At 32.6% G+C, this 132060-nt stretch overlaps 5 protein-coding genes across 8 annotated transcripts; 2 read left to right on the plus strand and 3 right to left on the minus strand.

The window, feature by feature from the left end:
* Positions 1 to 22516: 22516 nt before the first annotated feature.
* LOC133191769 (ankyrin repeat and death domain-containing protein 1A-like) lies at positions 22517 to 58173 on the minus strand. 2 transcript variants are annotated; one of them, XM_061327504.1, is made up of 16 exons: positions 58089 to 58173; positions 54217 to 54289; positions 41041 to 41147; positions 38579 to 38677; positions 38250 to 38348; positions 37716 to 37820; positions 33015 to 33113; positions 32696 to 32794; positions 30825 to 30923; positions 28428 to 28526; positions 27866 to 27964; positions 27051 to 27149; positions 26855 to 26950; positions 26049 to 26247; positions 22921 to 23049; positions 22517 to 22731 (listed from the first exon to the last, which is right to left on the minus strand). In XM_061327504.1, the coding sequence occupies exons 1-16, from the start codon at positions 58110 to 58112 to the stop codon at positions 22661 to 22663; spliced, it is 1596 nt and encodes a 531-aa protein (XP_061183488.1). In that variant the 5' UTR covers positions 58113 to 58173; the 3' UTR covers positions 22517 to 22660. The 2 variants fall into 2 exon arrangements, with proteins under 2 accessions (XP_061183488.1, XP_061183489.1); XM_061327505.1 differs by lacking the exons at positions 54217 to 54289; positions 58089 to 58173 and adding an exon at positions 42434 to 42562.
* A 10665-nt stretch (positions 58174 to 68838) lies between these two features.
* Positions 68839 to 78122, minus strand: LOC133191726 (uncharacterized). Its single transcript, XM_061327462.1, has 6 exons — positions 77982 to 78122; positions 77734 to 77897; positions 74833 to 74944; positions 74210 to 74361; positions 69462 to 70373; positions 68839 to 68959 (listed from the first exon to the last, which is right to left on the minus strand). The coding sequence occupies exons 1-6, from the start codon at positions 78120 to 78122 to the stop codon at positions 68839 to 68841; spliced, it is 1602 nt and encodes a 533-aa protein (XP_061183446.1).
* A 25209-nt stretch (positions 78123 to 103331) lies between these two features.
* On the minus strand, positions 103332 to 108384 carry LOC133191770 (barrier-to-autointegration factor-like). The gene is made up of 3 exons (XM_061327506.1): positions 108286 to 108384; positions 105418 to 105555; positions 103332 to 104214 (listed from the first exon to the last, which is right to left on the minus strand). The coding sequence occupies exons 2-3, from the start codon at positions 105541 to 105543 to the stop codon at positions 104068 to 104070; spliced, it is 273 nt and encodes a 90-aa protein (XP_061183490.1). The 5' UTR covers positions 105544 to 105555; positions 108286 to 108384; the 3' UTR covers positions 103332 to 104067.
* A 226-nt stretch (positions 108385 to 108610) lies between these two features.
* On the plus strand, positions 108611 to 123940 carry LOC133191771 (solute carrier family 35 member F6-like). Of its 3 annotated transcripts, none has more exons than XM_061327507.1 (13): positions 108611 to 108705; positions 113710 to 113801; positions 116156 to 116223; positions 116641 to 116687; positions 116945 to 117006; positions 117146 to 117225; positions 117425 to 117563; positions 117878 to 117972; positions 119936 to 119980; positions 120624 to 120804; positions 121080 to 121162; positions 121587 to 121629; positions 122673 to 123940. In XM_061327507.1, the coding sequence occupies exons 1-13, from the start codon at positions 108611 to 108613 to the stop codon at positions 122873 to 122875; spliced, it is 1233 nt and encodes a 410-aa protein (XP_061183491.1). In that variant the 3' UTR covers positions 122876 to 123940. The 3 variants fall into 3 exon arrangements, with proteins under 3 accessions (XP_061183491.1, XP_061183493.1, XP_061183492.1); XM_061327508.1 differs by lacking the exon at positions 108611 to 108705 and adding an exon at positions 111939 to 112019; XM_061327509.1 differs by lacking the exon at positions 116156 to 116223 and having other exon boundaries at positions 108674 to 108705.
* A 2018-nt stretch (positions 123941 to 125958) lies between these two features.
* LOC133191773 (paired box protein Pax-5-like) lies at positions 125959 to 127263 on the plus strand. The gene has a single exon (XM_061327510.1). It carries the CDS (start codon positions 125959 to 125961, stop codon positions 127261 to 127263), a length of 1305 nt encoding a protein of 434 aa, XP_061183494.1.
* Positions 127264 to 132060: the final 4797 nt, after the last annotated feature.

A 132060-nucleotide genomic window follows, 5' to 3' on the forward strand; every position in this document is an offset into this window, starting at 1 on the left:
AATAAATAAATATATTTTTTTGCTTAGATATTTTTACAATGTAATCAAATGTGATAGAAATATAAAACTTTTTCGTGTCCTGCTCAGCTTAGATACCTGTTGAGGAATGGGAACTTTTTTTTTAATCGTTAGATGTATTTATTTATTTATTTTGTGAAAAGGGACACAGATGGATAAATAACCTTGCAATAAAAAGATTTCTCGAACACAGTAAAATTCCGAAAAATTTTGACCCAAATTTAAGAATTTTAAAATTTAAATTCAATCAATCAATCATTCGAAGGGATGATGTGTGGCCGATAACAATGAAGTAGTTGTTAGACTAAATGTTTAAGCATTTTTATAAAACATCCTAACAATTTGTAAAAAAAAAAAAAAAAAAAAAAAAAGAATTTGCGCATCAAATCAAGGCATCAAAGGAATTAAAAAAATTATTTTTTTTTAGACTGTACATTTTCAACAAACGTCAATTTTTGAGTTTGGACAAAAAGTATTTTAATTATTACATAAAAATAATTTTATTCGGAATAATTATAAATTAAATTTTGACATTTCAATTTCCTTCTCCATTTTTTTTTTTTTTTGGTCTCTAATGATGGGTGAAACATTTTGCCAAAAGCAAATTTTCCATCGTTATATATATTACAAACACAGTTAAAAGTACATTGTTCCAGTAACAGAGACGTTGCTCAATCTATCTAAACTGATTGATTTTTTTTTTACTTCCGTTAAGAAAAAAACGCCTTATATTATTTATATTTCTTAGGGTACATGACGATTCAAAAATGAATTTATACATGTACATTGTTGGTAGAACAAAAAAGGATTTTTTTTAATTAAATACTTTGAATAATTCGTGATTAGAATGCATAAGTCTAGTGTACGCTTATTCATAACTTTACCATAAGTATGGTTTCATGTTGTTCATCGATTCAGCTCATCTACTCTGAAAATGCTGCATTCTGTATCAATTAAATTTCAACACTTTTCTCTTTGTAATTAAAATCGATATTTATATATGAATAAATATTTTTTTTTGTATTCGAAAGTGTTCGATACTTAAGTGAAAAGCTTTGCAAAATAAACATGATTACCAATATTTTATGGAAAATGTATTATTTTATACATGCATATCCTAATCAAATTGACAATTGTCGACGTTAATGAATTTTTTGTAAGATTTCCAACGATCTGCCAACTATAGCATACATGTTTCTAAAACTGTTGAAAGAATTTTGAATTTATTCAGTTTTCTTCTGAGGAAAACATTATATTGATACATTGTTAAACTTCATTCAGACATGATATCAAAATAAATTTAAAGATAAAGAGTGAGATTATGATATTAAGAAAATGGAAATAATTATAATAAATATTCATTCTCCATCGAAAATAAATTAATGGGCAGAAAAATCTTGGAATGAAGTACGGTAAAGGTAGACTATGTAATGTAACAAAACAGTTTCATTTCGACTTATTTAATGAGATTGTTCAAACGATTTTTTTGGAAAGAAAGTTAAATGTGAATCTTGTAAGCTTCTCTATTAATTATTTAATAAATAAATAAATAAATAAATAAATAAATAAATTAATTAATTAATTAATTAATTAATAATAATAATAATAATAATAATAATAATAATAATTTCATGGTATAGTAAATAAACGTTATCCCATAACAATTCAAGTACAAGTAAGAATTATGTCAAGTTGGTAACAAGAAGAGAAATAAATAAAAAGAAACAAAAATAAGTAATATTATAAAATAGGGTACAGGGGCAAAATAATTGGATTTTAAAATGTAAAACAAGCAAATTCAGAGAATTTATATCTAACATAGGGACAGGATAAGAGAGTTGAAAAGTTTTTTTAAAAAAAAAAAAAAAAAAAAAAGGTGATGGAGAGAGAAAATAAAAACTGACTTTTCATCTTTTGGCCTCAAAATCAATAGGTTTCTTTTTTTTAAGGTAGAGGATCGTTACCTTTAGTTTTAACGCTAAATCTCAAAGATAACTCATCATCTGAAAATCATTTAGGCAATACATGAACTTCTTACCTTGATCTTTGAACTATTGACCTCAAAATCAACAGAGGTCCTTTTATGTCATTGACAGTTATGAAATCTTATTTCAATGCAAAAGCTCAAAGACAACTAAACTTGTTTTCTGAAAACCATTTTATGCAATACATGTATAGGCACAGTAGCTCGGTCGTTAGAGCGCTCGCTCCGTGATCAGAAGGTCATGTGTTCTAGTCATGGCCGCGAATGACCTAAGTCGATAAAAAAATAGGTAGCAACTGTTCCTTCGCCAAGCGGCACTTTGAATTGAAAGTTGTGGTCCTTCGGATGAGACCTTAAAAATCGAGGCCCCGTGTCACGGTAGGCGTTGGCACGATAAAGAACCCTCATTGCTCAATGGCCCTAAGTGCTGAGTAAAGGTCTAAATTTGAAGCGGTATATGGTGACATCTGTGACGGTACATATTGTCGTTTTGTACATATTGTCGTCGGCGACAATATGTACCTACCCTCACTGCACATATTGTCGTCCATCGGTACATTTTGTCGCCGGCTGAAAAGTTACACATGTACATATTGTCGCCGGCGATATTATGTGCCTCACCCTCACTGTACATATTGTCGCCCAACAGATATTGTCGCTTAAAGATTTCTTTTGTTGTTTTTTGGTAGTTATAATTGGTGTGTGAATCACACTGACGTGTCTCGTATGCTATTTCATGCTGCGTGATTCTGACGGTACATTTTGTCGTCCTGTTCATATTGTCGCCGGCGACAATGTGTACCTACCCTCACGGCGCATATTGTCGTCCATCAGAACATGTCGCATGACATGCACGTCAATGCTCCATATAAATATGACTTATCATTGCTTTGCTTTTTTGAAATGATAATTCTTATGTAAAACTTTGATCGCCCATTGTGGCCCCACACTAGCCCTGGGGTCATGATTTGAAGATACTAGTACTTGAATCTACACTACGTACCAAAGGATACTTCCATATAAACAGCACTATTCACGGGCCTACTGCTGTTCCTTAGTGGTGGATCTAGAAATTTCAGAATGGAGGGGAGGGGGGGGGGGTGCGCGGTTAAAAAAAAAGTCATTTTTATTTAAAGGTGTGTTACTGTATATGTTAGGTAAATAATTTAATTATGAAATTTTATCTGTGGACTAAATTGAGAGTATATACAAGTTAAACAAACAGAATTTACAAAAGAAAAAAAATCTAACCACAGGCGGGGGGTTGGAATGGGGAGGGGTGCACCTGTGCTTCATCTGTCTTGTTTTGGGAAGATTTTTAAAGATTTTCTGTATATATTCCTATGTAAAACTTTGATCACCCATTGTGCCCTAATATTACCCCTGGGGTCATGATTTGAACAAAATTGATTTTGTTTTTGTTTGTTTGTTTGTTTGTTTTTGTTTTTATAAAGTCCATCTCAAGAATTTTTCATTCGTATGTAGACGTCACCACTTACCGATGGAGGGCTGCAAATTTAGACCGATACTTGGCACTTAGGGTCAATAAGCAATGAGGGATATTTTTCGTACCAGCACCTCAAAATTAACGTACGCTATGTAATGAGGCTGTCACATTAGCAGTAGTTCTTGAAAAAAGATTATGAAAGAATATTTTCTAAATATTCTATGAAAAACTTTGATCACCTATTGTAGCCACACCCTTCCCCCGAGGGACATTATCTGAATAAAACTGAATCTACACCTCATAATGAAGCTTTCACATAAATTTCAACTTTTCTGACACAATGGTTCTCGAGAAGATTTAAAAAAAAAATCACTAAATGTTCACCAATTCTTAACTACTTCCCTTGAAAGAGGGCATGACCCATCATTTGAACAAACTTAAATCCTGCTTATCCTCTGATGCTTTGTGGCAAGATTGATTGAAATTGACCCAGTACTTCTTGAGAAGAAGCTGAAATTGTGAAAAGGGACGGTCAGACAAAATGTGATCAGAAAAGCTCACTTGAACTTCCAGTTCAGGTGATCTAAAAATGTCAACCCCAACACCAATTATATCGGTACATAATTGTATATAAGAATAACGCAAAAGATAATTTCCAAATAATCATTAGTACTGAACAAAAAAAACCCCAAACAACTCATACCTGTATTCAATCTCCAAGTATATATTACAAGAAAAAAGAATAGGCTGATTTATCATGTCTCAAGAATTGTGGTATCTTGACACATCATAGTGATGTTCATCAATCCTGAACACAATTTTCTGACCAAAAAGTTTTCTACCTACAGTATTGTGAATAATGCTGTCTGTCTCCCTCCGTGCGTGCGTGTGTGTTTGTCAATCTCTCTTTCCTTTCTCAAGTAAATATGCCTCAAAACAATATATCGACGACAATAAAGCCAACCTTGACTGTACATATTGTTGCCGACGACAATATATGCTGGTGCTTGACTGTACATATTGTCGTCCATTTTGCAGGAGGAAAATAAGGCTCGTCTCGGTACATATTGTCGCCAATGACAATATGTACCGATGGACGACAATATGTGCAGTGAGGGTAGGTACATATTGTCGCCGACGACAACATGTACAAAACGACAATATGTACCGTCACAGACGTCTCTTTATGACAGAAAAAATATCAAACTGGACGTAAAACAAAATAAACTCAATCAAACAATAAATGTATACGGATTTCTGAGCTTGAACTTTTGACCATGAAGTTAAAATGGATCTTCTTTCAGTCATAAAAAATTAAGGTATAAAATTTCATTGCAAAAGCAAAGAGGGAAGTAAATTTATCATCTTAAAACCATTTTGTGCATATATGAATTTCTCATCTTGACTTTCGTACTTTTGGTGCAAAATCAATGGGGACCTTATTTATATCTTTTTGAATTGCATAACTTTTTAAACTCCTCCTTTTCTTAAAAAAAAAATCTTCAAAAAATAACATTTATCTCCAAAGGAAATGGATTAAACTGGAATAAAAAAAAATGCATAATTAAGTCATCTACCTGACAAGATGAATAATTTTTTATGCATCTCTAAAGAGTCAAAGACCGTGATCATAAAAATAGTACTTCATTTTTTTATGTATCTTTAAGGAGTCAAAGACCTTGAAATTAAAAAAAAAAGTCGTTCATTTTATGTACTTGTTTAGTACGTCTAAGTAACAGGTTTCTAACATTATTTAGAATATATCGAAATGTCGATAGAGAAGAATTGCTCCGTATAGTGCCTATAGGAAGTTTTCAATCTTCATATTTAAGGGTGCATTGTTCTGTCCCTGACTGGAAATTTTTAAGCACAAATAAAAATAGATAAGTGGACATGTATCTTTTTAGTTAACAGTATTTCAAAATATGATTAAATTTTGAAAATGTACATAGCAAATTTATTATTACTGACTGCAAACAAATGTTATAAATTACTTTTTCGGACAATAATAATAATAATAATAATAATAATAACTAGAGCAAAGCTCGTTGCAAAGCAACGAGTAGGTCTTCCGTCCGATTTACGATGTTGACTGTGATAGATTTACTCAAAAAAAAAAAAAGAAAAAAAAGAAAGAAAAGAAGGAAGAACAAGTATATTTGAATAAAATAGGCGATTGAATTATTCAAAATATGTTTAGAAACACATGAAATAGTGATATCTTTTAATTTCAACCCAATTCCGGTTCTTTTAAATTTACTTCCGGTATGACAAGAAGTGCTCAAAACGACTTAAAACTCCATAATGAGTGGGTACAAATCTTTCCTAAAAGTTTGGATGAAAAATACTCATTTTTTGGACAACTTCCGGTTTAGAAGTACAACTTCTTGTGGAAATGAAATGACTTGAAACACTGTATATGTCAATGTTATAAACATTTAAAAATGAAAAAAAATCAAAAATTGCATATTTTTAAACTATTTCCGGTGGACAACGGAAGTGACGCCGGAAAAAACAAAACACCGGAGACAAATCTACAGATCATGATCTATTATCCCAGAAAGTTTCATGACTCTCTCTTTAACCATTTTAGAGGAAAGACCCGGACAAAATTTCAAGATAAATAAAGAAAATCAGGAATAACTCGCGACCGGAAGTGACATCATCAAAATAAAAAAAATGCCTTAAGTTCGTGTAATTTGCCATCATTGCTGAAAGTTTCATGAAAATCCATCCATGCATCTACGAGAAATCTCGTGCACAAAATCGGTAAGAATAATTATAATAAAAAAAGTTGAAAAGAAACAACAGAATAATAAGAAGGTCTTCCGTTGAGACGGAAGACCTTAATAATAATTAGGGATGTCAATTTTGTCAATAATTCATATTCGAATATTCAATGAAAGTATTCGAATATATTCGAATATTCGATAAAATAAATAAAATCTGGTTTATTTTAAATATGCATCATCCTACTCTCATGAAAGGTTTAGCGTAGGTATTCTTATATTGGAAGTAAAATTGTGTGAAGGCTTTTGTAGGTGTACAATAAGGAATTCCATTTGATATTTGTCAATGTTTGAAATAAGTAATTGATTTAAATGTAGAAAAATATTATTTTAACAAATTTGATAATTTAATAAATTTATAGTAGCTCCAACTGACGAACCAGTCGTCTTACCAAAGGCAGGATAGTCGTATACTGTTTAGATTTCAATACGTGTAATTAATTACAATTATCAGCCTACTAAGAGATGTGATAATAATCTTTGATAAAATATTTTAAAAATAAAAACAAATATTTCCATAGACAATTTTCCTAGGTAATAATTTACCGATAATGAATATAAAATTCAGGATTATGTACAACCTAGATAATCAAGTAATTTACACAATTGAACCCTTTACAATATTAATTACGGAGTAATTCTATCAGACATTCATTCAATGATCAATTAAATTTATTTTGATAAGTATACTCTTCTCGCCTTTTAGTTTTAGGTTTTCATTTAATCAAAATTTATTAATCACAGTACTTCTTTTTATAAAATATGTATCACCAAATATTCGAATCTTAAATCTATATTCGAATATCAACCCATCGAATGAATATTCGAATATTCGTTGACATCCCTAATAATAATAATAATAATTATAACAATAATAATAATCTTCATCCATGTATTATTGTATGCAAGTGAACATATTTATATATGCTGGTAATAGTGACACATACAGGAAAAGAAATGCTTATTAAGGAAAATATCAAACGAAATAGTTGGGTAGAACTCAACGCAGAAGTTTGAGAAAACGTTAGATCAAAATTATTGTTCAATGTTCATTTTAGTCCATCTAAGTTATTCTCATACGCACAATATAAAAATAATAATAATAATGATAAAGTTAAAAAAAAAAAAATCGTCATTCAGTATTTCAAAATTTAAGTGGAACTAAAGTCCATTTTGTTATTAATTACAGTAGAAATTAGAAATATAGAAAGGTGAAGCTTACCTTAATATTGGACAGGACAATAAATATTTACATTTTCTAAGTACGGGAAACACATAAATTTTATGACGTTACAAGAAAACTTTGCAATTGAGATAGAATATAAATAGTCATCCCTTTTACTAATACCACCAAAAATATTCACTTTGTGTATAAAATGCATGATTGGTTCGCTGTTTCACAATATACCTCACGTATCATGTTCTGACCATGACCTTCTTTCATATATTAAACCGGTTAGATGTAATTACTTGCAATTGATCTTTTTGTACTAACATTTACGACGTCATTGACTTGCGATTGGAGTAAGTCAATTTTTTCATAATTTGTAGATATTGGCATAAACGTAAAAAAAAAACTTTAAAAATATTTTTATTACATGTTGAAGCACAGCATTTTGTTCAGTTTACCTAAGCATGGATGATTCTAATAAAGTTATGCATCTATATTAACAACGCCTATTACGTAGTCAATATTAAGTCATGTGCTCATGTGTTCTTATCCTTAAAAAAAAATAATAAATGAGCATCTTATTAAAAGCCAGCTTCAGCTCAATCTTTTTATAGTTCTTTCGAAATAGTCTATATCCTCTGACTCCCTTTAGTTAGTTTATAACTAGCTAATACACAATTAACCTAATTCTTACTTTACTTTATAGTTATGAACGATCTTCAAAAACTATTTTTTTTTTTTTTACATATGATCCTCTCTATGTTTAATCATTGACAATTATAAGAAATATCTCTTTTCCATTGTGACAATGGTGACGAGATATAATAAAATTTTGAATGTAAATCAAATTTCACTACTTTTTAACTTAGCTTTCATTCATTATTTGTTGCAGACAATTTCAGTGGCGACAAGATGTAAGCAAAAGTTAAACAGGAGCAAGCCATGAAATTCAAACCATATCAGTGTGTTATGATTATGTATTATGAGGGTTTATAAATGAAAAAATTATTAGTTATCAACGTATTTCTATATATTTGTTCTATTAATTTTCGGTCTTGTTTGACATCTGTAGTTGAAGGTTAATTGTTTCTATTTGATGTTTAGAAAGGGCATTTTTGCACATGGTAGCAATATCTAATTCTTGACATCTCTTTCCTGTCTATCAATGTCATTTACTCATACGTGTTATCAACTTTATGGTTATATACATCTTAGGATTGTGTTCTTTGAATTTGTTATGCTTAGCTCTACCTAATTTCAGTGTTGTAAATTAATGTCATACGGATTCCCCCTGTTCATGCAACTTTCTTATCCTTAAGTTAATTGGCTGGACAGTAAGAAAGTGGGCGGAGTTGTCAAAGATTAGATGTGAGTGAGTTTGTAAGTGAGTCAATCTAGGAAAATTCTTTGTAAAATTCAGTTTGTTCCATCTACGAAAATACTTTGTTAGATTCAGTTTGTTCTAAGTTGCATTTTGTGAAATTAATATTTTTGGACTTATAATAAATTCTGAACTCTAAAACCGTTTTTTATCATTTGGCAACAATAATACAAGTGAAATGTTATTAAAAAATAGGGAACTCCAATATAGCTCAGACGTATAATTATGAATCAGAGAGCAAGTTCTTTGGTATTCATGAGCTTGTTATTAACGGAGAGTTGAGAAGCTGTCTTTGCAAGTCCCCGTCATAAACGAAATGTAAGATAGGTTTGAGAATTAGCTTCCTACAAGAAGTTTAATTACAATCAGTCTTATATACTTACATGGCCATATTGAGATAGAAAGAAAAGACCTCACATCTTCATTATAAGATTGAATTTATTGAGCTTTTACTATAATTTACTGTTTAACAGTGATGTGTAGTGTTTTGGAAAGGAAGTAACGACTACTGTATATACGACTTATCAGATGGTACATATATAAAAACCGATTTATTTCGTATCCGTTTATTAAGATAATCCAGTAAACGATGACGGTACGTAAAAACAGCATATCTTTAATACATTATTGGAGTTAAGGTCTTCAAAAGATAGTTTTAAAAGTGCGATGCCCAATGCGCTAAAAACATGCTTGCTGAACATGCACATATATCACGGTCTTTATCTTGAAACTAAAAGCATATAGAAATTGAATAGGTCATGTCATGTTATTTTTTTATGACTTTTCGATAACAACAAAGAGTGAAAGGACATAAAATTATGATAGAATTGTTTTATTATGCAAAAGAGTTTTATTTCTTTAAAATTATTTTTTAGCAAAACTTCATAGTTAAAGCATAAAACCACGCAAATCTAATAACCTCGGGGTGCCATGAATGTCATCTATGATTGCCGCTGACGAAGTAAGATAATACAGTGAAAACTTGACAGGTGTACTAAATTTGATATATGAATTTTGTCAAAATTAGGCAGAAATCGCTTATTTTGCTCTTTGATTATTGGTATTTAAGTATCTTACTGACAATAAATTGCATGCTTAGAGACACTCTTGGCCAATTTACTAGGTTACATTTCGTTGATTTAATTTGTGTGTACTCTTGTCTCGTAAATTGTAGGAATACTATTTCATATCTAAATTATGCGACTCCAAGATTCTTACTTTTGTTTTGCTTTAATGTCATTGCTATGAAATGTTCTTTTAATGTCCCACCAAAAAACGCCAAAGAATCGCAATTATGCAAGTTCAAAATTTGTAAAATATTCCATTAAAATGTTCAAATAAGTTCAAATTTAATGAAAATTCTAATTCTTAAAGCATGTCACAAAATTGCTAGGTGACAGAATAATGAATTATTATTAAAGGTCTTTTTTGATATATCGAAGTTAATTGACGTTATATAATGTTTACACACATTAAGATAAGCATGTTGTTAATTTTTAATATAACACGGTATCCGTAAAAAAAAGCATGTTGTTAGCTTGTATTTACTGCCACCCGATTAATTTACTATTAACAAAAATGATGAGGATACAAACAGGGTATTGGACTTGCAAGGGGGGCATTAAATCTCGATTTTAAATATATTTTCTTTATGCAAGTTAATCATCAAGGATTAAGCCTAAATATCTGATATCTTAATAAGCATTTAAGATATAGTTCTTGGTTTGAAATGAAATTTTTTCTGAAGACCGAACGATTTTTCAGAGAAGCATACCTTGTATCCGTACTGACGATGCTTGGCTATGCACCTAAAAAATTAAGAGCAGCAGTCCTATGAGTTTAATTGGCCCAGGAATTAATCATAATGAATCAACAATATGTACCGCATTCTCACACATGGAATGAAAAAACTCTTTCTCAATGAAATAGATGAAAATAACGAACAATGATCGATCTCTGAAAATCTACAAGCAATTCAAATCTGTGAACAGGGCCTAAAACATGGACCCCTGGAAATTCCAGAGGTGGGATCAGGTACCTTGGAGGAGTAAGCATCCCCTGTTGAACTGTCACACCCGCCGTTAGCCTTATGTATTGATCAGGTAGGCGGAATAATCCATGTCAAAGTTGGTATAAGAGCGAAGGTTTAACAATTGGTATGAAATATGTCAGTCAAAATATTACCCAATGGACTTTTACGAGAAGCGCTGACTTTTACAACTTTTACACTAGGACAATATATGGAAGCTCTTTTGCGATATAAATATTAAACTTAACAGTTAATTAAACGAAATGATGTGCCATTACAAATCAAATACCAGTATTACGTTGTCTAGGAAGAGAACATCAACCACCCTACCCTCAACCCCTTCCCTTCCCACATTAACCAACTCTTGCTTAGTTTTCCCTCTGGAATGTTTTTCTTTCTTATTTGATTCCTTCAGAAAATGAGCTTGAAAAGAGATACTACCCCTCACGAGTAAAGTAATTTAATTTACATTATTCTGCCTCCCATCATCTTTCCATTGATTGCATACCGGTAAATCATTTCAGTGCTCCTAACACCATACTTATAATCACTAGTAAGGTTTTCTTGTCGATTATCAATTCCGTACTTCCGCACATAAGACAGGTTTAAATGTCAAAGTAATTCGTCGACGGTAAAAGTCAGTGCTTCTCGCTAAGTCCAGTGATAGGTTGTATTTGCTCATAAGGTCATTTCAACGACCATTGAATTAAAAGAATTGCTGACTTAAAACGAAGTTGTTGAAATCCCTGTATCGTCAACTTATTTGTCGGTAGTCTGCCTCGGTTTAAAAACTGATCGCACTCAGAGGATGCTCTTGAGTTTCGAATAAGTTAGGAGACGTAAACACTAGGCCTATATGCAGGTGATAGTGGAATAAGGGAAGTTGACGATAGAAAAGCTAGAGTCGCATCTTTTTGCCATTCAGTTTATTGTTAGTTGGCCTTTGTTGTCTATAGCCAAACAATCAAATATGAAACAGAAGGGCAAACTCTGGTGTGTCTTTTATTTCGAGTTCACTGAAAAATGTTGAGTCGACATATGAAGCAACTATTGTTAAAAAGTATTGATAAAAAGAAGTCGATATATCTAAATGTCGCTTTGAAGTTTTTGAATAAATTCTGCTTCATAGGAATATAAATGTAGGTCGGCTAATAAATGAGTAGAATTAGGATGACTGGGATGTTGGATGACTTGGTCTTTAAAGACTTAAAGAATAAAAAAATCGGAGTTCTTTAGTTGTAGTAAACTCATTTAGCCATCAGCCAAGTATCAAAATACTGTATAAGCTTATATCAAACTGCCTTAAGCATTGTAGTAGGATATACAATTATTGAAATTACGACAGTATGAATGAAAAACTTAATGAAACAACGACATATGAATTAAAACTACGATTTCAAATTCGATGAAAACCATGCCTGTTTTGAAAACTATAAAAAAAGTCATGGGTGATGATATCAAATCTGTTTAGAGTATTCAAGAACTCAAATTTATAAATGTTCAGTTCCTTTCAAAAATAATATCACCTTATGAATGTATAGATTTCTGTACAATGGAGTCTATTGATTTCGGGGTCTTTTATTATATTAGCACAACCCAAAACAAATTCGTCATGACTTCAATGTAAACCCACACCTTGATGCCTTCGTAGGTTGTAAGTACGAGATCCTTACCTTTCAAAAAATTGCAATTGTCATTTGTCAAATAATTATTCTTTGATATGAATGAACTATGCTACCAGGCAAAATCAGTCATGTTATGCTAAACGTTTTCCTCTAAACTAGAATTCTATCATTTTAGATAATTGAATCATCTTCCTTGCAGTAAAAATGCATGAAATGGAACCTCTGTAATCTTATTTCATCTTGTATCGGAGATCTAGGAGTGGCGTGGATTTCTTCCCTTAATTACTTTTTGAGTACTCTAATTTAAGACGATAGTGACAAAGAAAAATGAATGAGAGGTTTGTTTTTTTTCTAAGAATTCCAAACTTTCGATGGATTATAGGCGCATGAATCTGTAGAATTCAACAGAGTATTTATGACTGGAAGCTATATAATCAAATTGTGTAATTTTCATGGTCCGTCTTTAATGATATATAAATGATAGGGACATTATACATTAAATCTCATAATTACCACTGTTACGATGTTAATGTTATTTTATTGGGAATATCACCAATCAGTGAATGTTGTTTCACTAGCTACCACCGACGCAATCTTTTCCCCCATCACTTGGATGACACAAACACTGGGCAATTACGACATGTGAGAGAATGACAACGATAAATGATCGCTGAACACTCATTATTGACTACCAAGCCCAGTATTTGACTATTTCATACAATAAAGCATATTACTTTTTTCACTTACTTTATGGACGTAGGCTACTAAAATAATATATGATATAGAAATTTGTAAAAAAAAAAAAAAAAAAAAAAAAAAAAAAAAAAAAAAAAGTGTATGCACGGGCTTTATTAAATTAAAAATTATTTAATTTTTAAGTTTTCCTTCCAATTACATACACACACACACACACCCTCACACACACACACACACACCCTCTCTCACACACACACACACACACACACCCTTACTCACACACACACACACACACACACACCCTCACACACACACACACACACACACACACACACATATATATATATATATATATATATATATATATATATATATATATATATATATATATATATATATATATATATATATATATATATATATATATATATATATCTATCTATCTATCTATCTATCTATCTATCTATCTATCTATATAGCTCAAGTGAAGCTTTATCTTTAAAGCACCATTATACAAAATGCCTTTTCAAAATCGATAACGAGAAGTAAGCTTAGAATATTTTAAAATAAATACCGGTATCCAGTTTGTTCAGAGTCTGCTTACTGAGGTTTTAATGGTTTATCTATTTTCAACATGCCTTTGATGATATTTTGTAATCAAAATTGATGAGACAGATAGCTCTGCAATTTTTCTGCAAAGTTCTTTATCAAAAATCATTCTATTCTACACACAAGTATTCTGAATTTCATATTAAAAAGATGCTCGAGTTATTCATTGAGAGAATATTTGTAGTCCTTGGAGACCATATCTTCCGATAATCTGTTAGAATTCCCATGGGTACTTATTGTTTCCCATTATTAGCAAACCTGTCTTTGTATTTTTATGAAACAGAATTTATGCAAAAACTTATGAAATAAAGAAGTCTTTTGTTGTGGCCTCCAGTTCGACATTTTGATTTATCGATGACGTTTTATCAATTAACAATATTCATTTTCATTCATACGTTGAATAGATATATCTCAATGAACTCAAAATAAAAGACATCACAGAGTCTGGCACATCTGTTTCGTATTTAGATGTTTCCCTAGAGAAAGACTTTGATGGCAAACTAACAACTAGACTTTGAGATAAAGGTTTAAATTCAACTTTTCTATCGTCATTTTCCTTAAAGTAGTAATATACTATTATCACCTGTATATGGGGTTTGTCTCTCAGCTGATTCGATACAAAAGAGTGTGTTCTACTTACAAATAATTTCTATAACGAGGTAGGCTCCTGAAAAAAAGTTGATAAAAGGATATCAGCAATTTCGTTTTAAGTCCATATTTCGGACATTCTATTCTATATCAATAGATAAAAAGTTAAATGACGTCTTTCATATAAATCGTTAGGTCATAATTTTCATTCTGATTTTTCTACGGATCTAGATTTATGCATTTACCCAATCATAGCAAGGACTGTAAGAAGGGTGTGACCGGTCGAAAGGGAATTCAGCTGATCCATTTTCTAATATTTTCAGAGGTCTGATTTACTTTGGTCACAATTTTTATTATTTAGTTGGACTTTTAAGCATGATCACTGTCCGTTATTTTCACATTTCATTAGAATTAATACCAAAAAATATCTAAAGTACCCTGATCAGGAGTATATTTTTTTCTGTGAATACATTGGATTTCTTATAATGTGATCGCACATCAATTTAAATCAATCATAAATACATGAAATAAATCAATGTACAAACTGATTTACAAATTTCAAAAACCTTGTATAGTATCCTATGTCCATAATTCATTAATTGAAATATTGTGTTATAAAATGTCTGCATTAAATGCCACCCTTTTTTGCAAGTTACACCAAATTTACAAAATGGAAAGAAATCTAATTGAAGTAGCTTATTCTTTTGGATCATGAAACATGTGTTTTTAAGAATATGCGGCATTTATTTACATGCACTTTCAAACTTCAATCATTATATTTTTTATAAGATTAAAATACAATATCAATTCAAATTGACTCGCAATATGAAAAGAACACCGGAAACATCAATTTGATCTCTTTATCGGAACAATAAGGTAGTTTCAACCGATGCTACATTTCCCCCGAAGCTCTCTCATGTAATGAAATATTCATAACACAATGTAGAATTAAATTGACGTTTACTGGGAAAATTAAATGTTTGAAAATAAATAATGGGTTTCTAATTCAAGTTTTTGCTTATTTTTTATTTGTTTTGAAAAAGTCGATGGAAATTTCCTTGTTGTCTTACACAGCTGATAAATGTCTTAATCATGAAAGCTTAACATTATATGATTAATATTTTAAAAGTTGTACAAGAATTAAATGTCACAATTTAAAAAAAAATATTATAAGGATTCTGGAAAATGTCAAGGCGACTTTAATTGAGAAATACGTCCTTTATCTGGCTAAGTATACATGTACTTAAATGGAGTAGCTGTTATACAAGAAAGCCCTATATTCAAGGTCTTAAAAGTAATTTTGATCAGCATGATTTTTTTGTCAAGACATGATCATAGTTATCTCAGCAAGTCAACGTAAATTTCGGGTTGAAGGCAATTATATTTACTTGACAGGTGAATTAAAAATTCTGATCTGAACCACTCACTGGGAGTGGTTCAACAAAAGGCCCATTGGTCACATCACTCACTGAAGACTGAGAGTTACTGACGAACTAATTAATATGAAAAAAGCTCCAAGAATTGCCTCACACAAAGGAAATTTATCATTATGTACATTATATAATGCAGTATTTTTAGACTTGTCTTCAGGGAATACCAATTTGTTGTGCTACCTTAGAATGAGAGCCTTTATTCAGTAAACTTGAATCAACAGCCAATGGTAAATGAAATTGCTATTGAAATTTGTTTTGCTCCTGGAAAAAAATATACTAAAAGAATTTTACCTGAACACAGTTTTTCTATGTACAAGTATGTTAAGTCTCCGGAACTCTTTTGTAACCTCGTTCTTAGCATTTTCACCATAGCACATGCTTCAATTTTACAATATACATGTATGAAGTAGTCTGCATATTTTTAAAGTATATATTTTTACATCCGCTGAATATTTTTGCATTTTTTTCTTATGAAAACCATATTGGTGCCCTGAAAGATTCTTTCTTTTAACACCAAAAATTGAAAAAAAGTGTTCCAAGTCAACTGTTTCTTGACTCTTTCATCTATATAACAAGTGGATCGATAATACTACACAAATATAGGTTTTTGATAAGGCCAATCCCTACATATAGACCTTAGAAAAAGCATTTCGACCAAGCACAAAGTATGAGGTCGATATGCTTTGTTTTGGCTAGATTTTTCTGGAATTATACCGCATAAAAAGACTACATTTTTTTAATTTACTTCGCTACTTCATACTCATTCTTCATACTCATTATGACGACATAATTACAAATAGAGGCTGAAGAATCTGTTTTTAGAAATATCCAGTCTATATTAACTATTGTGATGTCATTACTATTTTTATTTTATAGGAGATTATTTCCAATTTTAAATATAGGTAATAAAATATTACAGAGCTCACCTCAACGAATATTATCTTAATTCAGGCAAAGTCCCAGACTAAACTAATAATCTAGTAGTGCGCATCCTTAGATGCAACATTTATGCAATGTTGGTCCAGGAAGGACTTGTAGTTACTTGGGAATGGAAAAACTATAACTGGTCACTCATCCAGAAAATGCAGGTCAGATCTAGCATCCAAAGCAAGCCTATCAGTGCATTTCTTTATGCAACATCCATACATGTTTCGTTTAGGCCTTATAGTCACTTGGAAATGGACCTGCTCAAAAAGCTTTAACCTGATAATCATCCGGAAGCGTGCTTCAAATCCAAGTCTGGTAGCGTGAATCTCTTAGATGTATCATCAATGCAAATTTGCTCTATGAAGGACTTTAAATTAAACTGGAATGAACATGCTCCAAAACCTTTAACTTCGGCACTAATTCAGAAATACAGGTCAAATCCAGCTCCAAAGTAGGTCTGGTAGTGTGCATCCCTAGATGCATCATCCTTCAAAATTTGGTCAGGGTAGGGCTTGAATTTACACTGGAATGAACCTATTGCAAAACCTTTAACCTGGTCATTTATCCAAAAATTGTAGGTCAAATGCAGCATCCAGAGCAAGTGTGCATCCCTAAATGTAAAATCCGTGCAATCTTGGTCCAGATAGGGCTTGACGTTACACGGGAATGAGACTGCTCCAAAATTTTAACCTGATCACTCATCCAAAAATGTAAAATCTAGCACCTGAAGCAAATCCGGTAGTGTGCATCAATAAATGTATCTCCAATGCAGGGTTGGTCGGCATAGGACTCATAGTTGGTTTAGAATGAACCTGCTCAAAAACAATAAGAAATTTAACCTGGTCGCTCATCCGGAAAATGTGTGTCAAATCCACCATCTGAAGCAAGGCTGTAATGTGCATCCCAAGATTTAATCATCCAATCAAGTTTATTCAACATACGACTTATTATTACTTTAGAATGAATCCGCTCAGTAAACTTTAACCTGGTCACTCATCCGGAAAATGTAGGTCAGATCCAGCATCCGAAGCATGTTTAATATTGTGCATCAAACTTTTTTTTAGAAACTTTAAATAAAAACAGCAAGTCTGAATGATGTTTTATACTTGATAATGTGATCTAGTTTTAGCCAATCGGATAGCTGGGAATGATACAGAAAAATTGAGGTATTTTATGTACTTCTACCAACTTTATTTAATTTAAACAGATATGAATATTAACAATAAAATGGTTTTTGTTTTGGTCAAAGTTATAAGTAATTGTTGGTAGTGCTGCAAATGATAGCGATTTAGATTTCATGAGAAAAAGAGAGAGAGAGAGAAAATCATATTTAATAGACGCAAATATTCTCGATAAAAAGGCAAAATAAATAAATAAAATAAAAAAAGTTACAAAATATAATATAAAAAACAGAAGTTTACTTGCTTTCAGTATTTCAAAAATGTTTTCTTTTTCCTGCATGTTTATTTACCTTAAGTTTTCTTACAGATTTAACTTCTATATCCGTGTTTTAGCTCTTCGTATTAATTTTACCATTAACTTAATGATTAAGGACTAAAAAAATACATACACTGAATAATTGAACATAGAAGCTTGACAATTATATTGTTTTTGAATAATTTTTAATAAAATAACTAAGTTGTAACCCGGCAAGGTTTTATAAATTACACATACAATTCAGGTTAATATATTGAAAACGTAAGTATCGGAAATGTTATCAATAATTCGTTTAGAAGAGTACAAATGTTACCGTCTTATAATTTGAAAACAAAGAAAATTTACCCTACATATAACGAACTATAGGCAGTTTAAATTAGTTAAACGATGGATTTGCTTGTATAAATCATCATTTCATTTCTACTGTAGAACCTTTTTAAATGTGTATAATTTCTGTAGTTAGCACAATTCTTGCTGGCTCCAGTTAAATAATATATAATGTCTGGTGTCGACGAACCAACTAAATCACTCAAATATCAGAATAAATAATTCATATCGCCATTAATATATATTGTTAAGAGTACATTGTCAAGCATTCGAACTTGTATTAATTAACGATGTATTATCTCACTGTTCTTTGAACGTAGATGCATTTCTATAGTATATTTAAGAAATACATAAGTTTAAAAACTTCACTGGGAAATGAAGTGGGTCGGTCACGTGATCAAATCCTACGAAACTCAAATGCCCTCTCTGTAGATTTGATTTTTTTTAAACATGTTATTTATTTTTTATATACATATATATGTTGGAGACGGACAATCGTATACAAATTTGCAGTGACTGTCCCTCGTAGATCTCACCCCTACTAATGTGTTCTGGACCTTTTATTTTTCGATGTTCTGCAAATTATAAAACCAGAGGAGTTCAAAGTAGCTCTGGCAGTAGCTCTGACGAGATTTAGCGAGACTACAGCGAAATAACTTAAATTATTCACGGAAATGTTGCTAGGAAGTGACTAGCACGTGGAGACAGGGTAAACAGAAAAGTTATGTTGCGTTTTAGTTTTCACCAAATAATTGTAGAAATGTACTTCAATTTCTCTTGAATTCATTCAGACTTCAATAAGTATTCTTTATGACATTATTTTTTAATTGCAGTTATTCGTTTTTGGACAAACATACTTGCATGGGAACTGGGACTATAATTTTGGCGTCAGATTAGCAAATGAAGTAACTGACAGTTTAACTAAATGAATTGAATTGCATTGTGGGTTACTAAGGATACTACAGGTATTTTACGCTTGAAAAAAAAAATCAAATCCCCATGCATTTTGTAGATGACAAGCAATACAAAAAGCCATCTGTTAGGCTGCGTCTGTATCCCTTTGCTGTACTATCGGTGAAGACAATTGTCAGGTGGGTTACCTGGCCAAAAACACATGTGATCAAGGGTATTGTAATTTAAATAAAAATGTTGTCCATTTAAATGCCTAAGGGGTGTCGCTCGTTTTCCTTACCCTTGAAGCGCTAGCGTCCTTAACGTGGCACAGCCTACGCTTTATTATATACATTTTCTAGTTAAAAACAACTAAACAAAAAATTATAAACACTCGTGAGATCTTTTATAGTTTCAAAATGTTTTTTTTTTGCAGTCCACTGATAGACCTGAACCACGTGTTCGAAGTAAAATATAAACATGTAGTTGTACAGTAAACATTGTTATTCATTCAACGATTGATCAACTGTTCGTGGTAAGATCCTCTGTGCGCATTAATAACAATAGCCATATAAGGAAAACAAAGGTTTGTCATTGTAGAAGACATATTGCACATTGTTTTACCAGCATATCGGGCAATTTTGGAAAAATTGTCACTACTAAGCTCCAATTTTCGCCGTAAATTATCAGAAAAGCGAAGATTAAGTAGAGTGTGATTTTTAACCTACCCACTCTTTTCTGTTTAATATCATGAAAATCTTTCAGAAAGGTCTGGAAACACATTTTTCATAATGCATGTTTTTAAAAGAAACAGGCTACAGCAATTTCCTGTTTACTACCAAATTTATTTATAAAACCGGTTCTACCGTATAACCTTTGAATGGGTCAACCTACACCACGTGTCTTGAATTTAAATCACAATAACATTAGTAGGGGTGGATCTTGTCAAAACGGCTTGATAAGCGATTACGCTTTGAATTCACCTCGCAGAGGTTTTTGTTTTGAAGCAAATATTCTGAGAAAGGCTACTTGTGATCAATAATAGTGAGAAATTGTTGTCAGAGATTTGTTGTTTCCTTGAAACTGATATTCGATGTTGAAAAGGCACAAGAAACACGGCTGATGTTTGATAAGTTGGAGGAATTTCGGTCGGAAAATGGCGTCATCACAGGCCGGGCCAGTTAATCTTGAAATCAAATCAAAAATATATCTACTATTCAAGTCAGGCATATTCATTAGGATTTGACACAGAGACACTGACGACTGCTTACATTGAGACTATGCAGCTGAAAATAACTTCACAACATGCAGCTGTTTATTCTCTATGTAAAATCGCCAAAGGACTGGATTTCTGGATTAAATAACTGTATACCTTTTTACATATTATTGCGCCATTTAATTGGGTCACGTAATGACTTATGACCTTTGGAAAACTTCTCATAGGTATGATTTTTTGGGCTCTCAGCTGCATGTTTATATAACAGAGAGATACCATACAAAGCCTTACTTCTTCAATAGAAAATGAATTATGTATTTAGGCCTACTTGAAACTTATACTTTTATATGCTGATGATACTGTCATTTTAGCAGAAACTCCTGATGATCTACAGAATGCTTTGAATGAATTTGAATGCTATTGTAGGGAGTGGAAATTGCAAGTTAATATTGACAAGACAAAAATATTAATTTTTTCAAAAGGTCCTTTATTCAAAAGAGAATTTTACTACAATAACAAGAGTCTAGAAAATGTTAAAGAGTTTAAATATCTTGGTATTATTTTTTCATGATCTGGTTCCTTTTTAAAAGATTAAATATCTTGGTTTTATTTTTTCAAGATCTGGTTCCTTTTTAAAAGCCAAGAAGCCCAAAAAAGCAATGTATGGTGTAATCAGAAAAAATAGAAAATTCAACCTCCCTGTAACATGTCAATTTGAATTGTTCGATAAAATGGTTGTACCAGTGTTACTCTATGGTTGTGAAATCGTGGGTTTTGAAAACCTAGACTTTATTGAACGTGTTCATTTAAAATTTTTGAAACATATACTTTACTTGAAAAGTAGTACTCCGAATTTTTTGGTTTATGGTGAAACAGGACGCTTTCCATTATCTGTCCTGGTTTATTCCAGGATAGTTTCTTACTGGTGTAAATTAATTAACAGCCCCGGAAACAAAACTTCATGTATTTTATATAAATATTTAATCTCCAATTCACAATCTGAAATTGGTAAGAATCCATGGATTGATTGTGTGCATCGTATTTTCGATTCTTGCGGACTAACTTATATTTGGAATGGACAGTTTTGTAATAGTCTTAATCAAGATTGGGTTGCAACGATTACAGGATCAATTTGTACAAAAATGGCATGCTGACATTAATAGTTCATCCAAGGGTGTTGTGTATAAACTTTTTAAAATAAATTTTGAATGTGAAAAGTATTTAATTATTTTTCCAATAATGTTTAGAAAAAAATTTGTAAAATTCCGTACTTCTAATCACCCTCTACCAGTTGAGCTGGGAAGATGGGCAGGTATTATACCATTAAATGAAAGATTATGTACACTTTGTAAAACCAAACACGTTGCTGATGAATTCCATTTTATACTTGAATGCACTGCATTGTCAAACATTAGGAAAAAGTATATTAGTGAATACTACTTTACTTGACCAAATATACTTAAATTTTCTCAATTGATGACAAAACAAGATGCTAAGACGAAGAAAAACTCTGTACTTAAATATTAAAAATAAATGATTTAGTCTGTCCTCCATGATTTTTTTCCTCATTTATACCATTATTATATCTATTATATGTATATATCTTTTTTTTCTTCTTTTTTTGTCCTCTTTCACTTTCATTTTCTGAATATGTATATCATATACTTGTACCTCTGACCTGAATTTATATGCTGTAAATATTTTTCATTGTCCTCATGTACCATATATTTACATGGTTTTGAGTGAATAAATGAACTTGAACTTAGAGAGATACCATATATATATATATATATATATATATATATATATATATATATATATATATATATATATATATATATATATATAATCAGACTGTAGCATTACCTAGTATATACAAAAAGAATTTAGATACCACTAACTATGTAAAACTTTTTATTCCAGTAAAAAATTGTATTGCATGATGAACACATCCTTTAAAATCACTCAAGAATTACAAAACAATGTCCTTTTAAAGGAAATAAAAACAAAATAAATTGTGTTATTTCATAGCACCAATGTAGTTTACAATTGAATTGATTGACCAGGTTTTTCATGTATTGGCAAACCTAAGTCATACAATAGAACAAAGTACATTCATACAAAATTTTTCTCTCCTCAAATCTGCTCTCCGCCTAATTTGCTCTGAAAAAAAAATATATATATATATATGTAAGAAAGAAATACTATTACATTTTACAATTAAAACTAAACTCAATTTAAACAATACCTAGTTTCTATTTTGCAATTAAACGATTAAATAATTATATCTTTTCATCACAAAGAAATAGTCTAGTTTTGAATTAAAAAAAATAAAATAAATCAGACAGTCACCTGCTAAGCTCCTCCTGTCAATTGCAGATAGAGCTTCAAATAAAAGCCTCATGATGTTTTCGTCTTTTCTCACTCCGTGCAGCCATATCATTAACAAACGAAACCCATGTTCCTTGTAGCTGTGTGTTCCTTAATAATAGAGTGTCCTTCAATTACATGCTTTGGAGAACATTTTCAAACCAAAATAATTGTTTCACGTGAAAAGGAATCAATATGTCTAACGATTTATCGTCACAAATATAACGTTTCATTCATAATTCAGATCCAAGCTGATAAGAATTGGGAATAATTTTCTTGAAAACGATTGATCAAAAAATGTACATTGAAATGAACCCAAACAGTTCTAACTTTTTAATTGAGTTAAGAGTGGCCATTTTCCCAACCAAAAATTCAGATTGTTTGTTTGTTTGTTTTGTTTGTTTTGTTGTTTTTTTTAGTGAAAATGACGTATATTTCTATACCTTTATTTTTAGCTAGGTTCATTGAACATAGAGCAAAATAACATTTATGTGTAAGAATATAGTATTTACTCTAAACAGATGTTGAGAAACAAAAACAGTAAATTATACGAAGTAAACCAGGAATTTTTCTAAACAATAATCATTAATGTAATTTATTCTCTTCCAAGCTCTTCATTTGCCTGATAATTGTTTAAAATGATAAGAGAGGTTTCATCAGGTCCGTTTCTGCGACATGTCATCGCCATCGGACCTTTCCGATATGTGATTGCAAATGTTGTATACTTGTGGAAATGTCGGGACGCTGTTTAATTTGAACCAAGGTATAAGGCCACAATACTATATACATTTGACATTTTGTTTACAATGTTTGTTCACTATGAATTTTTTTTGTTACTTTTTTGACATTTTTTTTCAGTTTCTTTTCCAAAAAAAAAACTTTTTCAGCTTTACATCCTATTTGTGATATGCATATTTCCAGTTTCTGAACTTTTTATAGCTTTTATTACTAATGTAAAATGCTCTCAAAATGATCCCGGCTCTCTGTACTTCTAAGTACTTTGATTTATCTCCTTCTTATCAAAACTTTTCATTCTACAAGGAAGAAAAACCACTACTCCATTTTAATGCCATTGAAATGCGTAATGTTTTTGTAGTGTTTTTTATCCTTCTTTTCAATTCTTTCCATCGTCTTTTTAAGTTAATTGTGCAAAGTTTGACAAGAGATGCATGGGCCACAATGCTCATATGAGTAACTATAGCCATTCTTGTTTTTCATCAGCAGATTCCTTTTCCTACATATTCCTATGTAAAACGTAGATCACCCATGGAAGCCCCATTCTTCCCCAGAGGGTTATGATTCGAACAAACTTGAATCTAGACTACCTGAGGATGTTTTCTATAACAATATGACAATTCATGGCTTTCCTTTTTTGAGAAGAGGATTTTTAAAGACTTTTTCTATGAATTCTTTAGTAAAACTTTGATCCCTATTGTCATCCCAAACTACCCCAAGGAGTCATAATTTGAACAAACTTGAATATACACTACATGTGGATGAATCCATGTGAATAAGAATAAACATGGTTTTGTTGTTCTTGAGAAAAAGAGTTGTCCTATGTTTCTGTACGTTTTCTTATGTAAAATTTTGCCTTACCCATTGCTGCCCTACCCGGGGGTCATCATTTGAACAAACTGTATACATGTATATACTACGTGTATATGCTTCCATTTAAGAATGACTGATATAATGCCTTTAATATTATTGAGACGAAGGAACATCCATGTAAAACTTGGATCGCCCATAGTGGCTCCACCTTACCCCCGAGGGTCATGATTTGAACAAACTTGAATAAATACCATATCAGAAAGCTTTCATACAAGTTTCATCTTTTTTGACTCAGTGCATGGTTCTTTAGGAGAATATTTTTAAATGACCCCACGTAGTATTTACTTTTACTTAAATATCTCCCCTTGGAAAAGGAGTGGGTATTCAGTTGAACAAACTGAATTCCCTTCCCTAGGATACTCTGTGCCAAGTTTGGTTGAAATTGGCCAAGTGGTTCTGCAGAAGAAGATGAAATTGTAAAAAGTTAACAAGGACGACGCCAACAAGGAGGACGATAGACAACGGAAAAGTTTTGATAAGAAAAACTCATTTGAGCCTGCTGCTCAGGTGAGCTAAAAATGGCTACCATTTTTCATGCACATGTATCATTTATTTACACAAAATCGACTTTGTTCAAGAGGGTATTAAGTACCCATTAATAGTTACCACTATCATTTTATATATCATTTTTTAAGAATGAATTATTTTTTTCTAAAAAACAAATATGTACAAATTCGTCCACTTACAATAAAAATGACACATTTGGTCAATTATATCATTGATGGGTGTAAACTAATCCACTAAACTAAATATCATTTATGGAATTTTATCATTAGTGGTAACTTAAAGGTAGTGTTGTGAGAAATCCTTCACGCTCTCTTTTCATTTTAAATTTTAGCACACTAATTTATGGATGTCAATCCAATATTCCCTACTCTTTCTCGGTTAATTTTGCGTATGTTGAACGAAATGCTGCAAATTTGATATAAATCAAATGAATTAGAGTTTCGTCTTCTGCAACTGTGGTAGGAAAAGTATAGAATTGTGACAACAGTTTTACCACACATTTAGAATCCTGCTTACAGTAAATAATGTGGAATTGATTACTGCACAATACTATTTTTTGTCCTAATATTAAGTTCTCAGGTTACTGATTATATAGAAATGAAATGTGAGAAAAATATTTCAAAAGCAATGCACTCTCGTGGAATTAATTTAAACTTTCTTGATTCAAATAAGAGATGAATACAAAAGCATATAATTTAACATATGAATATAATTTAGTACATCTGTTTCTTAGACTCATAGAACTTTAAGATTCCTCTCAATCAGCAGAGTAAATTTAATGTGAAGTGTTTAGAAGTCATCCACGACCAAAGCAAACATTTTCATTTCTTTTTAAATTCAAGTTATGAATGTATACATAAATACCATAGTACATTATGGATTCTACTCATTACAATATTTATTTTGTTATTTCCAGATAATTATTATTTTTCTTTAATGAAGACAAAATATTGAATTGAAAATATTTTAAACATACATTTAAAACGCATATATACCCGTATACTGATGTTCTATGGACCTGATGTGTTCTGCTGTGAATTTCCAGTATAGAGCAAGCTTTTTCCAGTCCCCAGACTTCAGCTGTTTAGTGGCGAGCTTCCAAAGAATATCTTTCATTTGACCTGCGGAAGGATGGCGAGGCTGTCGTAGATATAAATGTGGGTCAAGGTCATCTAATTCCTTGTCTAGGTAGTCCTTGATTAAAACAAAACAGTTGTTACATAAAGGTATGGACCTTCATGGGAATTGTCACACTTGATGAATCTCAAGTCGTCTCTAATTATTACACATTTGTAAATGCATCTTCAAAGTACTTGCGTCCAGGTAAGATTAAGGTTTACAAAAAATAAATTTGTTCAACTTTTAACAAACTTCTAATGTTGAAATAAAGGTTGAATGTGGCATTAGAAGTAATATTTTTGAAGTGTGTTAAAAAAAACAATACTTGTTGACCTAAAGTCTGTGTAGAACCAAAAATATTTTATAACAATTAAATTGGTTTGATTTAAAAGCTTTGATCTGGTCAATATTCCAAAAAACTAGGAAAGGTTAAAGCGTTTTAGGATAAATCTTTCACGCAACTGACACTAGAAAAAAAAGTAAATATTTTCTTGTTATTAGACTCAGCCTATAATGATATAACCTGTGACCCAATGTCAATCCGTAAGATAACCCTGCCTTCATAGAGGACGGTTTAAGATTTATTTTGAAAGAACGAAATCCGCATATATAAAGATGCAAACATAGACTGTTTATAATACATATAAATGAATTCGTTTAGATTTCTAAAGTAATGGCTTACCCTTGAAACTTCATAGTACCTCTCAGCTTTGATAATCATATCAACAATTGCAACAAAGCTCCCCCTGGCAGCAAGTTGTAGCGGCGTCTTTCCCAACTGTAAATTTGACAGCTAGCCTATTATTATAATTCTGTGTTTGTCATCTAATAAATGAACTAATCAACGAATTAAAAGTAGTTAATGAAAAGCACATTACCTTTTCTCTCAAGTCGAGACTAGCGTTGGCATCGAGTAAAATTTCCACAATATCTTGAAAACCAGACTCGACGGCTATATGAAGAGCTGTCATTTGTCTCTGTGTAATTTCAGGAGAAACGTTTATAAATGGGTGTTAGGTGATGTTCAGCTTTACACATCAAACAGTTTGAATTAAGTTATCAAGACATCATGAAAATTATATATATATATATATATATATATATATATATATATATATATATATATATATATATATATATATATATATATATATATATATATATATATATAAACAATTTAATAGAAGTTTATTTTTTTTAATTACAATGTTGCTTATAATAAAAATGGATCTCACAACAGTTGCTTTTTCATAAATATATCTTACTCTGTTTTACATTTGAAAACATGATTTAATGTGCACACAGGGACGAGCAAAAGTGCAGGTTTCATACAACTACGGGTAAATAGATCCTTTTAGCGCTACTGAATCGATCCAATTAACTATGCTAAAATCGATCCTTTTAGCTTCGTTTATTTAATCCTTTTAGCTATAAGTTTACATGTATGAATACACGTTGATGTACAATTAAACTATAATATTATTGTGAGCTCCGGGAACTTTTGGTAGGTAAAAGCATGATTGATACCATGAAGTGTTGCGTTTTTAAAGATTTTTTCCCTATTATTGCTTCTAATATGTAAAATTTATTCCATTTGATTTTGATGTTTTATTATTATTCATGTATATATATTCAATAGCCAATGGTTTTGATTAAACAGATCAAGCGAGTAGTATTACGATTCTGTACTCACGTAGTTTTGAATGTTGACTTGGCACATATTCTTGATAAGAATTTTCGTTACGTCTGGTTGATTATTCTGGGCGGCTAGATGTAGGGGTGTATTTCCTTGCTGAAAGGAATAGGATAATTTACAGCACTTTGGATTCATGTTAACAGATGGACAATTTATTAATGTCATAAATTCCCACAAAAATGACTTTCCCTTTCCGGATATTCAAACGTGAGTAGCATAAATTGTCTTTAATAATTCAACCAGGGTAGATTTTGTACTTTTGTTATGTAAAACAAATGATCGTGTTTTGTGGTAAAAATATAGGTAATATACGTTAACAAGTCTAAATAACCATTAAGGTAATTAATAGGGTGGAATTACAAAAAAAAAAAAAAAAAAAAAAAAAAAAAAAAAATACTAAGCCTGCGTAAATATTTGAAACTAAAGGCATGTAGGTTATGGATAAATCTTTACATGTACCCTTTAAGAAAAGAATCAAACGAGTAGATACTAGAAAGACAGTATCAAATAAAATCGAACTTTTTTGAATTAGAAAAGGAAGTTGTTTAAGATAACATACAAAGTTAACCACGTCTAACTGGGCACCGTGGTCTATCAGTGAGCTCACGATTTCCGTGTGTCCCCTCAAGGCAGCAAAATGAAGAGGGCTCATCTCTTTCTGTCAAAATAAAATTGTTATTGTAATTAACAAGGTAGCATGGGTTGGAAATTAAATACGCAGAATTATGGTAAAATGAACTGAAAAAGTGATCATTTTAAAATAATTGAAATAATTTATTGCACATTTCGTTTTCTGCAACTTGAAAATTCGTGAGCCGACTCTCAAGTTTTAAGATACATATTGAGGATTAAAGCCACACACATATTAACTTGGTTTTATTCAAATTAAGATCATGCATAAGTCTGAATAAGACTGAAGTCTTTTAAAAACAAATCTTGTAGTATTCAAGAAAAGAATCAATTCTTTGTTGGATAGAGTGCGTTTTAAAATAGTCTTTAAAATAGCCTCTCTCTCTCTCTCTCTCTCTCTCTCTCTATAGGATATTCAATGTTTTGTAGATGAATGGACTTTATTTCACAAGTGGGATAGAATTTTTTGATATTTTCACGAGCGCGAAGTCCAAAAATCTTGTCTCATGAGTGAAATAAATTCCACATTCATCTACAAAACATTGAATTTTCTGTTTATTACATTTTCTTTGATTTTCCCTTTGATTCTGTCTTCGTAACAGGGTGTCATAGGCTGTGACGCCATAGTTGAGCGGTTAAGACGTCATAGCTAAGCGATTGCAAGATTGAAAAACGTTATAAACATGGACTTTTAAAAACATATATGGAGAAACTTTAGCAGTTTTACTCTCTGTCAGGATGGTTCATTTACTATCTTATAACAGGCCGGAGTTTTTTTTAAACGCTATTCGTGATGGGATGGAAAATCTCGAGTTTTGTCGCATTTCTGATATTCTCACACTGAGAATACCCTTTTGATATCCTTTCACACTGTGTCAGAGTATCAGTTTCATTCAATAAATGAATTACAGTATTTCACTGTTGAAAATGTAATAAATATATATATACTTCAAGATATTTTCTGGGGAGAAAAGCAAACATAACATCCTACTGTACAGATATATTTTTGATATAGAAACATGTAATATTTGTTATCTTTCTTGCAGAATTGTATAACCGAATGGTGAAATTAAAGATTGAAACTTAATCAGCTCTCTCAAGATTGAAAATTATTATTACGTACCATCATTGAGAAAAATTTTTGAAATTTGATGTGATTTCTCAAATCTCGTTGAAATTTTCCAAGAGAAACCCATTATTTTCAACAGTAGCATGCTTGTGGAAGTCATATTGCAAAATTTATTTGATAAAATAAAATCTGTCAAAAAGGACATTGCAATAAATTTGTTCCTTTTACTTTTACAATATCCCCCGGTAAATGATCCCATTCTCCACGCCCAACATCAGCCAATCATACATTTTCCCTCTATTTTATATTAAATCCCATTCCCCACTCCGCACTTCACTTCTATCTAAAGTCTTCAATTAGTAAAAACAGAGCATCACATTAATGTTTGGTATGAATGCTGTGCTATATCCCTTTTAGCCATAAATTTCACAGTTTAATATCAGTTTTCGCCAGAAGAAGTGTCTGAAATAAATTCTGAATCCGATGATAATTATTTTCCCATTACATTAATATCCTTTATTCATACAAACGATTGTGTCCGCTGTGAGTCACGAAAATTTCAAAAACCACACACCATAGGACTTTTATCATATAAAAATGATTAAGTTCCTATCCCTTGTCTTTACGTACTTAAATTTTTATTTGTTTTAAAAAATTTTGTTTAAAAGGGTTCCAAGTGCCTTGGATTAACACAAGTGGTTGTTAAAGTGGCACTGCAATACAAGAACTTTACTAATCAATCAACAACTGAAGAAAGCTACCAAAATCAGAGGGCAGTGGATATGACAGACTCAGTTTCGGAGAATACACAGGACACTACGGAAAGATAATAATGGCATTCATACCTTACCAAAGCCCTTAAAACAGCGAGACAGCTTCCATAAAAAACGAATGAAAAACACAGTACAACAACAATTAGTGAAACACTAATTTTGAAACTATGAAACCGTAAGATCAATCTTGTGTGATCGAGATTTGTGATATTCCTCTGAATTTATTAAGTCTTTGACCACGTGCATTGAGTGTATGTATACACGTCCTCTGTTATTTTAAAGACAAACTCAGTATGGAAGAATGTTCATTGGCAAAGTATAACACACCAGTAATTAGTATATGTTTAAGCTCATTTGAAAAATTACGCATGTACGTAGACGTAGCAGCTACTACTACTATTTTATTGCAGAAAATGTTTTATTTTTTCATTTGTATTAGTTAAGTTAAACTTTTAATGCTAAACAGGATAAATAAAAAACATACTATTGTTTCTGCATCAGCTTTTGCATCAAAATCAAAAAGGACCTCTATGACGTTTAAATGGCCTTCTTCTGCTGCGATATGCATGGCTGTTCTACCTTCCTAAAAATGAGAGGTAAGTAAATGAAAAATTCAGTATACCAGGAATCTGTCGTTATTCTCTCTTGTTGATTCATTTTCCTATGATATATAGTTTTTCCCCAATTAAGATCATAGGTAAGCAAAAACATCACAATTTATTTATCCCTTTCCTCTAAACTTGTCCTCAATAAAATTAGTACCTAGACTAAATATGATCTAAAAATCCAATAATTTCCCCATTTCTAGCTGATGTTTGGCAGTCATTATTTTATGATTCTAAGCTTTTATCAAATTCTGGAACATTTTCATTAAAAAACAAGATGTGTTTGTGAAACACTGATGCCCCCGTATGGCAGCTTATGGCGAAGGTTAAAGTTTCTCAAATGCAAGTCAAAATCCAGGCCAAAAGATAAAAAATGTTTAATTTGAAAGCCCTAGCTGCAACTGTTCAAAAGTTATGGCGAAGGTTAAAGTTTTTTAAAAGTAAGTAAAACATCAAGGTCAAGGTCAAAGTTGTTGGTATCCAAATGAAAGTCTTGTCACAAGGATTACATATGTAAAATATGAAAGCCCTAGCACCAACCATTCAAAAGTTATGGCCAAGGTTAAAGTTTTTTCGAAAGTAGGTCAAACTCCTATGTCAAGGTCAAAGGGTCAAAGTGGTTGGTACCCAAAGGAAGGTCTTGTCACAAGGATTACATACGTGAAGTATGAAAGCCCTAGCATCAACCATTTAAAAGTTATGGCCAAGGTTAAAGTTTTTCAAACGTAGGTCAAACTCCTAGGTCAAGGTCAAAAGGTCAAAGTGGTTGGTATCCAAACGAAGGTCTTGTCACAAGGATTACATACATGAAGTACGAAAGCGCTAGCTCTAACCGTTCAAAAGGTATGGCCAAGATTAAAGTTTTTCAAAAGTAGGTCAAACTCCTAGATCAAGGTCAAAGGGTCAAAGAGGTTGATATCCAGAGAAAGGTCTTGTCACAAGGAATACACATGTGAAGTTTGAAATCCCAAGCACCAACTGTTCAAAAGTTATGGCCAGGATTAAAGTTTTTCAAAAGTAGGTCAAGGTCAAAAGGTCAAAGTTGTTGGTATCCAAAGGAAGGCCGTGTCACAAAGAATACACATGTGAAGTTTGAAACCCCAAGCACCAACTGTTCAGAAGTTACGGCCAAGGTTTTGCAAAAGTGGGTCAAACTCCAAGGTCAAGGTCAAATATGATGGTACCCAAAGAAAGGTCTTGTCACAAGGAATACACATGTGAAATATTAAAGTCATAGCTCCAACCAATCAAAAGTTATGGGCAAGGTTAAAGTTGATAACAGACAAACAGACAGACAGGACAAAAACAATATACCCCTGGGATCTTTCGATCCAGGGGCATAAAAACAATATACATGTACCCCCGGGATCTTTCGATCCGGGGGCATAAAAAAACAGCTACATTTGAGTGATTCTGTTCTGAAATTGGTCATGGCCTTTCAGATCATTTCAGAATGTATTAAGTACAAAACTATATAAAAAATTTATAAGAATCAATAGTGTAAGGATTCTTTGAAACTCTCATGTCCAGTTATAGAAAAAAAAAAACCAAACATAGTTAAGGCTTCTTGTCCGATCCATTTCTTTTGTGAAAAGTAAAATTAATAAAAGATATATTGTAGTTCTCATACAAGTACATAAAAGATTTACTGTTAGGTCTTAATTTTACTATATCATTATTTGGTTTATATAATATTGCAGTAGTAAAATTAATATTTTGGTTTGCTGAAATTGAGGATAAACATCTATACCACATCTCTATCACTGACTTCCACCCCAAGGGTAAGTAATTTTTTGATGACGTCACTCTTTCCAGCTTCTGCGGCTAAATGCAATGATGTTTTACCCTCCTGTAATAAACGTTGTAAACAAATAATTTGAAAGCATCAATTGCAAATACAGCAGTGGGCATAGAAATAAAAAAAGATCTTTGGTGGATATTACATAATTATATTTCCCCGAAAACGTTGGAATCATTTGAAAAGCAGATGTAAAACGTAATTAGTAAAACATTATAAAATGAATTTTTATGTACTCTTAAGATCAAATTTTTAAACAATGAAAAACAACCTTATCCCTTCTGTTTGCATCACAGCGCATGTCGATCAGTCGCATCACCGCTTCTATATGACCTGCTTCTGCTGCCAGATGAATGGGAGTCCGCCCAGTCTTTAAAAAACAGACTTTAATTATTTCCTGTCACAAATTTTCGTTTGCATCATCAGTTAACATGACTTTGTAAGTGACATCAATGATTTTACTTTTGAACACTGGTACAAGTACTAGACTATCTTTACTATCGAAATGCTGTTGCATCGATGCCATTTTTGCTGAAGCCTTAAAACATTTAAGAAATAAATGACAATTTTAAAAACTTCTCTGGGAAATGAAATGGGTCGGTCACGTGATCAAATCCTGATCACGTACCGACCCACTTCATTTCCCAGTGAAGTTATTTATTACTTATATATACATTTGAGACGGACAATCGAATATAAGTATACTGTTCGTCGTAGATTTTGACAAATTACGCAAGGTGTAAATCGGCTTGAAAAGCGGTTACGCTTCAAATTCATCTGGCAAAGGATTCTGTTTTGAAGGGAATATTCTGTAAAAGGCTACTTGTGATCAATTATAGTGAGCATATTGGTGTCTGGGAATTTTTGTATTCGTGAGAACCCATGTTCGATGTTAAAAAAAAAACACAAGAAACACGTCCGATGTTTGATAATAAAAAGTTGGAGGAATTTCGGTCGGAAAGGGATGGATGGAGACACTTGTCCGGACCAGTTAATTTGGAATCAAGTATAAAATTTGATCAGAAACATAAAATCTACGATTTCAATAATGCATATTTATTATGATGTTGACACGGAGACACAGGCGACAGCTTACATTGCTAAGACAACGATCTCGATGATGGAGGTGTGCCTACCGAACTTCCGAAGTGCAGTGTTTGTCAGCTGTTTGTGGCGTGATTGCATTACATTGATATTTTCCAACAGATTTTCAAATTTATTGTGAGTAAAGTTTAATGAAAAAAAATATAGCATTCAGAGGTCTACAAGAAAAATAAGGGTAAACGTTGAGACTATGCAGCTCAGACATGAAATTTATAACACGTAGTTTTCTATTCTCTATGTAAAATCGATCAAGAACTGTATTAATTACTCGTTTACATTGTAAATAAAATTATTATTATTTTACTTGGGTATTTCACAGGTGCTTGAAGACAGGACCGCCCCCCCCCCTCCCCCGATATAGACCCCCCCCCCCGGCTTTTTCGACTTTTTTCTCATAAATTATCTTTCAATGACATATTTGTGATATAATCTATACCAACAATTCGAAAAATGACCTAAAACAAACATTTTATAAAATTTACCCCACTCTCTACATATAAATCAACAAGATTGCCAACTTCGTAAAAGCTTATTCAACGGAAGTAATGAGGAGAGGACTATTACCCATTTCTTCCATATAACCAAATATGAGTGCAAGGTATTAACACTGGACACATTCTTGTTTTTTTTGTACGAATTTTTAATCAAATAAATATTTTTTTCTAACATTTTCTAGATTTTATGCGAAGTATCTAGAGAAAAGAAGGTATTTAAATAAATTGCATTTTTAAAAGGGGCATAACTGTCAAAACGAAACCTGCAAATCAGGTAGTTGAATAATAATTAGAAACATTTCATTTACATTAGTGGTTTAGAACTCTATGCTTCCAATACCTTTGAAATATAGTTTTAAAGTGTATCTCAACCAGATTTCTTCAAATGCTTATTTCAAAACAGTGTTTCAGACTTTCTGCAGAACTGTGTATTTGGGTAGAAAGTCGTATCCTCATCACTTCAGTTGAATAAGCTTTGATCAGTTTAAAAACGCTAACATCCTTGTGGAAAATTGGCCGAAACGACTGTTGAAGTGCCTAAACTTTTAACCTATGACATGAGTTTTTGATTTTAGGGCTATGTGTAGATTTATGAGACAATTCAACAAAAATTCCTCGGCAGTGCCTCTCGGTTTGCAGACGAAGTTGGCAACCTTGTTAAGGAGGCTGGGGGGTCAACAAATTAACCACAAATTAACCACCAGATTTAACTTAATTTTTTAGATATGATATCTTAAGCTGTCAACTATCATTTGGCAAAGAAAAATTTCAAAAATTTTGGTTTTAAAATTTGATCATTTTCTAGATCTTCATATGGAGCTCTTCTTCTAAAGGAGATCAATATAGTCTAAAAATGGCCACAACCTCCCAGCCTCTTTAATTTATATATATAGGGTAGGGCAGTAATTTTTATAAAGTGTTTGTTTAAGTCAGTTTTCCGAATTGATTATATAGAGATTATATCACAAATGAGTCATCCATATATAATTCATGAGAAAAAAGTCGAACAGGCCCGGGGTCTATATCGGGGGGGGGGGGGGTGCTGTCCTCGAGCACCTGTACGGTATTTTGTACATTTTTATGCATGAAAAACATGCTATATTGCTAAGTAGAGTAAGTCTTTTTATGTTGATATTACTGCGCTGTGTGATTAGGCACGTAATCACCTATGACCTTCGAAAAACTTCATAGAGGTATGAAGATATTTGCTCTCTGTATGTTTATATAATAGAGAGATACCACAAATGTATATATTACGAAATATAGCATGAATAATTCGTAATCCATAAAATGTACATTTATTTTTCATCTAACAATAAATGAATCGTTTAATTTTTTCCCGAGACATTTCCTCTCACTCAACCATATTTTCACATCGATTTAAAAAGTCAAATATATCCAAATAACGGAATACATGTATACCCCATTAAAATTTTAGCTTTAATGAAAGCTTCAGCAAAATGTTTTCTAACAAATATTAACAGAAATCAAAACTACCACGTAAGGATATCTAGTTTACTATCATTTGATCAATGTTAAGAAAAAATAGCTTTTTCAACCGCTAAACAATAAAAGAATCGTCTAATTTTTCTATGTCAGGGGAATTTATATAAAAACTATAATTTTCATTTAGAAAGACGAGGTCAAGGTTTCATTCAAACCAGTAAAAGTACACTGAAAATGGATCTCTGAAGAGAAATTAACGACCTTGTAAAGTCAGGGTTGACTAGAAGGTAATTGGCGAATTTAAAGCTAACGAACAATAATAATTGTCTACCTCCGTAGAGCTATGGCTATATATGACAGTCTAATCCATGATAATACATGTGAGAACATTTTAGATAAAAATAATCAACATTGCAGCATCATGGACCCACTTTTCTGTGATTAAGAAGTCGATAATGCTTGACAATCTATTCTTGTTCTATGATTTTTCACTGGCATGGTATATACGATAATCCCTTGTCGTCGTTTCGATTAATTATTCAGTACTTTGCCACAGGGCAGAGTGTTTGCGACATTTTTTTCCTTCTACAACAGTGTCCTTATTAGATCGTGTTCACCACTGATTAAAGACCTTAGGTTCCGTACATTAAATTGAGGGGTAGGCAGGTTAGTAAGGCAACAGTTAAGTTTTGTTTATAAATATAGAATGCCCCACTTATAAGCTACAGAGTGTATAGGCATTTCATACTAATTGTTTATTCATTTGTTTTTTTTTATTTAATTAGCAGGCATTAGAAGAGAACTCAGAAGTATTTTGTATCAGAACATGAAAAATGCTATAACTGTTAAGGTGCACAATTTACTTTTTAGAGGCATTTATCTTTTTAGCCAAATTTTAAGTGATACTGATGATTACAAAAATTACAAACCCATATCTTTTGGGAAACAGTAACGTTAAGTAAATATCAGTAAAATACTGTTCGGCAATCTCGAAAATTCTAGATTAACACATTGTAAAAATGGTGAAGACAATGAACAGTGGTCGAACTAAAGAAAAACCCTACATCCCTAGTAGTAAGCATCCCCTGTTGATCGAACACACACGCCGTACGCCCTATGAATTGAACAGGTAGACAGAATATTCCATAGATGAATTAGGTATTTAAAAAATGCCTAACAATTGGCATAAAATATGCCATTCAAAATATGACCTACTGACAGGTCATTATAATGATCCTAGAATTTACCAAATTGCTGAATTTTAACTGAGGTAGTTGAAATCTCGTGTAACATTAACTTATTTGTCAGTAGCCTGTCTCGGTTTAAAAATTGGTCTCCGAGCTTACTCCGAGCTTGCTCTTGAATATCGAATAAGCTGAGAGAAATGAACACCATATGCAGGCAAAAGCGGAATATTACTACATTAATAAAGAAAGTTGGCGATGGAAAAGCTAGAGTATTCATTATCTACTTACGAGTATATATTGTCTGTGAATGAATAAAAAATAATTTCGATATGCATAGAATTTAAAACAGCTTTCATGCGACATGTACAAAATGTGGGCGATCGACAAGTGACGTTATTTGTCGGAATGGTTACCTTAGTCAAACAATAATAAATATTCATGAAATATTTACCAGCATGCCTAAGTCACTCAATGATAAATATTCATGAAATATTTACCAGCGTGCGCCAGTCAGGCATGATATTTTATTGTGTGTATCAAAACTATTGAGAATTTTCTTCAGATTTAAATTTTCTTACATTCATCAACATATCTGTCTGATTTAATAAAAGATATCTGGGAAATTCTCTTTTGGTCAATGTTTACAATGAATATGTAGATGAATAAAAGGATAGAATGGTAGATTGTGAATTTATAGTATCAGCATCTACCATTTTCTCTCGTGAATAAAACAAAATGTACCATTTCTTCTTCATTGACATTGATGTTTTCCAGTGATTCAAATATAAAGTTCATCACATCCACGTGGTTGTTTTGTGCAGCACAGTGAAGAATACCCATTCCTTGCTGGAAATACAAATTGTATTCAATAGGTAAGAAAACATTTATATACACAATCTTTATAAATCATAGTAAATCATTATAATTAAGAAAGAAGAAATATTCTATCCAACAAGAGCTGAAAAACCGCTTATTTTAAATTTATTAAGTTTGTTTGGATTAAAATGTTGCTTTTAAAGTTATCCAATTTTCCCTTGAGAAATAAAATATTATATTTCGACTTTCAGCAGTGCATGGTTAAAAAAAACAGAATGCGGCATTTGATTAATATTTGCTTAAAAAATTCTGATCATTATAAAAAATTAATTGCTATACTCTAAGGGTACTTGCTTGTATGAAGAAACAAACACAAAGAAGAATTCAGTTTTCATTATTATTTTTGTAGTCTTATTAATAAATATAAAGATCGTATAATCATTGTGCAAGAATAATTACCTTATTTGTGCAGAGTGGAGTAGCACCTCCGGTAATTAGCACCTTAATAGCATCTAAATGTCCAAGCCAGGCCGCCCAAAGAACTGGACGCATTCCATACTACAAAATATATATATTGTATAGTTGACCTTTCTTAATACTTGTGAATAAAGGAACATTTGTGCGTCTTTTTCTAGAAGGCCAAACATCTCCATAATCAAATGAGATAACCATATTGTAAAAATGCTAATTTTGCGGTATTTATTTCCAATTTGGTACATCAGAAAACTAAACCAAAATGAGGAAATGACCAGGTTATATTAATGTGTATCATTAATGTAAAGATAAACCTTGTCCTTCGATTCCAGGTCGGCACCGTCTTCCATGAGTTTCTCTATGACTTCTATGTTGCCGTTAGCAGCTGCCCAGTGTAAAGCTGTTCGATCCAACTATAAATAGGGAAAAAGATGTTATTTGGTTAACACTGAAATGTTCGTAATAATCTAATCAAAATCAGTTACGTTACATCCTCTGAAATACTCTTAAACCCTTCATGTATATTGTGTATCAATGCAGGCTTTAACGGATAAGAATTTAAACGACGTTGAATGTTCATGTATACTGCAAACGAATGCTTGCATACTAATTTGTCAAATTGTAACCATACTGTTCTTGAAGAGAAAAAAAAAATAGAAGAAAAAATATTCCGAATAGATTTTTTGGTGAAACCCTCATTCCCAGGGTCCACAAATATGTACTACACGTAGATGCAGCGTCAAACAATACTCTAGATTTTATCTTGATATTTGTGAAAGATGTTCCCCCTTAATATTCCACTATAATTAAAGAATTATGGCTTTGGGGGTAAATGATATGATAACCAAATTGGGAGGAACCTAAAAATTCGCAAAATAAGCACAGACATGTGCTTCCAGGTCGGTTATCATCCGTATACATGTATAGCCACTACTCAATTAAATGAACATCATTCACTCCTGACGTAGGGTGAATTCACCATGCATCGCACACCTTCGCACTTCAACGAGTTCTAGCGATATCGCTACCGACCGAATATTATCAAATTGGAACTTAACATGTAGTATGTGGTTAAAATATAAATATTTGACACAATCGTGCCCTATTTATTGAGAAAATAAAATTAAAAACCGATTTTTTCGAAATAAGTCAGAATTCACCATGGATCGGACAATATTCACCATGCATCGGACATACGATATTTAAACCAGAAAAATATCATACCTTGATCTCGGTGCTTTAAAATTAGTGATATCGGAACATTTTTATCTTTTTTTTTTAAAACTTAACCTTCTAGTTAAATTTGAATGACTACTTCGATCCACAAATGTGAAGAGATTTCAGTTGCATCACATCGCCTTGGAAAGGCTTTACAGTGCTAGTAATCATGGTAATATGGCAACTCGCGCCTTTGTCGCGTGGGTTATCAACATCTAGTTTAAAGAAATAAATTGAGTCCACTTCTAGTCGTCATATATCGATAATTTGAATTTCCACTGAAAATTTAGAGTTTCTATTTTCTATTTCCGTAAAAAACAGCTGTTATTTGGGTTTTATATGAAAATGGAGTTATTACCCATGCATCGGAAAGTGTCCGATGCATGGTTAATTTGTGTCCGATGTACGGTGAAATAAACATACTAGTTAAAAACAACTCTAAGAAATATTATACAAATATTAAAGTAAAATTTTTGAAAAATGTCGGTAAAATTATCAATCATTGATAAATTTTACCTAGGACCGACCCGTTCCGTTGACGTCTATTAAAAAGAACGACAACTCTAAAAATTGCAAAATCGTAAAATTCTGGTTATAGTCCCCTTTGATGATGCAAAATATGACGTAATTTCAAGGCCATTCTTGTGATATTTATATCACAACACGAAAATAAAAATCGGCATCATTAAAAAGTTTAAATCTTCAGCTTTAAGACAGAAACAAGTAAAAACACGGGGAGACTCGGGTTCAATGAAAGTTTATTGCTTAAAGTTGTCCGAAGCAAGGTATGTGTCCGATGCATGGTTAACTCACCCTAATGAAATCCAAATAATGACATAGAGAAAAGTACAAGGGTCACACGAGATGTCATGAGGTCATGAACATTTAACCTTGGATTTTAGTGGTATGGTTATCGTTTAGAAATTTTGACAAACGTAATTTTAGTGTGAAACACTATTTAAACACAATTCCTGCCCAACGGTCCCTTAGTTGACAACTAAAATATACAATAGAAGCTTGTATAGACAAATATGTAGCCAAAAATGTTAAGCAAGATGATTTTTAAATATATTTTTTTGAGATACTCCACGTAAACATTTAATCTCTTATTATAGTACCATACCTGCCATGTAGCTTACTATATATGCACTTAATTAAAAATAGGCTAACATTTAAATGCTCTGTATTTCAGATTCTTTTATACATACTTTTTTCTTGTGTATTTGCAATTCAAAAACGCTGAGTCACTATTGTGTCTCAGCAGACAATATCTATCTTCTGTGACCCTACAATGGAAACTTTCGGTGGTGTAGAGCCCCCCCCCCCTTCCCCGTTTATTTCTTATTCATCCCATTATTTGTTTGTTTTGTTTATTCATTTCATCTTTACAACTTCTTAAATTCTTTTCCCAACTCTCCATTTCCTATTCATTCCATTATTTACGTTTTAAAGCTTTACACTATATTCTGTTGTCCTGTCTTCTCTTTCGAAGGCGACTAAAAATAAAACGATTTTCAATTCTCTACGTATGATATTTCAAAACAACTTTATCACTTACATTGTTTTTACAGTTGACGTTAATACGATGTTCGGACAATAATTTTCGGACAGATTCGAGATCATTTTCTCTGGCAGCTTTGTGGAAATTGATTTCACCTTTTGTCACTGCAAAAAAAGTCATATACTTTTTTCATTATACAACCTTATAACAATTTTTATGATTAATTCTTCTACAATTGTAAATCATCGTAAAGTCAGATAATAATTCACATAAAATGATAATTTATAAGGCAAACATAAAACGAGTTTATAATTATAATTTATATGATTCTGGTTAAGTTTGATTTACATATTAGTATGCATTCTAATAAGCAGGTTGGTGCATTATGTTCATAACTTTCCAACATCTCCATATCAAATTTGTTTCTGTTTCAATCATTGCAACACCTTGAAAAATCTATTTAAAAAATCTCTTTTCTTTCAATTCTGATAGATTTCTGCCCTTATTTCACAGGTATCGATGATATAACCTAACCTAGATTTGTAATAAAGAATTAAATACTTCCCTTAAAAGGTGAGGTTTCGAGGAATAGGTTACAATCTTTCAAGGAGAGAAGCATACCAACGGATCATAAAAGATATAAAAGTTCCTATCAAATGGCATTCTACTCTGCAAGTTCTAGGAATATGGTAAGACATCTTTTCTAAGAACAGCTAAGAAAATTTTTGATACAAATACTGCTAATTTTAGAGTGGAAAAATATCATCATTGTACTTTTTTTCTTGTAGATCACATCGCCTTCTTGAAATGTTGAAAGAATTTTGGCGGGAAATATTGAAACTTGAGAACAAGATATTCTTAAGTAAAAATTAAGTGCACAGAAAATACCGTCTGTACAATATAAAAGTCTGAATAGGAAGAGAATGGCATGCTAAACAAACACAATTTTCTGGCGATAATGCTTGGTATTATTTAACGTTACAAAAGGGCATATAGATGAAGATATTTTTAAATGACATCCGAGAAAGAAGTTTTAAAATTCAAATTGCACTGAATTTAGGAAATAATTGCAATGTGGAAATCATCAAGTGCTGTAAGGGCAAATTATTCTGCGACCAATTTTTATTAGAAGTATCTATCTTTGAAACCCAAAGCAATAAGTTACACAACAGTCTAAAAAATACCCACTGTATGCCTAAATAATAATTAACAGCAAAATGAATAAGACACTTGCATTCAAGTTAAATGTGAAGGCAATCCGTGATTTTAATAGCTTTTTAGACAATATAGTTTTTCCTCAATTCATTTTTGAGCGTAGAGAAGCTATATTCATTGAGGTATCTTATTTAGCTGTACTGAAAAACACATATATCTTTAGTCAAAGCAGTGCAAATGGTTAATAAATACATCTCCAACCAATCGCCTTCATTAGATACTATTCATTACTTACTTATAACCTCCATCTTTGATGATCATCCTGTTATATCATCTGAAATCGTCAAACCAATCGAATAATTCATCCAGAACTTATAACGTGATGCAAAACACAATCCATATCATACATGCTTTTGTTTACTACGCACATGTAACAATATACATTTAATACTAATCAATAAGCATAAAGTACCCAAATTAAGCTAAGGTCACAGTGGGGAGATTTTTTGATCCAAAATACCATTATCAGCTTCAGAATCTGGAAGTAGAGAGTAGCATTATTTTTTAGAAAGGTTCGTAGAGGTCATTAATTATGGATCAGGTGCTGGAATTTTGTTACTTTGTCGATTTTGAGGGAAATGTTGCAGAAGGTGTCTGGAGCAGACGACACTACTGGTTTGTGGAGGAATCTGACCCGATATATGAAAGGTATTGATTATTCTCTTGATGGATGTCATAGTCTCCGGTTTTAGACATGTAAATATGTCATACTATAATGCCTTCAAATGTAGAGCATTCGGGCCTCAAATAATCGTTTGAGATTGCATCAAAACAAGAAACGAAGCGTCAGTGTTGCAAATGTCGAGTTTCAACTTTTAACAAGAGGTTCAAGGGCCTTAACGATCACCTGAGTATAATACAATAACTTAGAGGATCCATTGAAGTATAAAATATACTGATAGATGAAGCTTTGTTGCCCCAAAGCCAGAGAAAAAGGATGATGAGGATCAACAATAATATAAGACTAAGTCTAGTACTCGGTAACAACTCATTAAAAAAAGCTCTACTTGCCCCCATTTATCACTATAACCATACCGACTATTTAGGACGTATGCAACGTACCTTACCTGCTGATAATTTTTTCAAAATATTCTTAATTTAAGATTATAGTGTCATCAGATGTTCGTAGACAAAAAAAATCAGTATGCATTTTCAGAGGGGTTTTGAAAAGATGTCAATTGATGAAAATTCTTGTATAATTCAAATAAAAATATTAAAAAATTACTAAACAAATATTTTAGATGTTTTGTTTATCCAAACTTGTTTAAGAAGAAGTGTACAACAGCATATATAGACATTAAAATGTAGCACACAGTTCCTATTCCTATTAGTATTGGAACTCTTCAACTCCAGGGAAAAAGACAATAAAGTTCAAACTACGTTGCGTATATCCTTAACATAATAATAGTGCTTCTGTACTATTTCAAACCCATATAATAACCTCTCACATTGGTCTCTCTTGGTCTTTGAAAAGCATTTATTAAGATAAGTTATTTTTATCTTATCTTTATTTATCTATTATTTACATATCTACCTGATCTGTAAAACTCTGAAATGCTTTTTTGTATGATACAACAAAAATTCTTGCATAAGGGTGAATTAAAAAAAAATGACCAAACGCATATTTATCAACCCACACTAAAAATACAGGCAATGAAAATAGATTTCTATGTCTCAGCATATGTCTTTAGATAGTGTCTAAATACCTGCCAAATATCTCGTTGATATCTCAATTAACAAAAAAGCTATGCCCAAAAATGATGCTAAAAATGTCAAGAGTGCAACACCTTTTTGTGACATTTTGAAATTTCAATATTTTTTGGAGATTTGTGAAATAAATAATAATGCTTTATGTTGAAAATAATGAATTTCCTGATAATATTCAAAGTATTGAGCTTTAAATGTGGACTATAGTAACTTTTGTTTAATCATGTGGTCATGGCTGATGTTTAAAAAAATGTTAAACCATGTCAGGAGTGCAACAGAAAAAATGTAGTGTTACCAAAAAAAAAACCAACAAAAAAAACATCAATTCTAAAATTCTGAAAGAAAATTAAGACAAAAAAGGATTTTCAAAGTGTGAAACAATAACTGATATACATTTTAAAACCAAAAAATGTTATATAAATCACAGGCAGCATTAATGAGAGTCAAGTATATGTGCATACCCAATAATGTCAGGAGTGCAACATTTGATGTTTTGCTCCCAAGCATGAAAAAACTATTATTATTATATGATTTTCTGATTTTTATTTTGGAAAATAAAGAAACAAAGAACATTTTTACCAAACAGATTTATCAATTACAGGATCCGTCTGTGCTTCAGATCTATTTTTCTATGGTCAGGAGTGCAACACATTTTTTTAAAGATTCAAGTTGTGTGACGAAAACACTTCTATTCATGCTTAGAAGTATTCATTAATTAATAATGATCTTTTTGTATAATGTAATACTAAATTATGGACAGTTTCATTATTAATATCCTTCCTATTTCAATTTTATCAATTTAGATGTGTTTTTATACTTTTTGTGATTTTTTTTAATGAATGTTAAAATAAACACCCTAAAAAATTGTCATAAAATTCAAGTAATACCTCCTCAACTTCACTGAAACAACAGAACAAGTTCTTATGTAGTTTTCATTTCACAATTCTACTTTAAAGGCCCCAATGCTTTTGGTCAGGAGTGCAACATATATGTAAGAATTATAAATCATCCAATAAGAATAAAAATAAGAAAAATGATGAGTAGAATTTTTCTGGTGGGTTACTGTGCTTGTCCTCTAAAGGAAAATATGCTATAAAATATATTTTATCTTCTAAATATACATTTAAACTAGTTTTGTTTTTTGCATAAATAGGGAATAATTCCAGATAAAATGTGAATTTTAAATACATTCATCTGTTTTAATTATGAAGTATTGGACTATAAATATTGCACAATTTCATCACCACTTGATGTTACCAACTCTTCATGAATTTTTGTGTTCTGTGGTTTTAATTTTAAATTTTACTGCAGTCAGGAGTGCAACAAAATTGTTTCATGATTACCAATGCTTTTTAACTATCTTTACTAAAAAATAAGTTGAAAAAAAATGTTTGATACTATTTGATGTTCAAAACACTATGTCTATCAACAAATTACAGAAATTTTACAGTCAATTCAGGGAATAGTTTTCATCATTTCACGTATATTTTTAAATACAATTTATGTATTCTACACTTTGTAAATAATCATGTTTTAAGGTCTTCAAAATATGAAAAACCTGCCGCAAACGATGAAAAAATATCAAAACGACAAATTGATTTAAAAGTAAGAATGGGTTATTGTGTGTTATAATTTTTAAAACAATGTTAAATAAAATACATATCAGATGTCAGGAGTGCAACACAATAATGTAACATAGGGTCACTTCAAAAATCGAGTATTTTTTGTAAGAGAACTTATATATAATATATATAAAAATTCTTTTTTGGCTTAGATTTAAAGAATTGACTTGAACGGACAAAAAAGTGAATTTTGGGGAATTTTATTGCTTCATATTTTTTTCATATCAAAACTTTTCAAACCAGAAAAAAATAATGTAAAATAATCAAAAAGCCAATTTTTTGTCACATATACAAGAGAAGATACTCCATCAAGGTCTAGATTTAATCATTTATACCCTATTACCATTTTGAAGCATAAAAAACTATAATTTCTTGTGATTATGTATTCTAGAAAGTCTTTTAAGGTGTAATGATATTTTCTTTTTTTTCAAAAGAAATTTTACTAATAAAAATTCTGAAACTTTTTAATTCAATTGTATATTCTATTGTAACTTCGGGATTTTAAACTAGAATGCATGTGCAATGTGATGATATAAGTGAAAAATACATTATAAGTAGTTGAATTTTTCCAAAAAATTTCAGTTTGGTGGTCATTTTTTTAATTCACCCAAAATCTCTTTTTCTATCAATCTTTCATATGCATTATTTACGGTGATTAATTATCAAAGGTGAAAGGCAAAGGGGAATAAATTCTTTCAGTAGAATACAAATTAATAGAGCCCTTGCCAGCATCAGAATACTTTCCCTAAGGTCCAGAATTTCAAAAATCTGGTAAAAATACCCTTGCTTTTTAAAACATTTACTCTGTTTGCCTCCGAGATGCCCAAGAGTAGGGAAGTTTTTCAAAGAAATAATTCATTTTCAGTGTGGATTCAATACAGCCCTACCCTAACGGTAGAACCTATGACCAAGGGTCATGAAATTTACAAATTTGGAAGAGACATTCTCGCTCATCATAACTATGCATTTGGTTCAAGATTTTTAAAAAATAAAAAAATAACACATTTTACTATGTTATCGGTAGACACCCCCCTCCCCCAACACCAGAAGCCATGTCCCTGGGACCACAAGTTTGAAAAATTTTGTAAGAAGCACCCTTGCTCATCATATCTATGCACTTTATTTATCTACTAATACAAAGGAGCTGAAAAGATTATTGAAAAGAATTGATGCATTTTTACTATACTATCAATAGAGCCCCATCCTAACACCAGAACATCTGACCCAGGGGCCATGACAGTCACAATTTTGGAAGAGGCACCCTTGTTCATCATAACCATGCACTTAGTTTGTTTACATAATACCCAGGAGCAGAAAAGAATTGAATAAATGAATTTTCACTGTATAATCAATAGAGCCCCGCCCTAACACCAGAGCCCCTGACCAAAGGGCCATGAAATTCACAATTTCGGAAGAAGCGTCCTTGCTCATTATAACCATGCACTTAGTTTGTTTACATAATACCCAGGAGAAGAGAAGATTTTAACAGAATTAATGCATTTTCACTACATAATCAATTGAGTCGCGCCCTAACACCAGAACCCCTGACCTTGTGGCCCTGAAATTCACAATTTTAGTAGAGGGCTCAATGCTTATTATAATAATGCCAAAAGTTTGCTTGTCTGATGTCCAGGAGTAAAGAAGAAGCTTTTTAATTTTGATGGTTTTAGCCCCACCCCTCAGGCGCCAGGGGGACAGGGACCATGAAATTCACAATTTTTGTTCCCCTTCACCCAAAGATCCTATACCGGTATGTTAGAATTGGTTGAAATTGGTTCAGCGGTTTCAGACAAGAAGCTGAAAATGTTCAAATGTTAACGCACGACGAACGGCGACAGACAAAAACGGACAGCAATAGGTTGCCTGAGTGACTCAGGTGACCTAAAAATAAAGAATTCCAATATACAAATGTCAGATACTGGTTTAAATGCAACATAATAGATAACGTCGTAATCAAAGTGAATTTATAGCTACCGAACATTCGAGTTGATATTTGCAAATTACAGTCTATTCACAGTGAATTTGGATCGCACTTAAAGTGTGAAATGGTTAGGGGATTTCAAGTGAATCTAGGGTCCACTATTTTCCAGAAATTAAATGATTTCAATGCATCCAAATAAGAAATGACCGTAGATGTCATGAATTCAGAAAAAAGGTTTTCTAATATACTCAATTTATAGTCTTAAAAACTACAATACAATGAAGATCAGAAGCTCATTTTTTTAATTGTGGTATTATTATTTTTAAAACAATCGATACTCAAATGCATATTCTTCATTCTGTAAACGATACTGCACTCTGCTATATCACTCTCGGATACTATCATTCAAAAATAATATACTTTTAAAAGATTTTGCTTCAAACTCAATTTAAACAAATTTAAAAATCGGTCAATGAAGGGATAAAATATCTTGAAATATAGATACTTTGAAAGCGATCTGGCCAAAATATACTTTGTCAACTGTTACAAGGTATGTAGCTCGAGTAGTATGATTACATATTCAGTTTTTATATATATATAAATTAAAAAAAGTACAACTTCAACATGTAACTTTGTAGGTTTCCTCGGTCCTTTAGATTTACTTATTGCTATCGTTTTTCTTCTGAACGAACAGGCCCTTTGCATAATTATAATGGAAATTAGCGTTTTTTCATAAATTTAAAATTCAAGACCTTTGAGATCAAGTTGAACATACTTAATACATGATTAAAAATGATTTATACAATTTTTGAAAATATTAGTGTCTGTACCAATACCAGTAAATACAGCATCTATACCTTTGCTCAGAGTTCTATTCAAAATAATATGGCGATCAAATAACTACATCCCCTGGTGCTAAAAAACTTGTCTTCATTCACATCATTACAGCAACATTAATGCAGCTATATACGGTTATTAAGAAAGATAAAGGATATTCGAAGGTTGATCCAAAAGTAACAACTGTTATAAAATCTTTAATAATGGAAAGTTATCAGCAATTTTTAATATACTTATATCTCTATCTATTTTAACTTTTGTATTAAAATTTCATTCAGTTATATGCCATACTTTTTTTAAATATTAAAACAGTGTTAGGACTCCTCTATCGCCGCACGGCAAGAATGTTACCAACGTTGTTGTGACGTTTCTCTCTAGCAATCATTTTCATTTCATCAATAAATCTATTGAATCTCTTATATATGCGTTTTATTATATGTACACTCCGAACTTGTGCTAGAGCGTCTAGATTTAAGCTATTTCATAAAAAATATTTTAATTTCTACATTGCAAATTCATTTCGCTGTGCATACACATAGGCGTTGGAAGCAAATTAAAAGTGGGGTGGCTAATTGAAAGTGGGGGGGGGGGGGGGGGCTAAACCAACGAAAAAAGGTAAGCCCCAATTTTCAATGCCTATATTATGTATATCTTTGCAAAAAAGTGGGGGGGGGGGGCTAAGCCCCCCCCCCTAGCCCCCCCGGTTCCGACGCCTATGATACATGTAGATCTAGCTTAATTAGCGTCGGATTTAAGAGGAAGTAACGTGAAACACTCATCCTCCCCGCACTATCTTCTTCCTAACATATGCCCATCATTGGACTTCCATTTACATTGGTACGTTATGCAACTTTTGTATTTCTATAATAATACATGTATTTTCCTTATTAGTAGCAAATGTTTCGGATGTCGTTAGGTCAGATTATATCAAGTTTCAAATTTTAACTGAGAAGAAGAAAATGAGTGGACGATCAGTCAACATTTATCGTCGCTCGATCACTTCTGAATCTGATGATACATAAGACCTTGGCAATAGGAATGAATTTAGAAATAACATTTTGACAAGTTCAAATAACTTTAATACTACAACTCAAAACAAGACGCTTTATAACAAAATGGCAGTAAAGATTATCAAGATGAAGCACATGAGTGGTCAAAAAGAAATGCGGTTGAACTGTAAATGAGTTCCGAAAAATAACGTCAAAACGACGTCGGTAACATTTTTGCCGTGCGGCGAAAGAAAAACCCACATTGTCTTTATCTTAATATTTTAAAAAGTATTCATATAACTGAATGAAATTTTATGACAAAATTCAAAATAAATAGAGGTATTAGAATGTAAAATTCTGTTGATAACATTCGATTATTGGAGATTTTATAGCAGTTGTGACATAACCTTTAAATCAACCTTCGTATGTGTGATTGCACCCGAACAAGATCTTTATGATGTAACAAAATTGGTTTGTGGAGATATGACCAACAAAAATGAGTCCGTTACTGTTCCATATTCGTGTATATAGTCTGTACTTTAAATGCAGATGATACGCTGACCCATATTTAACACAAAATGATAGAATCGGATTATATTTCATTACAAATCCAAGCCAATTATGGGTAATTAGGCGGAAACTTGATAATTAATAAAATTCTATTTATATGACAACTAGCTCATAACCTTGGGTGTTGACTATCAATTCAACTGATAAAGGAGGACATTTAAAAAATTACAGGTCATAAATGTTTCATGCAGATACGTGGGGAAAATAGTCCATAATTACTCTGATGACCCCCAGTTTTGTTATCAATGTAATGAGACCTTCTAAATATGTCCCCAATAAAAATCTTACTATGCAATGCATCGACCATGTGCCAGTGACGTCACACTGATGATACAGCAATTTAGTTAAACTGAAAATGGTTCCAAAATATTCGATAGGAAAATAATCATAACCCCTCTTAATTCCAATTATATAAATCATATCATCAAGCTTTACAAATAATTCCTTGCTTCCTTTTTTTCTTACATAAAAAAATGCCAAACAAATACAAAAATTGCAAAACAAATATATTAAAAATATTGAAATCGTGAGCAATTCGCAAATTTACTTACAGAATCCATGATTTGTATAACTGGCCAACATGTTCCCTGGTATTTATACAGTTTCAAACGCAAGAAATAACGTGTATGTTATGAAAATGTAATATCAAGCTTTTATGAGAAGGTATTCGGCGCCAGAATCAATGTAATATTTTTTTCATATCTTACGATATTGTAAATATTTCCCTTTGGAACTCTGCATTTCATCTATTCTTATCAAATTCCTTTTTTTTTTTTTTTTTTTTACATTTATGATAGTTTTACACTTACTAACATTCTGTGAATTATTCCAGCATGATTAACAGGCAATAAATACACATGCACGAGAGTAAAAATGGAATTTTATTAAGATTAGATGAAATTCAGAGTTCCAAGGGGGATTTTTCACTCATATGGAGACGCCACCACTTGCCGGTGAAGGGTTGAACATTTTGATCTATACTCGGCACTCAGGGCCATTGAGCAGTGAGGGATCTTTTTCGTGCCAACAGGACCTCGATTTATACGTTCTTTTCCGAAGGACCGGTCTCCACGTCCCACAGTGGATTCGAACCCGCGACGCAAGGATCACTTCCATACTCCGCGACTCTAGAGCAGACACTCTAACAACTGCGCCACGAGGGCGACTGCACTAATGGTATTGAGCGTTTTACTCCATGTGGTGGTCGGGATAAAAACCTCACAGACTCGATCTCTGTGAGACTCACAGAGTCTCTGAGGGGGACCTTGTCAAATTTTCTAGAGATGTCAAGTAGAACTATATCTACGTGGGTTGATCCAAAAGTAATATCACACACTGCTTTAAATTTTTTAACAATCGAATGGTATCAACAAATTCAGATATATGTAGTACTTTTTAAAATATTAAAATAAACGCAACGTCGGGTCTCGTCAATCGCCGCACGGCAAAGATGTTCTCGGCGTCGTTATGAAGTTTCTCTTCGGCACTCATTTTAAGTTCAACTGCAACTGAGATCTACGCTAAAAGAATGAATTTTAAAAATAACATTTAGACAATGTTCAAATAATTTCAATACAACTCAAAACAAAACAATTTATAACAAAATAAGTGCCGAAAAATAACGTCAAAGGACGTCGGTAACATTCTTGTGTGGAAAATCATCAAATTCTGAGAACCATCATATATCTGACCTACATGCCTATTTTGCATGATTTTACACAGACCTGTACTTAATATATTTAAAAAAAAGTACTGCATAAAAATTAAAATAGATAGGGGAATTGGTATGCAATTTTTTGTTGTTGTGACATTATTTTTGGAACAGCTCTCGTGCCCGTCTTCACACGCTCAAAGTGCGAGCTATGGTGTCTATGGTGATGGCCCGTTGGGTCTCGCAGGAGCGTTCTGATCTGAAGCTATGTTGACAGTCATTGAGTATAGTAAGGCGGTTGAAATGATCCGCTATCTAGCTATGGATTATATATTCTTATATCTTTTAAATATCTTTAATATCTTTCAAAAGATTGATGTTAAGAAAGCTGGAAGGTAATTCGAGGCCTGGAGTTTGTCACCATTCTTGAAAAAATGGGACGATTGAGGCTGACTGCCAGTCGTCTGGTATCTAAGAAAAGCTGCAATATCTTGCTTACAGTTGGTGCTTTGTGGTCTACATACGCTTGTAAAACTCTTGCCGTGTAAACCGTCTGGACCCGTAGCCTTATGGAGGTTGATATTCCCCAGAGCTTCTGGACTCCAGTAATACTGACAGAATCGGGGCTATATCAGGGAATGGGCTGTGGCCTTTGTCAGGAATATTTGTTTTGTCCTTCCATGTATACACTAAGTGGAATTGCTGATTCAGTATCTCTGCCTTTGATTCTGTGTCATTGTAGAGGAGTCAATTGGACTTTCAAAGGGGAGAAACTCCTTGAGCGTCCTAGCGTTTGTTCTTTATGTAAGACCAGAAACACCTGCTGTTTTCTGTAGCTCCCTACATACCGTTTCATCTATGTATACATCATGGGTTTTCCTTAATTCGCGTTGGGCCTTTGCCATGGTCGGAAAAGGTATGGGGACACCAGTTCACTTTAACAATGAAGATTATAAATATTTAAAATTATTAAATTTAACTAAAAAATATTAAATATATGATTTCAGTTAGGCGTAATCCTCATGAGAAACCGTGGCAACTGTTTACCTTGTGAAGCCATGGTCTCGTCGATAGGCTTGGTCATATGTTTATAAAAATACCGAATATCTTTCAAAGTTTAGTTTGAAAATTATTAAGATACGCGTCGCCCGCGTGGCGCACTGGTTAGAGCGTCTGCTCTAGAGTCGTGGAATAAGGAGTTGATCCTTACGTCGCGGGTTCGAATCCCACTGTGGGACGTGGAGACCGGTCCTTCGTATGAGACCGTTTAAACCGAGGTCCCGTGTCGCAGTAGGTGCTGGCACGAAAAAGATCCCTCACTGCTCAATGGCCGTAAGCGCCGAGTATAGGACAAAATTTGCAGCTTTCCACCGGCAAGTGGTGGCGTCTCCATATGAGTGAAAAATTCTCGAGAGGGACGTTAAACAACATGCAAACAAAAAACTAAGATACGCCTACAGGGAAAAAAAGGAAAAACACTGTTATTTAAATTCTACGCAGCTGACATAAAATATCAAGTTTACAAAACGCCGTTGTTTACATGTTTAAAAGGTAATTAAATGACTCTATAAACCTGCATGACATGTATATTTTAAAATTATATTTGATTTAATAAAGCAAAAACATTGCTTTGTGTCATATATTATATATTGAAACGCACTGATGAAAGTACTATCATTACATGGAGATATTATTGCGCCTTGTGATTAGACCATCTAATGACGTATGACTTTTGGAAAACTACAGAGATGAAGTTATTTGCTCTCTGCATGTTTATATTACAGAGAGATACCATAAATGTATATACTATGTATTATATTTACATTTGCTGTCTTTTAACTAAACCAACTATGAAATTCATTTGAATGGCATTTTTGTGTATATATACATGGAGAAACTCGCGCTAAAATGACGTCACCATGCGGCTTCATTGACGTTGTTGAAAATAAAACGATACAGGGCAGCGATAAGTTCAAACCTTAGTCTATTTTTGCTGCTCTTAAACTTGTAATATGTCAATATAAGGTTTTTTTTAAATTAAGTTTTGTGTGAGCTATTGTTGTATAAACCACACAGACTTGCACATAGGCATATTTTTCATGATGCTCTAGCGCGCTTCATGAAATATGCCTACGTGAAAAGTCTGTGTGATTTACACACCAATAAATCACATAAATTTAAAATACATGTATTTATCCATCGAGTTGAGTGTGTTTAATCTTCGAGTCACTTCGGGCCCTGATGGGGATTCCGACACGTTAGTGAAAAAAAAAGGATTCCAGAAAAAGTACAATACTCGTGAGAAACTTATCTAATGCTTATTCGAACCCCTGGCTCTCAAAGAAACTTACTAATTAGACGAATGCAGAAGTTTCCATCTTCAATGAAATTCTGCACATGATGTTAATACAGCACCGTTTTCAGGTGTATCTTTAACATGTTTGATACAAATCTATATCTTCTGTCATGTGGTAAATTTTGAATTTACCGGGTGGCAGTAAATACAAAATTTACGACATGACACAGTTGTCATGTTGTAAATTTTGTATTTACTGCCACCCGGTAAATTCAAAATTTACAACATGACATTTCAGTCTAGCAATTATGTTTCTTCCATTTTGACTATCAGTACTGCACAACATTCAGTTATAACAACATGATGCACATCTACAGTAGGGAAATAAATGATAGGATATAGATCGTAATTAGACGCATACTTACTGGAGGAAGGTTCCAAAATAGTGGACATTGCGCAATCATTTTCCTTCAATGTCTGGCGCAGTTCCTCGTCTACCTGCGAAAGCAACATAAATTTTTACATTATAACCGCCATGACACATCGAAAAACGTCTACCTTTTTATGAAATTGTACCTAGGTATCATTGCCCTTCGTTTCATCAGACTTGCTCAGCCATGAACAAGAAATTATAGTGTTCTATTTTGTTACTTCTAACCGCTGTTGTGCACTGACTGAGGTACACGTCAATGTGCTATAGCTGTTTACAAGATCTGAATAGGAGACAAAGATGTATATCGTATAAAATAACTACCTTAATGAACAAAAGAGCCTTTTAATCAAATACCCTATAACCATACCTTGAGCACTTGTCAGAGGCGGATCATGAAATTCTGGTGAATCATAGAGCATTTATCTCTGTTTCATTGCTACGTTTTACAAAATAAACAACTAAGTTACACATCATTTCTCTTATTCTTCATGAATTGTCGTTAAGCAATTGTATACCAATACCAGGTATATTTATATACACAGTAACTGTTATACAAGAAACATTGCGTCCATTAGACTCTGTATCGCAGTTTTGCATTACCGGAAATTCTTATGAATATCGAAATATTTATACACAATTAACAAAAACTTTATGTTAATTTCCGAAACAATGTATAGCATTTCCGAAGTTTATAATTCTATTTTTTTCTCTCTCTCTCTTTAATCCTTCTTTGTTGCCTCTCGTTACGGGGAGATGAAATAAGATTTTGAGCAGGGCAGTTTTAATGAATTTAATTTATACAGTAATCTGCACTTTTTTAATTAAAAGATAGATATTTTAAAGTCAATTTAAAACTGTAATAAAGCATTGATAATCTTTAACATGAAAATTCATTAATCAGTTGCTTCAAAGAATAAGTACTTGTAGTGCAAAGTGGAATATAATGCTGAAAACGTCTCCGACATATAGTCACTGTATTTATGGAAACAGTAGCAAACTTCTGCCTCACCTGTGAGCCTCAACTGATATCTAAATTTGAATGTCTGATATTATTTCGGAAACGAAAGAAAATTAAATTCGGTAATGATAACCGATTCGTTTTCAATATGGCCTAATTACACAATTTGGCTGATGTAATGAGTAAGCACTGGCCATTTCTTCAAAGTGTTATCCCTTCCTAGATCAAGGATAGATACCAAAGAAAGTCATTCCTATGTGTCTCCCATAAGCAACACAAAAGCATAAAGTTGTTCAAACTGTTATTCAATTTGTTATTCTTGATCAAGAATTATTAATACCCCGAGAAACTAATAAAAAGAATAAAATAGGTGTTAGAAAAATGAACATTGCATCCATTGCAACGAAGGTGCCTTAAAAATGACGAGTTCGCATGATTTCCCTCATTTCAGACGAGCAAACTTAAAATCCCATGGGTTAAAATACACAGGATTTTGTGAAAAACCAGCTGCTCCATTATTGAGGGTATCACAAAACACAATGCTAAACAGATAAAAATCACCGCAAGCCTTATCGATTTTACAGACACAACGGGCTCTTAGCAGGGTAAAAGGTTTTAAAGTGAAGAAGACGCGTCACGAAAAAGAAAACAATGATGAGGGCAAGGTAAATTAGACTGACAGAAAGTCATGAGATTTTATAACTGAATGGAGACCATCATCATTAAAAAGCCCACAATATGAGGTTGCATCGGCAGTAGAATATATAGAGGATATTCAATGTTTTGTTGTTGGATATGGAATTCATTTCATGAGTGGGACAGGGTGTTTTTTTTTTTTGTTTTTTTTTTATATATATTTTCACGAGTGCGAACCACGAGTGAAAATATCAAAAAAATCCTGTCTTACGAGTGAAATAAATTCTATATCCAACTACAAATTAAATATATGGAGATAACGAAAGTGTATTCAAGCTCAAAGTCCATTCAAACAATACAAATCAGGAGCATAGCAAACACGGACCTCTAAAACATCAGAGGTAGAATAAGGTGCCAAGGATGAGTGAGCATCCCCTGCCGATCGGTCACACCCGCCGTGTGCACCTTGTCATGATCGGGAAATAACGGAAAAATCCATTGACAATTCAGTGGATAAATAATGGCCTAACAATTAGTATGAAAAACGCCAGTCAGCATTTGATTTAATGATAGATGTATTTGCTGACAAGGTTATTGTATCGACCATAGAACTTACGAAATGATGACTTTAAACGAGACTGTTGATATTCTTGTTTCATCAACTTGTTTATCAATAACTTACCTCGTTTTAGAAATTGTTCATACATACAGCATGCTCTTGCATATCGAATCAACTGAAAGATATAAACCTCATATGACATTGAATTTCGGTTTATTACATTTTCTTTGATTTCTCTTTGCATCTGTGTTTTCTAAACACAGAGTCATAGGCTGTGACGTCATAATTGAGCGGTTGAGACGTCATAACATTGTAACATTAATTTTAGCAATATATTTGGGAGGAAATTTACAGTTTTAGTCTCTGTCAAAATGGTTTAGTTATTATACCTTTCTTACGACAGGCCAGAAATCATTTCTACTTACTTTGATATCTTTTCACACTGTGATAGAATATCATTTTAGTATCCTTTCACACTGTGAAAGAATATCTCTTTTTATTCAACAAATAAATCACAGAATTCACTTGACATGTAATAAAGCCTACTTTTAAATAAAACTTAAAATTCATTTATAAAATTAGAAACTAGTGAAAACACCTCGTCCTTTAAAATCCGGAAAGAGCAACATAATTCACTATCGCACCATTGCACATCAACCATTGGGTACATGGCGCGATGACACGATGGAACATACGATGACGCGATGGTTCGATGACGATGATGCGATAATACAATAGCTAACATCGCCTCACCGTCATCGTACCATTGCCAACTTATCATAGTCGTCTCGCTATCGCACCATAACGCCATTCATCGCATTATCGCACCATCGACCAAAGCCTCGATTGTTTGCAAAAGTGAACTACTTGGCCCTGTCGTATTCCATACATCCTCAAGATATGAAATTTGGACATTACAGTCTCAGTAAGTTACAAGCATATGCAATTAAACATATATTTACAGGTGTGTATTTCAGAAATGGAGAATGTAATATTTTAAATCGATTAATTGAAAGGTTCTTACAGAATTCAAGCATTTAATTCACTGGACTCAGTAACTCAATAAAGAATTTTTGATTTGTTGTGTACATCGAGTATTGAAATATACGTTAGAACGCATGACCCCTTTCGACGAGTGAGATCCTTAGAGACCAGCGAGTAGAGTTTAATCAATACTCATAGTGTACAATCGATTAATAATATTTTCTATTTTACACAGATACATACGTCGTAGTAACGCCACATAAGAACAGAGTTTATTCTTTTTTTTCACCTTAAGGCAGTGAATGCAGATTGAAGCTCCCCAGATTGAGGGAGGCGTGACTACCTTTTAAAAATCAATTTTCATAAGAAAAATAAACAGCGACAATATGAATATAAATTATCCAGTCAATTTGTTTAAAGATATAATTGCATAAATGATACATTGGTCGTCTAAGGCTTTCTACTAGATAAAAGATTTAGAGTTTCTATGAGACAAAACTAAGTTGTTATGCAAATACTTATTGCATGGCATGTCTACATCACTCTTCATTCAATACTATTTTGGAATTATGTTCGATCTTTGCTATCGTTCTCGCCGCAAGATATCGAGAAATTTTTATAACAAGAGATTTCTTAATATATCTCTGAAGGATAGATTAGAAAAATATGTCAATATGACCTAATTACACAATTTTTGAAGATACAATGAATTTATAATGCACTTTACCCTGGGCTGGCGCATAATATCCATTCCGCTGACGTCACGAATAAAAATGTGTCACCTGATTTATTTGTAAACTGTAATACTGGCATCCATCAAGACTGGTTCCTCCAAATTCTTATCCATGAAATGCTTCTCAAATAACATTCCTGATAATTATTTCCGTGATGTTTAGAGAATGATTTATTGATAGGATTTCAAAAACAAATCGATGGCTACTACACACCACAGAAAGCTGTTGACAACTCTTCTTGATCACCCCTAAGGCTATAGTGTGCGTATTATTTCAGATCCCATTGGCCCTATCTCCTAAAACCATTGCTGGACACAGTGCATTAATATGCGTCAAGTTCAAGCTTATCCCCTTAACGATGGAAATTTCAATCCAAGTAAACAAAGATGTTGAACGCTGTAATGTAGCAAATGGTATAAGCGAGGTTCTTGTTCGATCGTCATTTGTTATTGTAAAATAAATGGGAACTTAACGTCAAGTGTTTCCAATAATTGTTGATTTCTGGAACTGAAAAGTATTTGCAATAATAAAAATGAATTTAAAAAAAACCCCTCTAATTTACAGTGGGTCACAAGTACTGGGACAAGACCCGTTATAAAAAAGAACTTACGACTAAGACCAAAAACCTTGGTGACTGTAAAATTATGAAATCTCAGTCCTTGTGAAAAATGGAGGCCATTTGCGCTGAAAGTACTTGTAAGACACAAGCCCATAGCAACGGTTTAAAAAAAAAGGGGGGGGGGCAACTTCCCAAAATTATCTGACAAGAAGAAAAAAACAAAACAAACAAAAGCTAATTTACGGTCCAAATCTTTGCCAGTGCTCGACCTTACAACATCAAAAAGTGGAAGGACCAACCAGCATCTAAAGGAAAGTTTAATATAGCAAAATACTATACTCAGAAAAAGGGGGGCGGCGTTAATGAAAAACAAATAATTAATTTGCAAAAACCTACTGAAGTACAAATCAAACAGCCTAAAATAAAATCAACAGACTCAATTGCAAAATTAAAGATACTCCATTACAAAACGAACTATCACCGATGCAAAACAAACAGTCATTAACTGATTTGATGCTAGATAGCGTGCAAAAAAGAACATTCATAATCTGAACGCTAGATGGTGTCCGAGTCAAAACCATAAGCATATTTATGTATCATTTGATTTTTTGGTAGCTATTGAGATTTATCTATGCACTGCTTATGAATTAGTATAATAATATGCATGTACATAAACATATTTTGTATAGTTTTAATTTAAAAATATTTACCATACTTTCATGTTAAATACTGAAATCTGATTGGTTTAGAAGCATTAATCAATTTTAAATATTATACTTTCAGGTAAATTACTTGAATTTGATTCGCCAAGAAACACTTACCCTATGAATGATGAAACCACGCCTTCCAGAGCGATAGAACTTAGCAACAGTCAACACAGCTTGACGACTGGTTATATTCCAAAAATATATTGACTGCACAGAATTATGCGCGCGTGCTTCACCTTTATTTTTATTTATATAAACATTCAGTATAATATATAAATACTGCATGAAGTTGAGGGTAACATTGAAAATTTTCACTCCAAGTAAACCATCGTCAACCGCGGCGCAGCCTATAAAAACCATTGTCAACCGAGAAACAGTAGAGGTTGACAATGGTTTTCGAGGGGTGCATGAAAAATTTCAATTTTACCCACAACTACCTGCAGTATTAATATATTATCAAATGAATGAATAATTCTTAGCACCCCGATTGACTGAGGTCGAACACTGTAGAAATAATACTACCTTATGTTCACCTGTACGTGACCTTCCATGTGACCATAAGGATTTATTTCTTCTACATTGAACTAAAAATAGATTATGACTTCCATACTGATAAATTAGTTATTAATCTATGAATAACTATAATGATAAACTTTGAAGAAATACCATGGGTAAATACACATTACTTTGCGAATTTAGAGACATTTTTGTGAGTATTTTCAGTTACTTCAGTTAATTTTCAAAACCTGAGGATCGGACTACCTTAACCCCTTGAGACATTTTACTAAATATAGGTGCTTGCATTTTGATATGATTAACTGAGGCCCAGTCTGACTAAAGCCAGCCCCTGCTATTTCACTTCGTTCGTAGGAATAGTAGGGGCTGGCTTTAGTCAGACTGAACTGAGGCCTTGCTGTTCTTGAGATACGCTTTTTCCTTCATATGACTATAATAGGCTTTGAACTTCTATTGCGGCTCCAACCTAACTCGTTGCTTACAATTTAATCAAATTTTGAGTCTATACTTTAGCAAATGCTAATATATCGAGTTGACCAATTGTGGATTTGTCGTTCTTTACTTTGGAACTCTTCAGAAGTTCTAGTACATGTACATGTATACCGGTCTCCTTAAAAGCAGGTGCAGCGGCGAAAGCAATTCATTATGACACGTTATACCATCTCTTGATTGATTGATTAAAAGGTAACAAATTGCAAAATAAAGCCTATATCTATATATAAACATTTAAAATGAAAGTCATTTCAGAAAATGGATTCATCAACTTTTCATTAAATGTGAATAAGTTACACAATACAGAGAAAAATAACAACTCACCATGCTAAAGGGTGCTATTTACATCGTTTGTGTGCTACAGGGAGCTCCAATTGAGAAGGTACGTGTACTGTGTATAAACGAGTCATGGTGTCATTTCAAGTCGTATTGATTTTCGAATTTTTACTTTTGAGTTTCATAACCTTTCCCTAAATAATACTTTCTAAACTTTTACATCATCAATTGCTATCAATTGTTTATTTACAAATATGCATTGAAATATAAACTGCTGCAAAGAGTAATTAAATGCTGAAATATAAACTTTCTGTAAACCTACAAGCCCTTATTTCCTAGGTTGTTCACTGATATCAAAATTAAAATTGCAGCAAAATGAAAAATGATCCGAGATGTTTTAAGAGTTCCATTTATAACTATGTTAAACCAATCTTCAATATTCTATGTTTATTTAAAAGCTAGTTCCATATCTCTCTATATTTTTTAAATACTAGTATTTTTTTTTCTAATCAATCATTTGTATTTTCATAATTTATATTCTTGTTACGGGCATATTTTAACATTTAACGTACGTAGTGATTTTAATATTTACATGTATATTGTCACGCATTCTACTGAATGTTCTTTCATGACACTTACATGTGGTTCTTTTTATCTGAATAAAATCAAACAGAAAAAAGGCAGAAACAACTCACTGAAAAAGGACGAAAATCAGATGTTTGCATAATACGTATAAATTATCAAGAAGAAATGTGAATGTAAAATTATTTCATAAAGAAAGCATCCTTTCTTAGCAGTCACACGTATTATTGCAGTGCTGCTGTACTTTATGCCTTCACTACGGATGTCATGACTAGATGCAACATCGACAAAAATCTTGGTTATTTATTAAGAGTATGCAAAACTTCGTGGAGAAAATTGATTTGAACTTTTAAAATTAATGATAGGCTTCTTCCCTCGCTTATTTCTTAATGCAAATTACTAATCAAGATTAAATTCAGCATTAAAATCAATGGAGGCAATTTAGTGCATCGTGAAAATTGTTTAGGCCAAAATAAAAAATACCTTTGTTTCCCCTAACGCGACCGACCCAATTAAAACGCGCCGACTGGAAAGTTTTTTTCATAAGATTATTCAAATATTTTTTTATATTTATTAACTTCTATAAAATAAAATTCCATCAAATCTGTTTTTTTATCAGAATGACTGATTTTGTTCTGTGATTTTCAAGCGTTTATTGGAAACAAAATAGCGCCTACAACATGTGGTCACGGAGGGTTAGTTCGTGTTTTAAAAGAAAGGCAACGTATCAACCTTATGCCTTTAGCATATTAGAATCCTGCACTCTTGAAACACTTTGTTTATAAAATATAATATCCAATGACTTACTGAAAGTGTTTGGGTTGTATTTACTAGCCTGTCTTAAAATTAAGGTACGTAGAGAGCATGCTTAGGCTCATATGTCCTCCTCATGATACCCCTCATGAGCAGACAAGGCGCCCACCTTGTGAAAACACCAATCATGATCAATTTCATTGCATTTTATTCAATTTGTGTTTTGATCTTATACACAATTCATCAATATTTCAATGTTTACTATATGGGACCATAGGAGTTGTAAATAAGTCTGCATATTTCATCCTAATGAATAGAATTCAAATGTCCTTTTTTTCATGCCTTTTAATCATGGGTTAAACTTCGTAACTTTGAAATTGTGTATGACATGTTATCATTTTTAGATATCGTTTGCCTCAATTAAATATTGTTAACATGGTTTTTCCAAATAGATTTGAAATTATGATACAAGCTTCCTGAGACGTCCGTGTATTTTTCTTTAATAAGGCCCTGGAAGATTGGTTGTTTCTTTGATTTGAATCCCTTTGATAATTGTTTGGACAACAACATTTATCTAAATATTTGTCTGGTGAAGGACTCCAAATTTAGACGTGTACGCGGCACTTTAGACCATGAGCAGTGAGGATTTTTTTCGTACCAGTATCTACTGCGTAACTGGACCTAAGTTTTTACTGTGCCATTCGAAGAACCGGTCTCAACGTCCCGCATTGGGATTTGAACCTGCAACTTAGAAATAGCTCCTTACTTCGAGACTCTTAAACGAAATGCTCTAGAAGCACTGCACAATTCGAAGGACTTGAAAAAGTACAAAGCAATGGAAGCTGATAGTAGGTATAAAAAAGTACTCTTGTGTCCAGTCTTTGCGTACCCGAGAATCTTTTAAAGAGATGTATTCGATTTCAACAAATTTAATCTGGTATGAGATATTTAGATTGAATAATAGTTGTGAATTAATTTACCTTAAATGTTGAGTTTAAACTGCATTTGTATGGTATTCTAGCTGTTTACAAATCACTTTCTTTTTGTACTTAACTTATTTACAAAGATATCATTCTATTAAATTTTAAGAATGTATTTTCAAAGCTGCTGTCAAAAAAAAAATTATTTGCCTACCTACCTACCCATCTTGAGATTTTAGGGTCGGGTTAGGGGAAACAAAGATATTTTTAATGATGGCCTTATGTGTCTACCTTTCCTTGTAGTATTATGTACTATTCAACCGTTGTGTTTCGCTCATATCCCGGTACAGAAAAATAAATGAAAAGTTAATTTTGTCAGATGATGCCTTAAATCTATTCCTAAGCTATTCTTTGAATAGCTGAGAGCTGCTATTTGAATTCTGAACTGAATGACGTATCGAAGGTCGTATAAAAAAAAGTTTGGGTTGCAAATATTTAGAATTCTGTTGTTTGATTAATTTGTACTTGGATTGCGTATTTTTACTGAAAAAGAAAATATTTTCTTTGGAGTTGGGGTTGGGATTGATTACAAAAACTACTGGAATTCAGTACATCCTTTATAAGCCCATTGCATCAAATTTGGGCAATGATGACCATTATAGCATAATAAGATGGAGAGTTATAAATGTGTTTCTTTCTATGTCACAATTGATTTCACATGTACAATGAATGACAACTATTCATTAATGCAAAAAATTGTCAAGAAATGCACGTAGTACTTCACCCACAGACAATCCACATGTCAACACTTGATAGCTTAAAATATTGCACAGTACTTTATTATCAGTTGGGCGAGTAAGTTCACAACTAAATCGATTTTGTTGTGACTCTTTATAAGAGTGTCGAATCGCTGGTCAGCTTCAACAAACAAATTAGCAACAATATAATGACACATGTTAAACGAACCCCTAATGAAGGAGATGATATAATAAACATCCATCTATCCATATTGACGTCATTGTTAACAATGAAGAAAGTGTAATCGACAGGTGTTATCCAACAGTTCTAGTGATAAAACTCACCTCTGTTAGTAGATCGCATTGTTCGTCCGTGGCGCTCATGATAGTTTTGCGAATGGAATATTTTGACAATATTGCAGACGCATCAAAGAACCTTCAATGTCTGAGAAAACAAATTATTGATCCTCCATCTTCATTAAGAATAGACGATTTTCTAGAAGTCTAAAAGAATAAGCGAGTGCATCAAGGATATGTAAGCTTTACAAAGTTTTAGAATGCATGTCAGACTTAAAATGAACGCAGTCCACATCAATTGACGAGATATTTATCAATTTAATGCTCACATATAATGTATTCGTAGAGATCAATATTCAATCTATTTACCAATTCGCTCGAAACAACGGCTCAAGCGACCAGATACTCGATAACTTCTTTCATGCTTCGATTTTTACCAGCTTTTTCTCAATATCTCACATTAGTTATGTATGACATTTCTTCCTCAGGGCAAATCCCAGACGAGTGTGATAATGGAATTTCAATAATTTGTCGACTGTGAATTTGTACAAGGGACGGATATTAATTACCAACATACATTGGATTTATGTGAATATGTAGATATAATTAGATGTAAGAATACTGTATTATATGGTCTGTATGGGAAAATGTGAGAATAAGCCCAATTTTATGGCCTATTCAGTACAGAAGTATCACACATTCCTAAGTTAATTTCCTTCAAATTGTGACGTCGACTCTCCTTACCATTTTCAAAGGGGTCCTAAGACGATTTAGTGTGAAAATAATGGCCTAACAATTTGTACGAAAGACGTCAGTCAACAAACAACTTAACGAGAGATTGTATTTGCAGCAAAGGTCGTTTCATCGACCATAGAATTTGCGAAATATAAACTAACAATTCATTTCTCGTGTCCCCCCCTTTTTTTTTGATGCTTTTCAAAAGTCTATCCCCTATCCAAAATTGATCGAGAACATAGTCTTTTGAATATGGCCTTGAGTCATTGTGCTGATACACTTTTCGGACATACCACTATATCGGGGACACGAATATGTGACGGACTAAACTAAAAACAGTGTTTCCTCCCTTCGAGAAAATCTTGGTTCAGCTAGCCTTTAATGAATAATATCGCTCTTTGGTCTTAATACTTGAAACGACGTTACTGTCATTCCGTCAACTTGTTGCCTCAGGGAAGGTATAATTCGATTGCAACATTTCCACGGTTCATACACAATAAATAACCATGTAATTACTCAAATCGTTCTCAACAATTAAATAATGGTAAAACAATTGAAGCTTCCAGTAGTTTTTCCCACTTACACAACCTGGTCCGACATGATTCGTAAGAGTTTTGGAATGTTATCTTTGCGAGGGGTAGGCCTACACAATTTGCACATGTACATGTATGAATATATTAAGATGAATGACTGCAAACTCGTTCGATTGACAAATACATTGTACACATCGTGGAAATCTAGCGTGTTATGTATGTTACACAACTTTAAACGATATTGTAAAGAACATGTTTAAAGCAAATTTTGTAAGAAGAGCACGTCGTAAAAATACTCAACATTCCTTGTATGCAGATAGCTTACTTGTGGAATTCTGGGCAGTTGATAAAAATCATACTGACGCATGTCAAAGAATCATGATAAATATTGTTTATTGCAAGAAAAAAGATAAATGTTATGAACAGACTTTGGGAACACAAAGCCTCCGATCCAGCTATTCTATGCAGACAAACGTACATTTGACATGCATTTAACTTTTTGTTGACGTTGACTTGATAAATAGTGTTTAACTGTGAAGTCGCAATTTCAAATTGTTTAAAAGTGTTCACCATCATCAATTTTGTATGTGCAAACAGATAATGTAGGAGGATCTAGCCAAAACAGTATTAATCTTTCACATTTATAGCACATCAGCATGACACCACAAATCATATTCCAATATATAACTAAGCTACTGCTTAAAATGTGAAAAGGGATCGGGGAACATGTTTTTTGTAGAAAATCATCGTTTCTCAGCTCGAAATTGGGTTCAGGATGAAAATATAAATCTGAAACCTTATTGCACCTCTTCAGGACAACAACAATCACATTCCAAAAGATAATATGGCTACTGCGTAAAATGTGAGGGAATTCTGGGAACTAAGTTTTTGTAGGAAAATTCCTTAGTTTTCGACCCCTTATGGCTGCAGGATAAAAATGAAAATTAAGATACCTTATAGCAAATCTATACAGGACACATCAATCAAATTCCAAAGGACAATTTGGCTATCCTTGCTCGAGGAAGGGGAGGGGATGTCGAAAAATGTTTTTCTACTAAATCTTTAAACTACTCTGACACTTAAAGCAGTTGCCAATAGGTCTTTTAAAATTTTATGGGTCTTTTCCTGAAGTTGTGGAAAAAGGTTTTAAAATTTTGATTTTGATAGAAGTAGCACAATTCATCTTTTGGATATGATAAATGATATCATGTAAATGTGCAATAACGTTTTAAACTTTACATTTTCGCCCTCGGAGCCAATTGAGTTTCTAAAAATGACTTTTATCTCGGAAAGAAGAACAGCTGTATCATGTTGTAAATTTTGAAATTTACTAAGGGGGGGGGGGGGTTAATGCAAAATTTACAGCATGATAAACTTTGATCAGAAAAGTACACTTGAAATTAGCATGGACGAACAATAAATATCCAGAAAAAATGTGTACATTAAAAAGATATATAATAGAATACACAATTTAACATTATTACAAAAAAACATTATACATTACAAATTTATGGCAAGATATGGTAACAGTCAGATAAGAATGGATGAATTCAAATACTGGAATAAAATACAATACGACAGAAAAGTGTACACAATTTATAAGGAAAATTTTAATTAATTGAAAAAAATTAAACAATTAAAATAATGAACAATTTAAAAACTTTTTGAGACAAATTAAAGAAAAAATAGAAACGTATTTTACTAAACTATTTACACAATGTTGGTATAGAAATTAAGTTGCGTTAGTCAATTTTAAGGACATATGATACTAAGAAACGTTGCATAGGCTTGATTAATGCTAAAACACATATTTATTCCGATATCTATACTGAAACTCAATGCAAGAATATGGAAAATGAAATCTGTCATCAAAAATATAATTTAGTCTAATTTTACAATTTTACCTTGTTAATCTGAATCTAAAAACAACGAAATACAAGAAGCTTTGATAAATACCAATAAATACCCCCACTTTCTCCGGATTTTTGAGTATCATATGACCTAAAAGGTAACTTCTATATGAAACTACAATGCTTGCATTTCAAATGTCAATGAAACCTCATAGTGATAAATTGTAATAAATTTACAAATATGATAATATATTAATTCAGACGCAAAAGACTATAAATGTAAATGTAATTTTTTTTGCAACATTTCACGCCACGACTCTCACAAATACGGGTATGCTAATGCAAAAACGATTTATTATAATTGTGTCTACACCTGTGTGATTTTTTTGGCATCCTGAATTAAGATAAAAAAACCCACCTAAAAATAAAACGATTACTTCGTTGTGAAAACTTTTTTTCAGCTATAGATGTACTTACACAAGATACTTTCAGATTTCGTTTTTAAAATAATTAGGATCACGTTAGTATATAATTTGCCAGTTTCTAAATAAATTCAAATATTGTGCAAATTAAAACGCCCATAGCTCAGCGTAATGCAGAGAATATCGAGAGAGAAAAATCATATATTTTAGTAATTTTACATATACGTAGTACATACTATTCACTGTTCAGTTTCAGAAGAAACACTTAAAGGCCAGAATATGGAGGGCTTTTTTCTTGTTTTTTTTTTTCTCTCAGCCTGTCATAAGTTTCCTTGTGGGGAGATTTTCGGTTCAATTTAGAAGAACAAACACATTTTACTTTTACCCAACCATTGTACTTCAGTTGTCATGAGGACAGGTTTATCTTTTTTTTTTACGCCTGTTCAACTTGCTGATTTAAAATCCAAATATTCTAACATGTAGATTTTGAATCAAGTAGCCCAACACAGAACAATAAATTATAGCAGTTCTGTACCATTTACTAGTAAGCTTTGGTTAAATGATTTCATCTTTGTTTCTTTTCCTTGCTTCAAGGTAGAATTTGACATTTTTTTTTATCCGATTCAAAAACAAAACAAAAAAGCCTTATGATGCTGTAAGGAGAAAAAAAATCGTAAAAATATATCACAACATAAAGGTCTTACATTTTGGATCAGAGTTATAATCAATATAATTGGTTGTCAGATTACGGAAGTAGTAACCAATAAACAATCACCTAGTAATTATTAGTAATACAGTTTACAGTATGAAGAATACAGAAATAATATAACAATCAATATGATTGGTTTCAAAGTCTGTAACGTCATGGAACATATGTTAATCATAAATCTTAGATGTAGTGTAATAAAATAACAGCGATTAAAAAACAATTAACACTTCCCCTCCTTGTTTAAGGTGAAAATACCCTGGCCGCAAATTTCAGGAATGAAAATAACCTTTAATCCTTTTTCCAAATATGATCCTCATTTTTGTACTTAAATGTGGATTTGATTTCAGAAATAAGGAAGTACAAGTATTTTCTAGCTAGAAATGAATTTAGTGAAGATGTCATGATAAAATGGTAAAGAAATACCCGTTATAAAATGACTAATCTACCCAATAAAGGGATTAACGAACGCAAATTCATGTCATAGAACACAAATGTTCTTCCCTTGAACTCTGCGTATCACGTTGAATACACACCCTAAGAAGTGTAAAACCCTCCTACACGCTTGTACTTTTCTCAACAATCAAAAATAAGTTCTTTTCACTTCAAATTATTGGCGGAGAATTTATGGCAAAATTTGCACATAGTTTCGATGACGTCATACTTCTTCCGTTTCTAGAGCTATTTCGGACATACCAGAAGTTCCATTTTCATTTGTTTCTAGTATCCATGTTTGTGGATTAACATTATAGATATCTTCTCTCTTTTTTTGTTGAGCTCTGGAAATAAATTAATCTCATTGAATGATGATCAAATTTAATTTAGTTTTGCAAAACTATATTTTAGTAAATTACATTCAGTATGCAGTGAATAAATGAAAAAAATATGTAATTGAAGACTAATATTCTCAAAGTCTACATCTATACATGTATATAGTTTTTTCCATTTATATTTAAGACCTAAAACTTTATTTAGCTGTGATAAAATGTTTCCTATATAAAATTTAGGAAGTAAAATAAATATTTTTTCACAGACAGAATGCATGTATATACATTAGTATTATAAAACTCATATCCACTGTCTGTGACTGGCATGTACCCTTTTTCGTCAAATCTTTGACAGCAACCCTTGGAAATAGTTTTTGTTGCAGGATTGATAAAAAAGCTTCCCACTCACAGCCAGTGGATATTCATGTTTATCTACGGTTACAAATGTATTCTTTTCATTAATGTAACATCATGTAATGGTTTCAAAACAAACTTTGTATTCTACACCACTAACCTTAATTTCCTTACGTATACAAAGACTCCAAGCACTGCTATTACAGCAAGGATCCCTAACACGCCCCCAACAATGGCTGGCCAGTAATGCATGACGTCATCATCAATGGTTTTTGGACCACCATCTGGAATATTCGGTGATACTTGATGGGTTGATGATTTAGAGAATTCGAAGGAGTTTGTTGATGAAGATAAGGGTGGATCTGTTGTTGGTGTATCCACTGTGACTTTTGTTAGAGGATGTTTCTCGATGATTTTTAGAATAGATACTGTACTCTGTTGAGTTGCTGGTTTCAAGGTAGTTGGTTTTGTTGAAGTGGTTATGACCGCTACTCTATTTGTTGGAGGGTTACTTTTTGTCGTCTTTCGACTTGATGTAACACTTATTTGTGCTTCTGGTTTAAATGAGGAGGAAACCAAAGTTTCGGTGGTTGTTTCCTCCCTTGACTTCCATTGACTTGCAAGTGATGACATAAATGCACTTTCTGTGGAGGATACAGTCACTTTATCTGTACTTATTTCTGTAGACAGCAAATCTATAGTTTCTGAAGCAGTAGTAAATAGATTGATTCCTGCTGATGTTTTCATATCAGAAATTGTAATAGGATCTTCCGTTGAAGATGTAGTGTCCACTGTGTTCGATGTGGATTTCTCGTTGAAATTATTTGTACAATTTTCAGCAGATTCGTTTGTATGTGATTGCTGTGTTATTCCTGAAACAGGGTGAATCGTTGGACATAGTCTTCCGTTACTTGGCTTGGCGGTAGAAAGTGAAAGAACATAGTCTGTTACACGATTGGTAGTTCCTGTTTGACTAGTTAAACATGGATAATTGCCAAGAAGACAGAATCGACTGCAATCTTCTTTTTCAAAGTAGAAAATGTCACAGTTGTATCGCAGTATTAATCGTAATCTAAAAAAAGCATTTAAATCACATTGCTTTTTAAGTTATTTTATGCGATTTAGAGGGGGGGGGGGTGTTAAATCTCAATGACCTTAGTGGGTATCATTTTCTTTAATTACATAGCTATCTAAAAAAGTACATCTAGGAAAAAAAGAAAAAACTCAGATGTCTAAAAATTTATCGTCTGGATACTATTCTTGCAAACACACACGAAAACGTATACTGTTGTGGTAAAACTTTGCATTATTAAAAAAAAAATCTCGTGATTGATATTCAAAAAAGTGATTTATATTCGAAAAATTGTCAGTCATATTACTTGTAAAGTTGTGATTTATATTAATGTTACGTAGGTGATGTTTAACGTTACGCTTCAATAGCGTTATTTCGAAGTATAGTGTTAGTAGCGTGACTGGTGCCCTATCTCTATCTCTTTGCACTTAAAACATGAGTACAAAAAATCACAGACTGCTTGTAATTAAACAAATGAACAAAATAGTGCTTTTGATTTATGTATGATAAAGTTTGTCAATTACTCAAACCGGTCTTGAACGCATTTTTGTGCATTACGTTAAAGCAAAATGAATAGCGCGTCAAGAACATGCACTGGACAAATACGTTGAACCTCCTAAATGTTGCGTAAAATATTAATTGAGTAAATTTATCAATCGGACATTCATTTTGGATAATCACATTATGAAAATATACTTAATTTTGTAATCGATAAAAAAACCCATGAATTTAACCCCTTGAAAATCGGCTGGATTTTTTAACGTCATTTTAAACTCTGGACATTTTAGTTGTCAGAACTTATAATCCATCTATTCGCTACAAATCTTGCAATTTGATAACTATCTTAAAGAAATATTTCAATCGATAAGTAAAGCACATTATTTTGATATTATTTGTTTTATTTAAATTTTCTTATAATTGAGTAAATTAAATGTTTATATGAATATGCATGTTTTTAATTATTTGCGTTACAAATTCTTTTTTCGTAAAAAATATCGCTTTCTTAATTTTCTTGCCATCATCGAATGCAAAATTGTTAACGAATTCACAAACCACATTGATTGCTCTTGTTTTGTGAGAAAAATGAGAACTGTAATTTCACTTTTGAACAGTCGCGCTTTCCAAGAAAAATGCGCGATCCCTGCTTAAAAATGTAACGCGATACAAGCTTAAAATATCTTTTTTTTGCGCTGTAAAATTCTATATTTTGCACACACAAAAAATTAAAAGTTATTTCCTAACTTGAATCGGATACTTTATCCGTAACCTTTTAAACCCATATTGCGAAGTATTGTGTTTGAAATCACCGATGAGTTAAATAGGTGTGGTACTTTAATTATAACTAGAGTGTTCCAAGGAACGCATGTGTCGCCTGCTTTGTTGCTTCATTAAAGATGTAAATAAATCTAAGAGTGGTCAGCTTCTTATTGACTTTTAGCATTACTTTGAAACTGTATGATATTCAGTTACCACACAAACTTATATTTAAATACTTTGAAAATACTTCGGGATGCATTTGCAAAGAAATAATGGCATCCATGGATAGATGGTTCCCTAACCCTCATATGAATAATAAAATTGAAATTATTAGAAATAACTATAATACGCGTTTCCAACAATCCTCCAAAAGAGATTACTGCAATTGGTTGTCTATACGATCCATTGTGGCATATCGACCCCGATGTATTTTCATAGTATTTAAATGAAGTTTGTGTTGTGACTGAATATCATACAGCTTCAAAGGACTGTATCATGAACTCAACGTGTTTCCAACAATCCTCCAAAAGAGATTTCAGTCTGTCTTTACTGCAATTGTCAGTCAAAACAATCCCTTCTGGAATATATCGATCCCGATGTATTTTCAAAGTATTTGAATATAAGTTTGTGTGGTAACTGAATATCATACAGTTTCAAAGTACAGTAACATGAGCTCATAAACATATAAATGCTAATTATTAAAATCCTGTCTCTATAAAGCAGGCGACACAAGCATTCCTTGGAACACTCAATTGTTTATATCGAACTTTCAAATTTGAAAATCAAATCAAATTTTTAACATTTTAGAGGTTAGATTATGCTATTTAGCATGTGCACATATTGTCATAAAATATTCTGAAAAATGCCAGCGTTACAGATTTTTTGAACTAGACCTCTGACCTACTTTGCAAAAATATTCTGGACGGTTAATTAAACTTACTTGTTTTGAATTTTTCAAGGCAGGGTTTTGATGATTAGCATTCGTATCACACGTTTATTATTTTATGACATTGCACTTTTGAAACTGTGAGTTTGAACTTAAATATTGTGAAAATAAATCGGGATCGATATACCAAAATGGATGGTTGTAGACTGACAAATAGACGCTCGGCCGTAAACTCCGACCAGCAGAGAGTCTCTGTGCTTGTCGGAGTTTACGAAGATAACCAAATGTCTGGTTGACCGAGACAGACTGATATCTCTTTTGATTAAAAATAAATTTCTGATGGTTTCAATTTCATTATTCATTTTAGCTTTGAAGGTGGGGGTTCATATTATATTTCAAGTTCTATCATAGTCTTATTATCCGTGGATTTTTTTTTCTTCAGGCAAATGATGCATGAAATACATATGTAAAGTGCTAATAACAAGTAAATAGCTGACCACTTTGAGATTTATTTGCATCTTTAATGATGCTATAAAGCAGGCGACACAAGCATTCCTTGGAACACTCTAGTGTTTATAAATAACGAGCTTTCAAATTGGAAAATCAACTTTTCGAATATGACCCACAAGTTTTTCGAATACGAATCACAAGTTTTCGAATTCAAGTGTAAAAATAATAAGATTTCATATATACATAGCAATTTTTTTTTCAAATATAACACAAAATCCATTATCCGTGGAAAAGATAATTTACTTTATGGCACAATTTCTGTATGTTGTGCTCTGTTTGATTAATTTATTTTCTGTCCTTTTGTTTCGGAAATTGTCTCTGTTAGAGGCTTTTGTAGTTTGATTTCATTCGAGGAGTTTGTTTATGTAAATATCTTATCAGGGATTTGTGGTCAGTCTACCTAATTCTTGAACAATAAATTAGTGCACGGATAAACAGACCTATAAATTCAACAAGCACCAGATTCTCTGGCAGGAAGTCACTCCGTTATCAGATTGTCGTTATTCGGCCATTAGGGACAATAACCGTTTCATTTTCCACAAGTTCCTGATGTCACTTAATTTACACATGTAGCAATTCTTATATTTACAAAATGAATACTTTCTCTGTTCTTGTTAATGCGTGGATAACGGTGACGACATTGCATAAGAAATACATAACCCGTGTACGCGAGCTTTGTCAATTTGTTTTTTCAGCAATGATTGCAACCTTCATCCCTGCATTAAGAAACAAAGCTATCTGTATAAATTATTTGTATAAAGTGGATGGGGTGCGTAAATTATTGTATTTTTGGTCCATAATAAGTTACATTGATTGAAGAGCCCATTTCTTAAGAAATCTTTTACAACAGGTTGTTTAAAAACCGGTTCTAAATAGAATGAGAAAATATTCAGTAGGTTTAATATTATCTCATTATAACGTAAACAGAGCCTTTTCAATTTTCTTATTATTTTTATCTAATTAGCTAGTGAAACATTTTTTGAAACTTTGTTTATCATCCGCCTGTATGTCGGTATGTAAAATTTAGATACAATATTAATGTACATTCCAAGTGTTTCAAAATAGAACTGATCCTCTTCCACGTTTCTCTTCTACTGAGAAAATTTTAAATAGCATAATTTTCGAGGTTGATTTTGACTTATTACATGTATCAACTATCAGTAAATAAATAAATGATACTCACAGTGTCTCGTTTTGTAGTCTAATCCCATATATAGTCTCATTCTTGTAATTCAATTCTGGTTTTCCATATTTAAATGTGAAGTTAAATATATCCACCAAACTTCTGTTTTTTCTTTCCATGTCGTATATATTGACAACAATTTCTACTTCCCCCTTTAAAACGAGAAGTTAATGCTTTTAAAAAACACTGAAAAAAATTTCATCGCCATAGAATTACCATTATGAGACAATATGGTTGTAAATAAGCTATGGCTCTTAAACTTTCGTCACAAACTTTTTTAAAATTTTGATAAAATTGAACGTTTTAAGTTGAACAAATTTGTTATAATTTATAAATATTGCATTTGCATTGTCCAGTATTTTTTCCCAATTATTGGATGCTGACGTGAAAAAAAAACCGTGCGTCAAGATCAACCAAATAAATTAAATCCACTTTTAAATTTATAAAGGCACACATAGAACATATCTTTATAGATAACCGAGGATTCTTTAACGACAAAAAGGGTAACAGACTAATACATTCTAGATAAAGCACATTTTATGTAAAAATGAAAACATGAAATTTACTAACGTTGTCTGAAGACAGATAAACATTCATATGGATTTACTTTGCGATGAACTTACAGGCCACTTTTGGAAAGAAAATGACAGAGGATTCTTCATTTCGTTTGAAGGTGGTATTGAAATAACTCTTGTTCCAGAGACTGGTGTGTCTAAAGGACTCTTTGTTTCATTTCTAAAAACGAAAAAAAAATTGAAGTGTAACTCAAAAAATAAATACATATAATCTATGGAACGCCAAATTAACATATATTCAAATATTTGTACCTATCTTCAGATAATTGTACCTATCTTCAAATAATTGTACCTATCTTCAAATGAATTGAAGATAGGTACAATTGAATTAAAGATAGGTACAATTGAATTGAAGATAGGTGTAAATAGTTATACCTATCTCTAAATAATTATACCTAGGTACAAATAAATTATACCTATCTTTAACGGAATTACACCTATCTTCAATTCAATTAAAGATAGGTTGAATTCCGGAATTACACCTATCTCTAATTCATTTGAAGATAGGTACAATTAATTTGAAGATAGATACAATTGATTTGAAGATAGGTACAATTGATTTGAAGATAGGTACAATTGATTTGAAGATAGGTACAATTAGAACATATCCACAAAGGATTTGAAGATAGGTACAATTCAATTATACCTAGGTTCAATTCATTTTGTGTTATTGAAAATAATGAACGCTCCCTAGGAGACAATATTGAACATGGAGGGAAACGCACAGAATACACAGAGCGACGACAACGAGGATGAAAGGAGAAATAAAGATATGTTAAAATGTGCAAAAAGCATTACATACTTATTAAAATACACATGTATGTCAATAAGTGAGCTGAAAAATATATATACTCGAGAGATGTCGGAGATCGGTAGACGTAACGGAAATGACGTATAATGAAGGGAGTAGTTATTATTGCCAATATCTTAGTAATTAAAGATAGGTTCAATTCAATTGTACCTATCTTTAAATCAATTATACCTATCTTCAATTCATTGCATTTGTACCTATCTTCAAATCAATTGTACCTATCTTCAAATGAATTAAAGATAGGTATAATTGAATTAAAGATAGGTACAATTGAATTGAAGATAGGTACAATTGATTTAAAGATAGGTACAATTCATTTGAAGATAGGTACAATTCATTTGAAGATAGGTACAATTCATTTGAAGATAGGTACAATTATCTGAAGATAGGTACAAATATTTGAATATATGTTAATTTGGCGTTCCATAATAATCTCATGTGTTTCTTTATTACATTTCCAACTGTTTTCGCTTTCACTACTCTTTGGAAGTCAAGTATGTTGATTTAAGAGATGAATTTAATTTTTGAGAATTCATGATTTAAGAGATGAATTCATAAGGACATGAACTACGACGCTTCACGTTGGCATATTTCATAAAGCGCGTTAGCGCTTCATGATAAATATGCAGGTTTGAAGCGTTGTAGTTCATGTACCTCATGAATTCTCAAAAATTAAATTCTTATCTTATATTTACATTATTTTTCTGATGACTTGCCATTTATATTTTTGTCATTCAACGATCATATTTGAAAAAAAAAGTTTGCACTATTTTTTGACTTTAATCACATCACAATGGAAATATTCTTACTCATCCCACGGTAGTTCATGAGAATATGAACTTTTATCTAATTTGCAAAGAATCTTAAGGAAAAATATTTGGAAATGTAAATATTTCTCAATGAATCTAAATTTCGCAAGGTTAAAGGTCAAGTGTCTCATATGCATGTTAATTTCCCGGGCTGTCCTTGTGTCTGACGTCAGTGGGCGGGTGACTATGAAAATTAACATGGAATGCTACGTGTATTTTTATTCTATTAGACATTTTTGAATTAAATTTACATTTTATTTCACATATAAATGTAAATATATGGAATCACTGTTTACTTTGTTGGGTATATAAGTGATTCCTTCATTAATAACATATAACGTTTTATTAATGACATAGTAATATCATATCATTCATCCCAATTTATTTACATTTGCAAATATTTTTCTTAGATGAACCTATTGAAGAGAAAATATGTTCAATTCTGTATGAACTTATTAGGGGGTCAGAGGTCAAGGCGTGACCGAATCACACAGCGAGACGATAGGCCTATCTTGTCTGCATATATATTTCTGTCACAGTGACACTGGTTTCGGAACTTCTAAGCCGTTAAGGCGATGAAAAGGATAAAATTATTGAAACATATATTTTTTTTCGTTCAACAAATGACCATTTGAACTTTCTTCGGTGTGAAGAATGTTTCTAATTAGCCTAAAATCACGCTTACCTTTATAACCCGAAATTCCTTTGAAGGTATGTAAACTGAAGACGATAGCACCGCTTTTGACTTCATATATAAAGAACTCATACAATAATAGTAAGATTATTCCCAGTAGCGATCATTGTTTTTTCATTATGAACAGATATTTCCTGAACTGAACTACTGAACACCAATGTAAGTATTCAAATGTTGGAGCGAGGCGAACTCTCAAGACCAAACAGCTTCTAGGTCATTGCGCGTCACAACCTAGCAATACGGCGGGCCGTTCGTGTAGTAAATGCAGTTCTAATCAGAATATTCGTCTCAAATGTAAATAAAAGTAATAAACAACAATGTTAAAAAGTTCTCTGGGAAATGAGCTTGGTTGGTATGTGATCAAATCTTCAGAGAAGCCCTCCGGGCTTCACAGGATTTGATCACGTTACCAACCAAGTTCATTTCCCAGAGAACTTTTTAACATTGTTGTTTAATTCTTAAGTATTCAAGGACGGAAATTGATTTAACATGCTCCAAGTAAATTTAAACACTAATTTATAACACCAAGAATGGAAATGTGCTGTTACATACACTGAGCAACATATAACTACAATTTGCCAGAGTGAGATATAAGTAATAAAGAACTTTTGTATAGTTAAGATACATGTACTTACTGCTCGAGGCCGATTACAGTGATGTCAAAAAGCAGACGACAGTCAGAGTAACAGAGGGTAGAGTTTTTCCCGCCACAACAAGTTCCATCGAATGTTCTGTTTGAAGGGTTTAAGAACCCAAGCAATCCAACGAACAGTGTACCTCTGCCGGTCACTATAACTATCTGAAACCAAGATTTCAGGAAACTTTTACACTTTTTTGGATTTGGTAAAAATATAATTAGGTGGATAAAAATTTAAACACAAACTTTAAAGCTTCTATGCTTTAAAGCGGTTTTCTTTCTGAGCAGTTTCTTGTCCAGCGTGGATGTCGTCAGGGAGACCCTGTTTCTCCGTACATTTTTCTTCTCTGTGCAGAAATTCTCGCTATTCTTATTAAACAAAACCATGATATAAAAGGTATTGTGGTAAATGATAAGGAACACAAATTATCTCAATTTGCTGATGATATTTCTCTTGCCCTTGATGATTCTGTGGGTTCTTTGTATGCTGCACTCGATACATTAGAATTATATGCGAAATTTTCAGGTTTGAAAATAAACAGTACAAAAACTAAAACCATCTGGATAGGCCCCAACAAAATTTTCTGCTGAAGTTTTCCACCATTCAAGATGGAAGCTAGGTTGGGAGACAACAACTTTCTCTTTGTTAGAAATAATTTTTTTCTGTTGACCTTGAAAAAAAATCGTTGATTTAAATTTTGAATTACAATTGCCAAAAATCACTTCAATGAGTCAGCAGTGGAAACGACGTATTTCAACTCCCATTGTACAGGTAACAGTAGCAAAAACTTTAATTGTACCAAAATTAAACCATCTATTTATTTCATTGCCAAATCCTAGTTAAGAAACCTTAGCTACTTTAACACAACAGTTGTTCAGATTCGTATAGGGGTCAAAATGTGACAAGATTAAACACGTATTACACACCAGATAGGGGGGGGGGGGCTTAATATGGTAAGTCTTAAAAGGTTTATATTATCTCTAAAATGTTCATGGATTCAAAGGGTTATTGAAGAAAGAAAGCCACTCATGCTTGACTATTTTTGAAATAGTGTATGGACAAAATGTGGTGAAAAAGTTATTGAATATGGGTGATGATTTTGTGTTTAAAATGTTGAAATTCTCAAAAAACAAATTTTGGAAAGATGTTTGTCAAATCTTACACATTCTGAAATTTTATCAACCCCAGTATGGATCAACTCTTGTATTAAAGTGAATAAAAAGAATGTTTTTTTAAATGGTAAAGAATGGTACAAAAAGGTGTGATAATTATTGATGATTTTTTTTTAGATGTCAGTGGATCAATTTTGTCTAGAGTTTATGGAAAAATACACAATCCATCTGTTTGTTTTATGCAATTTAACAGTAATATTGGTGCTATTTCGAAGTTTTTGAAAGAGACGAAATTCTCCACGGAAAATTTTATAAAGCTACAGCTTTCTTTTTTATCATTGTTATATAAAAAATTGATATTGACTAATAAATGTACAAAACATATTTATAAAAGTATATATAAACATGAAGAATTTAAAGCCTACTGCTTTTTAAAAAATGGAATTCAGAAATGTTTTTGAGGGGCTTTCAAGAAATGGAATTGGAATATTTTTGAAATGTGCTTTAAGGTACATGTATCTTCAAACTCTGCTGTCCAATGGATACAGTTTAGATTTTTACCTGGAAAACTACCCGTAAACCACTACCTTAAAAAAAATTAAAGGAAAAGAAAATGATATTTGTACTTTTTGTAGCAATGAATGCGAAATTCTGCATGTATTTTTCATGTGTAAAGATGTACTACATATATGGAATGACCTTAGTCTACATATTTATAATTCTACATCAAAACGTGTAGGTTTTCATGTTCTAAATGTGATTTAAACTATGTTATAAATTTTATAACTTTATATGCTTAACAATATATTTTTTATTGTTCAAAAAATGTTAAACTGCCAAATTTCAATGGATTGGTAGCCTATTTGAAAATATATTATAATGTGGAAAAATACATATCTGTTAAAAATTCAACTGCTGATTTGAGTCTGTATGGACACAATGGAAAATTATGTTGGAAATTCAACTGCTAAGAAAAGAAAAGAATATTAAGAAACAAAGGTTGTATACCTTTTGTCTTTCCATACATAGCTTGTAAATATTGTTTAAATACGAAATATTGTTTATGTAAGTATGAGTGAAGAGCGGAAGTGGGGGGGGGGGGTATGAAAATTTTCTGTGTAATATATCATAATATGTATTAATTGTATGAAGAACACAGAAATAAAGCATTAAAAAAAAGATTCCAGGAAACTTCTTGTTTACTTGTCAAAAGAGAGACAACTTGCTGAAGTGCAGACCCGTTTCACAAAACTATCTTATGACAAAGATCTGTCTTAAGACAGAAAATTATCTTTAAATTGAACCATAACTGTTTCAGAAAACCCTCATACCTTTTGATAATCTAAAAATCTACTTAGTATCTTAATCTCAAGACAGCCAGATACATGTCTTAAGTCGAATGTTAAGGTGGTAACCTACAATTTTGTTATAGAAGGCACTTAAGAGAAGAGTGGGTATTTAGAGAAAGGATCAACTCCTTGGATTATTTGAATGATCCAGCTGGTGGGTCAGAGGGTTCGGTTTCCTCCCCAGGATTTTAAAGTTATCAAATGTAAATTATGAAGTAGCCAAAAAATTCGCTTAGGTTCCAGGAAACACGTATCCCTCGTAAGTTGGTAAGAAGAGTCTTGCATGTATATGATTGATTGATTGATTGAATGTTGTTTTACGTCCCATTCGAGAATATTTCACTCATATAGAGACGTCACCATATACCGGTGAAGGGCTTAATTCAAATTTTGACCTTTACTCGGCACTCAGGGCCATTGAGCAGTGAGGGATCTTTATCGTGCCAACGTCTGTCGTGACACGGGGCCTCAGTTTTTAAGGTCTCATCCGAAGGACCTGCAACTTTCACTTCAAAGTGCCAAGCGCGTGGTGAAGGAACAGTTGCTACCTATTTTTTTATCGACTTAGGTCAGTCGAGATTCGAACTCACGACCTCCCGATCACGAAGTGAGCGGTCTACCTACTGAGCTACAGTGAACGGTGCATGTATATGAAGGAAAGCGGTTTGTTCGTTAGAAGTTTCCTCCTAACAACATGTTTGGTGAAACTTTGGCAGTTTTAATCTCTGTTGGCATGCATGGTTTATTTACTCTCTCTATCTTATAACAGGCTAGGGACTATTTTTTACAATATTCTTCGTGAAGGGAAAGACAATTTCGAGTTTTGTCACACATCTGATATTCTTTTACATGTTGACAAAATATCACTTTGAAATTCTTTCCCACTGTGACAAAATATCACCTTTATTCTTTTATAACACTTTTATAATATCACTTTAAATATATTACAGTATTTCACTGTGAAAAGGTAATAAATATTTTTTGCATGAAGTTTAGTTTTTATTTCTTTCATTTTTTTATATTTGAAATAATAGTTTGTCTTGAATAATTTCTTTTGGAGATATAACCATAATACATTATTGGTTGTGTGTGTATATATGTGTGGGAGGAAGGGGGAGTGTAAAAACCTTGCCGTTTAAAATATGAATAAATTTGATTACAAAGACTGTGTGAGAAAATAAAAGTATATTAATGAAATTCGCATAGATGTCTTTGCTTAGAAAATAAAGGTTGTGGACAAAATGTATAATGTGATACTAATAATAATAAAACCACTACTGCATTTGTGCAAATAATGAATAGTTTTCCAGTGAATACAATTATATCATCAAGGACTGTTAAAAGTCCATGCGTTTATAAAATATATTGAGTATGAACGCCTTTACTGCTTCTGAAATAACAGTGCTGTCCGACGAAGTAGAGAAAAAAAAGAATAATTTTCAATCAGAATTTAAAAGTTCATTCTGTGACCGGGTAATTGTCTGTTTCATGATATGTAAAAAAGAAATCAAATGAATCAGGAAACGGTTCAAAATGCCTTATTACAATTTATATACATTAGGTTAGCTAATAATTTCTAATGCTTTGAAGAGGGAAGCATGTAGCGTCAAAGTTTTCAGCAGTAATTAATTACATGTAAAAATAAACGATTACTTCAGGTTGGCCACCCTGACTGTACATGTGTAGGTGCACTGAGTTTTTATATACATTTTGATACAAGATTTGTCCTAAAACAGATCTTAAGATTTTTAGGACAATGTTTCGACTAGCCTGATATAGTCCAAAATGTATTTTATAAAGTCTTTAAGGGTAAAGTGATATTTTCTTTTTTCAAATAACGTTTTACTAACAAAAATTCTGAAACTTTTTTTATCCAATTGTCTATTCTATTGCAATTTCATGAATTTTAACTAGAATGCATGTACAATATGATGATATAAGTGGAAAATATGTTATGGGTAGTTGAATTTTATATTTAAAAAAATCCAATTTGATGGTCATTATTGTTTAATTCACCCATATCATAAACAACATAACACAAATTCGCCGTTCTTTTAAGATTAACTCAGTTATAATCCGATATAGAATTACGCTAAAGAACAAAATTGAAAGCGAAATGTTTTCGGTGTGTTTGAAGACTTCAAGTTGTATTCTAGTCAGTAATGTGTTTAGAACTTGACATAAGATAGTTAAATCTAAAAAAAAAAAAGACACTAGACAGTCAAATTATGTAAGTCTGATATACCAAAATTGGTCAAAGTATTGAAAATTGTAAATTAATGAACTAGTGAAATTCAAGGTAATGTAAATTCAGGCGTATACAAAATAAACTGAAGCTTTGGAAAGGTATGAAAAATTCTGACGTAATGAGTGTAGGAAATTCTGATAAGATAAGACTAAAGCTTGTGGAAGGTGTAGAAAGTTCTTACACATATATGGGGGCTAGTGAAAGGTGTTAGTAAATGCTGAATACTGAAACAAGTGAATGGTATGGAGAATTCTGACATGAGGAAACTAGTGCAAGGCATAGATAAGTCTGCCTTTAAGTTAGTACCAGCTGTCACATCAACAAAATGTCTATTTTCGGCTTTTTTTCTGGTTTGTTTCCTTGTATGATTATCATATATGGTAGTGTTTTTGTTTTCATATGTAAATATTTTATCATAAATAAAAGAAAAGAAGAATTCTGTAGTTTTAAAGGCGCTAACCATAGAACCTGATTAGTGCCCTAATGCCGGAGCCTAATTTGTGCCCTAATTATGGAGCCTAATGGATGCCCTAAATGTATATTAGGTGTCTTGACACCTAATGATGGTGCAGCAGGCCCTAATACTGGGAGCCTAATGCCCTAACTATGGAGCATAATTCCCTAACAGGGGTGCCCTAACGACGTTAGGTGTCCTACAGGGTATATAAAGAGATCAGCTTGTATACTAGATATAATATAGATTGTACTTGAGATGTCAACTATTGAAAGATATATTTGTTAATACACTCGTTGAAACAAACTCTGGTGGTTTGTCTATTAGATCTACGTATATAAGGATCTATAGTTTCTAACTTAAACACAGGGGCCGGGTTTCACAAAACTATCATAAGATTTATCACTGCTGTTTCACAAAACTATCTTAACTAAAAGAAATATTAAGACAAATCTCAAGACAAATTTCATGCTTCAATATTACAAGAAAATCAAAAATAAGTACACTGTAAAAATGTGTTTAGAATCCAAACACTTTTCTATACACTTTGTTGTCACCTTCTTTTTTATATGTTTAATTCCTTAACATGTAAAATTTCTAAACATGTATCAGACCTGTTTACCCATATTGTTGTCTTTCAGTATCTTTTATTAGATTTGTCAGTGAGATTTTGCATTTGCCCGTAAGATTTCACTTTCCATCGATTTTACATATATTGTTAAAGAACAAATACATTTCTGATTACCAAAACATGGTTTAATAACAAAGAAAAACATCATATCTTGCATTCTTTCGAGGTGTTTCTGTCATTTTTTAAACCACCCCGATTTGGCAACCAAACATCACTTAAGTGTTTGAAATCTTTCTTTTTTTGCGATTAAAAAGCGTCAAACTGAGACAGATCATAACGAAAACTAACTGCTAAAATCCAAACAAACAGATTTCCGTATTTTTATGATAGTGAAACGTGAGACGTATTTTGGACTCCAAATCCGTACAAAATACGTCGAAATCGTAAGAATAAACAGGTCTGATGTATGAAAAAGTGTTGACCAGAGACAAGGAGAAGAAGAAGAAAAAAGAAGAAAAATAAATTTGCCCAAACCCGACAACTCCATTTGGGGGGGGGGGGTTGAGGCACCACCAGTCAAGATCAATTATTTATTTTCTCAGACAACATTTCTAAGGACAGATTATTTATTTGCCATCTGCCAGCGCTCCATTTTCATCTTAATGACCGTCCATCGTAACGAAATAAATAAACAATCCTCGGATACAATACAAATGAAAAATTATCGAATACAAATAAGAAATTTTACAATACAAATAAAAGAAATTATACAATTCAAATGGAAAAAATAGAATGCAAATGAAAAATAAAATTCAGATGAAAAATTATACAATACAAATGGAAAATTATTGAACACAAATAAAAATTATACAATACAAATTGAAAATTATACAATACAAATAAAAATTATACAATACAAATGGAAATTTTTACAGTGCAAATTGGAAAGATCGAATATTGTAATGTTTGACAAGCCATAATGTTTGCAGGAAGTTCAGTTGTCTTTCTTTAATTTTCTTTGAAAATTAAAATTTGAATTAGTGTGTCTCAAATAGTTTCTTTTGAAGATATACTATCAGACTTTTTTTGCATCAACTTCAGTGTACTGGGGGGGGGGGGGTCAGAAAAGGTAAATTTGAATAAAATCTGTTCAGAAAATATTATTGCTGACAAAATATATGTGATACTACTTTTGATTAATTTCACTACTGCATTTTTGCCTTTGCAAATAATGAATGACTTTCCAATAATTTCAATTAAAATACCAAAATCGTGTTCAAAGTCCCAACAGATCGTTCATAAAAATCTAAGAAGGTGTCTATAAACTACTGCGACGAAATTGAGAAACGAATCAGAATTTTACAGTTTCAAATGCTATGAAGAAAACATGTAGCATAAGATGTTACAACAGTGTTAGTGTTGAGTTTTCATACATATTCCGGTGGATTAATGAGGGGTTCCTCAAGAAGTAAATTAAAACTATTTGATTTTCATCTAAGTTTGTAAGACTGAAAGACATGTTTAGTTTCTGGAAAAAAATATCACTACGATGTAACAAAATAAATAAATAAAAATTTTCTTAAAAATGCAAGGTTGTTGGACGTGTCCAAAACGTTAAAAATGCAATTATTTCGTTTTTTTATTTATCCAGTATTTACTTAACATGTCAATAAATCGACTAATTATATATGTCGAATTGCGTTAGCCATTTTCAAAATTGCATAAATTAACAATGCTTGATCATAGAAAATGAGATATTTTTTTCTGAGAAATGAATTCATAATTAATAATTTTTAATGAAATTATAAATGACATCTGGATCTTACATACATGTATGCATGACCGTAAAAAGCAATTTCGGGGGGGGGGGGGCAATTTCAGGTGGGAAGGGGCACAACCAAACAAAAATGCCTTGAAAAGAATAATGGGGCACGAGCATAAAGTAGCGATGTTACATGTTATGTTTTCAATCATATAGATTAGTATTTGGCAAAATTATGAGGTGGAGTGGGGTGGGTATGGTGGAATGGGTCTCATTGTTTCGATTAGCCTGATATAGTCCAAAGTATTGTACTATCTCTAAAAGCCGTTCTCTTTTAAAAATCCGTCGGTTTTTAGCCCAAAGCTATGCTGTAGCCATTTTCACTTAAGACAGGTATCTAGTTGTCTTAAGATTACGATAGATCTTAAGGTTTTCATAACATATGAGAGTTTTGTGAAACACCTATGGTACAATCGGTCTTAAGACAGATCTTACTCATAAGATAGTTTTGTGAAACGGGCCCCCTCCACAATATTTTGTGACGCAGGAGCGAGGAGATATTGTTTAACCACTTATCATAGACAGGTGCCGCAAAAAAGCGTTGCAAAATCTACTAAATTCTTAATGTTGCGTTTTACAGAAATTTTTTCTAAGGGATATCTTGTGACTGACAACATATTTTGGGGAAAGTTCCGATCGAAATTGGAAATTATGTCTAGGGGTATTCCTCTGTCCTAGCCCTTACAGAATTTGCGATCTCTGAACGGAATAAACATTATAATTTACATACGATGTTAATTTGATAGCTGCAAGTTTTTGTAAACTTTTAAATTGCCTAATGCATCTTTCCCACAATCAGCCTGGATTTTGAATAAGTATGACATTTTTTTGAAAATATGACTATTGATCAAAAGCTATACTTGTAAATACAATGTAAACTTTCTTCAAACAATATCGCTTTGACCTGTTAAGGACATTTACATGCCTATTCGGACTAAAGAAGGCCAATTTTTCACTGAAAGCTGTATATTTGCCATACCGGGGTCGTGTTAATCAAACCAAAACGCCCGTATACGACTAATTGGTTTTTGATGCCAGGGGCTTAGGGTTCCAACAGACAAGAGGGCGATTATCACATTCTTAAAGTCCGGTCAACTTTACTCAATCGACAAGTAAATAAAAATGCTGTTACATGGTAAAGGGGCAGTGACATTAAATGTTTTAGCACAATTTCTTTTCTCCAAAGAATGTAATTATTTGTCGACGTTTAATTTGGGGGGGGGGGGGGGGGAGGGGTCTGTATCTTGATAGTTCTTTTTTTTTTCTTTTATAATTACAAGATGTACATGTACTTATATTAACAACTTTTATAAAATAATTCCTGAATTTATTACTTAGACAGGGGGAAGCCAAGACAAATTTGTCACATTCTTTGGCAGGCAAATTCCTTTTCGGTGCTATCACTCCGCATCGCTCCTCTATCTATCTGACAGCTACAAACAAGCGATAAATTGCGGTTATTAGTCTTCTCTTTTCTTTTCATCAGCCGCTATGCTCAATTTCTTACAGCATAAAATGTTTCAAGTGTTTCTTTGAAAACATTTTGTCATGGAAACATTGTAAGAATATTGCAAAGATTTGCATAGTCAGTGGGATGTAAATTAGATTGAAATGAATTTATATCAAGTTTGGAAAATGTTTAAGATAAGGATACGTGTAATAAGGATACGAGAGGACCACATACTGAGTTAGCTAGAGCAAAATATCTCATAAGTCTGTGATAAGTTTGGATATATCTCTCTAATATTCTAGTAGACCAGTTTATTTTTGGAATAACAAGTAGTACAAACCTAGATTATAATATTTAACATGTAAAAAAAGAGTCACTTGATTAATAGATATTGCAATAAAATACAGTGGCATTCATATTTGAAATGACAATTTATATTAGATACAATGCTTAAACGAAAATGATCTTTTCTCTTATTTATTAAGCTTCACTATATTTGGCAGTTGGTAGGTATTTTACAGATTATGTGGAGGTAATGAGTCGTTTATTGATCAGAAATCATAAAAAAACACCTACAGATTTCAGTCAGATTAGGAAAGAAAATCATTTAATATTTTATTTAATCAGCAAAACTTTTTTCAGCATCTGTATTTATCCTAGGCATTTCTTCAAGTACATATGTTCAAAATTTTGTCAAAATTAAAGAATGAGATTGAGCAACTTTTCCAAATCGCAATTAGTTCTTATCGAAGAACGAATGTATTGGGCTCGAACATCCTGGTAGAGGATGTTCATAAAATGTAAATGTTATCCCTTCCGGGCCATTAAGGTACCAAACAAAGCTACCCTGTGAAGTGACAAACTCAGAGAGAGAGAGAGAGAGAGAGAGAGAGGCGTTCAACAATTGCTTTACCTTAACAATGAGATGATAATAGAATAAATGTCTTAGGTATCAAGCCGATTATCGTCAACAATATATATCAACTAAATACAAAATACTCTATAAATTAATTTCTTGTCCATATGTGTATTGTTCTATTTTTTTTTTTAAAAATATGTTATGAAATTCCTTTCTTCGTAAAGCCTTATTTTTAACCTCTTCTTTTGTGTTATCAAATTAATATTACCAAATCAAACACGTGTTTTAGTGACTACGATTATACATGTACGTATAGTGTATGATATACCAGTTAATTATAAACTATATCATTTTCTACTGATTTGATTAGACAATTCACGATCAGAGGTATATTGCATAGCCTGAAAATATGAGCTCGTAAAACAAAACTCACCATTAATTTGAAAACCACAACTGCAAGAAAACGCATCCTGGTCAAAGAATTCCCAAACAGAGGGTGTTAATATGTCTTCACATCTTTTAAACTCATCACTTGACTCAAAATCAACAGAATTTGTGTCAATTCTAACATTGACAAATACGACAAATCATCAACTGCCAGACGCGGGTGTTTAGATTGAGCGAGGACTATTACTGAGGTATCCAGTCTCTAGCTTGGACCAGGGATGGCAAATAAAGACTTCAGATACAGAGGGGTGATTTGACTTGGCCTCCTCTTTACACAGGTATGTTAGTAGGTAAACAGGGTCCTTATCAAATACACACAGGGAACAAAACTGCTTCAGAGACACGGTGGTTTGGGGATATTCTACGTAATTACATAATCAGTTTCAGTAAAAGTTAACTCAGTTGCCCATTAATAGAACAGTTGCTGTGTATATAGAGGATATTCAATGTTTTGTAGTTGGATATGGAATTTATTTCCCGAGGGGGACAGGATTTTTGATATTTTCACGAGTGCGAAGCACGAGTGAAAATATAAGAAAAATTCTGTCTCACGAGTGAAATAAATTCCATATCCAACTACAAAACATTGAATTTTCTGTTTATTACATTTTCTTTGATATTTCCGTTTGCCTCTGTCTTTTCTTAACACAGTGTTATAGGCTGTGACATCAAAGCTGAGCGGTTGAGAATTCATAGCTTAGCAGTTGTGAGACCTATTGAAAATTTTGTAACATGGATTTTAGCAACATATTTGGGAAGAAATTGGCAGTTTTAGTCTCTATCAAGATGGTTTAGTTACTATCTCTCTCTTAGGACAGGCCAGAAATTATTTTCACTTACCTTGATATCCTTTCACACTGTGAGAGAATATCACTTTGGTATCCTTTAACACTGTGAGAGAATATCGATTTTATTCAATAAATAAATCACAATATTATACTGTTGAAAATGTAATATATATATATATATATATATATATATATATATATATATATATATATATATATATATATATATATATATATATATATATATATATATATATATATATATATATATAATGGCTGAGTTAATTAAAAAGGCGTCATCACCGTGTTCATCCCCCTTTTTTCTAATGGAAAAAGGAAAATTAAAGTACCTCTGAGACTGTAATTCACTAATTAATTAACACTGTATTTCATACCAACAGTCTGGGAAAATCCCTGAAACTATCTATTAAAAAATGCGCTGTTGGTAAATTTTCTGCATGCATTTATATGTATGTGTAGGGGGAGGTATTTTCTTTATCAGGGCTTTCATTTATATACGTAAAAGGAATTTCATAATTTCATTTCTCTGATAACCTGAGAGAAAAACATGCACGCTATCTAAGCGGGCTGTTAAACAACAAAGTAGACGAATAAATTGAAATACTTATTCATTTAAATTCGATATATATCCAATTCAATTCAATTCAACTTTAATCTCATATTGTGTAAAACAACAGGGAGAAAATACGAGAATAATATCAAACAAAATACATGAGGCAAGAGTGTACAATTTATATTAACCTGGAAGGGTAATTCTCTTAATTATTAATTTTTATTATTATTCTATACACCATTCATAAAAAATTAATGAATAAATAAATAAATAAGCAAATAAATGAAAAAAATTATGTAAATTATTTTTATTATAGTTATAATACCTCTTCCAAATGATCGATCAATTCAAAAGTAATAATTTATAAAATTTAATTTTTAAAATGCAAATAAAAGACATTGCAAAACAGGCATTATTATAATCTTCATGAACATTCAATAAAATGAGACTCTTTTTTTTTTTTAAATCCAGCTAACTTTATGGCATGATTAAAATTAAATATAATCGATATCTGACACTTAATACCAACACTGGTGTAAACATGTACTTATGAATTGATTATTTTTGAAGCATCATAAATAGCATAATCTGGCTCATAAATGAAGCCGAATTTATTCAAAAACTTCTACATGTAATATTATAAATAATATATACATTGACGACGTATTATCAATTAACAATAGTTACTTCCATTCGTATGTCGACTCGATATATCCCAGTGAACTTGAAATAAAAGATACCACAGAGTCTGACACATCTGTTTCATATTTGGACATTAGTAGAAAAAAAAACGTTAGTGGTAATCAAACAACAAAACTTTATGATAAAACTGATGATTTCAACTTTTCTATCGTCAGCTTCCCTTATCTATTTAGCAATATACCATTATCACCTGCAATGTGGAGTTTATTTATGTGTCCCAGTTGATTCGATACGCAAGAGCATGCTCTACGTCCGAACAATCTGTAATACAGGGAAAGCTATTGACAAACAAGTTGATGAAACAAGGATATCAACAGTCTTTTTCGAAGTTAACATTTCGCAAGTTCTATGGTCTATACAATTTCCTTGTCAGCAAAAAAGTCTATTATCAATTCGAATGCTTACTGACGTTTTTCATACCAATTGTTAGGGCATTATGTACACAGTGAATTGTCTACGGATTTGTCCGTTTGCCCGATCATGACAAGGAGTGTGACCGATCGACAGGGGATACTTACTCCTCCACGGCACCTGAACCTACCTCCGATGCTTTAAGGCGTCCGTGTTTGCTCTGCTCCGATTTCTATTGTTTCAATGTACTTTTAATGTTGAATACTGTTCGTTATCTCCATATTTCATTTGATCTATGTATATTTCCAACCTTATTTTAGACATCGTAAACATTCGGGGAAAAGTCACTCCCCCCTTTCCAAAAAAAAAAAAGAAAAAAAAAAAAAAGAAAAGAAAAACACTTTTTTGTCTATTAAAAAATATCATAAAACTTTCACAAAACAATTACAGTATTATGAATCTCTCTCCTCCTAGCTAGGACAAAATAAGATCGAATCAGATTCAAACTATTTGTCTGAATTATTTTTTTTAATTTGGTTGTTGTTTTGATTAGTGGTAGAGTCTGTTATTTTGCATTTTACTTCTGGACGATATGGTGTTCATAAAAAAAAAAACCTTTGCTCGTTAAAAAGTTACTTTCTTCAGAAAATTTAGTTGCGGAAATATAGCTCTCCGAAAAAAAAATATATATACTGACAGACCAGAGAGCATTAAAAAAAGTGTATATTTATTGCATACAAAAAGGTGCGCTGTTTTTTGATTTATTTCTACATGTTTTTCAAACTGTCATCTCATAATATTGTTAACCGTTTGTTTCTATCATATTCTTTTACTATTCCCACATCAAAACATTCCATATATATAACCGTTATTAATAGCTCTGCTGGGACTGACTTTGAAACCATCGAAGATTTCGCCCATTTATACTTCTATTTTGGGTGGCAAGATAATTCGCTACAACGTGCTTAGTGCAGATGTCATCTACGAGAGTAGCTGATAGAGGTCTAAGGAATTTTTTGAAATCAAGTTTTTGTGCAGTTGAGGTAAGAATTTGGAGAAATTAAGGACATACGCAACGTAGTTTGAACTATATTGTCTTTTTCCCTGGAGTTGAAGAGTTCCGATACTTAAAGGAACTATGTGCTACATTTTAATGTCTATATATGCTGTTGTACACTTCTTCTAAAACAAGTTTGGATAAACAAAACATCTAGAATATATGTTTAGTAAATTTGGTATATTTTTCTTTGAATTATACAAAAATTTCCATCAATTGATATCTTTTCAAAACCCCTGGTAATGCATGCTGATTTTTTGTATACAAATATCTGATGGCACTATAATCTTAAATTACGAATATCTTGAAAAATTATCAGTAGGCAAGGTACGTTGCGTATGTCCTTAAACCAGAACCAAGCGCACTTTTTTATGCGCAATATAGTTTTTTTCTATGGGTGGCACTGTAGCTCTCTGGTCGTCCATCCCAATTTTTTTCAGTCCAGCGAGCTACAGATCTGTAGCTACAGAAAATTATGCTTCGACATGTACATGTTTGTCGAGACACGTGCATTACACAGTCATTTTGGTGAACATAGATTTCAGGAATAGACCTGGGACATTCGCGCCTTTTATACGAAGTTTTACGAACACCTTTTGTGTTGCTTTTAGTGCTATTTATAATGAATATAGTCCTCGTATTCGGACATTGATTACGACGCCGACAAAACTTGAAATTTACTTAAGATTTCTTTCCCTATGAGGACTGAGTTTTAATATATACATGTATATTTTTTGTAATCATAACTTTGGCTATAAATTAAATATGAATAAACTCAAACTTCTGAATCTTCTTTCTTCAATACATGGTACGCAATACCGCATTGATATATTATTAAATCTTACATTTAAATCCCTCTCTTATCAAGATTGTCACGAAAGGATTATTTACGTATTAACGGTCTACTAACTGTTTTGTATTTCTGGCTATTAAATGTCAAAAGGATTTTTGTGTGCATTTGTCTTGAATTGCTCTAGATGAATTAAAATCCCGTGAACCACGCACAAATGAAGAAACACGATAACTTTTTACAACACACTAAAGAGGTGTATAACCATAAATGCACATCACGAACTTATAAATGTTCACGATATAGAATGTCATTGAAAATAAACAGCGACAACTAAAGAGGGAAGTAGTTTTTCAGTCTGATTTATATGTTTTATTTCCTTGTGCAAGAGTATTTTCGAAGAATTCAATTCATAGAGTGACAGGATTGACACATAAAGTTCGATTCTTTAAAATTACCTTTCTAGTCAACTTGGACAATGCCATATGCAGGATGTGATCAAGAATCTTTTGGATTTACCGGTTGAATTTTCGTGGAAAAATCTGGGGGATTGCCGAACATTATGGACGTCACAATGAATATTCTAGCGGAAAATTTGAACACCCCCCCATTTCTTTATTACGGACAGCTTTTTGTCTTCAGGATGTGGCTCAGTTTTGTAGTTGATGCCTGTATAGTCTACTTTCTTGTACGAAAAGGATGTTTGAGGATCGGAAAAAATTTGCTGATATATGTGACAGTAGTGATTTCTCTACTGATTTTTGTGACGAGCTTGGTGCTAACTGGAGAGGACTTGTATTCACACGCCAACAAGTTAATGGTTGGTTTCAAATTTCTGACTGCTTTTCAAGCCTCGTATTTGCTATGCAATTATTCTCAAAACAAAAGTTATGACTTTGATATACCAACATTATTACAAATATTTCTATGTTTTGAAGCCGTGTTGTGTTCCCTGCAATTGATTAAACTTGTTGTGTCTGATCTCAGTTACTCTTTTGGAATAAAATTCTAATTAAATTCGATGTTTCGCTCCTCTTCAATTTACGTTTAACTTGTTGAATTACTCAAAGATAATATGTACATGTATATCTAGATATGGTGTCTTCATGCATTGAAACAGTAAAGTACTATCCATTCAATAGTTACCATCTTGCATGGCCCAGGCAAGTACCCATGCCCCTTTGAGCGCCCATGGACGGTAACATACGATTCTTGGGCCCGTTTCACAAAACTATCTTATGACTAAGATCTATCTTAAGACCGAAAATTATCGTAAAATTGTAACATAGCTGTTTCACAAAACTCTCATATCTTATATGATAATCTTAAGATCTATCTTAATCTTAAGACAACTAGATACCTGTCTTAAGTGAACATGGCGACAGCATTGCTTTTGGGTAAAAACCGACGGATTTTTAAAAGAGAACGGCTTTTAGAGATAGAACAATACTTTGGACTATAACAGGCCAGTCGGAACAATGACCCCCCCCCCACCCCCTTTCAACCTAATAATTTTGCCAACAAATACAATATATAATAGAAAATATAAAATGTAGCTACGTTATGGTTGCGCCCCATAATATTATTCTTTCAAGGCATTTTTGCTTGGTTGTGCCTCCTTCCGACCGAAATTGCCCCCCCCCCCCCCCCGAAATTGCTTTTCACATCCATGTAAACATGTGTGTAAAATCCAGATATCATTTATAATTTCATTCAAATTATTTAATTTTGAATTTCAATTCCCAGAAAGAATATCATATTTTCTATGACCAAGCATTGCTTACTTATGTAATTTTTAAAATGGCTAACGCAATTCGAAAACGTATAGTTGTTTTATTGATAATTATGTTAAGTAAATACATTTTGAATAAATAAGAATACGAAATATATGCATTTTTATGTTTTGGACAAGTCTCGCTCATGAAAATAAAAAAAACGAGCTTTAGTGTAGCTACCTTGCATTTTTCACGTTAATTTATTTTGGTACATTGTGGTGATTTTTTTTTCTAGAAACTAAACACGTCTTTCAGTCTTACAAAATTAGATGAAAGTCAAATAGTTTTAGTTCTTGACATACCCCTCATTAATACGCTGGAATACGTATGAAAACTTAGTATAATTCCTGCTGTAACATCTGATGCTATATGTGTTCTTCATAGCATTTGAATTGTAAAATTCTGACTGGAAATTGTTCTTTCGTTTCTCTACTTCGTCTGTTAGCACTGCTATTTCGTTGCAGTATAAAGTTCAGCGTATCAGAGACACCTTCATAGATTTTTATGTACGATCCGGGGGAACTTCGAACACGATTTTGGTGTTTCAACTGAATTCATTGGAAAACCATTCATTAAAGGCACAAATGCAGTGGTGGATTTAATCAAAAGTATTATCACAATGTCATACATTTTGACAGCAACTATTTTCTGAACAAATTTTATTCAAATTTACCTTTTCTGACACCCTTCCCCCTAAAAGTACATTGAAGTTGATGCAAAAGATTTTCTGTGAGAGTATAACTTCAAAAGAAACTATTATTTCAATATTTTAAAGAAAATTAAGAAAAGACAACTAAACTTCGTGCAAACATATTTTTTAAAATTTTTCTTGTAATATTGAAGCATGGAATTTGTCTTAAGAATTGTCTTAAGATTTCTTATACTTAAGAAAGTTTTGTGAAACAGCAGTGACAAATCTTATGATTGTCCTAAGTCAGATATTAAGATTATCTTAAGATCTGTCTTATGACAACTCTTTTGATAGTTTTGTGAAACCCGGCCCTTGATTTTACGTTATGCCATCATGTATATTATACAGAGATCAAGTAAAATCAGGCATCGTGTGTTACTGGTGTTGTTTAGTAGCCATTCCCCCTTGTTTTCTTCCCTAGGAAAACAGTATACAGCAGTTTTCAACCGCAAAACTGGCAATATATAGCAGATCGTACCCCATGGAAAACTGGACCTGCACCCCCCCCTTTCACCTCCAGGGTGAGCCTACTATACGGTAGCTTTTTCCTTTTCTTTCCATACAAGTTATGTTTAAGGCAGATCATTCTTTGCAATAGTTTACAATATTAAAAACACAATCGATTTTCACTGTAACTCATTTAGGGTCAAAGTTCCAAGACTTTGAATAAAACAAAGAAGTAGATTTTAAAAATTTTCTTCCAAATATCCTTCCACCACAAGAAATAGTCCACAATAAATCTTATTTGAGCAGTTTTTAAATTGAATATTGTATGATTTTCCTTGTTTAATTTAAATATATTAAACAGTGCGACATTTAACTCCGGACACGACATAGTCCGGACTTTTTAATACCACTGATTTCTAATTGTGATGTACCAGAAAAATCAATAGTACCTGGTGGGATTTTTTTTTAGCAGTATCACATGCTCTCATGTTGAACCCACACATATCTCTATTTAAAAAAATATATTAAGTCCTAAATATCAGAATCCTATGGGAGAATGGTAGGGTTTTTAGTCCTAATAACTATCCCATCTTTCTCCCATGGGAGAAAAAGTATCGGATGGGATATTTTCTCCCACGAAATTGTTCAAATGGGATAAATCCTATGGATACTGATCAGTGGGACATTTTCTCCCATTTATTGTCAACCATAGGATAAATCCCATAGATTATGATATGTGGGACATTTATTCCCATAAATATTTAAAAAGATATGTATTAACCTGTCATCTGCAAGTGAATATCTGTGGGAGAAAATATCCTAATGGGAGAAAAAATCTCATCTGATACTTTTTCTCCCATGGGAGAAAGGTGGGATAGTTGTTAGGCGTAAAAATCCCACCATTCTCCCATGGGATTCTGATATTTAGGACTTAATATTTTTTTAAAATAGAGATATTTGTGAGTTCAACATGAGAGCATGTGATACTGCTGAAAAAAAATTCCACCAAGTACTATAAATTTTTTTTGGACATCACAATTAGAAATGGTAGTAAAAAGTCCGGACTCTGTCGTGTCTGGAGTTAAATGTCGCTTTGTTATTATAAAAATGAAATTCTATTAATAATTTTGATATCAAAGGTTCTGATTAAACTTTTTTTCAAAAGCCATCTAGCGTTAGTTCAGATTAATATTGTTCTGTTTGCAAGCCATCTAGCGTCAATTTAATGAACAGCTGTTAGTTGTGCATCGTTGATCGTTCGTTTTGCAACGGATAATGCTGTTCTAAAATTGGTTAGACAACATACAACTTAGTACATATATATTTAAAATATTGCATACTTATATTTATATCCAGTATGTAGGAGTTGCCCTCAGAAAAGAGAGATAACTCTCACTGAGGTTAATGAATATTATGAATAAGGCATCCTGACTTAACACTTCACATAAATAATTACAAAACCAGTGGCGTAGCTTCCATTGAAGCACGGAAGCACGTGCTTCCACATTGTTCGGTGGGGGGAAATGAATTCATAAAAAGTTACAATGCTTTTCAAAAATAAATTTGAAACACTCTCCGAAGAAAATACTGAAATGTAGAAAAAGTTTGCATTATTTGTTTAATATTTTAATTTTTTAATTTATATTAAATTTATGAATATCATTTCTATATGTAATTCATAAGACTCAAGGTCATGAAAACATTCATGTATAATTGAAATTTCAAAAGCATTTTATAAAGGATAATACATACTTAGTGTAAGATGTATAACATTGAATATATGTAAAATGCATGTAGGTCTATAACAGGCTAATAATAAGGACATCTGGGAGAACTGCTGCTAAAAAAGTATTTAGAAAAAACAAACAAACATTTAACATTTTATGGTTTAAAATGTTATTAACCTTTTGTCTAAAATGCACCAGCTTCCAGGGGCTTCGCCGCCAGAGTCCCCAGGACTTCGCCTTGGTCCCACGGGGGCTCTGTGCCCCCACCCCCCCGGCATTTTATGCTTCCACATTGATCGACCCCAAGCTACGCCACTGAAAACGTATATTAAATTCTCAGTAGGTTGGAATTGCTTTCGCTTCCGGTGCAACTGAACCAAAATTTATCTATTTTAGAAATTTAATAAATCATTACACAAATTTAAACTGACAAACGACTTAATTGAATTTAAAAAACCAATTAACGCTCCATGCGAGGATCGAACCAATAAGTTCTCGATTCCTGAGTGCTCCGTACTGGTAACACATACTACTGAGCTATCATCTCTGCGTAAAGAATATGGATTTTAAAACGACATTGAAGCACCGTCTACAAATAGGTTTTTTAGGGGGGTGGGGTCTTTTTTTGGTCTCTGGGTCTTCTCTTCATTTTATTTACCGAATGTTTGCTCGTTTCTTTGAATTAAAATGCACAAAAATGAATTTTAAAATCATGAAGAGATGACCCAAAGATAGCATTTTTTTTTTATGAAAAACATGTTTTGAAAAATGTTGCGTTTTGTACCAATGACTCATCAAGTCATATTTCAAGTTATTTTTTAGCAAATCAAAACACAATATCGATAAAACATTTCCCTCTCCCTTGTCACAGTAATCCGATGCGTCAAATGAATGTTAAAATTACATTTGACAGATCAATGAAATTTTAACTTTTCAAGTGTGCACAGATCCATGTCGAATGCCAATCAAATGAGACCTCCTTCTTTGCAAATAAACTCCGAAACGCTTGTACCAGAGTTCATACTTTTTTCTCCCCTTATAATACACTAAGTATAAGGTGATGCCGTTAACTATATTCAGATTTCATTCGCATTGTTATTATCTTGAGTTAAATTAAAAGTCTACTTTCGCTGAAATCGCAAAAAAAGAGAGTACGGTGGTGGGCACGGTTGGCGGATCTAAGTTACTGACATTTTTTAATGAAACTGACGGAGAGTTTTTAATGAACACCATATCGTCCAGAAGTCAAATGCAAAACCAGAGGCTTTCCTGAAAACTGAACACAAATTAGGAGGCGTAAATTCATCTTTGAGAGCTGTTGGATAGGACACATCTAGGGATGAATTAAAGTAGAGTTGAAAGAGGTAAACAATACCATATTGAATCTTCAAAAGGCGATGACGTCCATTGGAGGAGCTCAAAGAGCTTAAACAAAACATGGTGATCTAGAAAAGGACAAAAGGACAAAGAAGACTGATTGGAAGAAAGACGCTTCTTGTTATAACTGTGGCAAGATGGGGCATCTCAAAAAGAAAAGCCCTAGAATTTCAATGCAGTGCAGAGAGGAACAAAGCAAACAAAAGAGCCATGCAAAAAGGAGTCTCCTGAAAAAGTAAGGGTTACTTGGGATGCTGGTATTTTTGTTAAAGCATCTATTGATGGTTTTGATTTGAATATATTGGTTGACACAGGAACTACACTGTCTCTTTTGACTAAACATGTATATGATAAACTTCTCGAAAACAACAACTCAGTTGAAACTTTAAAGAAAGTCAGCCAACCAGTGATATCAGCAAGGAATGACCCTCTTACAATTAATGGGAAACTCGGTGTCCCAATCCTTATAAGTATTGTCTTGTATAGCACCGAAGTTGTTTTTAGAGAGTTGACTGTCGATGCAATTATAAGGTTAGACTAACTTTTTGATCGGAAATAAGTGTGTTGTCGACTTGACAACTCAGATTTTGGATGTTAGCGGAAAAACCTCATCTTTGAATAAAGCGGGTCATACTGGATGTTACCGTGTTACTACTTTGGCAGACACCATCGATATACCACCTAGATCTGAAATTGTCTCGAGTTGCAACAAGGAGCCATTGCCAAGAGGTTTAGGGATACTAGAGGAGATAAAGATTTTTTTAAAATCTGAAAGAGGGATAATTGGCAAAGTGTTTGCCACAAACCAAAACTCGGTTCCTTCGTTGTCGACTGATCAATCATAGTCCAAACGTACAAGTCATCCATAGTGGAACTGCCATTGCAAACTTAACACCAGCTGATGGCATAGTAGAGGGATCGCATAAAGCACCAATAAAACATTTGAAGGAATTACCCAAAGCTCTCAGAGAATTGCTTGATAGACCAAGCAAGGGACTGAGCCAGCAATAGACGGATCATTACTCTTGCAGAATGTGAATTTTTTTTTCTAAAGATAACAGTGATTTTGGAAGGGACAGATATTGTAATGCATTCCATAAATACAGGGTGAAGAGTACCAGTAAGACAGCCTCTTCAAGGAATTCCTGTTCATTGGAAGGACAATACCGGTATAGACAAACAAATTGATTAGATGCTCAAGTCAGATGTCATGGAAGAATCAACAAGTCCTTGGGCGGCCAGAGTAGCTCTTGCTCGAAAGAAAGATTGGAGCCTTCGATTTTGCGTAGATTATAGAAAAATTGAACGACGTTACTATCAAGAACGCCTATCCTCTTCCGAGGATAGATGAGTCCTTAAATCCTGCTGTTTTCAGGATCCTGCTGGTTCTCAACCCTTGATCTCTCATCGGGATATTGGAAAATTGAAGTAGATCCAAAAATAGCGTTTATTACAAAAAAGGGTTTATATCAGTTCAAGGTAATGCCGTTCGGACTTTGCAATGCTCCAGCGACCTTCGAACGGCTCATGGAGACAGTCCTGTGTGGTCTCCAATGGGAGATATGTCTTTTATCATACTTCTGGTAAAACATTTCCTAAATAAAGTTAAGAAAGTAAAGTAACATTTTTTCTATAGTCTGAAAATTTCACGTCTAGCAAAGCTATCGGGGTGTAGTTTGTGCTATCCAACCCTCGGAAAATTTTCATTCAATTTTGAGACCAATTTTGACTTCCTGCGATCATCTATAGACTGATGATGTCAGTAGCATTGTGACGACCTCAGGATTTCAGCTCATTCTTTCAGTGTTATCTTAATCCAAATACTTGTTCGAAACTTTTATAATTATTCTTTTCATGTTTTTTCTATGAAACTGTAGTATCAGGTAATCCAACCCTCAGAAATTATGATATACATCAGTATAATGAAACGCTTATCCACTGGTTGTGAGTGGGATAGCTCTTTCATCAAACCCTTGACATTAACTATCCCCCTCGGGCAAGCTCTCGAGGAATAGTCCCTGTCGCGGGTTTGATAAAAGGGCTATCCCACTCACAACCAGAGGATAAGTGTAAAATATATATCGATGATTGTTTAGCAAAACCTTTGAAGAAATGACAGAGAATCTCCAGAAGGTCTTTGATCGATAACAGTTAGCTAGGCTCAAATTGAGAGCAAAGAAATAATTGGACAGAAAGCTGAATATCTTGGACATATTATCTCTAAGGCTAGGGTAGCAACAGATCCTAAAAAGGAAGAAGCTACCAAACACTGGGTAGAACCGACATCTATTAAAGAAGTGAGATCATTCACTGGGGTATGCAGCTACTACCGGCGGTTTGTGAAAGACTTCGGAAAGATTGTAAAACCTTTACACAATCTAACAAACAAAGATGCCAAATTTAAGTGGACTGAGGAATGTCAGTCGGCATTTGATAAATTGAAAAGTTTTTTGGTTAATTAACCCATACTCGCTTTCCCTGACTTCAGTAAGCCTTTCGTTCTTGACCAGATGCGAGCGACATGGCCATAGGAGCTGTTCTTATCACAGAGCCAGAACGGATCTGAGAGAGTCCTAGAGTATCGCTCTGCCTTGCTGAGTGTTCGACTAGCTTCGTCTGTTTCGTAAAATACTTAAAGACACTATCTGTTTGGACGGAGATCTGTGGTCCGTACTGATCATGGCTCGCTACGATGGCTCCTCAATTTCAAACAACCAGAAAGCCAACAAGCGCTTTGGATGGAGATTTTGGGCATGTATGAGATGACTGTCGAATGAAATATGAAGATAACGAACAGCATTCAAGCTCGAAAGTCCAATGAAACGATACAAATTTGAAGCAGAGCAACACGGATCTCAAAATTTAGAGGTGGGATCAGGTGCCATGGAGGAGTGAGCATCCCCTGCCGACCGGTCACACCTGCCGTGTGCTCCTTGTCATGATCGGGTAATAACGGAGAAATCCGTAGACAGTTCAGTGTATAAATAATGGCCTAACAATTAGTATGAAAAACGTAAGTCAGCATTTGACTCAATGATAGGTTGTATGTGCTGACAAGGTCATTGTATCGTCCGTAAAGCTTGCGAAAAGATGACTTCAAACGAGACTGTTGATATCCTTGTTTCATCAACTTGTTTGTCAATAGCTTGCCTCGTTTTAGAAATTGTTCATACGTAGACCATGCTCTTGCATAAATCGTTATGATTTTATGGATAATAATTACAGTGTGAAACAGTTATGAATATATAAAACTGAAAAGTTGGTAGAACTGGGAAAAATTGTTTTGAATATGCTACAGCTGCGAATGACAACGATATTTTTTCTACACTTTGGATTTCTTGTTGTTGTCCATCACTGCGCCGTGCATCTCCAGAAATCATTGGTATCATCACGTGACGAACATCCAGGGTGGAAAATTTCATGACATTCATCACCGATTTTGATGAATCAGTTGTACTGAAAGTATGTGCCATTTGAATTGTCTATCTTGCAACTTGTTGTGTATGTGCGTTTTTTTAAAATTTCATTTTGGTGGCGGGGGGGGGGGGATACTTTGAAATAAAAAATTTGTACATTCTTCAGCTTTGAAAATCTTTTATTTCACTTTGAAAGTACTTTTTTTAAAATGCTTAATTTTATTTGCGGCCGATTTGAAGTTTTGCATCAATCATTTTGTACTGATTTTTATAATGCTTTTTCATTATATGACATGGGAAGAGATTTTCAATGATGCAATAAAATACCTATGTACCAACTAAGCCCCGCTCTAGGGCCATGAATTTCGCAAGTTTTGTAAAAGGTTGAGTACTCATTACATGGCCAGATCCAGAATAGTTTAGGTGGTGATGGTGGTGGTGTGTGTAGGGGGGGGGGGGGCATACTTGCTAAAACAAAATAATTCTGACTCAAAAATGTTTACATTCTTGTCTAATCGCAAAAACTCTTCCTACCAACTTTACGAGGGACCCTTGTTTCTTACAGGAGTACAGTCCCTTTCGATTACTTTATTATTTAAATAACACTGAAAATCGGGGGGGGGGGGATCTTTGCATGCATTTATTAATCATAATGCATGCAATTTTGGTTCAGCAAACTGTTGGAACGCCTACTACACAGAGGTGTAGCATTAGTTCATCTCAACTTCATGAAGGTGACCTAAAACTTGGCTAAAATTTGTTCAGCCGTTCCTGAGAAGAGGTTGAAAACGTTCAAGCTTTCTGACTAAGGGACAAGCACAACGTTGAAAATGAGTGTCTAACTAAAATTTGTTGAGAAAGACGAAAATACTCCATAGACTGAAACTGCTTCACAATCTGGCTGGTTTGTGATTTATTAGAAGAAATGTTATCATAGCAAGTGCTTTTATTTAAGAACAGACGACACAAACAAACTTTTTTTTCAAAAACCAAGAAAATAACCATTTTAGTCATGTTTATTTAAGTATAATGAGTAAGTTTAACCGCATAGATTTTAATTTTTCATTCAAAATTTCACAATAATGTCCTATATAGTGAAAATGTATAGATTTATAAGGGTGATTGCAGAAAGGTAGAATTTTGAACATCATAGAAAGTTTACAATTTCTTGATATTTTAGAAATTTGATATTTGCATCAATTACAACCAAAATAGGTCCAAAAATATATTCCAATCCAGGCATCCATTTTCTGTTTGCATCATCTGTCCTTAAATAACAAAATATGAGGGCATTCACATAATATCCTAATGCTGTTGCAAACTATTTATTTTTCTTAGTACTTGACTATTCTTTATGCATTTCTTTGAATGCACATTTATATGGGATTCAATCTTTTTTTACTGGTATTTATATTGTGGGCATAAAAATGAAATGTAATGAGGAAAAAAACCCAGTCTTTAAAATCATCAGCTACATATATAATCTTAGCAATGGTAGATTAAATATTGGAAAGGATTTTAAATTAATATGTCACTTGAATTAATTAAAAGGAAGAAACATGACAATATGAACAAAAGAACAATAATCTCAGCTTAGGCATTTTTTGTAATATTGATATACAATATACCACAACACAATTTGTACACATTAACTATTGAACTTCAAATACGTCAAATTGTTAAGCATTACACGTAGAGAAAAAAGAATAAGATTTCAAGAAAAATGACCAGTCAGCAAGGCCCCAATGAAGAAAACCTTGTATAATTAATAGTAATGATGGGGGGTGACAGCAATCATGAAAGTACAAAAAGATTAAATTAAGGAAAAAGAACCAGAGAGATGGACAACCAAAATTACTGTTAAAACATTAATTTGAACATAATATTTTATCTGAAAACAAAATTTTGAGGGAAAAGGGAAAACTAAATGGTTGGACTGATACAATTTCTAGGGGTTAACTACAGTACAATTTCTTGCAAGACTCCTGCTGATTAAAGCAAGAAGCACAAACTGCAACAATGTTACCATGAATGCATACAAACTCTAATACCGTGGGTAGATAATAAGCATATAATCACTAACATATTATCATCTTCCTAATTATATATAGAGCAAATAATTAATTTTTGATCTCCATCAACATGAGTAACATTAAAAACCTTAATTACATAAACATAAAAAATTAAATAAAACAGTATTATTTGATATTACTGCAACTTTAAGAATGCTCATTTCATAATTGTTTGCAGTTGGTAATGTATAAATGACCTATTCCCATCTTCACTGATGAAAGGCTTCCAAGTAAGTTTGCATTATTACTTTTTCACAGGAAATTGTCACACCAGTCTTTAAGACACCGGAAACAATCTTCCTGTTGTTTAGCATTGGCACCACACACTTCTTTTAACCAGTCCTTGAACATCTCTTCATCCTTCTTCAGGACTAAAAACTGTCCCAGAACTACATAAGCCTAGAGAGAAAAATAAAAAATACATTTAACAGAGTACACTTTAAGTTGAGCTTTTCATATATAAATCAATATTTTTAATTCTTGACTGCCTTATTTATACAATATTTGAAGCACAAGCAATGCTATATAATTTTTGGTTGCACAGTCATATGGAATGCTTAAAGGGGCTTGGACACAGATTTGAAGTTAATATTTTCTAAAATTTTCAGAATATTTACATGTTGTTAGAGCATTTCAGACTGATGTATTATAAAAGCGTGTTTAGAAACTTCTTTTATCTGAAAATTATAACTTTGAATTTCTGGACATATTTGTTTGACACACATCCTTAAACTTTCATGAAGTAAAATTTATCTTTAATATTTAAGAAAAATGGAAAAGTTCTTGCGTATTGATAAAGAAAAAAATTTAAATCTGTAATCCAGAAAATTTAGAGTCGATATGAGAGAAAGCAAAACTGTCAGTCCGTGTTCAGTGACGTGTGTAGAGTTAACAAATTGAACACACACAGTAAAATGTGTATTAATACATAAACAATACTCCTGCCCATGTTTACAAACACAGATGTTTGACATACTGTGATGAAGAAGGTCTTGTCACTGAATTTTAAAAATTTTCAATAAAGTTCAATTCATTAAACTGAAGTTATTTTTTTTAAATAAAAATAGAAATTTAAAATTGTACATGAAACAGCAATGCAACTGTGTCCAGGCCCTTTAAAAAAAAGTCCACCAATATGAATGGTTTTTTTAGCATTAGAGCAAGTATCACATGATCCAGATTTTACTGAAATTTGATAAAGGAAGTAAAGCAAAATAAAAAAATCTCTACAATTTTAATGAGAATATACACCAGGAAACTATTTTCAATATAAAATATAGTTATAGATCTATAGTTGAACTTCGGTATCTCAAACACCGATATTTTGAATATCATGGATACGTCGAAATGATTTGGAAGTCACGGTAACTTATTCTTTAACTATTTTACCCTTGATATCTCGAATCCTCGGATATCTCGAAGTTTTTTTCTTCGCCCCATCGAGTTCAAGAGTTTAAAGGGGGCATATATATGTTTTTCATCACAGGAACATCTATACACACACGTCTCATAACCACAGACATCATTTTTTTCTATATTTATTACAATGGTTTTTTTCATAAGGAAACACAGTCAGTTTATTATAATAGTAACAATACAAACCAAATCAAAACCATTTTCAATAAGTCTTCCTCCAAGTGTTGGTCCAATGCCTGCCAATTCTGTCACAGGCTTTTCTGCCATTGGCTCCTGAACAAAATTCTTGTGTTTCTGTGATGTTGAAGACATTTTCTTGTGAATCTAAAAGAGAGTGAATAAAAATATTAGGATAATCTGATATCTATATAAAATCAATCAATTTAATGACTACAATCAGCATTACAAGGGGGAACATAGCAACAAGACATATAAAAGTATGACTAGTCATTTGTTTAAGCAATTTTCTTGAGTACCAGTTCAGGATATGGTCAGACCCCTGAGTGAGTCCAATCTAAATTGTCAAATTTTCTTGCATAACAATAAATGATGACTGCACTTAAGGACATGCGAAATTTGCAACAAAATAAACTTTCAAAACAAGCATTTTTCTTTTCATTGCAAGAATGGTCAACGTCCAATCTACAACTTTATGTAATTACATTTAATAAAAGTGTGTATTTATGAAGTTCGAATCTGTTTTCAAAGGGAGGGGTCCTCACAATTTCTTGAATCTCCGTTCGATAATGAGGACGCCCACTTTTTTACTGACTTTATACATAGGACTCAGGGCATGTTTGTCTATTGTTCTACGTTTAACAGTATTTGTATATTTGCATAAATAATAATGTGTCAAAAGGAGATTAATAGACAAATATGCGCTCATGGTAAAAAAAGAGAAAAAAACTGCTTCTTCTTACATTTGCTCTCTGTGTTGTAACCAAGGACTGTGACATATGGAATATTATGATTCACCACATGATTTCTTACCTCAGGTAACTTTGTGAATACTAAATTCCGTCACGTGACTTGTAAGGTAGCATGTTTTGTGCTAACTAGGACATTGTGTTCGAACACATTAAGTCATCTGGCATTGATATAAAATCTGCTTTAATCACATTGACGTGCTCATATTGTTAATTTCATTTTAAAACCTTTGTCAGAAGTGTATTTGTACCATACAGAATGGAGAGGGAGATTGGAAAGAGTGATCACGTAATTTTTTTCAAACATGCCATTGTTATTTATCAAGTCTAATTTTAGACCCATTCTTACAATGTTAGCTCCACCTCTCATGCATATCTAATGTTCAATCAAGGACAGGTAAGTGTAAATTCACTATATTTGGAAAGCAGTAAGGATAAAAAACATTGAATCACTTTATTGTATCACAGTCTAAAATCATTTTAAGATTTAAATTTGGTTCCAAATTGACAGGATTCTTTCATAAACATACAAAAGTGAAATAAGGTTTAGATATAAAAGCAACAAAAGCAGAGCTCCAGATAAGGTGCGTATTTGCAGAAATATGCATTGATTTTTTCAAAATACGCATTGAAAATTAAAACAGGGCATACACTTACGCATTAGCAATCATAAATAAGCATTACACTACAAAAGTACTGCATGCATGTACGACAGATTGAATGATACAAGTACTAATTATGTGAATTGAGGTCAGCTCAGTGTTTGAATTTTTATCAAAATAAAATTTTGATTTATAAGCGTATTCGGAATAACCTAGGCTGATTTCCAGTTCGGGAGAAAGATTTGAATATTAAATACTCGCATTTTGTCTGAAAATATCACAGATTTCTACTGTTCAAATAACATCCAAATTTTCGTTCTTGATGTGTACGCGTCGATATTGTCAAAATTCCGCAAAAAGACGCATGGTGTCTAATTTATCCTTTATCACTGTTTATTAAACAGTTCTTATATATTTACCATTTTCTGTAGCAATAATATCATCTAAAGTCCGCCGACAACCTTTATTAATTGTATGAAAATAAATGCTTTTTGGCTTTCCACATGGCTCCTTTGCTATAAATAGCGCCACACGACTTTTAATGCAAACGGGGAGTAACTTTTACCTCGAGCGATGCCAACAATTTATATAGCAAATCCTAATATATTTCATTAACCTAATTGATAAATGCAGAAACTGTTCTTTTTTTACATTCCTCTTTCAAAAACGCTTATTTCGATAACAATCTAAAAACACATTGGATGTCAAAAAGAGCAATATAGATTTTGCTGAAAAGTAAAATCTGCATTGATTTGAAAATCAGGGAGTAAATACACTTTGAGGTAAAAAATTATCTGGAGCTCTGCAAAAGCAACCGAAAAGGACCCCAAAACAGGCGTTAAGTGCAGTCATCCTTTGTTACTGATCTGTCCCATTTGCAGAAATAGATCGGATGTGTGCCTTGTGAAATTTTATTGCAAAAGCTAAACGTCCTTGTCATTATTGCTCAAACCAAGGCACTTGTTTCATTCAGTTTGGGTTATCGACACAGGTGCTTGTGAACAGGACCTCCACCCTCCCGAATGTAAACCTCAGGTCCAAGGATATTTTTATTTGTCTTTCATAAATTAAGCTTCTAGTACACAATTACTGTACAATGTATTTCATATGGAAATTAAAAAAAAAAAAACGAAGAATAAATGTTTTATTAAGAAAATCAATATCGCGGTATTAAAATATAAAGAAGGTAAGTCACTTTGATTTGTTTACAATCCTAGAGAAACGAAAGTAAAAAGTTCAACTGTTGTCTTCAATTTCATAGAATCTGATCACAGGGACATCTTATCCGCTATATTCTCTATTACACATATATTTCACAGAACGGAGCGGATAAGATGCCTCTTTGATCCGACGCGCGTAATAGAATGAATTGGTTAAATTGAAAGTCTCACGGGCCGTAATTTTAAAACATTTCCAAAGGATTATAGAAGGGGCCAGGCCCTAGGCTTAACTATCACATGACCCTTGTACCGAACATAAACATCAAAGAAGTGTCTAAGTACATTACAAAGAAAAAAATATTTTACCTGGACACCCTTTTAGCAGAATACTACTATCTCTTAATACTTTCGCTTTCGTACTAAACCCTTGCTTTTTTTAAAGCCTATTTTTGGCGCTAAGTCATTCAAGATTGGTTTCGTATTCTCCTGTCATCGATCCCGACCTAATACACAATACATAAACATGATTAATAATTTAGGATGTTTTGTGATTTTTATTTATTTCAGAAAAAAATTAATAAATCAGGGTTGGCATACATACACTTTTGAGAAAGATGCAAAAAAGAAAGAAAAAGAAAAATGCAATAAATCACGTGATCAAATTTGGTGCTGAAAGTCACATGATGGGAAAATGGCGTTCTCCTGCATGCAGATAGTGTTGATGGTAGGGATGCTGGTAACTGGGAGTATCAATACACTAAGTAAAAAAGCACAAAACGATTGTACGTAAGTATGCAAAGAAGCATGACTCTCTTTTACTGTTTAAATTTGATTGGAAAATTATGTTCAATATCTGGTCGGCCGAGGCTATCCGCACGACGGTCGTGCTAATTACCGGTGTTATCCGCACGACGGTCGTGCCGATTACCGAAGTTATCCACCCGACGGTCGTGCTAATTACGGAGGCTATTCGCACGACAAACTTTGAAACAATTTTATATATTTTTTTTTTGTTTATAACTTTATGTTATTTATATTTGTAAATACTTTATTTATATAAATAAATTTTTACTCGATGTTTTGGTATTGTATGTAGAATTTTACATATTAGACGAACACAAAAAGTGAATTTAACCCTACCATGCTTACTCTTCAGAAATTCCTAGCTTATTCAAAGGTTATGCCGCGGTATAATTACGATTACGATTTTTCAAAAAGAAAAACAACGGCCTTTTTTTTTTCGAAATACGACACTCAAATTTCAATTTTATATATTAGAAAAAAAAGCTTCTCGACAGTCCGACACTGACGGTTAATTTATCCCATTCTGACAGGTGCAAGTAGTGCCATTAAAAAAAAAAATAGAGGGTTTTTTCTTTAAAATCCTCTGGAATGTATATGGAGTGGAATGGGTTGATATCAGATAGAAAAAAATGTCTGGATTTTTTTTTTCAATTACAATAGTGGAATCTTTGCTTTTAGGAAGGGTATAAAGAAGGCTTTTTCACCTGCTTCTCAAATTTTAAGGGACTTTGAAATATGTGCAGTGTAGGGGTTATTTGAAGTGTCACAGCATGGCTTGTACACTACAAATTTTCCTGAGATTCAGAATATTTTTAGACTGGAATTGTTCTAGCTCTGTGCCAAATGTCAGGTGAGTTTAATTGAGGCAGTCAAATTCTTTAAATTAATTTTTATGTTATAAAGGAATATATTGTAGCGAAATAGTGGTAGTCTGTGTCCTATGATACTGTACATGTACACGTGAATTATTTTATCGGAATCCAAGATTACGGTCTCAGTATTGTAATAAAGTAGACTAAATGTGAATCTTTCTCATGCTTCTTCTTCTTCTTCTTTTTTTTTTTAAATATTTATATTTACTTATCTGAAATTAAATTCAGTGTCTTTTCTTTCATGAACATGGATTATATCGTATCATATTGATTTTGAAGAATTTTTGAATGAATTCAAATGGTTCCTCAGTGTATATTTGAAAAACTCCAAACACGTTTGATCAACGTACTTAAATAAGAAAATGTTTAGACGAAACTTTATATATGTTCACTATCAAAGAATATACATGTAATATTGCATAAATTTACTAAAAATCATCCTCTATGAATATATTAGAAATTAATCGATTTACTATTTAAAATAAAAATTTATTTTTAAATAAAATAGATAGGGAAAATATGCACGGAATCACGAATTCTGTTCAATTTGCGGATAGAAAATTATCCGATTTTTGATTGCCTTTGCACGTCTTAAAGATTTTTTTAACTTGTACGCTTGATAATTTTGTAGGATAAGTCCAGAGACTTACGAGTATTCCTTTACGAGGTATCTGGTTTTATCCTTAATTTATAACCCAACCGGAAGTCTATGTATCCCATTCGTAGTCTTATTTTGTATCGAGATAATTTTCGAGGAAGAAATGAGCGGTTTACAATAAAGAGGATCGACCAGTGACGCCCGAAACGATTATTTGACAAGAAAAAAGTCTAAGCGAACGATGTCATTTTAAAGTACATGTAGGTTAATGATTGATCTATAAACAAAATACGAGCTTGAAGCGGGGGTGCCTGATTAAATTGAGTTAGGTACCTTGTGGTAAAAATAAGTAGGGGTGCCCCGTATACGAAACAAGTGCCTGTGTACAGTATACTGGAAGGAGAGAGAGAGAGAGAGAGAGAGAGATTATTAAGCCATCCAGAAAAATGGAAAATTATGAAAAGAGAATATAAACACCATAAAAACGAAAGAAAATTATTGAAAATAAATAGCTATAATTTTTTTTATATTTCCAATCAAAATAACGTTAGAAGTACGTTACATGTACCCAAGAGATGATATAAAGGACGAATAAAAAATTAATTTCTTATTATACTGTGCCACGACGATTCACGAAGAAAATTCAACGTAAGCAAATTTTGCTTAACTGAATGTTATAATTAGTTCTACATGTGTGTGTTATGTGCATCCTTTTTTTTCTTTGGATTAAATTTTAGGTGAAAAGTTTACGTTTAATGTATATAATGTTAGAGTTATCTCTCAGGTGTCGTGCGGATAGGAACTGTAATTCGCACGACCGTCGTGCGAATAACGAAAATAATCGGCACGACCGTCGTGCCGATAGACACTTCGAGGTTTAAAAAAAAATTAGGACAAATGTTGAAAATAAATCAACTTGTATCCTCAATTCTCATTATATCGCGGGTTCCATTGTATCGCGGTATATTTCAAAAATTCGGATACATAGCTCATATCCTTTTTGTTGATGGACTATCTGTCTGTCGTCTGAATGTTGACTTTTGTGATGATTAAAAAGTATGGAACATCCGTTGGAAAATTTTTTATTCAAATAAAACGTAATTTTACAGATTTCCATTCCCGTTTTTATTTTATTTAGACCATTGAATTTATAACCTGTAAAATCCATAATAAAGTTGATATTTTGAAAGTCTTAAGTTTGTATTATTGTTTAGTTTTCATGTAGAATTACATGTACATCGTAAATTTAAAAATTGAAGTCCATGTCAACTACAAGCTTCTATGTTTTCCCATACTGCGATACATTGAGACTCTCTGATTTAGGAGGTAAACAAGACTTCCTGTTTTAAAAATAGACTACAAATTAAACGATGCAAGCTTGGAAAATAATTTGACACTAAAAAGTTAGGCCATAGTTAGGTTTATGAATATCATTTGATGAAAGGTTAAAGTAAAAATTTGGAATTACACTTTTTATGCTAAAGAATTAAGTACCGCGATATAATGAGACACCAGTATACTAATTATATATATTTCATAATTGACTAAGGATTTACTTCTACTTTGATAAACATAATTATGCACGGTTAACATGCTTTGGTTAATGTTTATGCATGTACTAGGTATGACATTAGAGGATATTTAGACTGAAACCGTGACGGCAGCATTTTGTACTGAAGCCGTCGATGGCAGCGTCAGTCCAATATTAAGCCAAGTCAAATCTCGGTCAAGATTTATGAGTCCTCAAATGCATGCAACTCTATCGGTGACCATGGTGATTGAGTCATTATGACACTGGCTGGTTGTGGTGTGATTAGAGAATCCAGGTCTGTCTATATGTTTAGAGTAAGGGTGTGGTCACAGTCAATCAGTGATAGCCACTGCCAACTTATTAATTTGTGATACAGCTACTTCAAAAGATATTTACAATTATGCAATTTAACTATTGTGTTCTAATCTAGCTGACATTTCACAGATTCTTTCCCTGCATGATACCAACTAATACAGGTCTTTTCCATTACTGTTCCTTTGGTTTGTCATGCTCAGTCAATGAGATGATGAAGCTGGACATGGGATAATAATTTTACTTCAATACTTACTGCTATTCTCTTATCTGTGCCCAGTGATGTTAAAACAGACTTGGTTATCATAAAAAATTATCAATACAACCTACTAAGTCAAATTTTACCTCCTTGTCTTCATTTTATCCTTTCACAGTGCAATTAATAAATGTGAGACACAAGTAAATAATTTGCAAGTAAAATAATTTTTCCATATAACCCAACTACACTGTCTAGATGCAAATTTTACGAAAATGTGTAAGACCTATATATATATATGTAGAAATAACATCTATTGAAAATTATTGAAAACCTGCCATTCCCAGTACCTGAGGCCTGTTCAACAGAGCGAACGTTCAAAATTCCTTATCCCTCCAACAGAAATGTTCGTGAGTGCTTGCTCTGTTAAACAAGCCTCAGGTACCAGGAATGGCAGGTTTTCAATAGTTTTCAATAGATGTGATTTCAGCAAGAGTTATTTTAGGAATGACTCTAATTCTTGGCCAAATTATTCGAGTATAACCTGGTTTGGGTCAGTTTACGCTTTATAATCCGCGAAGCGGATTATAAAACAGCGTAAACTGACCCAAACCAGGTTATACTCGAATAATTTGGCCAAGAATTAGAGTCATTCCTTATAATTTAATTTTAAAATCATTCAATAAATATGGGTGTAAAATTTCGTTGCTTTTTATTAGTTCAAATTTGCCGCTCAATAATACAACCGTAGTAACGGAAGTGATGGGAAGCGAGGGGAGGTAAAAACTGATACATAGGCCTAGCAGCTTGTTTACACGTGGTAAGATCGAATTATTGTTTGAAGTTAAAGGTATATTTATTAAATCTGGAATTTTCCATGAATCCCGAGGACTGGAAATGAGAGGATTGTATGCATACAGATGATTCAGCTGGTTGTCAGGGGGGTGTGTCCCCATACCAAACCAGGTTATACAGAAATAATTTGTGTTCCTTTTTGGATATTAACCAATCAGAGGCTAGAATACAAACAAAATTAAATTATTTCCTGTTAATCACCATATTGGATGTCAACAAGCCCAAATTCCTTCATTATTCAACCAATTTAAACTTGTCATATTGGGCAATGAGGTGAAGCTAACAGTTCTTCTAACAATATATGTTAACAAAAGCTTTCTTTAATTCAAAATTTTAGTATTTTAAAGATTTTTGCCCTTATATTTCTGCCATACATGTTTAAAATTGGTTGCTCATAGAGGAAAATTTACTAGTTTGACCTCCAAGATGGCACCCAAGAGAAATAACTCGAAGGGAAAATATGTCATACAAAAACTATCTACATCAGTTTAAGCTGATTTGATCACCTGTGCATTTTACAACCCTGCAGAGACATAAGTAAAATTGTGATCTTCTTTCTTTAGATAAACACAGACAAAACATTTCAAAATTTTGATTTTTGATTTATTTTTCTATTTCAAAGAGTGAAAGGATACCCAGACAAATCAGCAAATAACACTTCTAAGCCACATGAGTTCAATCATCCATGGTTTCAAACCCTTATCATGTTCATCGGTAAGTAACTGTCAGAGTTTATGTATAGTAACCGTGAAGGGAATTCTGGTATTTTGGTCCAAGAGTGAAGAGCCAGTAGTTTCTTGTGTTGTACAATCTTCAAAGTAATTACCGGTAGCTGTCCCCACAATTGAAATTACTTTACGTGCATACATGTTTGTACATGTATGAGGCAAATGCTTCAAAATGATGAAATTATGCAGTAGCAAACAATACATGTACATACAGTTGCAGAATATACAGTAGATTTTCTTCAAATAATGTGAAAGATTACTGCACCCTCTCCCAGTTAAGGTCTTTCCATATTCCAGTCTCTTGGAGTAAATTTATCACTGTTTTACATACATGTGTAGTGGTTTGGGCCATCGATATCAGCCTGGGTAGCTCAGTTGGTAGAGCACCTGACTAGTGACTAGTGATTCACGGGGCCTTGGTTTGAAACCTGGTCTTGTCTGTAGCATATATATTTGATCATCAGGCAAAATTGAGCATATGTCATCAAGTAGTATAACATTTATGTCATTATGATGAAGCTGTGTCAAAATATGGAAATGTGAAGGATCTAATTTTAATAGGATTGAGGAATAATATAAGGTTTCACATTCTGAATTCCATATTTTTGGGAGAGTTTCACAGAATCATTTAAATTTTAGCTTTTTGCATGCAGCCCTCCTCCCAAATATATTTGTCTTTTGATACTATGCATATACAAATACTTCAGATACATCGGTAACTTAAATTGTTTTGATAATCACCACATTTTTTTATTTCACTATTTCCTTTAGCAGGAAAAAAAAATGTAGCTAGGAGTTGTACAAATTAAGGTATATTGTAATAAACTCTGAGACACATATTTCAACAATTAAGCAAACAATTCGGAGAGATTCTTATTTCTACAAGCTTTCCCATTAAAATAACAAATTAAATTAAATTGTTTGATCAAAATCATATACTCATGTCAATCAAACACATATGAACAATTACATTTATCATTTTGATACATTCATCTAATCTGCACACCAATGGTTCCACAAATTTGGCATTAGACATTTTAAACATTTGAATACATTAAAGGGATCATCACTTTAGGCAAGATTTCAGAATACACAACATCCAGATTAGACAAGAGGCCCATGGGCCACAACACTCACCTGAGTTACTATGGCCCTTCTTCATCAACAGATTCTTTCTCCTATATATTCTCATGTAAAACTTGATCACCAATTTTAGTCCCACTCTATCCTCTGGGATCATGATTTGAATAAACTTGAATCTACACTTCCTGTAAGAATGCTTTTTTATATATATGACTGCCCATGGTTTTTTGTGCTCCTGGGATAAAGCTTTTTAAAGATTTTTTTCTATGTATTCCTATGTAAAACTTTGATCTCCCACTTTGGCTCCACTCTACCCCTGAGGGTTATGATTTAAACAAATTTTAATCTACCCTATCTGAGGATGCTTCCATAGAAATATGACTGATCATGGCTTTGTTGTTCTTGAGAAGATTTTTGAAGATTTTTCCTGTTTATACTGATGTAAACTTTGATCATCCCTAGTGGCCACACCCTACCCCCTAGGGTCATAATTTAAACAAATTTGAATCTACACTAGCCATGGATGCTTCCATAAAAATATAACTGATCAAGGCTTTGCTGTTCTTGAGAAGAAGATTTTTAAAGATTAATTTTCCTATTTATACCCATGTAAAACTTTGATAGCTTATAGTGGCCACACCCACCCAGTGGTTCTTGAAAAGAAAATTTTTAAATGACCCCACCCAGTTTTTACTTTTTCTTAATTATCTCCCCTTGAAAGAGGGTGTGGCCCTTCATTTAAAGAAACTTGAATCCCCTTTACCGAAGGATACTCTGCCTCAATTTTGGTTGAAATTGGCCTAGTGGTTCTTGAGAAGAAGATGAAAAGTTTATGACAACATTACAATGACAACAATGACAGACAATGGACAAATTTCAATCAGAGGAAAGCTCACTTGAGCCTTCAGCTCAGGGGAGCTAACAAGTTTTACTGTATACATACATAAAGACTCGATCCTCATATAAAGCTCACTTGAGCCTTCAGCTCAGGGGAGCTAACAAGTTTTACTGTATACATACAAAAAGACTCGATCCTCATATTTGTGGTGCCTAGAAATATGAAATTGACAAATATACACTGAATATCTTTAATTTATGTACATGTATTAAAGTTTCAAGTTGAGCGCTAAATGTACTTGAAGCATTGATTTGATAAGCAAATGTATTTGAAGCATATAGTCTAATTACTTTATTTATGAATCATAGACCTTTTGTTATACCTTAAGTTAAATTGAACAAATGAAATGATATTTTCAGGTGAAACAATTTGTTTGATTGGTTTTGTGATCGTCAGGAAAAGAGAACGAGACAAAAGAAAGAATGAGGTTTGAAATATTAAAATTATGAAATATGGGTATTTAATTTACCATGTTGTTATATACATCTGAAGTTAAATTGATCAAATGAAATGATTTTTGTTAATACTTTATGTATAAGTAAAACAGGAAATCAAATAAAACTTGGAAAAAAATTTAGTCGCTGACTGGGACATGTAGAAGGTTTTGAATTTTCAATTTCAAGTCATATTTAATCAAGTTTAGGGAGCTGAAAAAGATTGAAAATTAGTTCATTTTCAGTAAATCTAGACCTACTACTTTTTAAAAAAAAAAAAATAATCAAACTTGCCTACTCTCCCAATTGATAGAAAACTATATGGAAAACATCCATTTTGAGTAGGCAGCTAGGTCTTGATTAACAATGCTTCATATAAACAAAAGTTACATATTTACGTTTACTTTCAGTTTTCTGTAACTCCACTGGATGAACTGCCAAAACAGTTTCAGAACAGGTAAATTTTTGCTGTTCCAAGTGTGCATGTTTGTAATATACACATATAGCAGTTAATATATTTGATGTGCCCTACGGGTCCAGAATAAGCCATTCTATAGGGATTCTGGGCATGTATAAGACACTGAAAGCAGGGGACCACAATTCTTTGAATTTTCTTTTTTTTTTTTTTATGATGCATAGAATAAAGGTTGCATCAATGCAGTAATTATTTACATGAAGTATACATGTATTTTTATTGAAGCATTTTTTTCTCAGATTAATACAGTTTGTGGTAGCTTTTCCAACTATTTGTGATCTGATTGGGACATCTTTAGCAGGTAAATGAGTAAGCAAAATGTCTAATCCTAAAGAGCTACGTTTTCATCAAAGGCTATATGTTAATGAATTTTCATTAATTGTGAAGTTATTTCCTAAATATTGTTATACAATAGATATATCATCTGATATTGTTTACAGGGATTGGTCTTGTGTATGTTGATGCCTCTGTGTGGCAGATGTTACGAGGATCAATCATTATATTTGCTGGGATATTATCTGTGAGATATGTTTTAATACATGTGTAATTAATTCACATTAAAGAAAAATAATAATTGATAAGCCATGATACATAATTTACGAAAATGTCAAAAAATGTTCAGACTTGAAATTGGTTATTAATTGCCCATGGTATTGTATGTTTGAGCCATTTGATTTACATGTAAATGAATAAACTTAACCAATGATTTGTTTTTTTAGAAAATCTTTCTGAAGAGGAAGTTGCGGGCTGTCCATTGGAGTGGTATGCTGGTAACAATGATAGGACTTGTTCTGGTTGGTTGTTCCAGTGTGTTTAAGTCCAAGACTTCTTCATCCAGTGGATCAAAAACAATTTTAGGTTTGTCTATGATAAACTTAGAGTAAGCTTGGAGAGGGCTTAATTATATAGGCTATGCCTGCTGCTCAATCCATTAATTTATGTTTCAGTACATAATATAATATGTTCAAATCAACTTAGTGTAATCAAATTTTTGCACTTAACTGGTAGTTCACTTGCATAATTTTTGGCGTGATTAAGCAACTGCATACATATACATGTACATGTAGATCTGAAATATTTTGAGATCTAAATAGTTTTTTAATTGAAGTTTTGACATTAAAATTGCATGAATGTCTTGCAATAATTGTTGGATATGTACATGACTCTTGTAGGCATCATACTTATCTTAGGAAGTCAGGTTGTCAGTGCCAGTCAGATGGTCATAGAAGAACTATTTCTAAAGAAAAGGAGTCTTCACCCTCTTCATGTAATTACATGTACACCAACATTATTGAGCACTGTAAATATAAAGGATACAGTTTAGCTTTTCAACATTTAGAACAAATTTATTTCATATGGTTTATTAGAGATCATGAAGGAGTTCATGTTACCCTGTCTAGTAGTTAACTGACAATCAAAATCTAAATCGGAAGCCATGCGCTTATCATCCTAATTGAATTTAGGCTAAAGGAAAGACTGCAGAAATTGCTTTGGTCAAGAGATACACGTGCTTAATCAAACAAAAGAAAGTAATTTGAAGATTTTTCTATACAAAATTAAAGGTGCTGTTAAAGCATTTGAAAATTTTAATCTTTTGAAAAATCATTACATGTAAGCCAACTACTCAGATGTGTAATATTAGACTGCAATACCGCTTGTTTACATCTGAAATGTTAGATTAATTTGGACTTCATTAAATTTAGTCGAAGCTTTAATAAAAGTTCTAATACAGAGGGAATCTAATGTTTTGTTACAATTAATATTTAGTTTAATCTTAAATTTCTTCTTTTTTTTTAAGTAAGTATCAAAACCGCATAAAAATCTACAACAATTATGAAGTTTTTAAAATCATGAATTTAATTACTTTCAGTACTGTTTCAGTACTTTGATTTTTTTTACATGGCTGCATGTTCAAAACCTGTATCAGTCTAGGTTTTCAAGTTTGGTTTTTCTTAAATGGACTTGGTCATGTTTGGCCAATTCCACTAAGATGACTTTAAATACTACATGTATTTTAATTTTATCTCTTCTAAATGAATGACCTTCTTTGACATGCAGTGTCTGTATTCCAGTCATACTATACATGTATTACTTAACCAGAAGTCTCTGATGAGACTGTAGCTCTACTGGTTGTACTTATAAAGGAAGATAAATGTAGCACTTGGACTTGAAACATTGCAACAGCAATAAATAGAATAATGATCCTTGGTTAAGTCTGTTTTTGTGGCAAGATTTATTGCAATCAGACTAAAGCTGTAGGAGGAGTAGCCTTTTAAAATAATTTTAATGAAATTTCGATTTAAGTAACCATGGCAACATCATTCAACAAATAATGACTGTTATGCATCTCAGTGTAGTGTACTTGTATGCCAAGTTATACTGAAATCAAACAAAACATGTAGGAGGAGTAGCCTTTCGAAAGTATTTCAAAAAATTTGTATTTTAGTAACCATGGCAAAACTGTTCATCAAAATCCAAAACTGGTACTGAGAATTATGTATCTTAGTGTAGTCTACTTGTGTGTCAAGTTATACTAAAATCAGACCAAAACTATAGGAGGAGTAGCATATTTAAAGTATTTCGAGGAAATTTCTATTTTTAGTAACCATGGCAACACAATTCATCGAAATCAAAAATGGAAACACAGAATTACGTATCTTTGTGTAGTCTACTTGTGTGCAAAGTTATAATGAAATCAGATCAAAACTGTAGGAGGAGTAGCATTTTGAATGTATTTCACAGAAATTTCTATTTTTAGTAACCATGGCAACACCATTCATCGAAATAAAAAACGGATACAAAGAATTACGTATCTTTGTGTAGTCTACTTGTATGCCAAGTTATAATGAAATCAGATCAAAATTGTAGGAGGAGTAGCGTTTTGAAAGTTTTTCACAGAAATTTCTATTTTTAGTGACCATGGCAACACTGTTCATTGAAATCAAAATCCAATACACAGAATTATGTATCTTAGTGTAGTCTACTTGTGTGCCAAGTTATATTGAAATCAGACCAAAAATGTTGGAGGAGTAGGTTTTAAAAAAATTGTTTATAGACGGACGGACAGACAGCTAGACAGACGGACAGACGACGGACACCTTACTATCACATAAGCTCTTCTGGTCTCTGACCAGTAGAGCTAAAAATGAGCTAGCCATGAATTTAAAGAAGTAAAGCAATTAAACTTTAATTCTCAGTACCAACACATGATATTCTGTCATTTTCTACAGGTTGTTGGTATGGAGGGGACATATGGTGTTATTATGATGTCTGCAGTAAGTTATTTGATCTCAAAAACTGTGTAATCCATGGTATTTAAACTTTAACTTACTTTCATTTTGGAAAAAATACATTTTTATGCTTCAGGGCCTAATATCTTTTGCATCCAAGTCCTATGAAATGACCATGTTCCAATTGAAAATTGACTCCTTTTTTCCAAAATTAAGCTAAACATTCCCAAATGACAAGCAGATCAACTTTTTCAGTACTCTTTGCATTTAAAATAATGTAAATTTTGACATTATAATGATTCATAAAGATGTGAGAAAGGAATAAACCTACAATCTACCTCTTTATTCTACAGTAAAACGTAATACATCATGTATAAGTAATCAATATTTCAAAATTTTGTCACTTTTCAATTCAAAATTCCCAATGGAAAGAGTACAGGACCCTGTACCAAAAGGGGTCAATTAAGCCCTGTGTTTTATTGGTGTAAATTGGAAAGCAAATTTTTTTAATTAACTCATAAAAAATATAAACAACACCCACAATCTCTACAGAAACTGCAATCTGTAAATTCCCAACAATAAATAAAAGCATTCATGGATAATTTATGGTTGTTATTGTATGCATTTTGTGTAGTTGATTTATAAATGCTAAGAGTTAAACCACAACTGTATTTACTAAATCCTACAGATTGTCCTGCCGGCCATGTATTACATACCAGGATCAGACGTAAACAACAGCTATGAGAACAGCTTAGATGCCCTGTATCAGATCTATAATGAGCCCAGACTACTGGTCTTCTGTCTTCTATACCTGACGTCTATTGCCTTCTATAACTATTTTGGACTGGCAGTGACTAAATCTTTGACAGGTATACTAGAAGAAGTAATTTTATTGAAGTAAAGTATTGCACCCTACAAACTTTGTGTCCACCCCCCCCCCCCCCAAAAAAAAAAACAAACAAACAAACAAACAAAAAAAAGAAATAATAAAAAAAAACACACACATTGTACCAGGTACATGGTACATTGCCCTGCTTGGAGACTTTGTAAATGTAATCAATTATTTTGAATCATTGTAAAATAGAAAAGGATATTGGTTATATATAAAAGAACTTAATGTAAAATGTAATTTTCTTTTCCATAGCTGTACATAGAACTTTGATTGATGCCTGCAGAACAATGCTGGTATGGGGAGTGGATCTTATAATATACTATGCATTTGATAAGGTATGTTACATCTGCATATATAGATTTCTCTTCTTTGGAGGGGGGGGGGCACTTTTTTTGGTTATTTTCTACCCCATTTTAAAGGTGATAATCAGTACTTGTATTACAAGATTTGGAGAGGGGAACATGTAAATGTAGATGATGCTTCAGGTTGGTTATAAAATGCAGGGTAAATGAAGGAAATTCTTAAAGTCCTCCAAAAGATTTTTTTTAATTTAAAACATATTATACTATAGTAATACAACTGTTTTTTAAAGACTCTAGAGAATAAGAAAAATAAAGTTACAAAGGCAGATTGGATATAAATCTCCTTGGTCTATTTTCTTTTGTAACTTTAAAAATATAAGTAAAAGAATTAGTGAAATCATTGCTTATTGAAGTTTGAAGTTTTTTTCACCATCATATTTTCTTCTTTTTTTTTTAGGACTTTGGTGAGCCATTTGACAAACAATATGGGCTTTTACAAGGTGAGAGGAGTGTAGAAATATGTCACCACCAACACTACAAAACTGAACATTCAAAAATTATTCATTTATGTTGTACTTGTAATACATATATACTGAAACGCAAAAGAAACGCAACATCCTATTTTAGGGGGAAATATTATCTATAGGATATAATTTTGTATCTAAAAAGTAAGGATATCTTCAACTTTGTAAATATCTGTAATTTAACGGTTGAATGATTTTCATACCATTACCGGAAGTAAAGCTTGAGTCCGCTTAACAGAAATCAAAAATTGCATGATTTACAAAACATTTGGCAATAATATGGGGTTTTAATGGTTTGTATCTGTTCATCATAAGTAGTGCAGCAATATTCCAAAAAATAAATTATCCTTTCTTTTCCGTAAGCTATGCCAAGGCTTCCTGAAAATGACTTAAGTACACATTTCCATTGCTCTAGCTGAAAAATCTCAAAATAAAGGTGATGGAGAGTTGCAGGTGCAAATATGCAATACATCACGCCTCAAGAGGCTCTTACGTATCATTAGCATGAATGACAGTCCTTGGACCAGAAGTCCAAGGGTTACTACACGGCGCTAGGCTAGAGGAAATTCGACCTCGTCATCTTAAAAACAGGCATTTAAAATTGGCAAAGAATATTTCTTTCGCTCAGATCTCGAGATTGATGAACCTATTACATCGTAGAAATCAAGCTGCAATTGTTGTGCATGGCAGTCTTGCACGCTGTTATTGAATGGCCGGGGTGGGGGGTGTTTTAACAGTCATGAATTACTTTCTATAGTTAAAAGAAAATCATATCACATTTTTATCAAATCTCTTATGTTTTTAAATTGTGTTTAACCTTACTGTATTCATTTTTGAAAATCATTAGATAAAGAATTCAAATATTTGTAGATTACTGCTTGTTGCGTCTCTTTTACGTTTTAGTATATATGTACCAATTTACACTTTACATGTATATAGGTGTTGAATATTTTGGATGTGAGGTGCAGTTGCTGACAAATATTTTCCTGAAATTAAATATACTGACCTGTTTTTTTCAGTGGATGGGTTCTTGTTCTTACTGATTGGTACAGCTCTGTATAATGAACTGATTCACGTGGAGTGTATTCCCTGTCTCAGGACACCAATCAAAGACATGGAATACGTCACCAGTCCCCGTCACAGTGGAAACATTCAGAGTGCCGAGTTCTCAGATTCTGATGAAATTAACACATCTGAGAGGACTCCTCTGATACAGGACTGAAATAGCACTTAAAACTAGGAAATGGTTTTGTGTTGCACTCAGAGGGCTGAATTAATGCTGTCAATGTAGTAAACTGGAATGAGTTACTGTGTAAAATAAAGGATTGTCAGCAGTCAGAGAGTATGCACTGATAGAGCTACCTTGTCTACCATATACATACAGTTTTTACATTTTGATATTCAAGGTATGAACCAAAGTGCCATCCCCATTGATGATGTTTACTTTTGAACATATTTTGTTGACAATGTGTCAGTGGGATTTGACAAGTTCTAAGATGATGTGCAAACTATCTTAACAAAATAGGTGCCATTGTCTATGCCTGTATGCTGGTACAGTCTGTACAGTTTTTGCTTAATATTTATATAACATCAACGTAAAAGAATGTGAATTATATCAAAGATAAAGGAACAGCCACACTTATATTACTTATTTATAAGGCACATCAAGTGTTTCAGAACAATCAAGATTACAAAAGCAACATAATGTTTGTTTACAAAAGATTACAGAGATTTTTTTCAGCATTAGCCATTGAAATGGTAGGTTACATATACTTAAAATGTCATGAAAAAAGTTGCATTTGTGTTCAGTCCCTCTACATTATACGTACATTGGGTGTGACTAAATTATCTTTAATTTTTTGTCTTCAGTTTACAACTAAAAATTAAAAGAAGAACAATTTTGATTGATACCACTAAAAAAAGTGTAAAAAAGAAAATATAGAATGTATCTTCTGTCACAGAGGGCTGTAATTGTACATCTTTACTGTCTCAATATTCATATTGTGATATTGCTATGGTTGTAATGAATTTTACTTGCATAATATACAAGCATTGGAACTTTGAAATTAACTTATTACTTGATGTCTACTGTTACATGACAGAATGATTCCCTTTGTCAACAGGTTATATGTCAACAATTTATAATGTATAATTCACAATTGACAAAATCTTGTAAAATGTTTTAATTAATAAGTTCTGTGATATACGTATACATCTGTAAATAAAACACTTCATCGCCTTGTTCAGAACATTAGAAATACGATATTATTTTTGCTTCCTATTTTTGTATACTTATTATGAATGATTAAAAAATGAAAGTTAATAAAATGTCCTTTATTTATTTTAATTCATGTTCTTAATATTTACACTTCAAAAAATCTTCACATGCAGTCAATTATGATTTCAATTGCACCAAGTATGATTAATTATAACAGGCATGCATCATTATATATGTATTTATCTGGATAGTTAAGGTTCACAGTGTTGACAATATAATTATTTCACTTCCGGGTACAGTTCAGTAATTGCCTGTTGGACTGGAAATGATCATACTGCCATTTTCTGGTCACTGCAAACTTGTAATAAGACGATAACATGATTTTTGATATCCAAATTTTTACCGACAATTACATTTTGTATTCCCGTAGATCACTGTGCACGGAACAGCCATTACGTAGTTGTATAAATAGACAGATCTAGAAAATAACATATAAGGGCGAAGTTTGATTCTGAATTTCAAAGGCAAACACCCCTATAAACAAGTTAAATGTTCGTAAATAATTAAAATTTTCTTATAAAAAATATATGAAAATAAAATAAACCAATATTTTACACTAAAAAAAGCGCTCATGCATGTGTACTGATTTTTTACATACATGTAGCTAAAGTAATTGCTGACTGGTAATATACAAAATGAAAAATATGAACTATTATAATTATACTTTCATTTCTTCCTTGAGAAAGGTTTAAGTCCAGATAAAAAAAATTAAATATTAACTACCCTAAAATCATGTAATTGTTATATTTTTCCATCAGTTTTATGCTGATAACGCATTTAATTTTACCAAAGTGAATTTGACGCATTCGTCGTTTATCCGAGTTTGCAATTCGAATCTACTATAAAGCAACATATTCAGTGTAGTTGATAAATTTCTTTTGTTAAAGCTATATATGGTGTATGTGAGCTTAAAAAAAATAAAATTAAAATACAAGATTAAGTGTAGATAAACATGATCTATGTTATTTACATTCAAATTAAAAATTTCACCGATTTGGAACATGAATAACCTCATGTTTCCTTAGTTAAATTGATTTTAAACTACATGTATTTGTTAATTAAATGCGGAGTCGGTAAATAAATCGGTTATTGTTTTAAATTTCTAATATTTTTGAAATGTGATTGATTTAAATTATGTAATTTACAGGAAAGTCCTATCTTCATATAAAGTAATAAAACAAATAGAAAGATCTTTTTAATTTAAGTTAGTCTGAACTTATGAAAAATACGCCCTATATGACTTTAAATTAATTATACGTCAACCATTCATTATGATAAAAATAAGAATTCAATGCCTGTGCAAATTAGAATTCTAAAATTAAGTCCAAAAATTATAATTTTACGGTGGTATATTTCTTCGGGTCAGCCTCATTAAGTTTTACGGTGTTGACAAATTAATTACTCCGCAACAGGGACAAGACATGCGTGAAAATCACCCGGGCCGTTGGTCACACTTTCTTATCCAGCGGCAAGATTCACGCGTGTGTTGGAATCTTAGCAGTATCCTAAAATCGAGCAATTTCATTGGTCGAAATCTGAAGTCATTTACAGAGTCCGCTATGTATATTAACTATGAATGCTTGAATTTCTGCATCATTTACTGATCTGAGTTCTAATACTTAGCAAAGAAAAGATTCAGAAATGGCAGGTCTTCACGGTTTGCCACAATCAGCTTTCTATCCCATCCAGCAAGCATTTCATGTACCAACTTATGACTTTTCCTCTACCCTGAAGTTTCAAACTAATGTTTCCAACCAGTCATTCCAAGGTATTATTCAAGTTCATAAACATGAATATGACTATATATGTGAGGCAATAAATGTACTCCTATAGAGATGGACGTAGTTTGTCAGTATTATAACATTTTAAAAAAAAAAGGTATTTAAGGGGTATTTATTTTAACAGGTATCTTTTTAGTGTATGCTACAAATAATTGAATTAATCAGTTCCAAATGAAGTTAATGATGTATTATTAATTTTTGACTCAATTTTTTTTAATTCCAAAAGGTCAAACAGGAATAAATCAGATGGGTGGATCCTATGTGAATGGCAAGGCGCTCCCCGAGTCTGTTCGCCGACAGATTGTAGAAATGTCGTTGAACAATGTCCGTGCCTGCGACATCGCTAAACAGCTTAAAGTTTCACATGGATGTGTTAGCAAACTGCTGAAGAAATTTCGAAATACTGGATCTTACACAGCGGGCTCGACGGGCGGATCCAAGCCAAAGGTAGCCGTTCCAGAGGTAGTGGATATAATTATGAAATACAAGGATGAAAATCCGACCATGTTTGCTTGGGAAATAAGAGACAGACTGATTAAAGAGAGAAGGTGTACAAAGTTCAACGTTCCAAGTATCAGCTCCATCAACAGAATATTGCGTAGCCATTCATTTGATAAATCACGAAGATCTTCCCTGGGTTCCAGTTGCTCTCCATCATCTTCTGAAAGTTCCATCAGCCCACCCATTGTCTCCAAACGGTCTCCTGTTGGTTACAGTATTAACGATATTTTAGGTCACCAGAACGCCTCAAATAGTTTCGAATTCTCCTCAACACCCATAATGCCTAAATCAGGGAAAAGAAAGTTCAATGAAATTGATGACGGTGACATACTGGCAGTTGCAGCTAAGTCGGCTCGACTGATTGAAGAGGAAGCACCCCCGAAAAGAACAACCGAGACAGATGTTACCAACTGCTCTTTGCCGATTGGTCCACCTCCCTCAACAGATCTCTGCAAGGATTTAGGAACTCTCCTTGACATGCTTCCATGGGTGCCTTCTCAAGTCTCTGCATTAAAAAGTAATCCCACATATCTGGACGACTCTTTCTCGTCCTTGATGGGTCCCAGTAAAGTAGCCCTTGACAGAGAATTCCACGAAAGTCAAGCAACGCCTGATGAGAAAAACCATCACGAAGACAAAGGTCAACGCTCATGCGTGCCAGAAGTAGCGAAGCCAAACATAGCAAGACGTGAGATTCCCCATGCTTCTCTGCCTACATCCCAATTTCACGATAGTTTTTATTCTCATCACACGACCACAGGTCCAAAACCAGTACCATCTCTCTTGTGTTCCACAGGATCGATGATGTCAAATACCGGTCCTGCTGCTTCGACCTCTTTCTATGCTGTACCCCCATGCTCCCAAACTCTCTCTGCAGGTTTATCTAGCTACAGCTATCCCAACTACGCAACTTCAGCTTATGTAGCAAATCAGAGAAATCACTACCCAAACACCTCGTTCGTTTCGGAGCCCACTTCTGCTTTTTATCCACCGATTTCAACTTATGCTGGATATTCAACCACACCATATCCATACTATCATCATCAGTAATCGGAGTAAAGTGACCTATTGTTGTGTACATATGTATTTATTTTTCAGAGTAATATATTTATGTTTTGTAAATTCTTAGTTCCTCTTCTCAATAAAAAAATATTTGCACAGACTTAATGTCCTTTGCTATTGTTTTATATGCAATCTGATTAAAATCAGATTCTTTGATCCGCTCACATAGATCGCTACACAAAGGATCTGATTTTAATCAGATTGGTTTTATATGTTGATCGTTCTACGATTAACAGAAGAATTGAATAATTACCAATCATTGATTTAAAAAAAAAAATGGAAAAAGAAATACATATAAACAATTAAAGAAATGAATGAATGAATGAATAAAGAAAGAAAGTACAGTGAAAAGAATAATTCTGTGTTATTTCTATAAAGCGCAAATATAATGTAACAAAGATGCACTGTTTGAAAAAAAGACCTCAATAATAACTTACTTGCCGTCTTGCCGACGAGAAGATGACGTAGACCTGACCTATTTATCGCAGAAAAAAAAAATTACGACCTTTACACTGAATACCTTGGAAGAGGCCTATATGCTCTGAAACCCCAAAATTACTACAATAAGGAAATGTATGCAATTAATAGAGAGTTCAGGGCCGTTGCCAGGTTTCTGGAAATGGGGAAGGGGGTGCGGGGGAAGGTCTGCCAGGGGTACCAGATTTTTTTAATATATACATTGTATATAAATTGGAACAATTTTGGTGGTTTCTGGTGCGTTCTTAAAGTAATTCTTTCAAATATTGAATAAATAAAATCAAACAGCAATACCTTAAACAGATGTACAATGAATTTATTTTGTTTGAAATGATATTTTTGACTTTTCTTTAAAAAGAGGGTTGCGATCGCACCCCCACCCCCCTCTTGGCGAAGGCCTTGGCTTTTTAAATTGGAACTTACCGGGGTACATGGAATCACACGGTAAAATTTTGCTGAGCATTGACTGACACATTATCAATTTGAAAAAGGTCACGGTATTAAGGGCCAAATCAATTTTAAACAGCAAACATCTTTAAATCTTATGTGTTATTGCTCTTTGAAACTATAATCTCACTAAAATAAAAACACAAACAAACAAAACAATGAATTGCAAACGATTCATAAATCTATTTAAGGATGAAAGGGGGTACATGCAGCTGTCAAGTGTACAAGCACTTACTAGAAATTAATGAACACCCCAACTCCCAATCAAGTATAGATTCAAACCAAAGTATATTACCGATTGATATTATAACTCGTATATGGAATTGTAAATCCATTTACATCATATGACTTCTATACATTGATGCGAGAACAAATGCTGGTGTAACACCTATCACTCGGCAAACAGCATTCGACCGGCCATGGGTCAACCAGTTGGCTATTAATCTCTGTAGAAATTTGCTTACAGAAATCGTTACCAAACGAAAAAAAAATAATTAGGCCACATGTCAATAAATTGATTGTCTCTCACTGGATGTTCAAGATCCTGTATATTTTTTAAATCCTGAACAAAATTACAATGTGTTTCACCTTAAATGACTTTGAATTAAATCGAACGACATTAAGATTAAATGTAATACTGTATATGTAATACAGTATTCTGGCAATATATAAGTAATGTAAAATATATAAGAAAAATCATTTCTTTTTAAACACATTTTGAATGACAGTGCACGTATTTCCTTTTAACATATCTTTAATGTCCAATTCATTTACCCTGTACATTTTTTAAAAGTTACTTGAACAATCTCTATAAAGGAATTCTTCAATTAAAAGATGCAGGAAAAAACTTTTCTACTGATTTCCAACGGCGCCCTTAAGGTCTGACGACACGTTACTCGAATATCTGTTTTTGCATTTCATTGTAATATACCAAAAATATTTATAACCATCTCTATCTTTTGATTTTTAATCTATTTTCAATAAGTCAGAAAAATATATCAGCAGTTCAGGTGATTTCCAGTATAGGATTATATAGGAATAACATCCTCCGGAATCTTGCACAAATGCCTGGTTGTACCCCAATTTTTAGTGAGGAAACTTCTTAAAATAGCAATATTTTAATTTGAAATTCTTGGGAAAAGTTATATATTTTTGAGGAACGTAACTTGTGACCTTAATTATTATTTTTGTCAATGAAGAAAAAATTAAATGTACCTATGTCTTTCTTCAAAAAGTCTTCAATTGAAATCACAAAATAAAAGTTTCTCTATTTATAGTATTGTCTTCCCACAATTTTTATTAAAATATAAAATTTGGTGTTATGACTGTTAATTGTGTGCATGATTTTCATCTAAATTACACCCTACTTGCAAAAATACATAATAATTTGTTTTATTTTGACATAAATAAATTGTAGTCTGAATGCCTTTAAAAATAACAGGAAAGAATTCAACACAAATGGACATCTGAGTAAATCTCATATAACACTATATAGTCCTCAAAATGCTAAAATCTTTCTACCGGAAGTCCTCCCAAGCTCACTTTGTCTCGGTCGGACGGGGCGTAACAATATCCGCCATGGCGATGGCTTCCCATATTTAACACTTGAATCAATTTTCTTTGGAACAGCGCTTTTCTTGCTTTGAACTGTTGCTTTCAGGAACATCTCTTTTTTAGTAAGATTGCAGTTTTTGATCATAACATCGATCTGTGAAGTGAAATTCGATTTAGATGGAAAATTTTCCGGGTTATCATTAAAATTGTTTGTCTCATCTAAATGCATGCTTCCTTTGTAAGAAACTGGAGTGGAGGGGCGCGAATCCTCCTCTCCTTGGTCATTTTCACAATTTCGCGCACTCAATGTCGTATTTTGGCGCCAGATAAATTCGCGCGTTTCTTTCATGGAATGCGGTGTGACAAACATAAAGTGGTATGTCTGTTCTCTGCGGCACGGAAATTGCAAACATTTTTTGCCAGAACAAATGTCGAGTTTCGATTGTGAATTAATATCCAATGATCTATTGCAAGGATGCGGTGAATTTACTTCTTTATGATTTTCGCCTTTTCCCACTATTGGTTGAAATTTTGTTTTGAAATATTTCTCCATTCTAGAGACTGTCTCGTTTGACAACTTTTCCTTGTGTTCCTTCTCTAATAACTTGATTCGTCGAACATGCTTTCCATACGCAGATGTCGCATCGAATTCCAATCGTCGTAGCGATTTTTCGATTTGACGTTTTCCTCTCCTCTCAAGAAGCATCGCTAAGTCACATGTTGCTATGTTTCTTTCTCGAATTATGTCCTGTCGGCTTGCCATTCGCTCTGTCGACATTTCTATGCTCCAATATCCTCTGCAATTTACTTCACAGCTCAAACGTGCAACTGTCGTTTACAACAATAAGTCAAAAACTGTATGTTGTTGCAGTCTACATGTATATGGTTCACAGATAATGTCAATTTCTGCTCGTCATTCACAACGTTTAACAATAAATCCAAAACTGTAAGCTGCTCTAGTCTACATGATTAGATAGTTCACAGATAATGTTGATTTCTGCTCGTCACTTACAACAATAAGTCCAAAAACTGTTTGTTGCTTATATATGGTCCACGGATAATGTCAATTTCTGCTCGTTGCACAATTGAAAGAAAATCAATGATAATGAATGTTTTATACAACTTTAAAAGCTCCTTAATTAGTTTAAGGCCTAAGCCGAACGCAAATTAAATATGAATTCAATAAAAATACACAAGTTGACCGAACCGAATAAACAGAATTTGTTTGCTAAAAGAATTTCCATTCAATTACAATATTGATTCGTTTTTAACTCTTTGCTCTCTTTAAAAAAAAATTGCATTCACTTTTGTTACATACACCCAATGTACACGTACCCGCGGCCAGTACGCTCTTTTCGAACATCAATAAGTAATATGTAAATGGATTTTCTCTGATGTCGCAGTAAATAGTTTGACAATTCATGATCAATAAAACGAGCAAGTTTTTAATCGCTATTTTATTAATATAATGATCTATATAATCGCAAAGTATGGGGGGAATTGTATTGAATATTACTATTTACCGTCTGTCTGAATTTGAAATCAAAATCTATTTAAATCTTAATAAAATATCATTCTTACCCATCTTTATTAATTTTTAAATTTATAATTAAACATTGTACTTAAACAGGCAAAAAAGCAATGTGAAAATACATTGCTACAATCAATAAATCAATGTCCAGTTTAAGGAATCAATCGAACATTTTATTTTAAAATTTATTTTATATATTTTATTAATTTCTGTCGCAACAATTTCAGAATATTTATTAGGTCAGTGTGACTGATGGAAAAAGCAACCTTGTAAAAATTACAAGACGAATGCCCTATTGCTGAACAGAAAGAATAAGAAAAATGATTTTTTTTGTCCCTGAATATCATTTAATCTCCAAATTTTGTTTGCCAACAAATAGAAAAAGTATAGTTTCCTATGCTAATTCGATTTTCAGTTTTAAAGATGCTAAAAAAAAATAAAATAGAATGTTACTCAAAGGAGTACTACATACATGTGCTGTGTAACTATGATAAATAAAATAGAAGTTGTCCAGTTTTATAGATTACAGAAAACTGAAAAAAGTTTAAAATAAAAAGCTGATTCTTAAATAAATAAGTTAGTTTTATCTAGTTTTATGCCCCCGAATCAAAAGATCCCGGGGGTATATTGTTTTTGTCCTGTCTGTCTGTTTGTCTGTTTAGCTCTCTGTTTGTCTGTCTGTCTGTTGTCAACTTAAACCTAGCCCATAACTATTGCGCTGTCAAGGGTAAGGCTTTAATATTTGACATGAGTGTTCATTATGACAAGACCTTTCC

Source organism: Saccostrea echinata, unplaced genomic scaffold, assembly GCF_033153115.1.
Source record: "Saccostrea echinata isolate AGI-Se365-2 ecotype Australia unplaced genomic scaffold, CSIRO_AGI_Sech_v1 ptg000024l, whole genome shotgun sequence".
NCBI lineage: Eukaryota > Metazoa > Mollusca > Bivalvia > Ostreida > Ostreidae > Saccostrea > Saccostrea echinata.

What these genes read in the sequence shown, in the direction of transcription:
- LOC133191769 (XM_061327504.1), bottom strand. Translation starts at nt 58,112, where the DNA reads ATGGATATTATGCGCCAGCCCAGG. An exon ending in TATTTTGGAACCTTCCTCCA is followed by an intron (nt 41,148 to 54,216) that starts GTAAGTATGCGT and finishes CTTTTTTTGCAG; the next exon opens with TGACAAAAGGTGAAATCAAT. An exon ending in CATAGAACATCAGTATACGG is followed by an intron (nt 23,050 to 26,048) that starts GTATATATGCGT and finishes TCTATTATTAAG; the next exon opens with GAACACACAGCTACAAGGAA.
- LOC133191726 (XM_061327462.1), bottom strand. Translation starts at nt 78,122, where the DNA reads ATGGTTTTGTTTAATAAGAATAGCGAGAATTTCTGCACAGAGAAGAAA. An exon ending in TTTCTTTCCAAAAGTGGCCT is followed by an intron (nt 74,362 to 74,832) that starts GTAAGTTCATCG and finishes CTCGTTTTAAAG; the next exon opens with GGGGAAGTAGAAATTGTTGT. An exon ending in GTATACGTAAGGAAATTAAG is followed by an intron (nt 68,960 to 69,461) that starts GTTAGTGGTGTA and finishes ATTTATTTCCAG; the next exon opens with AGCTCAACAAAAAAAGAGAG.
- LOC133191770 (XM_061327506.1), bottom strand. Translation starts at nt 105,543, where the DNA reads ATGTCTTCAACATCACAGAAACACAAGAATTTTGTTCAGGAGCCAATG. An exon ending in TTGAAAATGGTTTTGATTTG is followed by an intron (nt 104,215 to 105,417) that starts GTTTGTATTGTT and finishes TTTTCTCTCTAG; the next exon opens with GCTTATGTAGTTCTGGGACA.
- LOC133191771 (XM_061327507.1), top strand. Translation starts at nt 108,611, where the DNA reads ATGGCGTTCTCCTGCATGCAGATAGTGTTGATGGTAGGGATGCTGGTA. An exon ending in CCAAAACAGTTTCAGAACAG is followed by an intron (nt 116,688 to 116,944) that starts GTAAATTTTTGC and finishes TTTTTTTCTCAG; the next exon opens with ATTAATACAGTTTGTGGTAG. An exon ending in TGGATCAAAAACAATTTTAG is followed by an intron (nt 117,564 to 117,877) that starts GTTTGTCTATGA and finishes TGACTCTTGTAG; the next exon opens with GCATCATACTTATCTTAGGA.
- LOC133191773 (XM_061327510.1), top strand. Translation starts at nt 125,959, where the DNA reads ATGGGTGGATCCTATGTGAATGGCAAGGCGCTCCCCGAGTCTGTTCGC.